Source organism: Aythya marila, assembly GCF_965140915.1.
Source record: "Aythya marila genome assembly, chromosome: W".
Classification (NCBI taxonomy): Eukaryota; Metazoa; Chordata; class Aves; order Anseriformes; family Anatidae; genus Aythya; species Aythya marila.
In genome coordinates, this window is record NC_139081.1 from 17,848,124 (window position 1) to 17,992,302 (window position 144,179).

General features: G+C 43.1%; 1 protein-coding gene across 2 annotated transcripts; it reads right to left on the bottom strand.

Moving 5' to 3' along the window:
• Positions 1-31,231: 31,231 nt before the first annotated feature.
• On the bottom strand, positions 31,232-71,782 carry LOC309889546 (mothers against decapentaplegic homolog 2-like). 2 transcript variants are annotated; one of them, XM_082782393.1, is made up of 10 exons: positions 71,543-71,782; positions 44,309-44,398; positions 42,980-43,173; positions 42,389-42,523; positions 39,333-39,407; positions 38,532-38,585; positions 37,241-37,453; positions 35,857-35,994; positions 35,543-35,687; positions 31,232-31,476 (listed from the first exon to the last, which is right to left on the bottom strand). In XM_082782393.1, the coding sequence occupies exons 1-10, from the start codon at positions 71,776-71,778 to the stop codon at positions 31,353-31,355; spliced, it is 1,404 nt and encodes a 467-aa protein (XP_082638519.1). In that variant the 5' UTR covers positions 71,779-71,782; the 3' UTR covers positions 31,232-31,352. The 2 variants fall into 2 exon arrangements, with proteins under 2 accessions (XP_082638519.1, XP_082638520.1); XM_082782394.1 differs by lacking the exon at positions 44,309-44,398.
• Positions 71,783-144,179: the final 72,397 nt, after the last annotated feature.

Genomic DNA, 144,179 nt, shown 5'->3' on the forward strand with positions numbered 1-144,179 from the left:
CAAGAAAACAACCCCACCTGCAAGAAAACAACCCCCTTGCGATTAGCAGTCACATAGACCTTGTCCTTGAAGCCAGCTGCTGGCAACAACATTTTTCTAAATTCCTCGATCGGGCGATGTGGGAACACTGTCATGGGAACTTCTCATAGTTGCCCTGGTAGCTTGGTTTGCTCAGCTGCAGCAAGCCATGGGATTTTTGCTGTTTCAAAGAATCCCTCAACAATTCCCCCCTTTTTTTTTTTTCTTTGAGCAAACCAAGCCCGATGGAACAGTTTTGCAAGCAACCCTTTAACCACATTTATTACAATACAACACGCAATGATGATTAACACCACAACAAACAGAATCCTTAATCCCTCTTTGACTAATCCCAGTAACCATCTAGGCATCGTCCCAAACAAATCAGTGAACCATTGATTGAAAGGATTGATATAATATTGAATCTTTCTCATGTGCTCTTTCAGGAAAGTAATGGATTTGTGAATTGACTCATTATGATCAGAAAGGTTTAAACAGCACATTCCCTCAAAGTCCTCACACCCATGCCTTTGAGCCAAAAGAAAGAAGTCAATAGCAGCTCAATCCTGTAAAAGCGCATGTCGCAGACTATTTTGATCTGGTAACATCTCCTCAAGTATCTCTGTCGTGGCATGGGCTTGCTTCTCGTCCCAGCATACCAGTTTTTTTAAGTTATTAAGTGTGGCTGCAGATGCCACTCCTGGCACTAAAATTGCCAATGCCTCTAGCTGCAACACCAAGCAATTCAACATTATCATTGCAATCCGGTGCGAGCAATGCCCATTTATGTCTGGTGATCTCATTCAACTGTGACAAGCTAGGAGCAAATATAGTAAGTTTATCTAAGTAACATGGACATCCGATAGCATTTGCAGGGATACCTTGCCAGGCCCTATCCTCACAAATCAGGAAAACATCAGGAGGTAAGGCCATAGCTGTATGATTGTTCCAAATGCTATAGTTGTTGCCCCTTGTCTCCATGCCATAAGCCCCTAAACCCTGCCTAGCAGTGTCATTGTAATCACAGGTGTTATTTGTATTTCTGTACCCATATGGCCCTTTCCAAGTTCCTGTAGCAGGATCTCGGTAATTCACAGAATCACAGAATTTCTAGGTTGGAAGAGACCTCAAGATCATCGAGTCCAACCTCTGACCTAACACTAACAGTCCGCACTAAACCATATCCCTAAGCTCTACATCTAAACGTCTTTTAAAGACTTCCAGGGATGGTGACTCCACCACTTCCCTGGGCAGCCCATTCCAATGCCTCACAACCCTTTCGGTAAAGAAGTTCTTCCTAACATTCAACCTAAAACTCCCCTGGCGCAACATTAGCACATTCCCCCTCGTCCTGTCACCAGGCACGTGGGAGAACAGGCCAACCCCCACCTCACTACAGCCTCCTTTAAGGTATCTGTAGAGAGCAATAAGGTCGCCCCTGAGCCTCCTCTTCTCCAATTCATGCTTATTTGTGGTAACACATTTGGTGCTGCTATATTTATTGTTTGAAAATGAATACTCGCAGGAGGGTCTTCTCGGTCCCTAGTCAAACATAAGTCATTCAAGACAACCAATGCCTTGGACAATCGCTCATCGATGTCCTTGATCTCTTTTAATCTCACTACTTGTTCCTTTAAAACCTGATGTGATCGTCTCCCATCGCTTGGCCCGTGGGAGAATATGGAACACCTGTGATATGCTTTACTCCCCACATTTTCATAAATTTCCTAACCCTTTTACTGAAATACACTGGAACATCGTCCATCTTGATCTGCTGTGGCACTCTCATAATGGCAACACACACCATCAGATGTCTATAGACAAGGCGTGCTTTTTCTCCCCCCTGCGCCATTGCCCATATGAATCTTGAAAAAGTATCAATACTCACCAATTTGTCTGCTTGTGAATTACCTTCTGCTAACCCAATCGAGAACTGATGACTACATATATGGATAACACATTAAGGTGCAGTTCTCCCCTGAATAGCATCTCGCTGCTGCCGAAATAATAACAATCTGTCCCTCTTAGTTTGCTGTATCAAGGCATCCTCTATCCATTTTACCACGTTGACAACATACAGAGAGCCTGGGGCGATATTAATTGGCTCATGCATCCAGAACTGACTAGCCCAAACAACTGCAGACAATGCCAATGTTTGTAACGAATCCCCTGTCTCCTCCAGAATTATGTATTTCTCCCAATTTCCGTTCTCGTACCACACACACACAGCCTTCCTACTTGCCGCACCTGCATCAGTGTATACAGTGCGACCCACCACTGGTCAGGACGAAAGCCGTGGTACTACCTGCCATTTATATGATCTTATAACTTGCCAGAGAGGCCCCTTTGGAGTTCAGGAATGTACCAATCCTGGGAAACCTAACACAGCTTCTTGTAGTGGTATGGATTGCTGTAAACACCATTCCAAATGATCCTGAGTAGATCTTGACAGACTAATATCTCCTGGTTCCAGCCCACTGATCTCAATACTCCAAGAGCAACCCTCACGTACTAACACTGCAATAGCTTCTGCCTGTCTCTGAAAACTCGTTTTTGGCTGAATCGGTAGGAAAATCCATTCTAGAACTCGAAAATGCTGCCCTATCATTCCACCCTTGCCATCACTTGTGTCACTTATACTACTCCTATTACCCATGCTGTTAGTGTCAGTGGCATCCTCCTGGTACTGTTTCTGTCTTTGTCACTCCGTACTCTCCCCCTTTTCTTTTTGCCACTGACCAATCACCGCAAATGGATGAGACACATGATTGCTAATTAGAAAGGAGAGTGCAACGTCTGCTATACTTCTGCAAGCAGTGCTGGCTGCAACCTTAGAAGCTATTTATGAAAGAGCCTGCCGGTGGTCATTTGTTAGTGTAATCTGTGGCTCTGCACTCCTGCACCACAATAAAGGTAGTAATAGAGCTAAGTCGTCATTAGTAATCCATACAATGTGGCAACGCCACTGAATATTATCCAGGAACATTTGTACATTTATCAATTTATTGTAACACCATAGTTATATCACCTTTCTGTGGACGAATAGTAGAATCTGATATTTTCCATCCCAAGTATAGCCATGGCTGTTTCTGTTGAACCTTCTCTGGGGCTATCTTCAACCCTTTTGCTTCCAAAGTATCCCAAATAAACTTTAAATCTGAATCCTGGAAGCATTCTGGCCTACCAAACCGAATGTTACCCATATAATGGTAAATAATTACGTCACACCATGCTGTCCGAATTGGTTGTAATACCCAGGCCACATATAATGGACGTAATGTAGGGGAATTCCTCATCCCCTGTAGAAGCACTAGCTATTCATAGTGCTTTGCCAGAGCCTGTTTGTTAATGGAGGGTACCATAAAAGCAAATCTCTGGCAGTCCTGTGCCACCACATCTGGTTGCCTGGACTGATCAATAAACTTAGCATATGGTTCCCCAGGGGCGTGTTCTACAGATGCGAATGGAGGTGCTTTCTTTTCCCCTGGTAGACTAAGAAGAGCCCTCAGTGCGAGCTGCACAGCTGATTGGTGAATAATCGCAGCGAACTGCAAGTGAATCTTGGTATTGAGATAAGGAGCCGTTCCCTTTAACATCTCTGCAGTAATCCCATACAGAGGGTCCCCCGGTTGATGTAGTTGACCCGCTTCCCCCTGTGGTAACTGCAACCATTCCCCTTCAAACAATAACAATGGAGAAGGAGTTAACAATAAGCGCGCCAAGTTTCGACAGTCACGTGGACACATTGGTTTTGCCTGAAAAATCCATTGAATTTTCAGTCAAGCCGCCTGGGATTGTAATCCATAGTCCAAAACCATTTTTCGAGCTTGTTGTAAAAGCTTGCAGTCATGTGGCTGCCACAACCTGGTGCCTTGCACAGGGTCAATAATAATAGGGCAGGCCAAGGATGTAGCATGCCTATGCCCCTCTATGATGGCATCACGTATGCCATCGGAGCACCTGTCCCTCCTTGGTGCTGACGGTGTTGTAGCGATGGATAATGAGGGAGTCAGCTCCGGTGGGGCAGACGAGAGCGGAAGCTCCTCTGAATCCGTAATTTTTAAGTTCTCAAATTTCACTAGCAGTTCTTGGAACAACTCCTCCAGTGAAGGTCGATTTTTGCAAGCTGCTGCTGCACCTCTCATTGGCGAAGCATCCAGAGTGGATTTATTGCTGCCTGGCAGCGGCACAGATTCTGGCAGCACAGCTTTATCAAGATTTTCCGGCACGGGGGGTGGGGAGGGCAGCCCCCACTCCCCATCAGCACTCTGCTCCGATAGTCCCTCAGTTATTTCTGCTGCTGATTGCTTTATTGGAGAGGACATACCCCGAACTGGGGTGGGTGCAGGAACCGACGATAAAGATCGTGTCAGCCGCATTCCCGAGGTTTCAGGTTTCGTACTCGGTGGTCTGTCAGTCCCAGACGGTACTGACAAAGCTTGTTCTGCCACCATAGCCAGTTGCCGTTTCCATGGACGCCTCCGATCTCCTGTAGCAACTCAAATCCGGATGTCCTGCATCTCACCGCAATGCGTCACTTTTCCGCGTCTCACCGCGATTCCTCTGTTCCTGTGTCTCACTGCAATCTGTATCAATCAATCAATTTCCACGTCTCACCGCGATCTCTGTATCAATCAATCAATCTCCGCGTCTCACTGCGATTTCTCTATAAATCAATTTCCGCTTCTCACCGTGATCTCTGTATCAATCTCCGCGTCTCACCGCGATCTCTATCAATCAATCTCCGCGTCTCACCGCGATCTCGGTATCAATTTCCACGTCTCACTGCGATCTCTGTATCAAGCAAACTCTGCATCTCACCGCGATCTGTATCAATCAATCTCTGCATCTCACCGCGATCTATATATTCGGGTCTGTGCTCGGAGTCTCTCAGCGTCTCTCAGGTCTCTCAGCGTCTCTCAGCGTGTCCAGGTCTCAGCCTGTTTGGGCACCATTTGTTGCAGGAAGAACGGCCAAAAACACGACAGACACCAGTATGGTCAGATCATGCTCTCCCTTTATTACCCGAATAGCCTGACTTTTATAGCAAACTTAACAGGGGTGGATAGTGTCTCACACATGATTATTGGTCAAAAGCACTCAGACAAACAACTATAAGAAAACAACCCTACCTGCAAGAAAACAACCCCCTTGTGATTAGCAGTCATGTAGATCCCATCCTTGAAGTCAGCTGTTGGCAACAATATTTTTCTAAATTCCTCAATTGGGCGATGTGGGAACACTGTCATGGGAACTTCTCATAGTCATCCTGGTAGCTTGGTTTGCTCAGCTGCAGCAAGTCATGGGATCTTTGCTGTTTCAAAAATCCCTCAACAAGTTCTAACAATATCCTTCGAATGTGCCAATATGCACCCAAGGAGGCTTTTTTTAAAACGTCTTTGTTTTGGATATTACCCATTTCCTTGATTTCCCATTCCCTTTTATTTATTTATATTAGTTACTGCCCCTTCTTTCAATTTCCACACAAACCTTTTTACTGCAGGTTTTTACTATCTTTTCCTAATCTTCTTCCCAAATGTCCCAGTTCTCTGGGATTAAACTCTTCTTCCCACATACAAATTTTACTATTTCAGATGAGTCCCGTTCCAATCACAAATCCAAGGGACTTCGGGAAAACATCCGAAGCACTCAGCCTTCTGTCTTCTAGACAAACATTACCACCTTTTCCACAAAATTTACATTTCAACAGGACTGAATTTCAAACCGAATGCCAATTTTTCTCATGCACTTTGTTAGTAAGCCCATACAAAGCAAGGATTTACTCCTGTGTATCCGTCAATATGGGGGTTTAAAAAGGTATTGAGGCCTAAATAAATTCGCTCTCCCCCTTCTTAACAAATTCCCAGGGCTCAAGCCCGAACCACCAAAGAAATGACTCTCTCCGTTCTACTGCTTTGATAATCAGTCAGCCCCCTCCCCCTCTCCAGTACTTGGGAAACTGACCAAACACCACAGCAAATACACCAACACTTGTAAACTGTTAGTTACTTAGATAATGCTCCCGCCTTTTTTCTTGTCACACTCAAAGCATTTAAGAGCAAAAATAGGATCACAAGATACACCGCCAGGCCCATATATTTGGCACCACCAATCAAAACTTGGATAAAACAGCACTTCTTTTCGGTCTGTCTCACACTTCGTTCGTCTCTGGCCGCTCCCCTCACAGAGAATACTGATTCAAAGATCGAAGCCGAAATTCCTTTAAGTGGTATATTCTTTATTGCAGCGCTGGATGCACGGGGGATCTCTCCACCTATCGTGCATACCCAAAGCAGAAAGCAGTCTTGTTTCGAGATATACAGTCCATGTCTGGGGATTGTCCTTGCCTCCCCAATGCCTCCCCAATACCTCCTTAATCAATCCCCCCTTTTCTTTTCCCATGCAAATTCTTTTGCATCAGATACTTTCATTATTTACAGTAACACAACAAAGCAGGCATCTAAACAACATGCACACAAATATTCCTAATACTACTAATGCGATTAGAGCAATGAACACTTGTTTCAACCATTGAAAATTGGGCAACCAGGAGGTTAACTTATTCCATATTTCACTAAAACTCCACGAAAGATCATCTTTACTGATCTCATGTAGGATCATTGTCTGCTTCCATATTTCTTCCAGGTCGGTAGAGATCCTTCCACTCTGATCTACATACATACAACAACTTGTGTTTATTACTGTACAGACTCCCCCTTGAGTGGCCAGTAACAAGTCTAGGGTCATCCACTTTTGTAATACTACCTGTGATAAACTAGATATCTCTTCTTGTTGAGCCTTCATAGCATCCAGAATTTTGTTTTCTAACTTCTCTATAATTGCAGAAATATTAACTATTGCCTTTTCCAATTCACTCACTCCTAACCATGTGATAAACCATCACACAAGACTATGAAAAGGGGTGTGTCTCTCTACCATTGTATTGTTAATTTTTCATCTGATTCTCCGGATATGATTTCTCAAGTAACCTCGAGGCACTACATCATGTACTGTCATATTGGGGACTACCGCTCCAAGAGTGCAAGTTCCCTTCCAATTCTCAGGCAAGACCTTACAGGCTGTATCATTGCATAGCCAATACCACCCTTTTCCTTCTGGAACCGTCCAGCTGGTTGAATTTGCCCAGCCGCTAGTCGTACTAATATCAATTGTTCGATTACAAGATGTCTGATTTCCCACATAAGTAGTATCCGTATTTATACAATCCTATTTCCCCATACCCCTAGGTGGGTTACACCTTTGTACACATACATAGTAAGATTCCAACAGCACAAAGCTATTCACTTCTAGTTCCAAAACGTCTTAATATTTTCGACCCCAAGATGTGTTTTCCCACAAATTAGTCCAAGATAAGTTTGCAGGCAAGGGAATCCCGATTAACGATACACCCTTATTCCCATGCTGTGGCAGATGGGTGCATACCCAACAGTTCGTCTTATTAGTTACTTGAGAAATTGTTTGTATTAAGGTCAGGTGTAAGTTCTCATCCCAAGCTGCCCACCCCGAATCCGAGAACCGCACCCCTGCAATCATTAGGATCTGGAAAACCGTAATTTTGTTGGTCCAATTGGAGTGGTGGTCTATATCCTCGCCGGGACCTTCTTCACCCTTGAATTGTGGATCCAAGCTGCTTGCTTCTTAATCTTAATGGCGGTGTGTGTTGTCAGTAATACTTGGTATGGTTCCGTCCACTTTCCTTCCATTTTTCCTGTAGGGGTTGTCCTGAAAAAGTCTTTATATATATATAATCCCCGAGCTTAAAGGGGTGGATTGGTTGATCCAACCCTCTAGCCCTGGTCCCTAAAACAAATGTATGTACTTTATTTAATTGTTTAAATATTCTGATCCTAACTGCATTAGGTCCTCTCCACTAAATAGAAATTGCTATGGCCTTCCATATAAGATTTTGAAGGGACTCAAATTCCCTTTTATTCTAGGTTGAACTCTAATTCCAAGTAATGCTAAAGGGAGGGATTGAGGCCATGACAAATTAGCTTCTTATCCAATTTTAGCTATTTATTGTTTAATTAAATGGTTCATTTTTTCTACCTGTCCACTTGCCTGTGGTCTATAAGGAGCATGCAGTTGCCAATCTATCTTTAGAATCTTACTTATCTGTTCTACCACTTGTGCACAAAAATGTGAAACTCTATCAGAAGACATTGCTACTAGAATCCCAAAGCATGGTATTATTTCATTTAACAAGACTTTAACCACTTCTCTTGCTTTGTTTGTTCGACAGGGAAAGGCTTCAGGCCTTCCTGAAAACTTGTCAGTCAGAACCAGTAATAATGATATCCCCCTTTTCTAGGGAGTTCTGAAAAATCAATTTGCCACTGTTGCCCCGAATAATTTCCTTTACCGATTATTCCAAATTTTATTCTATTCTTGGTATTGGGGTTATTGTGTAAGCAAATGCTACATTGTTGAGTTACTTGTTTTATCATATCGTCCCACTAATGTCTGACTCAGGCTCTTATGCAGTGTGCCAGCTCCTCAATGCGTTTTATTGTGTTCTGTAAGAACTATGGGCCATGTCAAACCAGAGGGTATTATTTATGGCCCTCAAATCCTGAACTAGCCTATAGCTTTTTCATCTGCCTTTTTAATTGGCAATATGGGTGTATTGTATTCTGATTCGCATTCAATCAATACCAAGCCAAGGACATCTCAGCTTCTTGCTCTGTCCTGCCAACAGGCAGGCTGGGGGTGCAGTAAGAGCTGGGAGGGGACAGACCCAGGACAGGTGACCCAAACTAGCCAAAGGGGTATTCCATACCATCTGATGTCAGGCTAATACCATCTGATGTCAGGCTAAACAATACATAGGGGTGGCTAGCCAGGGGGAGGGGGCCGGACTGCTCAGGGTTAGGCTGGGCATCGGTCAGCGGGTGGTGAGCAATTGCATTGTGCATCACTTGTTTGTACACATTATTAGTAGTGGTACTATTATCATCATTGTATTATTATTATTATTATTATTATTATTATTATTATTATTATTTTGTCTTATTAAACTGTCTTCATCTCAACTCACGGGCTTCACTTTCCATTTCTCTCCCCCGTCCCAGAGAGGGAGGGGGAGGGTGAGCAAACGGCTGTGTGGTGTTTAGCTGCCGGCCGGGTTAAACCATGACAAATCTTTTACCCTAACATAATAATTCTGTGAAGGCATTAATGCTTGATTTAGAACTGAATATGTTGCCCCATATCAATAAGAAATTTCACTTCCATTCCTCCCCTAGCTTCATTATAACCAGTGGAGGATCCGCTAGGGTAGATTCCCCAAGTCCCCATTATTCCTGTTGAAATCAGGGGTCGATTACCCTAGGAAAAGGCTAGTCAATTTGTCCTCCGAAGCCAGGTCCAAACCGTTTTGTTTTATTTATTTATTTATTTATTTATTTATTTTCATTACATTTAAGAGTTGGTCCAAAAATTCCATAGGGGTTTCTTTTAGACCTTGTTGGAAGCACATTCTCAATTCCCAATTCATCCAGGTTTTAGTATTTACTTAACCGTTCATAATTTTCAGGATGATTCGGGTCTTAGTGGGGGTCGGTCAGGGGAATGCAATTGTCCACAGTTCCCTGAGCGGTCCCATCGGCAATCTGAGCTCGCACATGAACTCAGGTTGTTTTAAGAGTTAACTGCTTTTCTGTTTCTGTGACAACTCTCTCAGACCTATTGTGGTCCCTTTGCCCTAAAGGGCTAACACCCGTGATTTTAAGATCTCTGCCTCGGGCAGAGGCAGAACTATTAACATTCCTACATCCTCTTTCCCTGCTCATTCAACTTCAAACACCTTTAACACTTTCAACAACCCTTTTAACACTTCCTTTATCTTTCTCCAGCCTGTACTTCTCTAATGCCAACATCAAAGGCTCAGTCAGGGGCCAACTTAATTCCGTACCTTTTCCCACCAAGATGCTAAAACATCAGTATACAACATTTCATCCTGTTCTGCTTCTCAAAAAACAACATTAACTGTAGCAAAATATTATAGTTTAAAGTTCCATTTAGGGGCCACTTTTCTCCACATTCCAGCTTATAAAGCGGCCACCACTGATTACGATATTTTATCAATGTTTTCCTGTTCACACTTCCACCGGCAGATCCTCCAATATCCTTCCAGTGACTTAAAACACATCCTAACACACTTTTCTTTAAAATTTCACTGCTTGTTTGCCCCCCCATTTTCCAGTTTACACTTTCAGAATACACATATTACTTACAAAAGCGTATCACAAAACGTATCACTCACAAAAATACGGGCACGCAATATCTTTCAGTAGAGATGTCACAAAACTACTATTACCAGCAATATTGCTAAAATCACAATAACAATAGTCAGAGTCAAATTCCACATGCGATAAGTCAGAAAACCAAACTGTGTAACACCGTAACGATATCTCTCTTATAACAATGCCACGAACCTACTATTACCACCAGAAAAATAGCCAAAATCACAGTAACAATAACCAAAGTTAAATACCATACTCCATGAGTCAGAAAACTGAAATAGACAACACAATTCCAGATGGACCTTAAAGCGAGCTCTTTCCTTAAGGTCCCCAAATATACTTATGGTGCTTACCACAAAGTATATACCAAACACTGCCTCGCAGAAGATCACCTTCTGACTTACAGACAGTTCCAGATACAGATGGACCCCAAGGTCCCCAGATAAACTTGTGGTACTAACCACAAAGTATATACCAAATACTGTCCTGCAGAAGTCACCTTCCGACTTACTGGACAGTCCCAGATGACCGGTCTACCAGAAAACCAAACCAGAATAAAGAATATACTCACTTACAATGATGGGGCCCTGGTCTGCCTCCGCAGTGATCCGGTGAGTCGAGGAGTCCCTCCGGGAAATCCCGGGGGTACCCTAGGGAGTCCTGTTCCCAGCGGGTCCTGCGGTCCGGCAGAGAGGTTGTCCCATCTGGGGTGCCAGATTGATTCAAAGATCGAAGCCGAAATTCCTTTAAGTGGTATATTCTTTATTGCAGCGCTGGATGCACGGGGGATCTCTCCACCTATCGTGCATACCCAAAGCAGAAAGCAGTCTTGTTTCGAGATATACAGTCCATGTCTGGGGATTGTCCTTGCCTCCCCAATGCCTCCCCAATACCTCCTTAATCAATACGGAACCGCAGATCGGAACTCCGCACTCGCTTCGCAGAGACACTGCGTCTCACTCACACAGCACAATCATGCAATCACACAAAGAGGCCTCTAGCACATCTCATTCATACCACAAGAATATAATTTAGAATGATAACCAACCAAACAAGTATTGTCTCTGACTGCGTTCTTCGTGGAGTGACTCATTCCACTTTGTTTCAAACCCTTACACTTACACAAATACTTTCAACACAAAATACCTGGACATTTAAGAATAACACATACAATTATTAACACTCCAGTTAGTATCCCTCCAGCAGCTGGAAACAAACCGTTTGTCCGCAGCTTCAGGAGGTCTTTGTCTGCTCCTGCGGTGAGCAGCTGAGTGTGGAGTCCCCTCCGAGCAAAACACTCAGGGTGTACCTAGGGGCGTCCGCTCCGCAGCCAATCCCGCAGCCGAGCAGAGTGTCTCCTGCCTGGCTCACCAAAATGACTCACAGAAAGCTGACTCCACAATCAGTAAGATTGTAAAGTAGGTATGTTTACTCAGTTCTGGGCGGCACGGGGCGGGTAGTCCCACCAAAGTCGTACACGCCTAACGTGGCAACTTGCTTTGGTTATATCCAGCAAATTTCTAATTCCATGTTTCAGCTGCAGCATACTTGCTCTCTTCCGGATCCACAGGTATTCTACCATTAACATTAATGTTCAAAGCCTGACAGACCCAGTCCTCCGTGGACCCAAATATCGGCCAAAATACATGGGGTCTTAAGGGTTCTTTTGGGCATTCTATCATATAATACTGGACTCTTTCATTTTCTGGGGCCCCTATCATTCCAATTTCTAATCATTATTCCTAATGGACTTTCTGGTGGTATGTCTGGTAATTTGCTCCCTTTCTTCTGCTCCTTGGTCTTCGATTCTGTCTGACCCATCTAGGAATTTTACTATGGCAATTCCCACAGCCCTTGGTTACCTTAGTAAGAGTGTCTTGCAGGGGGTTTAGGACCTATCACCCACCCACGAATCCTATAGGAATTGCTTCGGTCCTTCACTGGCCAAGTCCCTAGCGGGAGATTGGAACCACGGTTAGAAGACCTCCACACTTGCTTCGGAACTAAGTTCCATCTCAGTCACACTCTTACACACGCAGGCAACGGAATCCCACCCAACCGAATGGTATACTCCTTAAACACTTAAACACTTACGACTCCGTCGTTTTCGTTCGGGGTCTGCTATAGACCGCCGAACCAGGATGAGGAGACGGATGAGGAATTCTACAGGCAGCTGACAGAGGTTGCAAAATCATCAGCTCTTGTACTCGTGGGGGACTTCAACTTCCCTGACATATCCTGGAAGCACAACACAGCCCAGAGAAAGCAGTCTAGGAGGTTTCTGGAGAGCGTGGAAGATAGCTTCCTGATGCAGCTGGTTAGTGAACCTACCAGGGGTGGTGCCCCGCTGGACCTTCTCTTCACAAACAGAGAAGGACTGGTGGAGGACGTGATCGTCGGGAGCTGTCTTGGGCAGAGTGACCACGCAATGGTGGAGTTCACTATTCTTGGCGAGGCCAGGAAGGGGACCAGTAAAACCGCTGTATTGGACTTCCGGAGGGCTGACTTTGAGCTGCTCAGGACACTAGTTGGTGGAGTCCCTTGGGAGGTGGTTCTGAAGGGCAGAGGGGTCCAGGAAGGCTGGGCGCTCTTCAAGAGGGAAGTCTTAATGGCGCAGGAACGGTCTGTCCCCACGTGCCCAAAGACAAGCTGGCGGGGAAGAAGACCGGCCTGGCTCAACAGAGAATTGTGGCTTGATCTTAGGAGGAAAAAGAGGGTTTATAAGCTTTGGAAAAGTGGGCAGGCCACTAAGGAGGACTTTAAAGAAGTAGCGAGGCTGTGCAGGGACAAAATTAGGAAGGCCAAAGCTCATCTGGAGCTCAATCTGGCTACTGCCGTTAAAGATAACAAAAAACGTTTCTATAAATACATCAACACAAAAAGGAGGACTAAGGAGAATCTCCATCCTTTACTGGATGCGGGGGGAAACTTAGTTACAAGAGATGAGGAAAAGGCGGAGGTGCTCAATGCCTTCTTTGCCTCAGTCTTTAGCGGCAATACCGGATGTTCTCTGGATACTCAGTACCCTGAGCTGGTGGAAGGGGATGGGGAACAGGATGTGGCCCTCATTATCCATGAAGAACTGGTTGGTGACCTGCTACGGCACTTAGATGTGCACAAGTCGATGGGGCCGGATGGGATCCACCCAAGGGTACTGAGGGAACTGACAGAGGAGCTGGCCAAGCCACTGTCCATCATTTATCAACAGTCCTGGCTATCAGGGGAGGTCCCAATCGACTGGCGGCTAGCAAACGTGACGCCCATCTACAAGAAGGGCCGGAGGGCAGACCCGGGAAACTACAGGCCTGTCAGTTTGACCTCAGTGCCAGGGAAGCTCATGGAGCAGATCCTCCTGAGAGTCATCACGCAACACTTGCAGGGGAAGCAGGCGATCAGGCCCAGTCAGCATGGGTTTATGAAAGGCAGGTCATGCCTGACGAACCTGATCTCCTTCTATGACAAAGTGACGCGCTGGGTGGATGAGGGAAAGGCTGTGGATGTGGTCTACCTTGACTTCAGCAAGGCTTTTGACACCGTCTCCCACAGCATTCTCCTCAAGAAACTGGCTGCTCTTGGCTTGGACTGGCGCACGCTTCGTTGGGTTAGAAACTGGCTGGATAGCCGGGCCCAAAGAGTCGTGGTGAATGGAGCCAAGTCCAGTTGGAGGCCAGTCACTAGTGGCGTCCCCCAGGGCTCGGTGCTGGGGCCGGTCCTCTTTAATATCTTCATCGATGATCTGGACGAGGGCATTGAGTGCACCCTCAGTAAGTTCGCAGATGACACCAAGTTAGGTGCGTGTGTCGATCTGCTTGAGGGTAGGAAAGCTCTGCAGGAGGATCTGGATAGGCTGCACCGATGGGCTGAGGTCAACTGCATGAAGTTTAACAAGGCCAAGTGCCGGGTCCTGCACCTGGGGCGCAATAACCCCAAGCAGAGGTACAGGCTGGGAGAGGAATGGTTGGAAAGCTGCCAGGCAGAGAAGGACCTGGGAGTGATGGTGGATAGTCGGCTGAATATGAGCCAGCAGTGTGCTCAGGTGGCCAAGAAGGCCAACGGCATCCTGGCTTGTATCAGGAACAGTGTGACCAGCAGGGCTAGGGAGGTGATCGTCCCCCTGTACTCGGCTCTGGTGAGGCCGCACCTCAAGTACTGTGTTCAGTTTTGGGCCCCTCGCTACAAGAAGGACATCGAGGTGCTTGAGCGGGTCCAGAGAAGGGCGACAAAGCTGGTGAGGGGCCTGTAGAACAAGTCCTACGAGGAGCGGCTGAGGGAGCTGGGCTTGTCCAGCCTGGAGAAAAGGAGGCTCAGGGGTGACCTTATCGCTCTCTATAGGTACCTCAAGGGAGGCTGTAGCGAGGTGGGGGTTGGTTTGTTCTCCCACGTGCCTGGTGACAGGATGAGGGGGAATGGGCTTAAGTTGCACCAGGGGAGTTTTAGGTTCGATGTTAGGAAGAACTTCTTTACTGAAAGGGTTGTGAGGCATTGGAACAGGCTGCCCAGGGAAGTGGTGGAGTCCCCATCCCTGGAAGTCTTCAAAAGACGTTTAGATGTAGAGCTTAGGGATATGGTTTAGTGGGGACTGCTAGCGTTAGGTCAGAGGTTGGACTCGATGATCTTGAGGTCTCTTCCAACCTAGAAATTCTGTGATTCTGTGAAAATACATACAATATGCAAATATTACAATATACAAAATGTCAACACAAAATACATACATAAAAACACATACAATTATTAACACTCCAGTTAGTATCCCTCCAGCAGCCGAAAACATACCGTTTGTCTGCAGTTTCAGGAGATCTTTGTCTGCTCCTGCGGTGAGCAGCTGAGTGTGGAGTCCCCTGCGAGCAAAACACTCAGGGTGCACCTAGGGGTGTCCACGCTGCAGCCGATCCCACAGCCGAGCAGAGTGTCTCCTGCCTGGCTCACCAAAATGACTCACAGAAAGCTGACTCCACAATCAGTAAGATTGTAAAGTAGGTATGTTTACTCAGTTCTGGGCGGCACGGGGCAGGTAGTCCCACCAAAGTCATGCACTCCTAATGTGGCAAATTGCTTTAGTAAAGAGTTACATATACATGAACATTCCTATACATATGCATAACCTGTCCCTTTGTGAACAGTCCTCCTTATCTCAGACCCCTTGATTAAAGTCTGAACCATGAGGTTGTTTTTGATCTGGTTCTCGGGGTCCGAGAGGCTCCTGTTATCTGGAGGTATAAGTGCAGCACAGGCACAAATGTAGCACATATTCATTCTTAATCAATTGCTCTCTAATTTCTAATTCCAATGTTTCAGCTTGCTCTTTTCCGGATCCATGGGTATTCTACTATTAATGTTCAAAGCCTGACAGACCCCGTCCTCCGTGGATCAAAATACATGGGGTCTTAAGGGTTCTTTTGGTCATTCTATCATAAAGAGTAAATTGAAAATGATTCAGTATTTTAATTTTCTGGGGCCCCTATTGTTCCAATTTCTAATCATTCATAATGGACTTTTTGGTCATATATCTGGTAATTTGCTCCCTTTCTGGTCCTTGGTCTTCGATTTTATCTGACCCATCCGGGAATTTTACTAGTGGCAATTCCCACAGCCCTTGGTTGCCCCCAGTGAGAGTGTCTTGCAGGGGGTTTAGGACCTATCACCCACCCACGTATCCCTCTCTTCACCAGCCCAGCCCCCCCTGACAGGAGATTAGAACCGGTGAGAAAACAAAAAGACCTCCACGCTGACTTTAGAAGTCTCAGTTACACTCTCACACACAAAAACTGGCAACTGCACCTTTACCCAACTGGACAGTATCTTACGAATCAGTCGTCTTCATCCAGAATCCAACTGGACGGTATCCACAAGCATCTCTGCTGTCTTCGTCTGGGATCGAACCAGACGGTATCCACAAACGACTGTCGTCTTCGTCCGGTTCGATTCCGGACACCGGAATCCTACCGAACGGTATCCAAACGACCCTGTCGTCTTCATCCGGATCTTCGCGCGCAGAATTACGGGCAAAAAACAGCCGGCAAGGGAGCTCAAAAAAAATCAAATTCTTTGCTTACCTTTATTCAGGTTCAGGATGGCATTAGTCCCGATCCGATTCAAACAGGAGCCACCAAATGGTGGGGCGCCTCTCCTAGATTAAATCAGAATTCAGGAACTATAGCCATCCCGGACGAGCCCCCAAATTGTTATAAATGGCTCAGGATTCAAATTAGGATTAAATAAAAAAAATAGTATTAAAAGAATATAAAGGAATAGAGGTAAGCAAACAGCGCTGGGTGCACCGGGAGTCTCCGCTCCACCAGGACGCACACCAGTTACATCAAGCAGCTGATTTTTATGCTCCTAGACTAATACATATTCATTACTACTTCTAAAAAAAATAGATTATTAAAATTAGCTTCCGGGGTCCAGTCCCTCCTACTGGAGCATGCGCAGTCTCCTCTGGGGTCTCTTCTGGGGGTCTCTAGGGGTCTTTCATGCTGAAGGCTCGTAGTCTTCCTCTCCCCCTTTGTACTTACTGGGCACCATACCAAGTTTATAGAACATCCTCTTCAAGTCTTGTCTCCCAGCTGTCCTTCAGCTTCTTTCTCCTTCCTCTTTATCTCTCGGCTCCCCCTAACCAGATACCAAAGATCCACATAGTATCCCATAACAGTCACTAGTTGTTATCAGTTGTTCTTAAAATCCCAGACACACGAGTAATTAAAACATTATTCCCCAGCCATTCATAAAGAATTGTTCTTTATGGACACGAATTGTTAAAACATTCCTCACAGGACCCTCCCCTGTTTCCCCATTGACTGGGTAATCTAGGTTCACAATCTATCTGATGCTTCACAAACAATGCACGGCCTTCTATTGCCAGCCTGTTACATTTCAAATTTCTGTTGACATTTTTACTGCTTGAAGTGGTAATGTTTCTTCACTTATCTGACTTGACACCATGATTTTCACCTAATTGCTCTAAGGAGTCTGGTTGTCTGCATTTTACAAGGTTGTCTACTAAGTTTTCTTATCACTGCAAGCATATCTCAATACCACATTCCTTACCTTTAAGCAATGTAACCCTGCAAAAACAACATTTTTATTCCCACAGGACAGGCCACCCAGCACACACATTCCCTGCCTACAGTTGCTTCTCACCCACACTGGCTCTTACCTTCCAGCAAGGATCCCTGCTTGTTCTAAACCATTTCCCTACCGCCATTAATTCAAAGGGCAAAGGGCCATCCCTTCCTATCGATAGCCCCCCCCAGAACTGCTGCATCAGCCCTTGGGGCTTCAGGGACAGGGCACTGCCTGGAGGTGTGGAAGATGACCCACCATGCTGCACAACACATGCGAGAGAAGGCAGCACCTCAGCTCCTTTGGCTCAGAGGAGACAACCCAGCATGGCAATAGGGGGCTGGCAAAATTGCCAAGTTCTTATCTTCTAGCAACAGTTCCTAACGACCTGGTAGAAAGCCCTTTAAATGGGAGAGCTTGCCTGATACGAAGTGGGGGGGAGAGAGCCTCCCAGGTATGAGGCTTGGGGACAAAAACAAGACTAATCTGGCTGAATCAGACCATCTGAGAGAAACATGGGTACACTCTGAAGGAATACTCTTCCCTCTAAAAGCTATATCAGCCATGAGGAGGTAAGCAGATGTAGGAAACAGATGCCCAACTCACCTGCAAGCATGAGGACAAACACACCTTAACAGAGCCAAGGGGATACCCAGGCTCCTGGGCTTCCCTGGGTATCCCCAAATACTCAGAATCAGTAACAGAGTGAAAGCTTCAATTAGCTATTCCAAGGAGACCTCTTTCTGCTGTCTGACCTCTTAGTACAGTAGAAAATGAGTTGGTGAGCAAGGAGATCTATAGGACAAGCCCAGGTGTGAGGAGCAGCAGGAAGAATCGAGTGGGAAAATCTGTCTCAGGAGGTCAGGGAACAGCCCAGAGATTTTGGGGGCCTCAACAGATTTTAACCAGAGTGTTATGAAAATTGCCTCTAACTTGCTTCAGTGACCAGAACTGTCAGAACCTTGTCCTGTCTTCTTTGGGAGCTTCCCAGAGAAATACTGAAGCCAAGGAGAGCAACTTCAAGAGAGTTCAGCCATGCAACCTGAAGCATCTGAGAAAGACCCTGTGTACGCACAGCTACTTAAAAGCAGAAGCTTCAGTGTTCCTTGGCCACATGGGAAATAGGCAGGCTCAGTTCATTTACATTGGGTTAACCCCCACATCGCATGTCCTCAAAATAATTTCAAAACAAATCTCCTACCTGGGGGAAAAAGCAAAACTCCATTCAATTCATCTAGAGCGTACAAGGACAACCAGGATTCAATTCTAGAGCGTACAAGGACAACCAGGAGGAGAGCTGCTGAGACAAGCAAATCCTGTTGTCTTTACCCCAAACTCACAGGGTAATTGGGACTGTCTAACAGAGGAAAAGGTAATCTTTTCGATATAGTAAACAGTGGTTGACAGACCAGAAAGCTTTGCATGAACGCCTTTTAAAAACAGCCCTGAGCTTTAGGGCATGAATGTCAAATTTCTGTGTCTACTAGGAGTATACACAGAGTAGTGAAGTTGCCTACGTGAGCTGCTCCAACCAGAAGAGATGGTGTTTGCTGACACCAACCTGGGAGGAGACAGGCTTTCCTTCCCAACCACCAAGCAAGTCTTGCCACAGCACAGACGGTGACTAGGTTGCTGTGGGAAAGTCTGGCAGGAGAGTAAAGAGAGCACAGCTCCATCTGGGAACACCTGAAGCAGCAAAGCTTATATATGAAGCCTTCTGTGAAGAGCAACGACGGTGTGCCCAAGAGGGATAGACACCACTTGACCATGGTAGTTGTCTGGGACATCAACTGCAGGATTAAGTTTAGCAAAATGGAAACCTTGCCCACAGGAAGTCAGGGTCATCTTGCTAGGGAATCACAAGATGCCCTAACAAACTCTACACTCACAATAACATCATTCAGATCAAGCTTGAAACCTACCTAAGATCACAAGGTCTTACCTGCACCCAGCATCAGATGTCTTCAAGACATGGTCTTGTGGGACTTTTCCCAATTCTAGCTGTCCTAGGCTCTCAGACCTAGGGTTCTGCACAAACCATCTTGAGTGCAATACAGGGGACAGTGACACCTCTTAGTGCCCCCAGTCAGAAGGCTGCTTCCCCAGATTGCAAGATGAGGATGGAGAGATAAATGATGGCAGAGCACAGAAATTTCAGAAGATAAGACAGTTCTGTTGCTACAACTTCATGGTTTGTGGGAAAAGAAAATTCAAAGTGAGAAATATCCTGCAGAAGACTTGTCAGAAAAGTTTAATTTTGAAATAACTGGAGATACATGGGGTGACATAAGCTCAGGGAGACTGCCTGGCTGGAAAGATGACCAAGGGACTGACTTGTCTGCTTTGCTTTTATTCAACAGTCCCATGTAACAAGCACTTTTCGTCTTTTCGTGTAACATTTCAACTCTCATGTGCCTGGCTTTTTTTTTTTTTTTTTTTTTTTTTTGAACTGCAAAGCAACATGTGCCCATGGTCATTCTCACCTCACAGAGCAGGTAGGCGAGAAGTGTGCAGACTGTTTTATCAGCTTGCTCTGGAAACGTATTCTGGGGTTGATGCCTGAGCTCAAATGAGCTTGTCTTACACCAGGAATTGAGGTCGGCGAGGGTCCTCTGTCCTTGTGCTAACTAGCTTTACCCTTAACAAAGAGCAAGAAGCGCACAAACCAGTGTCACTGTGTTGGGTCTGTCTGGGCTGGAGTCACCTTTCCCTGCAGCAGCCCACACAGTGCTGTGCTCTGCACTCATAGCTGGAACAGCACTGGTATCACTCCAGTGTTGTGTCTATTGCTACATAGTGCTGGCACAGCATCAGGACTCCCTCCAAGCCCCCAAGAGCCAGCAGGCTGGGGGTGGGTGAGTGATGGGGAGGGGACATCGCCAGGGCAGCTGACCTAACCCAACCAAAGGGATGTTCCATAACACGCGATGTCACACTCAGCAATAAAAAGGGAGGCTCTCATGGGGGAAAGGGCTGTTCCTCCTGAACAATCACTACATGTTTTGAGGCCCTGCTTCCCAGGACGTGGCCGAACACCACTCATTGATGGGAAGTAGAGAATAATTTTTTCCCTTCTCTCTGTGCTTCCGCGCGGACTTTTTGTTTCTTTTGTTTCTTTTTTCTCCCCATTCCCTTTCCCTTTAATTAAACCTTTCTCATCTCAAACCTCGAGTTCTCTGTGTTGTATTTTCTCCCCCTTCCTCTTTGAGGAGAGGGGGAGCGAGAGAGCGGTTGTGGTGGAGCTCGGCTGCCCACCTGAGTAAAACTACCACAGTCTTTTTTGGCGCCCAACTTGACACTCGAGGGTTGAGATAACAACAGAAATGGTTGAAGTATTTACAGCTAACATACTGGTAGTCACAACGTTTGGTTTTCTGTTAATATTTTTCTGCATGACTATGTTGTATGTAGTCCGTTCTCTGTTCTCTTTTTTCCTTTACATCCGATCGGAGAAAGTGTTGAAGTCTGTGCTTGGTTTCTTTATCATGTTGTGCTGTAACATGCTGGCCTTCAGTTTTGTCTGGTACTCAGGCCCTGCATTGTTATCTTCCTGGTCTCCTGGAGATTATCTTTTTGGAAATATTAAGAATTACAGCACCTTCTTTTTTTCCCCTAGCAGTCAATCTGTGAATAATATCGGGGGTGGTGCCTTCTTCTTTTCTCCCTGTGGGCTAATTACAGCAGCCTTTGAGTATTTTGGATACCCTTGGTCGGATATTATCCTCCTATTACTAATTCTAGTGTTTGTCTTCCTCCCTAAGGTAAAGCAGTTTATTAAGAATATTATCCAAGGACCTGTCCCCAGACAAAGTAGTTGTGGGGGGCAAGGTGTGTGGGGGGATTTGGGCAGGTACCTGTCATGGTTTTCTCCTCCGATGGTTCTTAACTTCACCCCTGAACAAGAACAAAATCCAAGAAAACTGGTAGAATGTTTGAAAGACACATGCCCTGACCCTGGCAATACTAGAGAACTCCACCAGCTTTCTGCACTCTGCTGGGGTCTGGCTTACGCCTATCAAATGTCAATTAACATTGCCCAGCACCCTCAAGGGGATAGGGAAGTTCCTGAATTTGATGATGAGATAGCACACACTATGACCACCCCAGAGGACCAACTATCCATGGTATCAGTCGCCCCTATAGTAAAGGCAAAACAATGGAAATGGAAATCAGGTCATTTAGTAAGGGAAGAAGCTCCTCCTAAGGATGAGGGAAAGGCAGGCAGCTCTAAAGCAGCATCATCACAGCAACATCAGGGAGAAGAGACCGAAATCATAGATGAATCAGAAACTACTCGATCTCTGTCCTTGAGTGAGCTGCGAGAAATATGAAAGGATTTCAGTCATCATCCAGGTGAGCACATCCCCACCTGGCTGCTTCGATGCTGGGACACTGGGGCCAATAGCCAACAGCTAGAAGGCAATGAAGCCAAGCAGCTGGGATCCCTCTCTAGAGAAAGGCTGATTGATAGAGTAATTGGGAGAGAGGCACAAGTTCTCATCCTCTGGAGGTGACTCCTAACAGCTGTGAAAGAAAGGTATCCCCACAAGGAAGATGTTGTATACCAAGTAGGCAAGTGGACCACTATGGATAAGGGTCTCCAGCACCTGCGGGAATTAGCTGTGCCAGAGATGATTTATAGTGATTTGAACAATGCCCAGACACCTAAAGACCCCGATGAAGTCCAATGCACAACATCCATGTGGCGGAAGTTTGTACAGGCTGCACCCTCATCACATGCCAGCACACTGTAAGCAATGGATTGGGAGGAGGGGATGTGGATAACGTGTCCAACCAACTTCATAAATATGAAGAAAATCTCTCTGCCCCAATACGGTACTGCATTTCAGCTGTGGAGAGACTGTCCCAACGGTTAGAAGAACACATAGCTTCCTCCTCATCTAGATGGAAGAATCTTTCGGCCATCAAGCGCCAGCATTCTCCAGCTCAAGCAAGGGAGAATCCGGGACGCACACCGCGGGGTACCATGTGGTTTTATTTACGTGACCATGGGGAAGATATGAGGAAGTGGGACGGTGAACCGACCTCGGCCCTAGCTGCTCGGGTACATGAGCTGCGGAAAGACACAGCAGCAACAAAAGGGGTCCCTAGGAGGATTGCTGCCCCAGTTTCTGTTGGGCAGTCCCCCAGAGGCAGTAGAAGGGCTAGTATTACTCCTGACCCTGATGAAGAGACCTCTGCTTCACATTTGGAAGAATTAATTGATAGATACTACAACCAGGACTAGTGGGGCCCTGCCTCTGGCCAGGTAGAGGAGAGGGACAACCGGATTTATTGGACTGGGTGGATTCGATGGCCTGGCACACCGGAACCGCAGAACTATAAAGCTTTAGTGGACACAGGCGCACAGTGTACCCTAATGCCATCAGACCACCAAAGGGCAGAACTCATCTCTATCTCTGGAGTGACAGGGGGATCCCAAGAGTTAACTGTATTGGAAGCTGAAGTGAGTCTAACTGGGAATGAGTGGCAAAAACACCCCATAGTGACTGGCCCAGAGGCTCCGTGCATCCTTGGCACAGACTACCTCAAGAAAGGGTACTTCAAGGATACAAAAGGGTACCGATGGGCTTTTGGCATAGCTGCCTTGAGCACAGAGAAGATTAAGCAGCTGTCTACCCTGCCTGGTCTCTCACAAGACCCTTCTGCTGTAGGATTGCTGAGGATTGAAGAACAACTGTGCACCGGCGGCAATATTGCACCGAGACTCCCTGACTCCTATCCATGAGTTAGTTCATCATCTGGAGAGCCAAGGAGCAATCGGCAAGACTCATTCACCTTTTAACAGTCCTATACGGCCAGCGCGAAAGTCTAATGGCGAGTGGAGGCTAACGGTGGACTATCGGGGCATGAATGAAGTCATGCCACCACCGAGTGCTGCATTGCCAGACATGCTAGAACTCCAGTACGAACATTTAAAGGTATAGGCTCCGAGAAATTCAGAGCACATGCTCAGTGAGTGGTGGTTGCACCTTGGAGGCGGGTAGCTTTTGGGATGGAGGTGTGTTTTGGTATTATAACGAGTAAGACTTCACTAGAGTACAGCATTTTGTCAAAAACATGACAGGTCTTTGGCTTAGGGTATCAAAAGTGCAGCTTATTGGTCTTGGTGTGCACAAGAACAATCGAGTCCCCCCCCCCTCTTGTCACAGAGCCTAGCTGTTTTTCAATGATTAGGACTAATATTAAAGAAATACAAATATTAAAGAAATACAAATGCATTTCAATACCTAGCTAATTCATTAAACTGTTTTTGTCAAGATCCTAGCAAATTTACGCTACCAGCAGCCTTTGCAAGCAGACTGGTGCTTCTCAAGCCAGTTTCTGAACAACAATTAAAAACATCAGTTAATCCATTGCCATCTGTCTTTAGCTACCATTAGCCATGAAGATGGACCTAACAGTCAATTAGTGTACTAATTGACTGTTGAATGTTCTAATTGACTAATAGCACCACATAACTGGCAATTAGTGTGGCCAGGGCTATATACTGCCGTGCTAATTAACAGATCACTAGCTCTCCCACGTGTACACAGACCTTTTCAGTCTCTTTAAACTTAAGTTCAAGTAGGCTTTGGACCATCAACCAGGCAAGTTTTAACCCAGCGCTCTCAATCCAAATACAATTAAAATACTTAGACTGTTCCTTGCACACTAATTGCTTCCCACTCCCCACCCCCATTCCCTTTAACAAGTACCTTAGAAGATTTTTTTTTTTATTCCTCTCCCCCTCCTAAGACAACTTACTGCTATTAACACATGCACATTTCGGAAAAAAAATCTACTCAATACTCTTCCACAGGACATCAGAATAACAATGTCTTTTCTCCACAATTAACAAGCATGGCTGCTGTCTGTCCACTAATTTTGGTTTTAAGCATATTTACAAAAAACAGGAGACAAAAGAAGTCTTGCAACTTCACTAAGTCAGACTCTAAGCCCTTTAAAACAAAACAAAAAAACCCCACCACCCTCACTTCATAGGATGAAACATACTATATGCTGAGGAGCACTTGAACATTCAACAAAGACTGTTTCGGCACTCTGATTAAAGGCAAAATTCTCATCTCCAAAATCAAAGTTTGTTTAGGTACTCTGTCAAATCTCTTCCCACAGAAGTTGTAGGCTTTCTATTATCAATTCATTTATTTTTAAGTCTGCTTCTCCTTGTGGGCAAGTAACAGTCTCTTCCATGCAGTGGCAGGCTACAGGCCAAGTTGTGTCAGTTCTTCAGTCTTGACCTCAAGTTACTTCTAAAGGGACTACACCAAGTCCCAGCTTTGAGAATAACAGAGGTGCAAAACCAGACTTGTATTCCCACTAGCTCAATTTCCCTGCACTCCAATCATTCTTTCAGTACTGTAACAAAGATAAAAACTGGTTTTCTTCTTAACTAGCAGATACGTATCAAGAGTGCTCGTACACTGGTGAGAGTGCTTTTAAGACCACTTATCTCTGCTGAAACTGAGCATCACCCACTTCCATTTTTTCAGTTCCACCGCTTTTCCAGTTCTACTAAACATCAGTGTTTCTCAGCCCTGGCTCTTTGCCCATTTTAATTTCATGCATCCTCATGCAAACCTCAAAGTCTGAGCATTGCTAACAGCTGTGGTTTTTCCTCCAATTGGAGGCTCAGACTTCTGAAGCTGTAAAAGAAGAGAGAGCATACTGGTCTAGAAGGGGATTATTGCTCTTAAATTAGCATTATCATTTCCAAGGCTCAACTACAAAAAGATGAGATAAAGCTTATATTGGCTATGGATGTACACCTCAGTGTTGTACGTGCATCTTTTTTGCAGATTTGGATCCTGTTAGGTACATCCAGTCTGGAGGGCGGATGCTTTGCAGAACAACCACAGCCCTCAGGCCCAGCTTCCTCTGCTCTCAGCCTGCCACAGTGCTCTGCAGTCCTCCCGCACTTCTGCAGCTGCTTCACTCCTCAAACGCATGGCAGTGCTCTCCCGCAGTCCTCATGAAAAACTGTTTTGTTTGTTCCCCACTACAAATCTAGTAGTTTTGGATCCTCTGCTACTGAAGGCAATGCTATTTGCTATGCAGACTGCTTACCAAAAGATATTGCAACTAATTCTCAAGTCCTTTCTCCACTCTTAGGCATCAGTCTGGGTAGTAGAACTCCGTGGAGCCCTTACCCTACTACACTGGCAGCAAAGCCCAGCCTGAGCTTCACCTGCCTTTATTAACTCTGGAACCAAACAAGCAAGGAAGCACAATACAGGCACACAACACAATTAAATCCTCAGGTACACATCTTGACTCAGGTCTGTAAGAAACTTCACTAGAACCTGTACCCGAGCTAACATCTCTAATAGTGCAATCTTTCTCTGCATGGGCTTACTCAAATTGTTAGCAGCTCTCAAATCTTGACGCTGCCCGCTGTTTTATGGCAAGATACATTTTGCCCTTCTCAGGGCTTCAGCAGGACAGAGTCCTGCTTTTCCCCTGAAAAGCCTGCCTCTCCTGCCTGAGGCTCACCCCCCCCCCCCCCCATCCTTTTAACCACAGCCTCCAGTGATTTCACTGGAAAAGTACAAACACCCAGCTGTTAAAGCCCTGGGGAGTCTATGCAGAATGTCCCCCACCCATATATCTCAATAGGTTAAACACCTATTTTCTCCCCTCATTTTCACTCTGTGAATCCTACAGATCAACTTTTCAAGGACAAGCAACACAGAGACAGGACTTCTGAAGTGTTTCCAAATTCATTATGCATTAGTTTTGTTTCAAACGAATTAATGAATCTAGACAACCTAAGCTTAGCTACAATACTACTCCCTGTCAAACTGTCTTGTGTATTTGAGGACTTTGGAGCATAAGAAGCAACCCTGAGGAGCCTGGGATTCCCTGCTCCAGAACACAGCTCTGAAACTTGAAGTGCCTCTACTCCACCTTCCTTGTTTGAGATCCTCCCGTTTCCCTGCCTAGTTACTCCTTGTCCAAAGGTGACCAACTACCTAGACAACTCCTCTCGAGGATTAAATAAGAACTGATAGACAGCACCCACCCTGTCATCCACAGATAGAACTACAACTACTGCTGACAACTGAAGTTCAATAGTCTATGCTTGGTGCCACAATAGTTGCTCTTGGAATTTTACTTCAAAATGAAAAGGCAAATAAGCGAGACTTTAAAGCAAAGATAAGTTTTAAAATCATATGGAATTTTCAGCCTCAGGTACACATTGCTTATAAGCTCAATTAATTCATGAGGTGATTTTAATACCTTACTGCAGCTTTAGATGAGCAAATAGCTAGATACTGTTAACACAGAAAAATCAGTGTCAGCTTTGTTTCACCTTTTATTGTTGCAAATTAAAAGAAAAACAGTAGTGCAGGAGCATGCATGTCCATTGCCACTTTGGATCCTATTCCAAGAGGAAAAGCACAAGCAACTGGGCTTTCCTATAATCCATTCTGGCTAGATCTTCTGCATGGGGGAAGAGGATCAAGAGCATCAGGGCCTGACATCTTTACATACCCATTATTCATCCATTTTTCTTCTGCCAGCTGACTAGATTTAATCCTGACTATAGTTAATGAAACAAGTAATGTAACATCAAAGATTGTTCTTAGCTTTGAAGCCTTGATTCTAGTTTTTGTAGCTGTGACAATTCTATTACTAGAAATTTATTCCATAAACAGTGCTGTTTCTTCTCTTGGGAAAACAATCTTATTTAGAAAAGTTTTTACACAAGAGGCATGGAAAAGATGACTAAGATGACTAAAGGCTATTTTTAAATGGCCTTCTTTAATAATATAGTTTGTGATGGTTACATACCAGCCAAGCTTACGGGGTCAAGAAAATACACAATTCATTAGTATTTTCTCACTAGTAACAAACTTTCAGACTGGCTGCAATTTAATTCCCTGAGGTTCTCCTAGAAATACTTTCTAGTATAGCTGTCACATTACTTAGGATGTGTGTAATTCTTCTAATGAGTACAGTACTTCATCAACTCTTCGGAGCTAGTGTTGAAGCTTGAGCATTCCCAAAATTAGGCTACAGTCAGACTTGTTTTGGGAAAAGGAACACCACTTTATACTCAAGTAAAACACTGCGTGGGTAGAGTATAGTGAAATCCTGTATTTCACAATATTTTAACTCAAAACCCAGCTGCAGGAAAATTTCAGTTTGCAATACTAAAAAAAGCCGTAACCACAATGAAGTATGACAAGTTTGAAGGTAAAAACAAAACACTTTCAGCTCACTGTGCCAACAATTTAGAGGCAGATGATTATCAACCCCCCCCAAACATCACACCCACCCACTTCAACATGAAAAGTTGAACACATGAAAATAAGAAGCTTAGCATAGTACAGTAATTGTGATTTCTAGTTTTACAGTGTAAATTAGTTTAAAGCTATATTACTACATATCTAAGCAGACTCTTTTGATATCATCCAAGTACCTTTTAAAGCAGATATTCATACTTTATGTATTTAAATTAGGCACCTCCATCAACAGACTTTGCCCTCTACTGGAAAGCCAACTCAGAGTCCCAAACACATTTAGAGTTTACCTCTCCCTGTTTATTATACACAGAGTTTGAAGTTAAGCTGTTCAGTTTGCCTGCGATCAGTCTCAAAGAGGTTAAGTACCGATTAAGCACAGAACCCTGAGTAAGAACAAGAAAACACCACAGCTTTCACCACATTCTAGAGTTGTATAATAGCACCTGGAAGCCAAAGGAGGTGGGAGGATTCTGCGCAAAACACTAAAACAGCAGTGGAGAAATCCTGTCACAGAAAGCTGACCACCTAAATAAGCACCATGCACAAAAGCAACGGGAAAATACAGAGGTAACATTCAGCTATCAATTCTCACAGTTTAAAGGTGCAAAACTCCAGGCATTTGACATTGTTCTCAAAGACACGGGCCTGGAACTGGAAGAACTGTTAAATTAAATTGGCTTTTTCTTCAGAGGTGTTCTGAGAGGGGTTCTGCAAAGTTTTCTCAGCTTGGATGTACTGAGATGAGGCAACTCAAACTGTTTTATGGCTCAGGTGTTTACATCAATTACCTGATTTTTGATTACTTTGCTTTGGCAGTACTACGAAAATCAAGCTCAGACAGGGCTAGTGACAAGGGAGAGATTAGCACCCAGGCACATGGAATCCCAGTCCAAAATTAGAGCACGTCATTACATACAGCACTTTTCCAGCTTCATTATACAGATAACTAGCTGGCTAACCACACCTGGAATACTTCAGCTGATTACTCCCTGCTCAGTGTTTTATTAACAAAACACTTACTGAAAAAAATAATTCACTTTTCATTTGTACTTTGGAAGTCATTATACTTTGCCTGGCAAAAGAGGGATGAAGTCACATTCCTTACATACCACAGGTATTCTGCATTGAGATGTTTGAGCAGGCACTGGTCAGGTTTTGAGGAAGAACAGAACATCAGTGGGATTAAGTCAGAAAGGCACTGGATTAAGAAACAGGAGTAGGTTAAAGTTACTCAAGGACTGCCAAAAACATTTTAATTAAATACAGGTAAGCATACTCCAAATGAAGATTTGTTCCCTTGTTCCACCAAGCTGTGGCAGAAACAGTAACAATGGGAGAGTATTTTAGTGATACTGACAAGCCAAAAAGTGACTTCTACAAAATCTGAGATGGCCTTGTCCACAGGCAGCATCACAGGTCCACAGATAATGCCTGCAGCATCCTTGCACACTACTTGGAAGCACATACCCAAAAATGGCTTCCATAAAGGCTATTACTGTGTTCAAGACAAAGCAAGGAATATCGCCCCAGCTGAAAGAGAACACATACAGAAACCCACAGTAAGGAGACTATACAATTGGTCACCCAACTGATTCAAGTTGCAACCTGTTCATAAATGCAATGGAGTCTTTCACCCAGACAAGTTGCTCTTATCTGTTTCACAGGTGAAAGCAAACATCTGAACCAGTAGGATGTAATTCAGTTGTGGCAGGAAAAAAGCAACTGCTTTAATAAACTTGATCTGAAGTAGAAACCTGTGTTGTTAAATACACAGAACCAGAACCTCCACAATAGCTGTCTAGGAAGCGATTTTAACATCTAAGCTATACACTTTTCTGGCCACAGCATGCATGCAACTCATGCCTTTTTTTTTTTTTTAAGGTTGGTTAGAATAATTCCCAACCTTCAACAGAAAATATATACAGCAATTAATAAAAAAGCAACAAACATGAGAATTAAAACTTTTATTAGTGTATTCACATATTAGGCAAATGCAACACACATGAAGCTTATTTCTTAGGTTCACAAGTTCTACCAATACATTAATCTACTGGTAAAACTAGCACAAACTGGTAACTGCTTTGCCAATTTTTAAAAGGTGTCTGTCACACTTTTTCAAGGCTTGATTTTTGGTATTGCTTCTATGCCCTAGTCATTATGGCATAAAAATATCCATCGCTATCATCAATTCAGTCAACTGATTAAAAGCTGCAACACCGGCCACATTTTTGTTCTCAAAGCTCAGTTATCACTAGCTGTACTTACGAAGTACAAGACTAGTGTAATGGATGAAACAATGGGAAAAAAACAAAGGCAATCCTGCTACTGCCACAATAACGAAAGAATGACAGACAGCTAGATCACAAGACTGTTAGTAAGATGTATATTTTTCAAGTCAGAATAACCCTTCTATACAGTTTCCCAACCCTTCCCCCAACCCAAACTTATTTGTAGAATACATTTCAGAATATTTTTAATATGATGCAGCTGTAGTGTCCAAGGGTTCACAATAACATGCACTGTCATGAAGAACCTAGAAGTCCTCCTTTGCTGCTCATACCTCAGCAACCACTATCCTAGAGGTTTTGCAGAAGCAACTACTTTTATTAACAAGGCCCATTATGACATAATGGATGTATATGATCTGGTATGTAAGCTATACAAAGCCACTCAGATCAGAAATTTAAGTTGTGTTACTGAAATATGTTAAGAAACTGCATCTATTTAAAACCTATATGGAAGTCTAGTTTACCCTGGAAGAGGATTTTAAGGTATTTGCTCTAAAAACTAAAACCAAGATTTTTTTTCAGTGATATCTGTTTAATGAAAACATACAGATGTAAGGGGTAAACCACTAACTTTGTGTATTTTAATCCAGTATCCAACAATATGGCAAATTCTCACTCCATGAGAAAAATATTTCAATGATTCAACATACAAGAGTCCCAGATAAATCAGTGCCAGCAATATTGCTGGCAACAGATGCATCAACACAGATGGGTAGGGAAAAGTAAACTCCTAGTGTGATGGATACTTGGAATTTGTAGTATGAATTTATTTTAGGCCCCATTAAGCATATCAAGTGTCTTAAGATTTCACAGATGAATCTCAGACATTTCTTTCCCTTCTAATGGAGGGATTTCCTTTCTTTAAGAAAACAGCAAAAAAGTTAAGCTTTTCTACAAGTAGAGTTTGCTTTTTATGTTAAAGACAACTCAAAAACCTGCTTGTATAAAAAATACAAAATAATAAAGGAGTAGTCTTGGAATTTTGAGAGACTTGCCCCAATCAAAAAACAAACCAAACATCTATTTATGGGAAATAAAATGTAGAACAGCACAATGCTGTCATATCTGAGATCATGATACATTACCTGTACATATACTTAGCTATTCATGTTATTGATAAACCATTAGGACACTCAATTACATACCAATAAAAACACCATTAAGAGTCTTTAGAATTGTCCCTTCTTTCTGAAAAAGGCATTTCTATACATTAAGTTTTCATCTAGTATCAGAGTATAGGAAACAGAATCCACAAGGTGCTTCAATTGATGAGACCTCAAGTGCTGTTTTGCTGTAATTTTTTTTAAAAAAAAAAAAAAAAAAAAAAAACTTTTTGTATAGTAAACAGCTCATGGGGACCACACAGAAATACTATGACAGAGGAGCTGATACATTAAGTTTGTTGATTGGACTCGGTATTTAGCCCACTGGTAATGGAGAAAGGAATTTTATGACATGCTGGAACAGCGTACTGAAGGGGAGCCCATCTGAGTCAATACTTTGTCCAACCATTGTAGAGGTCCGTTCAGATGAAGTTCAATCCAGCAAGGAGTGCTTGTTACTGTTTGCCGCCTGAAAAATTAAGTGGAATGGGAAAGTCAGAAAGGAGCTTTGGCTACCATAAAGTTCTCCATCATACGATCCATATGATGGGATGTTTCCATCCATCTCTACTACAAAGAAAGATGAAAGTTTGCAACTATTACTATAACTGTACTAATGATTTACCAAACAGTCTTTGGAAAAAAATACCCACCCCACATCTATGAAAAACATCAATAATCACATTTGTATCAACAATTTATCAAGAACGTTCTGCTCTGGAGAACAGAATAAGAACAGAAGCAAATGGTCCAAGCACCACACCAAATGCCTCACGTCCTGGTTCCAGTTAAGATAATTTTCCTCTTAGTAGCTGGTAGAGTGCTATGTTTTGGCTTAGGATGAGAAGAGTGCTGATAACATGCTGATATTTTAATTGTTGCAGAGCAGTGCTTACACCAAGCCAAGGACCTTTCAGCTTCTCACTCTGTCCTGACAGCAGGCAGGCTAGGGGTGCAGCAGGAGCTGGGAGGGGACAGACCCAGGACAGCTGACCCAAACTGGCCAAAGGGGTATTCCATCCCATCTGACGTAATGCTGAACAACAGATAGGGGTGGCTAGCTGGGGGGGGGGGGGGGGGGGGGTCAGCTGCTCGGGGTTAGGCTGGACATTGGTCAGTGGGTGGTGAGCAATTGCATTGTGCATTACTTGTTTCGTACACATTATTATTAGTAGTACTATTATAATAATAATTATTTTCCTGTCTTAATAAACTGTCTTTATCTCAATCCACAGGCTTCATTTTCCTGATTCTCTCCCCCATCCCACAGAGGGAGGTGGGAGGTTGAGCAAACGGCTGTGTGGTGTTTAACTGCTGACTGGGTTAAACCACAACACCTTACTACAAAAAAAACAACTCAAAAGTGAAGACTGTCCAACCAATCTGGTGTTTGCATCACAGTCAGCTGCATACAGCTACTATCTTCACCATCAAAAAGTTTGCATGCATAACTACATTTGAATTTCATAGACAAATACTGAAAAAATAAGGAACAGAAATGCTTGGCTCTGCACAGGTAAGGTGGCCAAACAATATAACGCATAGGAAATCTTAAGATCTATCTTTATAGACCAATCATCAAGAAAAATGTACAATGAAGCAAGAAATGCTGCATCGTAACACAGTGTGGTTATACTGTGCTGACTGATGTTATCTCAAACGGAACTCCAAACTTCATCTGATTTCCTGTAATCTTATTTATACTTCTACTTTGTTTTGTAGATCTTCACACAAGCAGTTTAAGTAAAAATTGTTTCTGTTCTCTACAAACTTGCCTTATTTTTCCAAAACAGCAGCTTTTATTTTTTTCTTAGTACACTATTTAGGAAGTGTCAGTAAAAGCCAAAAACTTGATATCCATAAAGTTCCATTCACTCTCCCATACATCCTTGGGAGAGAAACCTGTTATTCAGAAGTCTTCCTTTTCATCTGCAGAGAAACAAATATTGGACATACTCTGCCTGAGAGATCCTGTTATTCCATTGTACCCACTACAGACATGGGAGTTTTCTCAAACTAGAATGGCAAGACTACCTACTGTTGCTAAGCCAGTTTTTCCTAATAATTCTACCTATTCCAAAATCAGAGCAAGGAGGCATTAAGATTCAAAGAAAGCAGATTAGTCACATACAAACCCAGTCCCTTCATTTTTACAGTCAGCATCGGAACTCTTTGCTTTAAGAAAATATGTTTATATAAATGGGGGGAACTGAAAAGGCAGAAAAATTAAACCAGCGAGAAGATGGATTTCAAGAGCTGTCTGTGGTATTACATTTTCTAGGAGAAGAAAGCAGTTGGGGTCTGTTCTCTCTCCACACTCCAAAAAACATTAACTTAGCCCTGAATGCCTATGCCAAAATAAAGCGATCCAATAAAAAGAACAATCTAAACCACAGGAAATGTAATTCCATTTAGTCTTGAATCCTCTCCCAAAGAAGGAAGTTCATTATTCCACCGCTGTCAACTCCCCTACAATCTGTTACACAACACACTTCCAGAATATTCCTGAATATTTTATAACTGGTTCTGTTCAACAGCCCTGGCAAAAGATAAAATAGTGAGCCACTTAGCAGACCTCTCAAAGCTAGAACTCAGTTTCTTCTATCCATGGAGTTCCCATCTATGTATCAAATAAATCTTTGCTGTGATTACACCTCAACTTTCTTCAGAAGATTATTTTAGCCCTGGTTAGTTCCTGTGTTAATGTGAATGCTTAACTGCTGATCTGAACTTCTACCACAATCCTCAACTTAAGCCAACATGCAACAAGCAAAAAGCTATGAACTATTTTGTCTACTAAGCCTATAAAATCTACCACCTTGACATCATGCTTATGAACATAAGCCACATGCCTGAAATGTAGATAATGGTTTGGCTTCGCCAAAACCTAGTCTGAGAAACATTTCTGACATAATGAAGCATGGAAGTTTTAACAATGACTGGTTTTTAGTGTGATTCTGTGATACCCTGCTTCACCATCTATTTTGACAATTTAGACTACCTTAATTTAAATTCAAGGTTGTACATGTAGGAGCAACCCCTTCTTACTTTAATCATAACTTACAAGTTTTGCACCTCAATAATTTATTAGCACTATCTTCAACAGAGATGCAAATAAACTAGTTCAGCATTACATTGGTACTCAGACTGTGCTGTTCTGGCAGTTTCCACTGGGCTTTTTCAACCCTATGATCTCTGAAGGGTTTATAGACTGCTAAAAATCATTCTCCCTCCTTAGCAATAACTTCACCAAAAACCTCTCTGCTGTTTTAACCCAACATTTACACTCCATTCACTTCAAGTTGTCTTCACATAATCTGACTGATTAAGCCTTTCTTCTATTCCGACTTGAATGTTGTATTTAATTATGCGTAAGCGTATACATACTCCTTTTGAGCTAAATCCAACAGTTCTTTAAACTTGAGCCGGATTTTTTTCTTGCATACCTCTTGCTAACAAAGAGGTACCAATTTATTTCATTACTCAAATTTTTTATTTAATCTAATTAGGCTTTTATAAAATTGGCTTAATTTAGCCAAGAATCCTCCCCCACATACCAACGGCTCACATTTGCATGGATATATTGCAAGAGCAGATAAAAGAAACAAAACTCCAGGATCTAAAGTACAACCTGGTATTATTTAACTTCAGAATTAAGGATTTAAAGAAAATAATTGTTCCGTACTGCAATATGGTATTGATGTGTCAGACTTTATTCTTTCAGTATATAATTTATAGAGACTTCTAAGGTTTTTTTTGTTATTGTTTAAAACCACATCTGTAGCTCTCTAAAATAATGAAATCTCAGCTTGAGAAATAATGAAAACTGCTCAGTTTCAAGTTAGCTCCTTTTCCTTCCAAATTCCCATACTACATTAAGAAGATGCACCATCTGAACTATAGGTTTTAGTTTGTTCTATAGAGAATATAATTAGACTATTCAAAAGCAGATAAAAGACTACTTTTCCACTCAATGATTTTTAGCAGTTTTTTCTACATAAACACACATCTTACTCCTGCAAAGTTTTTTCCACTCCAAGTTCCAATATATTTGCCATCCCTTAAATGCATGTTTATCAGCTGTTTTAGTCTGCATAATGAACTCAGTCACTTCAGTACTTTCCCTTGGGTCCCAAACTGTATCCCCACACCAACCTAACAAACTCATTATACTATACATTATACTCATAGAAAAGCACAGAGACCAAAATGACTATAGGTCTAACACAGCAAATAATTGTATAACAAGTTCTGAAACTTCCAGATGTTGTCAGTGTTTTCACCACAATAAGCAAGTAAGACTAAGTGAGGAAGTGAACTCTGATGAAACTCCTTGCTCAATGAACTTTAGTGCAATACTAAAATCAGTTTACCTGTCTTTATGACTTAGGAGTTCCATAGCTGAAGGAGAGAAAAAGAAAATATGGGGTTCAACTTGAAGACAACATAGCTACAGTAGCTATATATAACTTTCAAGCCAGAGAGAAACAGTGCACATTAGCAAAAGGAAAAAAACGTAAAGGCTTTTTTCTTACCTGTATTCAGCTCCCCATCCTTTAACAAAACTCATTCTTATAGTACACATTCTAGTAAGCTGATAAACTGCTTCAAAACCCTGATTCACAGATTGAGCCAGAAGAGCAGCAAATTCTTGATTATTGAAGATTTTTAGATTGCATCCTACAAAGAAAAAAAGTCAAGAAGTACACTTAAATACTTGTGTTTGCTACACAGAAGACCAGAACTATGAAGAAACCCTTTCTAGGCATCAAAAGGAAAGTAAATGACATCCGACAAAAAAAAGTTGGATTTTTTTTTTTTTGTACAAGACCTTTGGTAGGCTACTAACCTGGTGGAATTTTGCACACAGTTGCAGGATGCCAGCCATATCTTTGATTACAGTTTGGGCTCTGAACAAAAATTGCGCTATCACTTAGGCACTCAGCAAAAACTTCTCCACCAATGTAATAGAGGCGTACTCCCCTTCCTGTAAGGAAATTAAAAGGAACTCTAGTTATGATATGACCCAGGCAGATTAACAAACAAGGGAGTATTTTGTTTTAGAGAAGGCCAATTATTTATTTATTTATTTATTTTTTCAACAAAAATAGAAGTCAATTATCTAGATAACCATACTGCTGGTCTGACAGCTGTAGCAGGGACAGAACACAACTAGCTTGCATTTTTATCACACAATATTCGAAGGCAAAATAATTTTTGGTCCAGTGATCTAGAATTTTCTAGATACACAATGGCTAGTAACCAAAGCCAAGTTAAGAAGTAAAGAATTTTTTCACTTGAAGTGCCACAATTGAAAGAAAAAGATTAGATTCAGCATAATTAAAACGTGCCAATATCAAGTGCTGTATGTGAAGTGGCACATGCTGCTAAGATGATGGGAAAAAACAGAACAAATATACCATTTCCACAGACTCTCCTCTTACATGCACCCACACAATTTCACAACCCACTGCATACCCCTTTTTCTGTACTACTTTGACAAAAACAGTGGGACTTCATTTAGTCCTATTGTAAAAAAAAAAAAAAATCAGTAAGAAATCCTATTGTTCACTTCTGAAATATGATCTCGCTTTTTCTCAGAGGAAAAAAAAATCCATATGGGTTATTTCTGGCACAAGTAAGAAGTAACATACAATTGATTTCCCCCCAAAAAGATAATTATAATGAACAGGTCCTTTAAAGGCCATAGTTTCTATTCCCATTTTTCTTCAAAAGCATTTTTCAAATAAAATATGAGCTATTCAAAAAAAAAAAAAACCACCAAAAAAAACAGGGAGAATGCCTTACAGGTTTACTTTTCCTCATCACTGACCATTTTAATCAGTCATCACAGGCATATCTTGGGCTTCTCCACCTCTAAAATTTTATGACAAGCATTTGGATTTGGGGCAGAAGTAGTCAGAAGGTTCTACTGAAGGCCATAGAATCATAAAGATTGGAAAAGACCTCCAAGATCATCTGGTCCAACCATTCCCCTTCTGCCAATATCAGTAACAAAAGAACTCTGGACTTGAAAGCAGTGACCTCTGTCTTACCAATTCTGTCCTTAGCAAGAGACACCACACTCTCCTTAGAAAGCCTCGAAGACAGTTCGGTGGCTGGTTGTATAATGGTGAAACAACCCTAAACAACAGATCTGCCCTTCCTACCTGGACCACTACTGATAATTTCAGAGCTAAAATACTGAAATAGTTAAAAGATTAGATTTTTACCTATGTGTCGCCTTGTCATTTCCACTGTAGCATTTCTGTTTACATTGGAAAGCAGACCTAGACAAAATCGTTCTGAATTTGATGGATCTGTAAAACCATCTACAGTCAGGGAAGGCTGTGATGCATGGAAGGTTTCTCCAACTCTTTGATTCAATTCATAATATGCGATTGAACACCAGAACGCAGGCTCTGAATAAGTAACCGGTTGCAAGTCTAAAAAAAAAAAAAAAAGTTAAATAAAAAAGAATAGCACAGAACTGAAGCTGAAATGAAATTGATCTGCCTTGCTATTTTTTTCCTCCAGAAACAAGTCTCAAGTCTCCTCAAACTATTCAAATTTAATTTTGCTTGCCATCGTTTTTACCTACCACAGTAAAGAGAATAGAATTCAATATTCCACCAAAGGGAAGGGGTGATCTAAAGTGATCACAGCTCACATACTTTACTTGTGCTTGCTCAGCAAAATGATTAAACCAATGTTACTGTAAGTACCAGACATTGACACACTTCTATTACCATTCTATAACTTAAAAACACTCTTGCAATTAATTAAATTGAGTTAATTAAATTAAATTGAGTTAATTGAATTAAAGAGATCAAACTATCAAACACTGAACCAAACAAAGGAAAAAGTTAAATATGAAAATTATGTTCCCTCATATTACAATATATTCACCTTATACCCATCCATTTGAAGGCACTCTCCCTACTAAAGCTTCATATCTTCCCTGTGCATCTTCAGCTTCTCCTGTATTGCTTCCTCTTTTTACGGAGGCTAACTAACTACTTAGCCCAGCTCTCTAGACAGCATTTTCCTTTCACACCAACTCCCCACTCTTAAACAAAGTCAAAGGAATCTGATCTTCCTGAGGGATTTACACAGAAACCCAGCAATAGAACCTGATCAAAGCAGGTGGGCAACTAATGGAGGAGCAACAATTGTCTTGTGGCCACAGGTGAAACAGTACATGAGAAGAGCAGAACAGACAGGGGGAGACTGCAAGTCTGGGCAGCACTACAGACAGGCTAATATCCTTTAAAATATTTTATGAATTCAGTTCCTGAACACACATGCAACCATATTACTCTTTGCTAGCAGCTCACCAGTTAGAGAAATAGGATAGTAATTAACTAGTCATTAGCCCAGCTCTTATATTTATTATCAGGAAGTCAACCCAATAGTTTCCTCCTAATATAGCTCTTGCTTTAAGGTACATTTTTATTTTTAGTGTAATTATATACATAAAGAGGATCCATCACACACACTGAAACAAAAGTATTTCCAACTTACCCAGGCTATGATTAACTGGGGAGAGAGTACTAGGAGACAGCTCTGCTGGAGATCCTGTTGAAGCAACACAGATTAAGAGCAAATTATTCTCATCATTTCAGATGGATACATACAACTCTTACTTAGGAACCATCTTTATCTTAAAATTCTTTGGACTAAGAAACCTCAGAAAGCCTATAACCAGTTTTCCAACATGTTCCAACATGTCACATCTTTATTCTGAATTAAAATTACATTTAATTTTCCAGACTCCTGGGAACCTACCCCTCCTTGTGAAGACACTAACAACATCCATTATTAAACATTATATATATATTATATATATAACATTTCCATTATTCTTTAAATATAGCTTTCTAAACAAGAATTAATTTGAAACTCAGCAGAAGCAATAAAGTTATCAGAGTTAAGAGAGGTTCTCAAAATGCAGCATTTCTTTAACCTATTTAGGCCAACAGACAGTTTGCTTCATTGAACCTGTTTTCAGAAGGGAAAGCTACTAATAAGTTGAAACTAGTCAGCTATTAAAATCTATTTCAAGATTTTCTGATGAAGCCTTAATTAGACTTTGTGCCATGTTAAGTACATTTCATTTGTTTCATAACAAAAGCATAAGTGTTTTAAAAGCATTACCCTGGCAAAAAAAATATCTTGCTCACAAAAAAAAAAAACACTTGTATTTTCAACACAAAACAGGTTGTACAGAGGGCTACTGCCAGTATCATTTGGGCTTAAGTCATACCACTACATAAAGGGATCACAACTAGTAATCCCAAGTCTTGAAAGTGGTGAAAATGTTACCTGTATCCATGCTTTGGTTCAACTGCTGGTCACTTGTTTCTCCATCTTCACTGATATATCCGGGAGGTGGGGTTTCTGTTTAAAAATAAAATATCCATCTATTGGTTGAATAATAGGGAAACTTGTAAGATTTAACATTTGGGGGTTTAGTCCTCAAGTCTTCATAAACTCTATATTATACCTGAATACTGAATTAGAATTTCCTTTTGCTGGACTTTCTTTCTACCACAGGAATTTAAATCCATTACCTGGCTTATTGCCTACATAAAACGTATTATCTTTTGTATGCCTGCCAATTCCTCAAACATACATGTATTATATAATTAATGGACAATCCTTGTTTGTTCCATGTAATACAAGATACTTTCACTACAATGATTAACAATTTTGCAATTGCGATTAACAGCTTTCACATTTAGTAGAATTACAAATGAAAAACCATCAGGTGACTTCTACAAAAAAAAAAAAAAGCTGTCTTTATGTAGTACAACCATCAGATCAGACACCCTCTTACGCCCTAGAAGTTAAGATTTAATTGTGAAATTAAATCTTAACTTCTTAACTGAGTGAAATCAACTCAACAGTTGATTTCACTCATTAACAACTACATTATCTAACATTATGATGCACAAGCTATTGTTGTTATAAATTCCATACTATCAAAAAAAAGCTACTCTTTTAACTAGCTGTCTAAAGCCAGGAATTTTACAGACCAAAGTAAACTCAATAACAAATATAAAGTATTTTGATACTAGATATTTTGTTTAATTTCACAAAAATATCTTCAAATTCCATGAGAGTATGGTTGTTCCTTTTCCCCGTTCAAAATGTACTTTGTAATCCAGATAATGAGTTAACCAACTGCCTTTCAGGAAGTAATCTTGTCTGAACTGGGCAAGTGTCTTCTCCTATATATTAGTGACAAAACTTCAGTTTCTTTAGTGAAAGAAGGTCAAAGCTAACTGATCTCTATAATCACCTTAGTTTAATCTCTCACATGTTTGAAATAATTCTAATTATGCATTATCAAAGAGCAGAAACAAAGCCTTTTGCCTAAGAATTAAAATCAAGTTACATCTAATATCTATTGCTGTAAGTCTCTGACATAAGGAAGATCAGAAGGAAAATTAAATCAGTTGATTAAATAAAAATGAACCAAATGAACTGCATCTTTGGTTCAGTCTGTAAAACTACACACTAAATATAGATGTGACAAAATTCAAGCGAGAATTTAGAAGGAAGATTAAAGGAAATCTTTACTAACAAGAACTATGATGACAAAACCACATGGTTTTGAACATTTTTATAGAATTCATTGTGATAAACCAGACTCCAACCATCTTTAAATTATTTGTTATACTTAAGCCCACAGATATGGTAAAAGGTCAATAACCATTTCCAATCCAACCCACACCTCCTGTTTCCAGTTGCTAACATAGGCTGTTTGGCACAGGTTATTTTCCATATCTAGTCTGTCTGAACACAGAAGATCCCCTCCAATCTAGTACTATTAATACTGTTTTAGGGTCAGAGGTGAGCATCAACACAGCTGGAAAGAAGTGTTGAAGTGCAGCATTAAAAATTCCTAGCAGAGCATGAATGCTGCCACAAGTTTGGACAAAACAGCTCAGCACATCCCAGATTTGGAAGGGCCCTGAAGGCCACCCTGCACCTCCACAATCACCATCTGCCCAGCAAACATACAAGAGCTACACTGTAGGTGAAACAGATCTCTTCGTAGACATACTGAGACAGTATTGTGGTACAATACTACCACAGTTAGTCTGGTTTACTGCTAAAGTTCTCTGAAGCAGGCTGTCAAGACACACAAGGCTTATCAGAACCTAGCTAAGTAGTCAAGATTAGTTAAGGTGGTCAAAATAAGATACAATTCTTGAATACAAGGAGGGTGTCAGTGGCAAAGAGGAGGCAAGGTATGGTGAGTTGCATAAACATTTGAAGATCATGTGAGTACCTGCAATCACCTTGAACAGACTTCTTCCAAATAACTACCTAGAGTTCCTTGAGCTCATTTCCTGTATTTTCAAATGGTGGCTTTCCAGTAAGTTGTCTGCAAACACTATCAAAAGCCCTCTGATGGAGTCAATGAAGTATACATAAGCAAAGAAAGCAACATCAAGTTCTAGCATCTTAAATAGCTCTTTAAGTATCTCACCCTTAAGTGGCAACAAATTTGGCACCAATTAAACAGAGGAGATCAAGTTCATGGAAATTTTCTTGGTGCCATTTCAATTCTCAGATACATTTAAAGAAAATGCAAGAAACATCCTGTGTAAGACACGTAGATACAGTTTGAAACTCAGATGTGTGTAGTATACAATGCAGTCATTCTTCTAGAGAGCCAGGACCTGAATTTTCAGCTTATTCATCAGTTCTTGGATGCTGTAACACAATTGCATTTGAGGTAGGAAACAGCAAATTGGGACAGGAAACAAAGGTTACTTATCTTACATTTCTGTAAGGACACAGGCTTGTGTGTGCACTGTAGCAGCTCAGTCTTGAATTTTGTTTTGGGGTAGGGAAGAAACATTCTTTAGAAGTTCAGTACAGTTACATTATTCCTTTCCTGAACACTAACAAAAATTGTATGCACACAATTGTAACAAGTACACAAAGCAGACCTTGATCAATTGCAAGCTACATTACTTTGCAACTTAGTTTTCTCTGCATACTGCACATGGTGGAATTGAGCAGTTTACTACTCAATCTCCAATATACAGCATTTGGCAACACCTACATGTTTATAGAAGTCTTAAACCATAACATGAAGGTCTACTTTGTACTCATCAGCATTTTGAACCTTAAGCTACTGAAACCAAGTAAGCTACTCTGAAACCGCAGCAATACCTTTTTCATACAGGATCATGTTCTACAAGTAAATGTTCAGGCCTTCCATTGGAGTTAATGCAGAAAAATCAACAAGATTTAATTGGTATGTTTTTCGATTCATTTAATCACTTCGTGAAATCACCAACAATGCAGCAGCAATGGAACAAAGATAAGTGTACTGCTAGCATTAGGAGTTCAGCAAATACCTGGTATGTAATTGCTCTGCGGTTCAATTCCAGCTGGAAAGTTAGTGTTTTCAGGAATGGAATGGGTATAGTCATCAAGAGGCGGAAGCTCTGTTAGAATCTCAGTGTGCCGTGGCACTAGTACAGGAGGCAAGACTGGAAAAGCAAAATTCAAAGTATTAGTAAGACCCACAAATACACACTTCTATGAACCATAAGGGAAAAAAATAAAACATCTAACAATTTCTTCAGATGTTTCTCAGTACCGCTAATACTGCAATCATACCACTAGTTACCAGAACAGATTCCTGAGGTGTTTTTGAGTAAGACCACTCTATATTAGTAAGACAACTCTTTCATTTCCATGCTGGACCATACCATTGCTAGCAGTACTGGAAGCATTTATCATTGTTATTCAACACGTGTAAAAGTTTTTCAGCATCTTTATTACTAAAAACTTTCAATGGATGGTATTCTCAAAACCTGTAGCTTTAATCATCTTGTAGTTTTGGCAAGAGAGCACATCATCCTTCTATTTTTTTATTTAAAATATTATGCTGAACAAGTGTGTACATACAGATGCTGCTATAAAATCAGAAACAGTCTTCCTACCTGGTGTCTCTACTCTCTGGTAGTGGTAAGGGTTTACACATACTTCATCCTTTTTAAGATTAAAAGCATATTCGCAGTTTTCAATTGCTTTAAGTTCATGGTGACTGTGAAGATCTGGCCAGCGCCACAAACGACAGTAAATAACATGTGGTAATCCTTTACGATGAGATACCTGTAGTCGGCCATCGAGAGATCTACATGGGAAAGATGTTGAGAAGTATTTACAGACTGCATGCTGTCTCTTAATCGCTCAAACAACAGTGTACGCACATGGGAAAGGCAGTTTGTTCATTTTCAGAGTTCACTCAATTGACACTATTAGTGACATTTGTACTCTTGTTAAAAGACTTCAGATGAGACAAGTGATGATATCAAACAGCATTTTTACTTTTTTGAAGATGTTCAAATTATTGCCAGTGAACTTATGGTTCAATAAAAGCCACTTTTACCTCCAACCAAGTATTTAGGATAATTGCTTCACGTACATTTTTAAAAGTCAAAAGACAATTGTTGAAAGAAAAACACACATTTAATAGTCCCTCCAGTTTCTAAACCGCAAGGCTTTGTTGTGGCACAGATGCTTTATTACTTTAAGCATAAGAATTCCCACAGGACTGCAAATAAGCCTCTAAACAGTCAGCTGCCCACGTGATCCACATGGCAGTATAACTGTAATGCAAAAAGCATGAACACACATCTCGTAAGGGCTGTACAGCTTACCTTCTTGACTTCATCTGCCTTGCTACCAGCTGAAAATGTTTTAAGACTGACTGCATATGCTTACACAAATGCAGATGTTTATGATCGTTATGGAATGGGAGACAAACGTCAATACACAAATCAAGTAATGTGACATGAAAAAAAATAAAGACCCTGTTTAGAATTTGCCCACCATTAACTACTGAAGAATTTACAAACAGTTCTTTAGTAGCTCATATCTGAGCCAATTAGCAAGGCTTAACTGAAAGCTTGTGGCATACAAAGCAGTTTAAACACTATGTAAAGATTAAGTCTAAAGAATTGAGTAGCCCAACTTTGTTGATATAAATACTAAATCACATTAGAGCTTGCATTTAACAAGTCTTCCCATTCTTTCAACTGCACTGGCATGAAAAAGGAATATTCTGGAATTAGATTTTAATTGGTCAAAACATCAGCTGAGAACACTTGGATTTCTACACTGGCAAGCAAATATTTTAAAATGCTGTACCATGAGAGGCCTAGGAAGCATTTTAGTCTATTTTAAAGCTAAAGCATCCCATTACAGACCCTCCAAATCCAATCCCTCCCACAAGATTTCTATGATGTGATAGAGGGCAGAATATTCACCTGGTTTGTTCAGAGAAGCTGTAAAGGCCTGTTGTATCCCACTGATCTATCGTGTTTGGTGTACTCAATCCCCAAATTTCAGAGCAAATGCTGTGCATAAATTGAAAACAAAAACAAAAAATTGATATGAATATGGAACATGGTTATTCAAAACACCATGATGTCAAACATGGAAAAATGTACAGAATACTTCCATTCACATAGAAGATAGAGCATTATTAGACTTGCATTTAAACAGACATCTCATGCTATATTTTCTATATGAAGGAGGCTATCAAAATGGAACACGATTCAAGGTAAATGATAATGTTTTTAAAAGGTGAACAAGTTTTCTGACCAAGTAGTCAATACAGCTGCAATGTTCCTTAAAACAGGCAGAACTTTAGCCTAGCTCTTAAAATTCAGTTATCAAGGGTAGTTTCAGGTCTGTTTTGTTTTTAAATATAAGCTGCCCTAAAATTACTAAGGCCATGTGTATCTGAATCATCACAGCCTAACTTTAAGGTACCATCACTTCAGCAGTTTCATTCTCCATGCACATACTAGTTTACTGCTTTTCCCAAAACAGGAACACTCACTGAAGAAAACCATGTTGCAGTTGATATTTCACACTATTTTACGTACTCCCCTTGATTAAATAACTGAAAACTATTTTCTACCACATATAAAACATAAAATACAACTCCGTAACACTGTAGTAAATATTTTAAGTCTTAATGATAGAACAACAAACTTAATTGTTAAACCAAGCAGGAGGAAATGAGAGAAATATTTCTTCACCAAACTGGTTCAATAACAGTCAGAAGTAAAGAAAAAGGAGCCTCCCCAGGCACAGACTAAAAGCACCAGATTTAAGCAAAGCAAGAAAACAGCACAGGCTTATAAATGGGCAGCACATTTTCAGAGACATAGCTTTATCTTGGGTGATCACATATGTGCTCTGTGACCACTGGAAACTGATGGTTTATTTCACTTAAGTAACACACAAGTAGACTTGACACCTCAGAAACAAAGAGAATTTGGACAACAAGCAACTTACAACTCCACTAGCACAAACCTTGAAATTTGACTGGCTGCTACGTTACCTCTGAAGTTAAGAACCTCTGAAAAGTTGCAGCAGAAAGAAGAGAATACAAGTTCACCAAACTCCTGGTTTTAAATATAGGCTTTGCTAAATATAGCGTTTTTTTTTTTTTTTTTTTTTTTTTTTTTGTTGTTGTTTTTGTTTTTTTTTTTTTCATTTAAGCTACTAATCTTAGCTGATACACTCATAAGTTTGGATTGGGTGCTCAAGGGAATAGAAGTCAGGTAGGTATTTTTATTTCTCCTTCCTACACAGGGAAAATTCATTAGTGTTATGAAACAAAAGAGCAGACAGCACAGCATTATATTTAAAATCATCTTTAGGACAGACAACCACTTCAATTCCATGGTCACTTCAATAAAACTTAAGTGCGGACTACTGGCAAAGGGAAGGAATGGTTCTGGTCCCCTTCGTGCTCATCCCACATGCCTCACTTCTAATACCACCCCAGGGATGCTGAAATGTTCATGCAATTGAGCAGTGAATCAAAGCAATGAACAGAACAGACATGGCTGAAAATTCAAGTTTTTTGATTTGCTTTTCAGCCAGATCAGTTCTTCTACTCACTGTGGAGCTACACAAGCACTGCAGAGGAAGAATGAGATTGTGACTTGTGACAGCAGCTTGCACTTAATGACAAAAAGAAACGTCCAACAAAACATGGCCTTTCACATTTTACTGCCAACGGATACAAGTGGAAGTCCTATGCTAGATGAACTTCTGTCTTTTTGCAGACAGCCACATGCAAAGCCCCATTCTCCAACACCCAGCCCTCCAATAAGAGCTAACTGCCCTGAACTAGTTACATCTACCTAAAACACCAGCAGAAAGGACAGCTCTCTGGCCAGAATCAGAGCAGGCAGAAGAGGGACGCTGACCACTGGCAGAGCCTATAACCTCTCTCATTCAAGTTCCTAAGCTGCCTCCAGGACAGCAAGCTGCCAGAAGCTGTACAAGGACAAAATGGTTGCCTTGCAGACACATAAGCAGCCCGTGGGACATCAGTACAGTGCAGGGATGCTCCCTGTGTCCTTAAATGTGCACCACTGCTGCTTGTAAGACAGATTATCATGCACATGAAATGAGAAGAGCAATCAGCAGAGTGTGCTGCATATTAACTGACACAGCCAGCCCTGACAGCTTACTACCTTTGAGCAACAGATCCTTTACACAAAGTAATGCTCCAAAGCTGATGCTATCACATAATTTACGTTCCTAAAATTGAGGGGTGCATCACTGGTATAAGTGCAACATGCCACACAGTTGCTTCACAAGACTCAAGTCAACACATTCAAAAGTAAAATTTTATAGCCCTTAGAGCATGATGAACAATACCTTATGTTGTTAATTTTTCTCTATAAATATTTGAACTATCAAAGTTGATAGCATATTCCAAGCCCTATGAAAAGAAACAGTATTCAGAAGTGACTGCATGATGGATCCATAACTTGCACTGAAACCCAGGACACCCCAGAAAAAGAAGATGGCAAGGAAACAGGTGGGAGTGTTGGAAAAGGGGGCGCAGGAAAAGCAATCAGTTCAGAGCAAAAATTGTTCCATCACTCAGCGTCTTATGAAATATACTGTCTTCCAGGACCTGTGTCTACTTCGAGCTGGAATCAATATCAATGGGTTACTGGCTTATCTACACTAGGACTACATCCCAGGTCAAAAATGCACAAGCATGTGGAGCAATTGCCTAAAGTTACTAGGAAAATTAAACTAATATTCACATTTTAAAGAAAACGTACAGCATTGAAGAGGCTTTCAGGGTAGGGCGTAGCTGTATTACCTGAGCGTTCCCTAGGCTGCCAACCTTAGATGATATCGCGCTGGGGGAACCTGGTGTGCTGGCTCTAAGGAACAGTACGGGGCGTAGAGTGGAGTGGAGACACCACGGCTAGGCTCTGTGACAAGAGGGGGGGGACTCGATTGTTCTTGTGCACACCAAGACCAATAAACTGCACTTTTTGCTACCCTGAGTCAAGGACCTGTCGTGTTCTGACAAATGCTGTACTCTAGTGTACTTTTGCTCATTATAATATCATTACAATACCAAAACACACCTCCATCCCAAAAGCTACCCACCTCCAAGGTGCGACCACCCCTCACTGAGCATGTGCTCTGAATTTCTCAGAGCCTATTCCTTTAAACAAAAGCAAGAAAACTTTTCAATCATAACTAAGAAACGCTTGACTAGAGCCACTCAAGCTCCACCTAAAAGATAGAAAATAATATAAATTGGCCTAAGAGAGAGGGGACGTTAGGGAAGATACCATCCCGAGGGAATACACCATCCTGAGGACTTCCTGACTCCTGGGATCAGCTGATGGGCTGAGCCTCCCCCCTCATTGGGATGCCTTTGGGTGAGATTTGAACATCTGGCTATACTGGGTGTCTCTGTGGAAACTTAGAAATCTCTATAGAGTCTTTGCGTTTTAACGCGTTAATTTCCAGGCTGCACACCTGCGTATTTCATGCATGCTAGCTTGCTTTTGCAGACAGTCACTATCACCGGCAATCCAAAGAACCTGCGTACCTGTTGCTGTAATAAATTGCACTGAACTGCATCGCTCCTAGCTGTGATAGTTCTCATTGAGCGGGACAAGAGTGAGGGCATGTTACATTGTAGGAAAATTCGGGATAGTTCAGTACCCTGAATCCAACCAGACCTGTATTGGTTAATCAGCTACACACCTTAACACAACAAAGCACTACAGAGTCTACAGGAAACGTATGATCTGTATGAGCAAATGTAGTTAATTTTACCATTCATTGGGAGAAACATCCAAGGAAATTAAGTGGTTTCTCCACTCTCCTCAAACAAGATCCACTATCCAAGAGGTGCAAGACTTCCTCCTACTACGTCACCCAGCTTAAGGACTCTTAATATTCATACACATATATTCAGAATGAGATTTCTGACCACCATCAAAACATTCTTCACACACAGCACCTCCATTAGCCTGCAGTTACTGCTCCTAATAGTGCTCATTCACACACAAGCAATAGACTGGTGGAAGGCTGAGACTCCTATTCATTCCAGATTGCTGGTAACTGTAAAGAAGGTAACTAAAGAAAGTAACTGCATTCTGAAAGCTGCTTGAGCAGCCACTAAAACCATCTAATAAAACAGGAAGCTGTCCTGGTTTCAGTTAGGACAGAGATAATTTTCTTGCTGGGACATTCAAAAATTGGGATACGCATTTGGCAAAGGCCACCTGGTTAGTCAATACTAGGGGGATCTGCCAACCGAGCTGGACCTGTGTCGTGGTTTAACCCGGCTGGCAGCTAAATACCACGCAGCCGTTCGCTCACCCTCCCCCCTCTCTGGGACGGGGGAGAGAAATGGAAAGTGAAGCCCGTGAGTTGAGATAAAGACAGTTTAATAAGACAGGAAAATAATAACAACAACAATAATAATAATAATACAATGGTGATAATAGGAAAATAATAATAATATGCACAAACAAGTGATGCACAATGCAATTGCTCACCACCCGCTGACTGATGCCCAGCCTAACCCCGAGCAGTCCGGCCTCCTCCCCCCAGGTAGCCACCCCTATATATTGTTTAGCATGACGTCAGATGGTATGGAATACCCCTTTGGCTAGTTTGGGTCACCTGTCCTGGGTCTGTCCCCTCCCAGCTCTTACTGCACCCCCAGCCTGCCCGTTGGCAGGACAGAGCAAAAGGCTGAGATGTCCTTGGCTTGGTATAAGCACTGCTCTGCAACAATTAAAACATCGGGGTGTTATCAGCACTCTTCTCATCCTAAGCCAAAACACAGCATTCCACCAGCTACTAGGAAGAAAATTAATTCTGTTCTAACTGAAACCAGGACAACCTGCAAAATCAAACCTCTTACGTACTGTAGATGGGGATAAAGTTCCTATAGCGCACGTAAGAAATATGCTGGGTAAAACAGTCTGGGCTACTCCTGCCTCAGGAAAAGGCAAACCCATTCATCGAATGGGTTTTACTCAGGGATCTTGATGCACTTGGTGGGTAACACAAAAGAATGGAGAGGTCTGGTGTATACCCCAAGGGGATTTAATACTAGGTAAGAATAGCCCATGAATTGAATTGTATCACGGTAATTACTATGTACTACTGTATGTCATCACTACCATGATTACTATACATCCTAGATGAAAATGGTGATTAATTAGAATGTATGGAAAAGAGCATAACCTGAGCATAACATAAATGGTATGGAATAAGGGGTGGATAGATGTCCTGGTTTCAATTAGGACAGTTAATTTTCTTCCTAGTAGCTGGTAGAATGCTATGCTCTGGCTTAGGATAAGAAGAGTGCTGATAACACCCCGATGTTTTAATTGTTGCAGAGCAGTGCCTACACCAAACCAAGGACGTTTCAACTTCTCACTCTGTTCTGCCAGCGGGCAGGCTGGGGCTGCAGCAGGAGCTGGGAGGGGACAGACCCAGGACAGCTGACCCAAACCGGCCAAAGGGGTATTCCATACCATCTGACATCATGCTGAACAACAGATAGGGGTGGCTACCTGGGGGGAGGGGGCCAGACTGCTCGGGGATAGGCTGGGCATCAGTCAGCGGGTGGTGAGCAATTGCATTGTGCATCACTTGTTTTGTATACGTTATTAGTAGTACTATTATTATCATCATTATTGTTATTATTATTTTCCTGTCTTATTAAACTGTCTTTATCTCCACTCACGGGCTTCACTTTCCCCTTTCTCTCCCCCATCCCAGAGAGGGAGGGGGGAGAGTGAGCAAACAGCTGTGTGGTGTTTAGCTGCCAACTGGGTTAAACCACAACAGAAGCAGAGATTTAGTGCCCCAGAATAAATAGGAAACATTACCTCCTAAGCTTACCTTTCTGAAGTGTCCCAAACCCCTTAGGGGGAGAAGGCTCCTTCTTCGCTTTACTCCATTAAGATTCCAGAAGAATCAAGGACTAACATCTGTACTCTTAAGTTAAATCTCATCTGGAAGTGTTCCCAGACCATGGAACCCCTGGAACACGATCATGTATGCTAGAAAGCAGCTAGGACATTCCCCAGCACTGCACTGTGCCAATTAGTGCTCTCCCACTCAATTCCCAGGTCTGAGGGTCAGAACACAGTTGGGACAGCTTGCACTGGGCAGTTCAGCTGCAGCCACCCTGCCCTGGAAGGAAAGAGCATAAAAGCATGGACACAGGCAGTCCCAAGCCAGTTGGCCTCAGTGCCTGGGAACATTCCCAGGCACATTTAATTTATTAGGAGTGAAGTAGCCAACAGGTATCACCATTTTACCTTTAGTGAGCAGACTGCCCTCAGGCTGAAGCCTTGAAGCACACTTCAGGCTTCATGTTTTATAGAACAGTTTTCTTTTTTTTTTCCTTCTTGGTTTTGAACCCATTGTATATTGCAGCAGTGGTAAACTATCATTGTTTCCAAAATATATTTTGACCCCTGCAGCCAAGCAGGACTTAAATCTTTCCTGTGTAGACAGGGCTTAAATATACTCCAAAATACAAGCTCAGCCCTAATACACCTCCCAGCAGAGTGGACATGTTCGTTCCAAGAAGCATTTTATAGCTGGTCTCAATACGATTTAACTGTTGACATAAACAAGGTCACCTATTCAAAAACTAGTTTTGCTGATGATTTTTATTTACTCATTTTAAATCATTTCAATACAGATTTAGATTAGCAAGTCATCATATTCTGTGGCCTCCTGCACTTCAAACGAGCTTGCTTTGTGATACTAGCATTGCTGCTTTTGCAGACCCTACAGAATTAGAGTTTATTTTAAGAGACTTTAAGAATTAAAACAATCAATTTGGCTTAATTTTTCATGTATTCTGAAGTTCTAGCACAAGAAGATGAAGGAGAAATGCTCTAAAGATACTTGCACTAACAAACTGCTAAACCCAGGGATTTTCAGGGAAAAGTTAGTGTTCTAGCAAACATTTGCTACACTCTCAACCTGGGAAAACTCAGCCCTGTGATTCCAATGTCAGGACTGACCAGAACACAAATGTAGTGAAGAAAAAGTCAGACAAGTTATAACTGGGTGGAACCAACACTACTTCTGTTTAAGCCTTTCCCTAAATGGGAAGGGCTGTAAGAGTTGGAGTTTCAACCTTTTTATCTGCTTATAAGGAGCAGCATCTCAGATGATATTACACAATTCTAATAAGAAGAATCTTTAATGTGGCTATCAGCATGCAACAGCACAAGGTATGCCTTCAATTCTTCCATTTCATCATTTCCTTTAACAGGAAAATCCAAGCTCCAAAAATCCGTACTCTGGGCAAGAAATTACCTAAACAGCAGAGAGCTGTAGCAACACTTCACAATTTTGAGACAAAGTGCCCAAACCACTTCTCTTTAGTAAGACACGCAATACTGACACATAGGAAAAACATAGGTGCAGGAAGAACATAAAGAAGAACATAACCAAAATGTCTTTGTATTATGTAAGTCTACATGGTAGAGATAATGATCCCAATCAGCATGAACAGTACAAGCTATCTTACTTATATCAAGTAAACCTACTATTCAAGCCTACTACAGAAGTAGGCATCTACTTCAAATATGAGTTTTTAAACCTGCCCATAAAGAATGAACATGGACAAAAGCAGTTTGAACCACGCTTAAGCAAGCTGTTTGCCTTTTTTTTAAACTCATATACTTACTAGAAGAATCAATGCCTGTATCAGAATCCATAATAATGAGATATACACTGTAAAGGATGAAGTAGTCTAGAGTAGATGGAGTGCATCAACGGGAAAACAGACTGAAGACAGATTTTTTTTATTTGCAGTACGATTAGTGGCAAAGGACACTGCCCATTGAGGTGGAAAAAGGAACAGAATAACGTACTGCTTTCAATTTCCTGAAAGATGTATTGCCAACCATCATATTAATATTAGTCTGTGACAGTACGATCTCATCTTAGCAAATTCAGGAAGCAATTTGCATTCTGATTTGCAGTGGCACTAATTCTGAATTAGAAACCCCCATGACTGGAGATGCATCAACACAGAACAGTCCACAGCCTTTGCAGATGTCCAGATGCCAACTAATAAAGCCTCCTCAGCTTGGTGTTTGCCTAATCAGGTTCAGTTCCTCAGCACAGCTAAAAGCCAGAGGTACTAATTTGCAAGATTCAAGTGCTGTTTGATGCTGTGGTCACAGCTATTTGGACAAGCTGACACTGCACTGCATACACTCCAAGATATCCCTGTACTTTCCCCAAGTGCATTTGCAAAATAGATGATACGCATACGGACAAAGGTGGTAGGTCTTGTCAATGATATCCAGTTGTGCAGAGATGTTTATTGAAGGTTATAGCTGAAAGAACCTGAAGTCAGCACAATTTTAAACAGTACTGTGTGTGCATCAGAATAGTTACACATGTAATATACAGACATCAGCTTGAACAGGTAACTACTATTGTGAATTTAAGCTTTTTCCTGAGTGACAGATTGAACAAAGCAACCCTCTTACCACTAAAACTGTTCACAGTATTGGAAACACTGCATGCTTTAGGTACTTTCTGTGTACTAAATGAAGTACTTGCAACAAACACTACATCAGATGCAAGTTTGGTGGAACCACTTCAAAGACATTTACATATCAAGTAGTAGAAGCTCTCTATAAAAATTGGTAAATATTGTCACAGCTCAAGCATAACTGCAATTCCATGTTACTCTTCAGTCCTGCAAAGAAACAGGATGACTGTACAGGAGCTGGAAGGCATGGAGTTGACAGTCTCTTCCTTAACTGAAGTGGTAGCACTAGAAAGATGAAAAATGAAATTTGAAAAGCAAATTTCATCACATTAGCCGAAGTCTGTATTACTCAGGAATCATCACATAAAGGTCTTGGACACTGACCTCCCCTATTTCTTAGGCAATACACTTGAACTCCTGATTTTTTTCCTGGACCATACTCTTCAGAGTCCACAGCCAGTAACAGGTTTGCAAGTTCACTTTCAAGGTAATCTTTTCCATTCATCTTTCTCCTACACCTTAACCTCAACAGGCCTTTCTACCACCAAAGGTAGTTGCCCCTACCTTTTCCTGAGGCATTTGTAGTGCTGGAGCTGCCACTGAAAGAAAAACAATTTCAGCAAATTGTGACAGTACTCCTTTTATTCACTTTTACATGGGAGACAAGAATAAGTTCATTTCCTAAATTCAAAATTCCCATTCAAAGCTTTTCTAGAGTTGTGAGCCTGACACTTATGTTTTCACTCAATTTTACTCAAAGTGAGAAAAATGCAAATAAAGATGAAGTGTTCACTTGCAGTAAAGAAGTTACTTAGTACAGGCACACAAATGTTTCCATAGCAGCCTACCAGTTACAGGACTTACTACCTTCACTGAGATTTTGTCACGGGGGCAGGAAGGAGGTACAGAATTGGTTATAACAAGAATTCGTTCTTGAAGTAAAACTATCCAAAATTCAGTTAGAACACACAAAAAAAAAAAAGTTACCAGACTTACAGAATCCAATTTTCTCATAAGAAAGGAGCAAGTTACATTGCCTTAACATTACTCGTGGCTGCTTCTGTAAAATTTGCCTCAGAAAACAGGTTAATGTCTATAGACTGAAGACCTGTATCTTTTATTTAATTATGTAAGATCTTAAGTCTAAGACCTTATACACAACACAGAACTGGAAAACAAGAACACAGTTATATTAACTTAAGCTCCAGTTCAGCACTGGTATAGCTGGATCGAAGTTGCACTCCTGTGAGGACACTGTCCTTTACTCCACTGATACTAAGAAAAAGATCAACTGGTAGATGAAAGAACTGAATCCTTCTTCCTCTTCTGCTGGTTTCTTCCTGATGACCACTGGGGTTCAAAAACCCATAAAGCTCAGAGGGATGCATACAAAGGGGTATACCAAACCTTTGGAACATGGGTCTTGAAGATAACAGGAAAGATAGATTTGAAATGCTGAGAGATAATACAGATTAATCAAGATCAGCAATCAAAAAGATTCATGAATTACGTAGATTGTATTCAGCACAGTTAACCTCCTATGAAATCTGCCTGATCATGGTTTCCTTAATTCCAGGTTTCAAAGGAAAGTATGTAGCTACTTTTATATTCCAACTTGACAGTCCTTCCTTTATACTGGCAGCTAGCATTTCTCCATATTACAGGCTAAAACATCTGCATCATCCAGCAGCAATGCCAATTACACTGCCTGTATTTGCAAACAGCATCTCAGCTAGCTGTACAGCCAGTTGTCTGAACAAAAGCTTCCTGTAAAGTATACTTTGGCTCACTTAAATGCCTCAGCTACTGAATTACATGTTGCTCGTAGTTTATTTTCCCCATGCTGGGGTGGCAGGGAAAAGATCATCTGCACTCAGATCTGTTCTCAGTTAGAAAACATTAAACAGATCTGCAATAGCAACGCAAATTTTAAGTTGCTTTCATGAGATCTAGCCTACTCCTCTTTGGATCCCGCATCATTTTGCATTCCAGCAGAACTGACCAGTACATTTCCATCAGCCTACATTATAGTGACACAATATCATCTGCTCACTTAAATATAAATAAGCAGACACACACATTCATCAACTGGCACGACTCAAAGCTATAGCAGTACATTTCTGTTTGTGAATATTGTGAAGTAACACAGAAATACTAATCTCTTTTTCTTGTGTAAAGACTTGGGAATTTAGTATGAAATTATTTTTCTAAGCACCAGCTAGAGTGATGAGCTAATATCTTGACCAATGCTGAATAAAAGCACAAGCCTGAATTCCTCTTAAAAATCACTTAGACAAATCTGCAGTGGCACTCATTAAAAGGAGCTGGACACAACTCTTCCAATGAGACTGTTCTGTGATAGACACAAGTAGAGAAACAGACCACTAGGAAAAAAAAAGAAATTCAGTTAAAGGATAGTATTAGCAACCAGAGTAAACAGGTACTTGGACAGAAGTATAGGTGGGCAGTTAGACAGCTACCAGATTCTCCCATTCTTCAAAGGAAGCAACAGAGCCTGTTAAGGATAGGAAAAGGATATTAAGTAATGTCTAAAGGAGACCTGGACTGCAGAAGAGAAAGCTCTTACAGAACTGAGAGCACAATTTTCTCTCTCAGCACAAACTCAACAAAACAACAGCAATACTGGCAGCTGGGCACTCAGCTCCCACAATTATGAGTGCTTCCTCAAGTACCTCCAACCCTTTCAATTTACTTTTATTTGTAAGTAGCCCTCAATACATTTAAAAAAAAAAAAAAAAAAAAAAGCTTTGCTCCACCTCTCTCCCAGAATCCAAAATCCAGACTTTTCTTCCAGCATATGCAACACAGATTATTTGTTCAGAACAGTAACTGTACCTTTTCTCCCTGCCTCCTTCCTTCCCACACAAACGCTGAAGACATACTATAGCCAAGAAATGTTTACAGATGTGCATACTGAGTGGAATATAAGTCAGGAACCATTACACAACTCTCCTCTTAATCAGAGCCCTTTCAAGGAAAAGAAGTTGACATTGAATTTTATGTAACACATTAAAAAAGTTGCATCAAATACAAAATTCATCATTTGAACTGTGGAAAATGACTCAAGTAACCTTCCTTATAAGTAGAAGTGTGCTAAAAAATAAACACATCAAAATAACCAGAAAAGCAGGAGCTGTGGGATACAGTTAACCTCTCTAACACTATGTGAAAGAGGGGAAAAAAGGTCCTTGAACAATGCCATTTACTTTAGCTTAAACTCCACAGATGTCCACATGGGACACAGAAGTGGAAGGCGAGGTACAAAAGACTCTGTTAGAGGCCAACAGCAGGGCCACCCATTGCCCAGAGGAGGGCCAGCAGCTGTTTTCTCCCAGCCCTGCATAGTGCCAGGCCAGCCACTCAACTCAATGAACAGCATCTGCTTCTCCTGCCTTTTCTCAAGGCAGGCTTCTTCCTGGTCACATGTTCAACAAACTGCCAACAAAGGCAAAAGTACAGATATAAGGCCCCTTTTCAAAGCACTTTATTCTCCCTTCTCCCAAATCTCAAAGAAATTCAAGTATTACATAACTAAGGTCCCCAGTACATGCAGAATTCCCTGCAACTAAGAGGAGTTGAATGAAGGTAAGGTTTGAGCCATAGAGAAAGCTTCCCCAAGCAACATAGTGGGGAGAAGAACTGAATGGTACCTGTGCTATGACTGTTACAGCAAATTGATATATGCAAATATAAAAATGACTGGCTTCGGTTAAATCACACTGCCTTCACTCACAGCAATGCCTGTATTTTATTAGAAATATTAAAGAAAATTCATAATCATCAAGGAAGCCATAAAAAGGCTTGAAGTATCAGTGTTCAGGTACAAGAAAGCAATTTTTTTTAATTTTTATTTTTATTTTTTTTTAAATGTACTTGGCTTGTTTGCTGAGATACTGCATGGCCTTACACATTGAGTAAAAGCAAAAATCAGTCAGACAAGGTGCCTGGCTACAGGCCTCTATTCTCCTCAGGCCAGAACAGAATATGGGACCCCATATCAGACATTAATGACAGAAAACCTCAGTATGCATGGGACAAGATCCCTTAGAATACAAATCAAAGCCTATTTCTTGAGCTTCACTGCCTAGAGCTAGGCAAAAGGAAACATTAAGATGACAGACAAATCCTGAAGTACTTGGCATCTTGTTCATGATCCATACCCAGAACACACAACTGCAGACAATGCCTACAAGCACTCTTGCCTCACATGCAGTTGCTTAACAGCTGAAGTACTTTCTAAAGACATCCAATAGTTTTCCTCTTCCTCACTCTACTTGTCAGGTGTCAACCCTGATCTACCAGCACCTGCCCTGTGCTGATGTGGCAGTTACCCTGCTCTCTCCCTGTACTACTGCAGCCAAAGATCAGAATTTCAAAAGCTTGAGAATATCAGCATTCAAGTATACAGCTTCTCAGTGCAAAGGGAACTGGTGAAATCCTTCTGGGAAAGGCTGGTTACTGGAGAAAACACCAAAGGGTCTCCACTTGAGGAGCACATATTCCAGCTCTGGGCCACGGTAAAAATGTCTCATCACTGAGCAGGATATTACAACATTTTTTAAATGACTGTCACCAATGCAATTTGCCACAGGCACAATCCCATTGGCAGTAGGCCTTCTGTTCTCCACCTATATTCATCTCACTGAAAGACATGGGAAACAGCAAAACACTGAGCTCTAAACACTTAGCAGACTAATGTCTTGTTAAAGCAGTAAGATAGATAAATTGGACATAAGCAAAACAGACAAAAGTTAGATAAATGAACAAAGAGGCATTTTCATTATTAGCTGTGTGAAATTCACCAGAATGGATACAGCTAAAGGTCATAGCAAGGACAGAACTTAAGTTTATATTCAAGCTCCCCTCACTGTTACAGAAGGGGACGTGTTTATTACAGAAAGATAGGAAAGAACTACCAGTAAGTTTTGGTGAGCAGATGCTGTGCTGCTGCAGACTTCCACAAATACATCTAGGTTCAGAAGGTGCTCTTAAAAAGTGTACTTAAGAGTCCATGAAATTAACATTTGAGTGACCTATTAAAGAGAAAACTCTTTCAACCAAACACCTGAAAGTCAAGCAGTACTTCAAACACAGCTTTCCACAACAGAGCTGAAAGACTCCATATCAGTTGATACTAGATTTTCTTCATGTTCAAGGTTTCAGAACTACAGCATGAGTTAAAAAGTTACTTAAAATATCAACATAAGAACTTGACCTGAAGCTTCCCACAAAACTAAGAGGAAGTGAAGACCAGTTCTGGAATGTAACTCACCAATTCAACTCAACAGTAACCTTAAAAATACACATTTAAGCAACACTGAGTTTACTTCTTTTGTATCTGGCTTCTACCTATCCAGTAGGTAAGAAACTGAGCGCACAAAGAAATGCTCAGTTTACCTCCAATTACAGACAAAGACTCCAAGTGAAAGTTTTTAATTCCTGACCTATCAAAAACTTGCTTGCACATTTCAGAATGCAAAGCCACAATTTGGGGAATCTTTTTTCTGAACAAATGCTGAAGTCAGATTACTGTGCAGCACTCGTCCAATGGGATTTCCCTGATCTCACTGTTCTTCTGCCAATTTTGAAGCACATGCAGTGAGATGTGAACCTACTCCAGCTTCTGATTGTTCTCTTGTATCCCGCTGGTCTGCTTCAAACAATGCAGCATGACACAGGCCAACAAAAGCTGTTCATGATGAGACTATAGCATTGTATACAGTAAATTTCAGAAGTTTTCCACCAACCAGCACAGCAACCAAATCAGAGTAAGCAAGTAGTAACAAGCAGTAAACAAGACGCAGGAAATTGCTTTTATTAAATTGGCAGGTGTAGATTACAAGTAGGATTAAATCAGTAGGGAACCCATTAACTGGCTACTTGTGTTCAAAGCTGCAACAGTAAGAGAACTGCAGCATGTTGTTTATCCTATAAATTCTTCCTAGACTAACTGCCTGATCTACACAATTTGGAAGTTTTTCCTATAAAACTGTTTGTCATAAAACATTCACATTAGCAAACAGCGCTCAGGTGCTCTGTTACAATAACAAGAAAACTAAACTGGCTGACTTCTACAAAGCAGGAATATAACGAGCAGAGGAATCTTTACCACACTGAATAGCTGGCCTGATAAAGACATTAATTACCACAGCAAGCCAGTGGTTTAGCACTGGCTTGGGCTGACTGAAGCCTGTTTCTTTACTGAAGAAAAATAAGTACTATTTATGAGGTTATTTGAGGCTTAACATTGACTGTGCTTTATTGTCAATATATTCTTCTTGAATGATCAAGATGTCGTCTTAATGATAACATAAGGTGTCATATACAGATATTATTCCTGCTAGTCATAGCTTGTTACTAGGATCTACTGAGTGATAAGTTGCTAAAGTAATCACAAATCACCATTTTTCGTTTGCCTAAAATTCCACAACCCCAGCATCCCTTCTTAATCTGGCACAAATACTTAACAGAATATAAAATCAAGCTAATTTAAACACTTTTTTATTCCAACTCCTGACCATCTCTTCCTGCTTCTTACCACTAAAACCATCTTAATGAGGAGCAACAGTTACTTGAAGATAAAGAACTTCCACAGATTCCAACAGCTTTTCACCCCTAAATTTGCTTTCCATATCAGTAATGCTCCAGTAGGAACAATGCCTTAAGCTCACTCCCTAACCAAATAATTCAGTTTATGCTGGTGCGAAGGTAGCATTATCGCACACCTTAGAACAAAAAAAAGAAAATCATCTCCACTTATACTGAAAAATGACAAGTTAGAAGTCGGTACAGTCACCCAAGAAAGGGCAGCAGAGCCAGGACTAGAACCCACATCTCCCTAAGACTGCACCCAGTGCTCCAATTAGTACTAACAAGGTCTTCAAATTCAGCAATTTTTCCTCCTGACTCAAAAGGCAAGCTCTTTTTAACTATGCAGCATTTTGCTATTGGCTAGTATCTGGCACATTTACAGTTTTACATGTTGCTCTGCCTCAAATGACATGCCAACGCTTTCTGGTTGGCATACCAACTCTAAAAAAATTATAGGGGTAAGTCATGTGACTTCCTGAACCACATGACTTTAAATTTGGCAGCCCTAAGTTTCTTTGTTTAATGCTCTAAGACTTCCTTTTTCAGGATGACATCAATATTATAAGATGTAGTAATTTGAACTACGTCTACAGTGAAGTTTCATCTTAGTTAACAGCAATTCAGTCCTCAACATCACAGCTATGCAAGAATCAAGAGTAATATTTTAGTATATTTAATAAATCTTTACTCAATTACATTATAACAAGCCATCACTCTTAATTTCAATTAATGCTACTTTAGAAGGCTAGAAAACTTCAATTTTCAAATTTATCTTCTAAAGAGCGACTTACCTACACTACAACAAGGCTCCTGAATGACATAATATACACTGCCTAGACAGCTCCCTACTGATATTCTTCTGCATCAAGACACTAGGAATAAGGTCTTGCTGCAAAGCAGACAGTTGAGAAGAGCTGGTAAAGGAATAAGTTATTAGAAAATAAATACTTCTGTTCACGAGTCCTGCATACTACCCTACATAACAAAGACAACAATGCTATGAATCAAAGCAAACAAAACTTAACTTCTACATTGTAGCCTGAAGTTAAGTAAAAAGGGCTAGAGAAAGGGGAGTGGCAGTACTCAACTTCTTGCCTTGCTCTGCTTTGAGCATTTGCTATACTCTGTCACAGCCCAATCATCCCAATCCATAATAGTTCTTTAAAAAACAGTACCACAAGACAATGTTGACTGGTTCACAAAAGCAGATTTTCAGTAACGAACGCTCAAAGCGCTGTTTTCACAATCAAGCTTCAAAGAGGTATTCATTTAAAGCTAGTTTCTGAAGACAAGAACATTAAGTTGTGCAGTTATTCAGCTCCCTTGAGTAAAGGTTTTAAAATATACAGAGCATGAATATTAATGCCAGACAAATTGGTACTTCCACAGTTAGGTGTTGTTAAACCATAGTTAACTGATCTGAACCAACTTAAATTATTTTTCATTCAGCAGCCTAAAAGAAACTGAGAAAGCTGTGAATGGCCACTAGCAGATACTTGGTTTTAATTTCCAAGTTTAGTTTTGTGAAGACACCAATTAAACTGACATAAGATAGTTTTGAAGTTCAAGGAAATGCATAAGAGTTTTCAAGTAGACATAGGTAGCATCACCAATACTGTCTTATTAATTGCTCACCTCAGGTTTACAACTTCAGCTTCATGGAGACCGGAAATCAAACTCAATATGAATTTTATTTCTCATTATATGCCCACACAGCACCTAATGGTTCTGCAATCCAGAGCTTACACACGTCATTTTAAATATATATATATAATTATGGCCATTGTACTTCTATCTACAGCCATAAACCTACCAACCTGGGTCTCTGGAAACTAAAAAGGACTGGGCACATTTCTTCTGGGGAGGAGATGGTCTTCGAACACCAGGCTCCAGCTTCTGCCACCTGGTTCTGAGGAAGACCCCAAGGAAATCTATGAGCACTGTTGTTTTCTGTGTGCTAACCCAGGCTGCACAACAGAGCACTACAGAGCACGCACCAGGTGAAAGTTGTCACCATGAAATTACAAAAAACAATTATTAGAAAACACTGCAAAATATCAGAAAGTATCCCCAAAATCAACTGCTTTGCACTTGCCACTTTCAGCAACAGCTATTTTTTTCCTACACAATTATCTGTGTGTTGTCTGAGCAATGCAGGCAGGCTTTTACCTGACTAGCAGCCAGCAAAGAGGTATCTCACACCACAGGAAGCCACTGCAAAGCAGTGTCAGTCCATCCTTACTACCCTACAGAGGTCAGAAACCAGCCCCATGCATTTAGAAAGCACTGAGAACTTTCTTTAGTCTTCCATGGAGAACATGGAGACAACGTTCAAGTCCCACCATAATTACAGAACTGATAAGAGCAGAGGCAAATTGATCCTCCTGCTACACCTCTCCAGCGCATGCATTTTACACGTAAATGAATGTGTAGACTGAAATAAAGGATATGGTTTGAGAATGTTCCTTATACACAGCAGTTCTCAGCTTGTGAGCTATGATTAAGAATTAATGTCCATCCCCAACTCAAATATAGTATTATTAAAACTCTACTACAAACTAACAGAGGATGCCAAGTTCTGTTGCTGGGAAAACAGACTTCACCTCTGTCTGGTTAGCAATGTTATTTTAGGATCCATTGTGCCAATCCAACTGCCTGCTGTTGTCCTCGTAGCTAAGGTGCTCACAGCTTCGCAGCAGATGTTGGAACTCTCACAAAATCACAGAATTTCTAGGTTGGAAGAGACCTCAAGATCATCGAGTCCAACCTCTGACCTAACGCTAACAGTCCCCACTAAACCATATCCTTAAGCTCTACATCTAAACGTCTTTTAAAGACTTCCAGGGATGGTGACTCCACCACTTCCCTGGGCAGCCTGTTCCGATGCCTAACAACCCTTTCGGTAAAGAAGTTCTTCCTAACATCCAACCTAAAGCTCCCCTGGCGCAACTTAAGCCCATTCCCCCTCATCCTGTCACCAGGCATGCGGGAGAACAGACCAACCCCCACCTCGCTACAGCCTCCTTTGAGGTACCTGTAGAGAGCGATAAGGTCGCCCCTGAGCTTCCTCTTCTCCAGGCTGGACAAGCCCAGCTCCCTCAGCCACTCCTCGTAGGACTTGTTCTCCAGGCCCCTCACCATCTTGGTTGCCCTTCTCTGGACCCGCTCAAGCACCTCGATGTCCTTCTTGTAGCGAGGGGCCCAAAACTGAACACAGTACTTGAGGTGCGGCCTCACCAGAGCCGAGTACAGGGGGACGATCACCTCCCTAGCCCTGCTGGCCACACTGTTTCTTATACAAGCCAGGATGCTGTTGGCCTTCTTGGCCACCTGAGCACACTGCTGGCTCATATTCAGCTGACTATCCACCATCACTCCCAGGTCCTTCTCTGCCTGGCAGCTCTCCAACCACTCATCTCCCAGCCTGTAACTCTGCTTGGGGTTATTGCGCCCCAGGTGCAGGACCCAGCACTTGGCCTTGTTGAACTTCATGCAGTTGACCTCAGCCCATCGGTGCAGCCTATCCAGATCCTCCTGCAGAGCCTTCCTACCCTCAAGCAGATCGACACACGCACCTAGCTTGGTGTCATCTGCAAACTCAAACTGAGGGTGCACTCAATGCCCTCATCCAGATCATCGATGAAGATATTAAAGAGGACCGGCCCCAGCACCGAGCCCTGGGGAACGCCACTAGTGACTGGCCTCCAACTGGACTTGGCTCCATTCACCACGACTCTTTGGGCCCGGCTATCCAGCCAGTTTCTAACCCAACGAAGCGTGCGCCAGTCCAAGCCAAGAACAGCATTCTCCTCAAGAAACTGGCTGCGGGAGACGGTGTCAAAAGCCTTGCTGAAGTCAAGGTAGACCACATCCACAGCCTTTCCCTCATCCACCCAGCGTGTCACTTTGTCATAGAAGGAGATCAGGTTCCTCAAGCAGGACCTGCCTTTCATAAACCCATGCTGACTGGGCCTGATCACCTGCTTGCCCTGCAAGTGCTGCGTGATGACTCTCAAGAGGATCTGCTCCATGAGCTTCCCTGGCACTGAGGTCAAACTGACAGGCCTATAGTTTCCCAGGTCTGCCCTCCGGCCCTTCTTGTAGATGAGCGTCACATTTGCTAGCCGCCAGTCAACTGGGACCTCCCCCGATCGCCAGGACTGCTGATAAATGATGGATAGTGGCTTGGCCAGCTCCTCTGCCAGTTCCCTCAGTACCCTTGGGTGGATCCCATCCGGCCCCATCGACTTGTGCACATCTAAGTGCCGTAGCAGGTCACCAACCAGTTCTTCATGGATAGTGAGGGCCACATCCTGCTCCCCATCCCCTTCCACCAGCTCAGGGTACTGGGTATCCAGAGAACAACCGGTATTGCTGCTAAAGACTGAGGCAAAGAAGGCATTAAGCACCTCCGCCTTTTCCTTATCTCTTGTAACTAAGTTTCCCCCCACATCCAGTAAAGGATGGAGATTCTCCTTAGTCCTCCTTTTTGTGTTGATGTATTTATAGAAACGTTTTTTGTTATCTTTAACGGCAGTAGCCAGATTGAGCTCCAGATGAGCTTTGGCCTTCCTAATTTTGTCCCTGCACAGCCTCGCAACATCCTTATAGTCCTCCCTAGTGGCCTGCCCACTTTTCCAAAGCTTATAAACCCTCTTTTTCCTCCTAAGCTCAAGCCACAATTCTCTGTTCAGCCAGGCTGGTCTTCTTCCCCGCCAGCTCGTCTTTGGGCACGTGGGGACAGACTGTTCCTGCGCCATTAAGATTTTCCTCTTGAAGAACGCCCAGCCTTCCTGGACCCCTCTGCCCTTCAGAACCGCCTCCCAAGGGACTCTACCAACCAGTGTCCTGAGCAGCTCAAAGTCAGCCCTCCGGAAGTCCAACACAGCGGTTTTACTGGTCCCCTTCCTGGCCTTGCCAAGAATAGTGAACTCCACCATTGCGTGGTCACTCTGCCCAAGACAGCTCCCGACAATCACATCCTCCACCAGTCCTTCTCTGTTTGTGAAGAGAAGGTCTAGCGGGGCACCACCCCTGGTAGGTTCACTAACCAGCTGCGTCAGGAAGCTATCTTCCACGCTCTCCAGAAACCTCCTAGACTGCTTTCTCTGGGCTGTGTTGTGCTTCCAGGATATGTCAGGGAAGTTGAAGTCCCCCACGAGAACAAGCGCTGAAGATTTCGCAACTTCTGTCAGCTGCCTGTAGAATTCCTCTTCCGTCTCCTCATCCTGGTTCGGCGGTCTATAACAGACCCCGACCAGGACGCTAGCCTTGTTGTCCCTGCCAATCCTAACCCAAAGGGACTCGACCTTGTCATTCCCAGCCTCGAGTTCCACAACATCAAAACACTAATATAGAGAGCCACACCACCACCCCTTCTGTGCTGCCTGTCCCTTCTGAAAAGGGTTCTCTCCTAACACTGTTTCCAGAGGAACCACTCCCCTGTTCCCCAGCATAATTGGGGAAGTCACCCATATTCTACAGCCTTAACATGAGAAGCAGCAAAGGAATTTCTATGTTGCTGTTGCTGAAGTACCCCATTTTGGGGAAAGATCTTAACAGCTTGAGACCAATCTATTCTAGAAGCCAGGTTAACTTGACAGCTCTGCTGTAGCAGTGATCAAAAGCATCCTTAAGACTAGGTTATTGCATACAATCACTTCCCAAACAAACATGAAACTTAAAAAAACAGAGCCTGTACTACCAGTTAGTATACTGAATAAAGCCAGTCAGCTTTTGTCCTGGTTTCACTTAGGACAGAGTTAATTTTCCTCCTAGTAGCTGGTAGAATGCTATGTTTTGGCTTAGGATAAGAAGAGTGCTGATATCACACTGATGTTTTAATTGTTGCAGAGCAGTGCCTACACCAAACCAAGGATGCTTCAGCTTCTCGCTCTGTCCTGCCAGTGGGCAGGCTGGGGGTGCAGCAGGAGCTGGGAGGGGACAGACCCAGGACAGCTGACCCAAACTAGCCAAAGGGGTATTCCATACCATCTGATGTCATGCTGAACAACAGATAGGGGTGGCTAGCCAGGGTAGGGGGGCCAGCTGCTCGGGGATAGGCTGGGCATCGGTCAGCGGGTGGTGAGCAATTGCATTGTGCATCACTTGTTTCATACGCATTATTATTAGTACTACTATCACCATTGTTATTAGGACAGGAAAGAAAGGAAAACAATAATAATGTCTTTATCTCAATCCACAGGCTTTAATTTCTTTCTAATTCTCTCCCCCATCCCAGAGAGGGAGGGGGGAGGCTGAGCAAACAGCTGCGTGGTACTTAGCTGTCAGGCAGGTTAAACCACAGCAGCATTACACCTAAATTATAGATGATTTTTTATTCAGTTATCTGAAGAAAAAGGCACGAGAATCTCAATTTAAACCATTTGCTTGCTCTCAACCAACAGTTCCAAGCTACCTGTCCATCTTTAAGGTCTTCTCTTTGCCTAATTTATTTCCACTGTTACCTCCTTTGTAAATACTTGTAATCAACATTATTTAGCTCCATCTATGGAGGCCAACATTACGTAATACAAGAACCAACTTTCAGAAAACAATTTTAACACACAATAAGCTATGCTTAAGTATAAGAACAAAAGAAATCTTGTGTCAGAGATCAATAGCATTAATCACTTTTACATCAAGAGTAGGCTTTTAGGCTCAGAAGTCACACAAAAGAAACTCCTGGATATGCAGATTTTTGCTTCATAAAAAAAATACAGCCTTCAGAAGTAGCCTACGTATATACACACAGACATTGCGACTTAAGGAAAAAATGGTATTAAAATCATCTTCTATCTGCAATGCTTGGAATGAATACCACCACCATAGTATTTCCTCAGGATAACTTGGGTGTGATCAGTTCCATGACAGCAGTTTAAAGAGTTACCACCATTCACTGTTGGTGGAACTGAAAAGTATGTAACAGGTACACCTTTAAAATATTTCATCCTAACAAGCTCAGCAGGTAGCTTGTAATCTCAACGCCAACCAGCCACTTCACTTGCAATTGTCTGCTTTGCATTTTATCCAATACTCCCTTGAAGTCTTCTATATTCCCAAAACCACAAAGTCCACTCGGGGGTGGGGGGTCTTCTCTGCCTGAGTGGTAAAGACACAGAATTCACCTCATATTTGAAGCAGAAGCCAGGTGCTTTAGAAGTTTACTTGTTGGCTATAAATCAGCCACACTCTTCAAAACAACTGCAAGATTTTGGAGGCTGCTGAAAAAAGCCAAAGCAAGCTTCTGAAAAATCAGGAACCATAACAGAGGGATGCTATCCCTTATATTGAGCAAGAAGGGCAGAAAACACAGATAAGACTACGTTTTTCACATTCATATCAAACTTAAGCAAGAACAACTATTTTGCAGATAGCACCTTCTAAAAACTCTAATGGCAGAGCAGGATGGAAAGCAAGGGTCTGACAGGAATATCAACCTTCCCTCTGCACTGGGAGCAAGTGCTTCATTTCACTTAAGACTCTAAAGCACCCTAGAAAAGAATCCTTGAATGGGGATTTAAAGAAGTTGGTCTTAAAACCTTACTTCAGCCAGTATACTGCCACATCACTTTTCCATCGATATTCAACATCATTTTTCTCTTGTACCAGAGATTCCTCTACTATCAAGCAGTAGTAAGATTTACCTCCTCCGCAGAAACTCAAGATCTCTCATTAAAACCAAGATTCAAGTGTTAAGTACTGTTTCATACACAGTATCAAAAGCAAGCTTTCATATTAACTGTAATATAACCATTAACATCAACACAAATTTATCTGTTCAAGAAGAACGTTTGTTCTTTTAACTTAGAACCAGGAAGTTCTTTGATGCTGTATCAAACTCTTTTAGAGTACTGAGTGAGCACACTGTCGTGGTTTAACCCGACATTCTACCAGCTACTAGGAAGAAAATTAACTCTGTCCTAACTGAAACCAGGACACACGCAAACATCTGGAAAGAAGAAACAGAGGTATACTGTTATAGATGCATCTTTCAGTGCCTCCTCCTCCCAGTCAGCAACAGCCGTGTCAGGGCACGCACAAAAGCTCCACTCACTACGCAGAACTAAAATGAAGACTACAGATGCTGAGATTGATGGGAGGCACCTGTTTCTTCTTTATCCTCCTCCATATAGGACAAAAATAAAAGTGCAGCTCTGCACTGAGCTATATCAGGGTCTGCCCCTGTTCAGCACTGCACCATGCAGACTGTGCCAGCAACACAACTGCCAGCAATGTGAGGAGATGCAGCAGCACTCTGTGGGTCCAGCAAGGGGGTAAGCAGGCACAACACAAGGTGGGACCTGCTGGGGGACAGCGAATGGATTACAACATAAAACAAAGAAGGAACACAGGTGTGCCTGGGGAGTGCTCAATACTGACAGGTCATCTTTTATTACACAACCTTCATATAAAACCTTATTAGAGCTGTCACAATAGCCAAGTGTTGGCATAGCAGCAGAATTTAGCATGCACCTATGTAACACTCAGGAAGGACTTAGTTCTGCATTAGTTTTCAGAAACATATGCTCTAGAGAACGAGGCATCACAAAGCAATAGAGTAATAAAGCAATTACCCTTCCCCTAGTCCTCCCCCTTGTCTTTAACTAAAAAAATCTACAGAACCCCAGTCATCACTACCCAAAACCTGTTCCACCTAATCTCTATTGACATTACTTATATTATTCGGTATTTTACAGAAATCATTTTAGCAAGTCTAAAACAACCAAAAAAAATAAAAGCCCCCAAGCATAAAGAACATCTGTAGTTTTTAAGACAGAAGAGACAAGTGATCCCATGAAAATACTGCAACACCAAAGCCAGTGATTTGTTTCCCTACTTTGAATTGCAATGTTGCATACTGTCACCACTGAAATGACTTTTTAAACAATGAATATAAACTATAAATATCAGTTGATTATTCACTGCATGGCATAGTTTTGTTTGTGAATAGCAGTAACTAAAATCCAAGCCCTTAACAAAGTACTTATTTCAGCAGAATAATCCATGCTAATGAGAAACAAACTGCTCCGGTAGAAGAAATCTTACAAATTAGTACTCATGTTGTTTCTTCACTGACTGCTTCTGGTGCTCCATTTGTATGAAAACTGCAAGGGAGAGCATGAAGACATAATCTTAAATGAAACCGAATTCATTACATACCTTAGAAAAGTGAACTCAAGAACCAACATTTAGTTTGAGGATACGCAGGGATTATGAGATTAGAATCCTACTGGCTCACTGGGAAGATTCAGCAAGATAACTACAAATTAGAGGGCTAGTGTCAAAAGGACCTCTACTTATTTAGCCTCTGCTCTAGATTACTGACCCACTTATGAAGAGCTAAGCATCCCTGCTGTGTGATGCCAACACCCACCCCATCTGTTTGCTTCTGCTTTCTCACAATCTCTATTAGTCTGTGTAAGAAGCTGTGTTAATTACCACACAAGCAGCTTGAATAGTTCACACAGCATCAGCTTCAGTGTGTGGTCACCTTGACCAACAGCACAGAAACAGAGCCAATCTAATCACAGCAGATTATCAAAAGCAAAGTATATGCAGATCTTTGCAGAGTTTTATCAATTTCATTCAAGCTACTTTCAGTTTTGAGAAAAGCTTGTACATGTTTATCTATTCCAGGTTTCAGCAATGAAAATACAAACAAGTTAAGTATTGTATTAGCCTTGATGGATATTTCCAATGGGACCAGAAACTTGTGAAACCACAAGGGAAACTTCTCTTGAGGGAATAACACAACAGTTGCAGAAAGAGGTATCTCACAACACTTGTTAATAAACTGAGTTAAACAGTATCAAGAATTAAATCTAAAGCTAGTTAAAAAAAACACCCAAAGCCCTCTCACTCATGTCAGAACTGCATCACAGCAACTTCACACCAAACTTCTTGCTAACAAGGAAGGAAAAAGAGTTTGCAAGTCAGTCATTTATTGTTCATCCCTGTTGATGTACAGATTAAGATATTCATTAAAGCGAGTCTCAAGCAGCAGTTTTATTAACTTACTAAATCCAAGAACAAAAATCTCCAGAAATCATTACAGTACTCAGTTGACATTTGTTCTTTCTTGGGAACCCAGACTACTGCTGTCAAAATGAAAATATCAATAGTCCAAAAGCCAACTTCAAAACTCAATTCTGTACAGCACTGTTTGCAACCCTGATATCATCTTGCCCATTAATTTTAAACTAACAAATGGCTTTTATGTTAAACCTTGTGAAATAGGCAGCGCTCGAAGAGCTCTCTAGCTCCCATCTTACTCATAAGGTAGCCAAGAAAAGTAAAATTTCAGTGAGCCCTTTTTCAACTGAATAACAACAGTAACAGCACATCTGAGCAAGAACTGCTCATCACAACACTGAGACTATATGGAGTGTAACTGAGCTTCACATTCTGTTTTAAGGAATTATTTACTACTTCAAAGGCCATGCAACCAGGAGGAGCCACCCAAATACAGACAGCAAGAAGACCAGGAAAACAATGATATACTGGCATCTTATTTGTGCCTTTGAATACTGTCATCACAAGCATACTTGTTTAAATATCCTGAAGTAGCAATGTTTACTGCCCAGTACCCTTGCAGGAAAGCTCTATGAGCTTGCTCCAAGAACTCTATAAATTAGATACATGTTTTGTATAAATCTATATCCTCTGTAACATGAAAAACCTTCCAACTAAGCATTTTGTCTTTGCCATTACTTTGACTTGGATACATTTCTGTGAAATGGCTTTATGTATTTAGCCTAATAGGCTCCAATCCTAGTCTACTGATACACAAACTCCAACAAATATTTCACTTCTTAGCTGACAAAAGAAAGCAGAAGGGAAACCCAACAAACTGGGTTTGTTGGACTGCTCCAAAGAAGAAGATACAAGCAGAATGCAACATTAATTCTTCTCTTTCTTTTGTTTCTAAAGTAGTCATTGATCCAGAACACATGTATGGTTTTCCCAGAAAGTTATGTCAAATCTAAAGGAGAATGCTAAAACCATTATCAGATAACAGCCATAACACATTTGATAGGTAGCAGTCATTACTGCCACCGGTCAAATGTAGCACGCACCAAGATTAATATAAAGTTTAAAACTCACTGGGACCAATGTGCTAATAATACAGAAATTAAGGTCATAAACACATGCAGTTTCTCTCCCTTACAAACTACGACATATGTCAAGGGACTGAGTGCCCAGAATATTCCTGTGTCACCAGATCCTCCAGCAATTTCATAGAGAGACAAAACATCTGTAGAATGATTTGATATTTACAGAGTACACTTGATGAGCACCTTTAGTGGGAATTCTGTACAACATGAATCTAGAGCACGTTGCATTATACTTACAAACACAACCCTTGCCTCTCACACAGCAGTTGCTATGAATTAAGTTGAGAAAGTCAAAGGGGCAGAATGCAAGCCATTCATCTAAATATATATATACACACGTAAGGAGCAGAAGAGAAGTTCTAGAAATGCTTCAAGTTAAATGAAAAGCACTTCCATTAACCAATGACATAATAATTACAGTAAATAAACAAATCTTCAGACAACCTGCCTCCAAAGCTAAAGTTCCCCTTCAAAAGGGAAAACAGATGCAACTTGTAGAACTTAAACAGAACTAGCATATAGAACTGAAAATAATAATTAGTTGACTGAAGTGTTGACCAAGGAAAAACTAGTCTTTTTTTTTTCCCCTGAAGCAGAAGCATAGCTTCAAACAAGCCCCTCCAATTACAGTGTTATCCAATAAAAGCATAAGGCAGTGTTATGAACTAAGAGCTATGTGAGTCACCACCAGAACACATACAAATTGGAATCTAGTTAGTAACAAACGAAATGTCAAGTTATTACTAAAAATTGTGACTTGACAAAGCATGTGGTTCAGTTCTAAGAAATGAATCAAGGGATACATAAAACCAAAACAGGCTTTAAAGAATTTTTAAATGAATCAAAAGCATACAACTGATTATTTGTTCACGTGACAGCCTAGACATCTGTTTAGTTTAAGAGGTTATAAAAGCTTCAAACACAACAGCACTTACCTTGGTATCGTCACACATTTTGTATTGCAATTCTGAGTGGTAATTGCCTTCTCAAGCTCATCCAGCTGTCCTGTTTTTTTTAGCTTCTTGACCAAGCTTTTCACTGCTTTTTCACACCACTTTTCCTCCTGACCATTCTGCTCACCACCACCAGCCCCTCCAGAGCCACCAGCAGATTTTTTCCACCCCAGAAGTCTCTTCACAACTGGTGGAGTGAATGGCAATATGGATGACATGACTTTCACCAGACAGAACACTCAGCACGCAATAAATTAGTGATTCCCGTCTGATCCCTAAAAACACAAACCAAAACAGACATTAGCACTGAGGTTTCACGAGACACATACCTTGCTTAGGACCTTTCACTACCAAATGCCGTAGGACATGGCATCTCAAAACAAGTCAGGTAACAGTTCAGTACTAGTCTGCGCATTTGTTACTATGTCAATGAAATTAAAGGACAAACTTTCTACAGTCACTCCAGCAGTTAGCTACAGACACCTAGTTTTTCCCTCACATCTTTCCTGGCTAAAGTTTACTTCAGAAATTACAAAACATTAACTTACTTGAATCTAGCTTTGCACCTGGGCTGAGCTGGTTTTAATCATTTGCTAAAGTGTTCCACAAATGACCGACAAATTGCATACCCAGATTTGCACATGCTGCCCATCTCCAAATTAACTTAACAAGCAGAACTGTGTTTGGAGTGCCATTTAATCATTATGAGTGTTGACAGAAGTCTTTCAGCAGCCAACCATTTGGCAAGCCTTTCTTTCATCTTGTTACAATTTAAATAACTACCACTTTTTGTGCCACTGGGAACACAGATTTGAAATTCACTCAAGTTTGGCGATGAGCTTATTCCCCTGTTCCAGGTATGCGAATTCCAAAAAGTTACCTTACTTCAAAACCTCAGCACACTTAACTACATGAGTTAGTTTAGTCAGCTGAAAATACCTTGCTCTAGTGAAGCACTAAGGCTACCTTCAGGCTACTTGATCAGAGTTTTCAAGGCAGCTCATGTGCATCCCCATCCTGAGCAGGCACGCTCCTCACTTCTATTCAAAACATACAGCCTCACCTAACTGATGTTTCCTACCTGCAAAACAGCATGGTTCATTTGGGATACTTCAGGCTACATTATTTCTGGGTAATTCATGCTTTATCACGTTGGTTCTTGCTGAAACTGTGAAGACAAGTCACCAAAAGCTAAATTATATTCCACAGGTAGCTTTAAATCTTAACTTTTTGACTTCCATGGAACAGAGTATTCAGTAGGAAGGACATTAGAGTTTCAACTAAGTTACACCTCAGTGAAGCGGCTTTTGAGATCACCTGAAAATATGACCAAAGCAAGGATTGTAGTGGTTCAGGCTCATGGAGATTGAGGTTCTGATTAACAGGGACTTGAGAATAAAAACAGTCACTTTATGGAAGTGATTCAAATAACCTATCCTAAATCAAGGCATTCGTTTTCATGCAAAACTATAACACAAAAAGAGCTTTAATTCTTTCAAAAGCGTTAAATTATTAGGGAATTGTGGCCAATACATCAGACTATAAAAGCATTACATTGTAGCCCTGACTACAGAAAACAAGACTAATAAACCCAATATCCAACATTTTCAGATTAAACACTGAATAGGATACTCAGGCTACAGTTTCTTAAAGAGTCTCCAGCCACAAGCAGCCCAGGTCTCCTTCCTTTTTTCTCCGTGGTCCCACCTATGCACTAACAGCAATACCTCTCCCCAAAGACTCAGGTAGCTGAACAAAAACCATCATGTTTTCTTCCTGAGTTAACATCCTTCCCCACTACCAAGTTGCGCCAGCTCATACCCAGTACTGTAAGGACCCATGCTAATGTTGGCTGAGATACAGAGCGTAGATGGAGACTCTCCTCCAGCCCCGGCCTTCAACACTAGCATTAGCATCCCCTCTAGCTCTTTAAATGCAACCCAGACATGTACTGTAATGACAATTTGTTCTGGTGGCACAGCCACATTAAGCAGTCTTGCTCCCCTTTCCACATGTTCTGAACTGTTCACAGGGCCAGGAGTAAACCCCTTAGAGCCCTAATCCAGTACCCCGAGTGGCTCCAGAGGTGAAGTGGGAGGCTCACACAGCCTCTGCCGCATTAAGAAACACTTGCACATGGTTTTCAAAAGAGGGAAGGGGACCAGCTGCACAAGGCGTAACCTGGGACAGCAGTTACTCTGAACTTCATCACTGAGACTTCAGCTTCCGAGCACGGCCAACACTGAATGCTTCAGATGCAAGAAATTCAAAGGGAGCAAACCAAAGGATGATAGCCTATTTTGCTGCAAAGCCCACACTTTCAAACACTGGCAGTTGATGGTTTAATATCTGAATACTACATTCAGTGCTGACAGATGCAGGCAATGGAGTACCAATATTATTGCTTATCCACATGCTAATTCTCCTCAAGTTTACGGAGCTCACTGACACACAAGATAAGCATTTCCTGTTCTTTTGCTTCAAATTTGACCTTTCAGTGTCCCAGAATACTCCCTTGATTATCAGCCTCACGAAGCACAAGCTTCAGAAGGGTCATACTTACCACCACAGTAAATTGCCTATTCTTCCAGGCCCTTGAGGCATTCTCAATGTTTTTATCCGATTTTCAGCTTTACAACACCCCTTAAGGTGAGGTATCCAGTCTTGCAGTATTCTTTCCCTTAAAAGATATCACTGAACTATGTATAATTTCCTGTATTCGCTTTCTTAAAAGAAAGACTACAACTTGCATTTCTGCTTAACTGCGCATTGACTAAGATTTAAGTGTTGCAGCAGGAAAAGTTTAGAAAGCCTATACGTTTCAAAAGCCTATTACATTTCAACTCACATTTTTCTGCCACGCTCTGAGGCAAAAATCTCCCTTTATCCATTTTCAGAAGTCTGTCAGTTCAGACCTAACTGATCAAAACTTTCCAGATATTTTACTTAGTTTTAACCAGCTCCCTCACATCAATGTTTACTAGTTTCTGTAGATGTTTACACAAAGCACAGGTTTATCTGCTACCCCATGGCTATTTCTACAGGAAAGTTTTGTTTGTTTGATAATGGGATATCCGCACCAAGTCCTTTATTACACTGATTCTCACACCTTACCAGCTGATTTTAAAAGAACATACACCACAGCTGCAGACAGATTCTGGGAGGCTTTAACTTCTGCCTTTTAACTATGGCTACACCACATCAAGGATTTGCCAGGAGCACAGTAAGAATTTCATTAAGTTATTCCAGTTACAGCCCTGCTATCTTTCAAAGGCCAAGCAGAGAAAACATGACCCAAGTAGGGCAAGACTTGATTCATCTCAGTACTTCAGCCAACTGTGAGGAATACTACTCATAGGAGACTATTTCAACCAGTTTAACTTATGCAAAAAGTTGCACCCATCTCCATGCCTAGAGGAGGCACTAGGAAGCACACTGCACAATTAGGTTGAAGGTCAGATGAATCTAAATTATGTAAGGAAAAAGCAACAATGAAGTAAAGAAATACCCTAATGGGTCCAAAGAATGGTGCATCTAGCCTGATGTCCTATCTCCACCAGTGGCAAAAGGATATGCTATCCAAGGCCAGCACATGAGCCTTGCTGGTTTACAGAGTCTGTTCCCTCCGTAACACTTCATCTAAAATTGCTGTAGCAGCTATTTATGGACCTGTTGTCCATGAATTCATCTAACCACTTCCTGAACCTGCCCCTTGTGGCAGACAGCACCAGAATTTAACATCCAGTTTTTAAAGAAGTATTTTTGGATGTTTTGATCTCTTCCGAGTTTCAGACTGTGCCCCTTGTTCTTGTGCAAGCTTTGCTGAAGAACTGTTTGCATTCATCTTGTCCACAAGCTTTGTGATTCTGTACATTTGAATCACGTCCCTCCCACATAGTACTGTCAGCCTTTTGTGGCAAATAAAATATCTGAACACTGCTCACATAGTTTGGAAAGCTCCCCTGGACAGATGCCAAGCCTGAAGTTTTCCTTCTCCAATTAAGTTACAAGCACTTGAAAAGCATAGCAGAGGGAGTGATCTAAAGACCACAGAGAAGTTACACGAAACTACAGCTAACATCTTTTCAGTAACAGTACACTAAAGCTCTCCACATCAGCATTACAAGAAAAAGCACAAAGATTTATACCTCGAGCAATTTGCAGACAGAAGACAGACAGCACATGTGCTGCTGAACATCTGGCAGCAGCTCAAAAATCTGCCCCTGGGCTGCTCTGCAGCCCTATATCTGCACTGGGTTCTTTCTCTGTCCACCAGGAGAAACCCAGACATCAGACTTGCACCAACAGGCTCAGCAGTCACTACTACAGCTCTTTTTTGACCAGAAAACCCTATTTCGATTTACCACCTGTAACTTCTGCTTTCAAACTGACATAGGAATATAAGGAGTTTTGATCTTTGTTGCCAAAGCATCACTCGCACACTGTCACTGCTGACACCAGCCTCTTGGTAAAAACCCTCCTGTAGTCTTTTTCCTTGCACACTTCCTTCATTCACAAAATATGTTTTCTCCAAACGGACCCAGAAAACATTTGCCAACACCACAAGCAATATTCCCACGTTGCTATAACAGCTGCAGATTAAATACAGGCTAAACACATAATAATGCTTTTTCCTTATTATTTCCTTGTAGTCCACAGGCAGCCACCTCCAAACACTGACAACTTATTTAGGGCCTTTGCTTTTTAAGGACCTTACACATGCTTCCCACCACTCGTTCTTTGTGTTGCCTCTCCACTGCTTGTTCTGTTCCACTGATGCCCAACACCATAGCCCAAATGTTATATTTTACCTGTCCACATACTATTTCTACTACAACATATCAATGTAGTGGGACTCTAATTACATGGAAATTTCCAAGACCCCTTTGAGTTCAATTGTAGTTGAGCTATCAGTATGATGGCAGAAACGTGACAGCAGAAAGCTATCACTATGTCATCCCTTTCCACATTCCCTGGGTTGTGCCTTAAAACCACAGCTTTGAGTACTCAAGGAGCTTAAAAGAGAGGTACAAGTGTCAGACTGCTGGCACACAAGGAGCACACACTGTTATACCCAACAGATTAAAACTGGAAAATGTACAGATTGCCTAACTTCTGTGGTATGTTTCATCTCTGCCCCCATAGTATATTCTGCTTCCTCTCACACGTTTCTATAGCAGGTCAACACAACAGTTGGCAACTTGTGAAATCACAGTTTGAGTGATGTCTGTTATTATTCCATTCTGCTGTGGTTCTCTGGAACACGGATTAAATATTAAGCCCACAATCCCAGAAATAACTAAGCATAAAAGAGGAGGAAAACCTTAAGGGCAGTACATTTGCAGACTAAAGTCTTCAAGGGAAGTTTTCCTTTCCTGAGTGTCTGGAACTTATTATAAACACACTGGTACTACCAAAAATATCAAGTGATTTCTGGCTAATTTATTCTAAAGCCTTATGCAACATATTTCATATCAGTCTGCTTATTTATCTTAAACTTGAAATAAAGAAATGGGATCTCTCCTGGTTTTACTGGAAGTATTCTGGCTTAGAAGAATCTCATTTTCAAGTGCTCTTCTGGAATAAAGAGGACAGAAGTTAAACTCCTGAGGAAAGAAGATTGAGGAAAATCCTTTGTAGCATTTGAAAAAGTCTACAAGTTCATTTCCTTCCAGTTTTAGTCCCATTTTTGAAGTATTTTTAAGATACATTTTTTTTTTTCCATTAAACCTGGAATTTGGAGATTCTATACCAATTTCATCAAGTGTACAGTGCCTCACATATCTCAGAGGAGGGAATATCCACCTTTTTCCTTCACGTCTCCCTGTGGCATTAGTTCTTCCAGAGTAAGCACATTAATTGAGGCAGTCTATTTAAAGCAGCATCAACACCCTATGTTAGGCTAACCAGTACTGAGATGTGACGCTTTAGAGTGCATTGGTTAGGCAGTACTGTATGTCACCCACATTAATGCAAGGTCATCAACAGTGAAAAACTTTGAGAAACAATAAAGCAAGTATTTCATCTCACAATGAACAGAAGCAAAACAAAATTAATTTACGATCTGCTTCTGAATTCTTGAAACAGTGTTATTCCAAACAATGAGGCAGCTTATTCTCAGCAGAACCTGAGAAAGTCTTCCTCAATGCTAATGATGTCAACTTGCAGGAAACCTGAATTCTGTACAGTGTTCAAACTAAAATTCAACATCACTTTTTCCCATTCAGACAGAATGCATTCTAGTTAAAGAACTTGGCAAAACAGACAGGAGAAGACACTTTACTGCTGCCACTATACCCACAACCCCTACAAAACCTGCCTTTTGAGACTCCAGGGGGTTCATGCCTTCTTCTTCTCCCTCAAACATGTATTAAAGACACCTGGTTTCATCATACTGGAGAGGCTTGAGCCTGCTGTGCATACATACATTTCCAAAGAACAACCACACATGGAAGTTAGACAACACAAGCTTCTCTCCCTGTATTCAGGCCAGAGTGGGACAGCTTTAAGTACTTCCTTCCCAGCTGTTGGGCATTGAGGTGTTTTTTTTTTTTTTTTTTTTTTTTGCCTCGGTGCAGGCAAAGAGCTGGGGGAAGGGGAATGCAGCCCTGCTGAGCATTGCCCCCAGATCCACCCCCCAGCCGAGCTTCCCAGCCAATTAGGCCAGCAGGGGAGAGTGGCTCCAGAGCACTCCCTCCAGAGGGGCTCGAGATGGCCCAGGCTCCCAAAAGCAAAACCAAGGTCCAGGTTCAGCTTTGACAAGAATTGAAGTTCAAGGCAGGCTGTTTGTGGCAGCAGCAAAGGAAGTTCTCCCTTCAGGACAGCTTCAGAATTAGGATTTTGCAATGTGCCAATCTACAGCCTCAATTTGCACATTAATTTTTAAGTTTCTTATGGTCTAGTATTGCAATGCATCTTGAAACTCTGTAGAACTTTTGTCTTTATATAGCTCATTAAGGAGAGAATTACTTTCAAAGTAGACTTTTTCCTTTTACTCATTTCATAAAGTTTGATTATGAATCAAACAAGAAAATTCTTGTTTCTCATATGCAGAACTAAAATAAGCACTGTCCTGGTTTCAGTTCAGACAGAGTTAGTTTTCCTCCTAGTAGCTGGTGGGGTGCTATGCTTTGGCTTAGGATGAGAAGAGTGCTGATATCACACTGATGTTTTAATTGTTGCAGAGCAGTGCCTACACCAAACCAAGGACCTTTCAGCTTCTCGCTCTGTCCTGCCAGTGGGCAGGCTGGGGGTGCAGCAGGAGCTGGGAGGGGACAGACCCAGGACAGCTGACCCAAACTAGCCAAAGGGGTATTCCATCCCATCTGATGTCATGCTGAACAACAGACAGGGGTGGCAGCTGCTCAGGGTTAGGCTGGGCATCAGTCAGCGGGTGGTGAGCAATTGCATTGTGCATCACTTGTTTCATACACATTATTAGTAAGAGTACTATTACCATCTTTTTTTTTCCTGTCTTAATCTCAACCCACAAGCTCCATTTTCCTGATTCTCTCCCCCATCCCAAAGAGGGAGGGGAGAGGGTGAGCAAACAGCTGTGTGGAGCTTAGCTGCCAGCCGGGTTAAAGCACAGCAAGCAACAAAATGATAGAAAAGTTTCAGGAGCTAAATTTTTCTTCAATTACTAAGGACTACTGCAAGCTACAGCCAGATAAGATAACAAAAAGCTTTACTGCTATTAGAAAATTAGCACATTGGAAGCAACACATGCATTCACATAACACACTAAAATTGCATATAACTAGCTGAGATGCTAACTTCACTGACTTTGAATTAAACTAATAGGACTGACATATTTTAGCAACTCTCCTAAAATTACCTGAGAGGAATATTGCCAAAACTACAGTCAGCCGATTCACTTGTCCCTGCAAAGCAGCAAACGTTTTCCACATCCTTCCTAGTTATGAACTCACAGCATTGCTCCTCAAAACTGGAAAACCTCAGTAGTGCCACAAAAGCACCAAAAGGAACATTCCAAACCACAATAGTTTAACCTCTTCTCACCTTATTTGCTTTGATTAAAATGGCCCAGGTGCAACAAAGGTCAGTTTCATTATTTTGGAAAGTAAATACTGCTGGGGTAAAGCTGACAGGTAGTCCCCAAACCAAAAAGCAGGTACCTGGTTCAGCTTCTAGCCATATAACTTAGCACGTCCCCCCCTCCATTAAACAACACACAAGCACATTTAGTAATTAACTAATGCAAGTTGACTTTCCAAACCAGCCTAACATCAACAAGTGTTTCTCCAACAGGCCAGGCTCCCCTTCATGTTCACTGCACACTGAAGTGTCTTACATTATGCTCATCTCACTCCAGCTTAATTAAATCAAACTCAAGCCCTAGACTACGCTGATAGGAGATCCGGGAGCTGCTCTTGCAGTCTCTTTCTTGGTCTTACTTCACACTATGGCTGTCAAACACACAATGACAATAAGAAGTCATCTGGAACAATACCTTTCTCTTTGTAAGACAGTTACTCTACTGGAAGTTGAAAGCATCGTTTAGTAAGAATTTTTGCAGTGGCTAATTTCTTCTAGCCCAGAGCACTGAGCACAGGGCTGCCTGTGCTCTCCATTCTGTTTAATAAATAAATAAATAATCCCATTGCATGACCTGCAGCAATTCTGTTTAACAAATCAACAATTACAAGTATTTTGGCAAAGTAAGCTTAGGTATTGTTTGCCTCTCAGTACAATTCACAACCAGTTTGGATTGAATGACTTTTATCATTAAGCCACAATCTGAAAAGCAGAATTTACAGCTCACTTAACAAGGTAGGCCCATAAATGGATGCTTTCAATTACAGGGCATTTACATGCAGTCATTAAGGCAGTGCTGAATACATTTGAAAACTACAGAATACCTTTAATAATAATTAAAATTCTGCACACTGTTCTTTATATAATCAAAACCTAGGAATTTTCTTCAGTCTCAAACAGAGCTTGGATTCATTGCTATCCAGAACCTACTACAAAGTCTGTTCTCCCAGTACTTTTCTGGGAAAGGGATCAGAAATGGAAAAAAGTTTTGTTTTTTAAATTTTCGTTCACTAGCACAGATTTTTAAGCTCCAATGAACTCAATTATATCAACTGGTGCTCAACACTTCTGAAAGATCAAGTAGAACAGGACAAGTAGAACAGGATCAAGTAAGAACACTTAGGAGGGCCTTTCATTTGGAGATTCCCTGTGCAACTCAAGCTCATTTGATTTTGCTCACACACCTAGCTTCTAGGTGGAGGGAAAAAAAGATCAGTTAAGAGACCAATGTGTTGGTTTTTTTTAAGCTCATTTTTTCAATTGTGTTTTTATTATTATTATGGTCAAACAGAATCTCAGGAAAGCTAACTATTCTCCAAGATTATACTACCCATGACCAGATTCCTCCATAAAGAGAACTGAATCCTCCCTCTTGCTCATTTTAATGACTGTTGGCGTAGTCCAAGTCTAAACCACACAACTACCAAGTTATCCTATTAAATATCTTAATAGGAAACATCCCAACGAAGATAACCCAAAGAACACACTTAAGCGAAGCTTAAGCCACCTCAACTAAGAACCTCCCCTTTCCTCTTTTTCAAGGGGATTTACAGTTAATGCTATCTTTTATCATGACAGTGCTAAGCAAATGAAGCAGGGTGGGGAGAGTCTGGCAACTTCAGCTACCCCCATTTAGTTACATTCTCATGCCCCTTTAAGACACAGGAGTTTGTAAACCCTTACATTTTAAAGCTATCCCTTTGAATAAACATGGCAAAAGATGGACTCATATACCACACAAGTGAAGCTCTAACACTATGATAAAGTATAGGAAAGTCTAAACAGTAACCTTGTTTGTTAAAAAAAAAAAAAAGCACCTTAACAACAGGTTTTTTTCCTCAGTCTGGAGAGCAGAACAAAGCCTAACCAGCCTCTCATTACAGAGGTCAGCCTCATAGATGTAACACCACAAAGTAGTTTGAAAGCACAGCTCTCCAGGCAAAAAGTATCACACCTGCGATCAGCCAAACCTGCAGTTATGTGCAGCCTCCTTCCTAATAAGCTGTCATTACCACCTCCTTGCTATCGATGGAAGCTCACGCATCTCTGACCACGATAACAGGAGCCCGACATGCAACAACAACAGGCTGAAGCACTTCCAGAAACCCCCGTTTGGAAAACCCGGCGAGAACTTTTCCTCCAGCCCACCCGTTGGTGCGTTAAGGTGAGCAGAACACACAGGGCTTTTGGCAGCCAAGCACCGCAACGAGCGGCCGAGAAGCCTCAAACTAGCCTGGCCCCCAGCTGGCAAGGGCTCCTTACACACCCGATTTTTTCCCCTTTTACCACCCGGAGCCCGCAGGACAGCACCCGGCTCCCCTCCCCGCTCCACCCCCGCAGCAGCACGCCACGGCCCCGCTGTAGGAGCTCCCCACGCTCCCCTCCCGGCTCCCCGCGGACCCAGCTCAGCTCCACGCCGCGGGGGGTAGAAAAACCCCAGGCCAGGGAGTAAGGCCCTACCCGATCCCCTCACACCGCAACAAAACGGAAACCCCAGCAGCTCCAACCCCCCACGACGAACCCAGGCCAAACCTCCTACTCCCCGGCTGGCTGCGCGACCACCCTCCTCCCTCAGCACCGCCCCCCTGCTCCCATTGGTCGTAGCCTCGATCCGCCCGCCCCCAATGGTCGCAGCCTCGGCCCGCCCACCCCAGCGGCTGGGAGAGGAGGTGGCGCGATGGCCCGCAAATACGTCGTTCAAGGGAAAAGGGAGAGGAGATTGGGGGGCGGTGGAAAGACCCCGCCCCCTACCCCCTTCCCGCAAGCGATTGGCGGGTCGAGAAAGCGAATCAAAGGAAGGGCGGGGGGACAAAAGCAGGGAGAGAACGGGAGATGGGGAGGGGTGAGAGGGCGCGAGACTCGGCCCCTCTGGCGGTGTGACGCCGCTCATTGGCTCCGTTCCTTGTCACTTTTCACTCGATGTGCCCGCTAGGAGAGCTTGACCGGAACGGCGCAACGGCGTTTGCGTGACCTGCAGGCGCGCAGGCGCACTGGAAGTGTGATGTGGAAGTTACTTCGCTCGAATCTGTAACCTTCCGCACATGGGAACGGGTGGGAGCTGAGAAAAAGTAGTGCCCTCCTTCCCGACAGAAATTATCTCAGGGCCTGAGACCGGCCCAGCATAGGGCAGTCCCTGGCCACCTGCCTTCGAGTGGCAGAGCCAAATCGATGTTCCTTGGGTGAGGGAAGGCGAAACACCATCCTTTGGAGGATGGGAGGAGGGCAGATGCCAGCCATGGCAGCCCATCAGGAGGCTGAGGCAGGAGGGGGATGCAATCCTGCGCCCCTAGCACCTGCTTCATACTCAAATGGATGTAAACCACATATAAAACGTGTTAAACTACCCATAAAACCCATAAACCATAACACCACTTCGTCTGCTGTTATGGTGTAAAGTTGCAGGCAACTTGATCTTAGCAGTCCCCAGACCTACGGTCTTCCTCCCAAAGATCACTGCCCACGTCCTGAAGACCCCAGCCCACAATTCTTGGGAGGCTTTGCGCAAGCGCAAGGACTGATAAGCTAATTAGCATACGAAGCAAGAGTAGGCGGGTTTAGGTAATGAATATGTATAAGCATTAATTGAATATTCATTGTTTTGCTGTATAAGTATGAGATAGTTTGTTACTTCGAACATGCGTGTTAGGTGGAAGGATCCCCCGTGCATCCAGCGCTGACAATAAAGGATACTTCGTCACTTAGAAATTTCGGCTTCGATCTTTGAATCAATCTGGCACCCCAGATGGGACAGCCTCTCTGCTGGACTGCAGGACCCGCTGGGAATAGGACTCCCTAGGGTACCCCCGGGATTTCCCAGAGGGACTCCTTGACTCAACGGATCACTGCAGAGGCAGACAAGGATCCCATCTCTGTAAGTGACAGTATTCTTTATTTTGGTTTTGGTTTGTTTGTTTGGTAGACCGGTCATTTGAAACTGCCCATAAGTCGGAAGATAAAAGTTCTGCAGGGTGGTGTATACTTTTGTGGCTAGCACCTTAAGTATACGTTTGATTTTGTTGGCATTCAATTGCCGTTTGGAACCTGGCAAGTTTGCTAATAAGGTTCATTTGTTACAGAGTTACTTATTTCAGTTTTCTGACTTATTGCATGTGGAATTTGACTCTGATTATTGTTATTGTGATTTTGGCTATATTATTGGTAATAATAGTAGGTTCGTGGCGTTGCTATAGAAAGATACCTGCGTGCTGCATTTTGTAAGTGATAAGTGTATTCTGAAAGTGTGAACTGGGAAAATGGGAGAAAGGCAAACTGGTGGGATGTTAAAGAACAGCCCTTTAGGATGCGTTTTGAGTCATTGGAAGGATATTGGAGGATCTGCTGGTGGAAGTATGAACAGGAAAACATTGATAAAATATTGTAATTGGTGGTGGCCGCTTTATAAGCTGGAATGTGGAGAAAAGTGGCCTTTTAATGGAACTTGAAACTTTAATACTTTGCTACAGTCAATGTTGTTTTCGAGAAAGAAAATAGGATGGAATGTTGTATACAGATGTTGTTTCAGCATCTTGGAGGGAAAAGGTACAGAATTAAGTTGGCCCCTGACTGAGCCTTTGGTGCTGGCATGAGAAAAGTACAGGCTGGAGAAAGATAAAGGAAGTGTTAAAAGGGTTGTTGAAGGTGTTAAAGGTGTTTGAAGTTGAATGAGCAGGGAAAGAGGATGTAGGAATGTTAATAGTTCTGCCTCAGCCCGGGGCTGAGACCTTAAAATCTTGGGTGTTAGCCCTTGTGGTGGTTTTACCGTGCTGGGCAGCTAAACCCCACAACCGCTCTCTCACTCCCCCTCCTTTAGATAAGGAGGGGGAGAAGTAAAGCAAAGAACAACTCACGGGTTGAGATAAGGATAATTTAATTAAAGGGAAATAATTATAATAATTAAATAAAGACTACCATGAACTAAACAATTTAACTAAGGGGAAAATAAAAGGGAAAGGGGAAAAGGGAGGAAAACAAACAAACAAAATAAATGAAAGCTATATGGAAGTGCAGAGGAAAGAAATTACTCTCTACTTCCCACAAATGAGCGATGATTGACCACGTCCTTGAAGCAAGGCCTCAACGCACGCAGCCGGTGTTCGAGAGGAGGACCGACGTCTTCTCAACGAGAGCCCACCCCTCCCCTCTTCTTCCTGTTTCCACCTTTTATTGCTGAGTGTGACACCACATGGTATGGAATATCCCTTTGATTGGTTTAGGTCAGCTGCCCTAGTGATGTTTCTCTCCTCACTTTTTGCCCACCCCCTAGGAGGGTTAGAGAAAGGCCCAATGCTGTGCCACTGCTGCTCAGCAGTAGACACAACACTGGTGTGATAACACTGCTGTTCCAGCTACAAGTACAGAGTACGGCACTGAATGGGCTGCTGCCGGGAAAGTTAACATTCCAGCCAGACCCAGTACAACTTCCACCCCTTATTCCATAACATTTGTGTCACACTCAGATCCCCATACTTTAGCATACAAGCATTCTCATCATTATCCCTTGTCCTTTAACAGGACAAGGATTTAACAGGACAGGATTAATAGGCAGATGTATCTTTTCATTCCATAGGTCTTTCTTGGAAAATGTTCATAAGAACTGTTGATGATTAGGTCTTCATCTGCCAAAGTGGCCACTCAAGGCAGGCGGAGTTGGATGTTTGGACACCAGCACCAGCTTAGCTCAAGTCCTTGTTGCACTGCCCAGCTCCTTGCAAAGTTGACCTGTCGTTGATCCTACAGCATCTTCCTACAACATACAACTTAGATTATAGATTAGTTTTCTCTCAATGTCAAATCTCCTTGAGGCACACACTTGATATCCCCATTCTTTTGCATGACCCACCAGGTATACCCTGGTCCTTGGGCGAAGACAATCCCACGAGTGGGTTTGCCTTTTCCCGAGGCAGGAGCAACCCACACTGCCTTCCCCATCCACCTTCCTATATGCACTACGGGAACCTTAGCTCCTTTCACAGTGTGTAGGGGTTTTGTTTCGGCAGGACCAGCACGGCTGTCAGACCCCCTATTGTTAACTAGCCAAGTGGCTTCTGGTAGATTTGTGTCCCATTGTTTCCACGTCCCAGCACCTAATGCTCGTAACATAGTCTTTAACAGTCCATTGTACCTCTCAACCTTCCCAGAGGCTTGTGGGTGGTAAGGGATGTGGTACACCCACTCAATACCATGCCTCTTTGCCCAGGAGGTAACAAGATTGTTTCGGAAATGACTCCCATTGTCAGACTCAATTCTCTCTGGTGTACCATGACGCCACAATACTTGTCTTTCCAGGCCCAAGATAGTGTTTCGGGCTGTGGCATGGTTTACAGGGTATGTTTCCAGCCACCCAGTAGTTGCTTCTACCATGGTGAGTATGTACCGTTTGCCTTGGCGAGTTTTTGGGAGTGGTCCGATATAGTCAATTTGCCAGGCCTCACCATATTGAAACCCTAACCATCTCCCCCTGTTCCAGGGAGATTTTACCTTCATGGCTTTCTTGATTGCAGCACAGGTCTCACACTCATGGGTAACCTGCGTGATGGCCTCAATGGTCAAGTCCACCCCTCGATCACGAGCCCATCTGTAAGTGGCATCCCTCCCCAGATGTCCTGATGTTTCATGGGCCCATCGAGCTACAAACAGCTCACCCTTACGTTCCCAGTCTAGGTCCACCTGAGCCACTTCAATTTTCGAAGCTCGATCCACTTCTTTGTTGTTCTGATGTTCTTCAGTAGTGCGACTCTTGGGCATGTGGGCATCTACATGACGTACTTTAACATCCAGGTTTTCTACCCGGGCAGCAATATCTTGCCACAGGGTAGCAGCCCAGATAGGCTTACCTCTGCGCTGCCAGTTGCTCTCTTTCCATTGCTGCAGCCACCCCCACAGAGCATTTGCCACCATCCATGAGTCAGTATAAAGATACAATACTGGCCAATTTTCTCTTTCGGCGATATCTAGGGCTAGTTGTATGGCTTTTACTTCTGCATACTGACTCGACTCACCTTCCCCTTCCATGGCTTCCGCAACTCGTCGTATGGGATTCCACACAGCAGCTTTCCATTTCCGATGGCTCCCTATCACACGGCAGGATCCGTCAGTAAACAACGCATACTGCTTTTTGTCTTCTGGCAACTCATTGTATGGTGGTGCCTCTTCAGCACGGGTTACCTCTTCTGTTGGCACTCCGAAATCTCTGCCTTCCGGCCAGTCCATAATCTCTTCCAGGATTCCTGGGCGATTGGGTTTTCCCATTCGAGCCCGCTGTGTAATTAACGCTATCCACTTACTCCATGTAGCATCAGTTGCATGGTGTGTAGTGGGAATTTTCTCTTTGAACATCCAATGTAACACAGGTAGCCGTGGTGCCAAGAGGAGCTGTGCCTCTGTACCCACAACTTCTGAAGCAGCTCGAACACCCTCATATGCTGTGAGTATTTCCTTTTCAGTTGGGGTGTAATTGGCTTCTGATCCTCGATAGCCCTGACTCCAGAAGCCCAGAGGTCGACCTCGAGTTTCTTCTGGGGTTTTCTGCCAAAGGCTCCAGGTGAGCCCATGCTCCCCAGCTGCAGTGTACAGTATATTTTGCACAGCTGGTCCAGTACGGACAGGCCCAAGGGCTACTGCACGAGCTATTTCTTGTTTGATTTGTTCAAAGGCCTGTTGTTGCTCAGGGCCCCACTCAAAATAGTTTCTCTTTCGAGTCACTCGATATAGAGGACTCACAAGCTGACTATAGCCTGGCACATGCATTCTCTAGAATCCCACGAGGCCTAGGAAAGCTTGCGTTTCCTTTTTGCTAGTTGGCGGAGACATTGCTGTTATTTTATTGATCACATCCATTGGAATATGGCGACGTCCATCCTGCCATTTTACCCCCAAGAACTGGATTTCCTGTGTAGGCCCCTTGACCTTGCTCTTTTTAATGGCAAAACCAGCTTTCAGGAGAATTTGGATTATTTTCTTCCCTTTCTCAAAAACTTCTTCTGCTGTGTTGCCCCACACGAGGATGTCGTCAATGTACTGAAGATGCTCAGGAGCTCCCCCTTGCTCCAGTGCAGACTGGATCAGTCCATGGCAAATGGTAGGGCTGTGTTTCCACCCCTGGGGCAGCCGATTCCAGGTGTATTGGATGCCCCTCCAAGTGAAAGCAAACTGCGGCCTGCATGCTGCTGCTAAAGGGATGGAGAAAAATGCATTAGCAATATCAATTGTGGCATACCACTTGGCTGCCTTTGACTCTAGTTCGTACTGAAGTTCTAGCATGTCTGGCACTGCAGCACTCAGTGGTGGCGTGACTTCATTCAGGCCTCGATAGTCCACTGTTAGCCTCCACTCGCCATTAGACTTTCGTACTGGCCATATAGGACTATTAAAGGGTGAGCGAGTCTTGCTGATTACTCCCTGACTCTCCAGTCGGTGAACCAACTCATGGATGGGAATCAGGGAGTCTCGGTTGGTGCGATATTGCCGTCGGTGCACCGTTGTGGTAGCAATTGGTACCTGTTGTTCTTCAACCTTCAGCAATCCTACAACAGAAGGGTCTTCTGAAAGGCCAGGCAGGGTAGACAGCTGCCTAATCTTCTCTGTGCTCAAAGCAGCTATGCCAAAAGCCCACCGGTATCCTTTTGGATCCTTGAAGTACCCTCTCTTGAGATAGTCTATGCCAAGGATGCACGGAGCCTCTGGGCCAGTCACAATGGGATGCTTTTGCCACTCATTCCCAGTTAGACTCACTTCAGCTTCCAGTACAGATAGTTGTTGGGATCCCCCTGTCACTCCAGAGATACAGGTGAGTTCTGTCCCTTGGTAGCCTGATGGCATTAAGGTACATTGTGCGCCAGTGTCCACTAAAGCTTTGTATTCCTGTGGTTCTGATGTTCCAGGCCATCGGATCCACACAGTCCAATAAATCCGGTTATCCCTCTCCTCTACCTGGCCAGAGGCAGGGCCCCTCTAGTCCTGGCTGGAGCGTCTGCCACTTAATTCTTGCAAATGCACAAACTCTGGCAAATGAGAGGTAGAGGTCCCTTCATCGTGGTCAAGAATAACATCAGCTCTTCTACTGCCTCTGGGGTACTGCCCAATAGAAACTGGAGCAGCATTTCTCTTAGGAGCCCCTCTTCTTGCTGCTGTATTTCCTTTCAGTTCACGTACCCGAGCAGCTAGGGTTGAAGTAGGTACACCATCCCATTTCCTCATATCTTCCCCATGGTCACGCAGATAAAACCACAAGGTGCCACGTGGTGTACGTCTTGGGTACTCTCTCTCTTGAGCAGGCGAATGCTGATTCTTAGTGGCTGAAGTATCACTCTGTCTAGATGAGGGGGAATATACTTTCTCCACAAGCTTGTCAAGTCCTTTAGACAATTTCTCCACAGCTGAGACACAGGACTGTAGCGGAGCAGAGAGATTGTCTTCATATTTTTGAAGTTGGCAGGAGACATCATACATTGTTGGTCCCATCCCCTCATCCCAGTGAATTGCTGCCAGGGTACTGGCATGTGCTGCTGGTGCACTCCGCACAAATTTACGCCACATGGATGTTGTGCACTGGACTTCATCGGGGTCTTGAGGTGTCTGGGCATTGTCCAAATCACTATAAATCATCTCCCGCACAGCTAATTCCCGCAGATGTTGGAGACCTTTATCCACAGTGGTCCACTTGCCTATGTGATATACAATATCTTCCTTATGGGGATATCTTTCTTTGATAGCTGCCAGGAGTCGTCTCCAGAGGCTGAGGGCCTGTGCTCCTCTCCCGATTACTTTGTCGATTACCCTTTCTCTAGAGAGGGATCCCAGCTGCTTGGCTTCATTGCCTTCTAATTGTAGGCTACTGGCCCCAGCATCCCAGCATCGGAGCAGCCAAGTGAGGATGTGTTCACCTGGGCGTCGACCATAATCCTTTCGTATTTCTCGCATCTCACTCAGGGATAAGGATCGAGTGATTTCTGATTCCTTTATGATTTCCGTCTCGTCTTCCTGCTGTTTTTGTGATGGCTCTGCTTTAGAGGTGCCTGCCAATTCCCCTTCTCCCTCCTTCTTAGGAGAGCCTTCTTCCCTTACTAAACGAGCTGACCTCCGTTTCCATTGTTTTGACTTGACTATGGGGGCGACTGATACCATAGTTGGTTGGTCCTCTGGGTCAGCCACAGCATGTGTTACTTGGTCATCAAATTCAGAGACTTCCTCCCTCTCTTCAAGTTGCTGGATGATGTTAAACAGTGTTTGATAGGAATAAACCAGGACCCAGCACAATGCTGCAAGCTGTTGTTCTCCGGCATTATCAGGATCAGGACATACAACTCTCAAACATTCTACCAAGTTTTTAGGATTTAGCACTTGCTCAGGGGTGAAGTTCAAAACTATTGGAGGAGACACTCGTGACAGGTATCTGCTAACATCATCCCACACACCGTGCCACTCACCACGAGACTGTTTCGGGACAGATTCCCAAATAAGTTTTCTAAACAATCGACTAATCTTAGAGAGAAAATGAAACCTGTTATTCAGAATTAGAAATAGCAATACATGGGTTACAGATGGATCTTCAAAATACTCCCAAACTGTTGTAATTAGCCCACTGTGAAAGAAGGGAAAGGTACCATTCCTGATATTATTAATAAACTCGTGTCCAGATGAGAAAAGGAAGGCAGTGTAGTTCTGAATATTCTCTGAAAGATAGTTTCCATGGGACCCAAATGATAACAGCGCAGAGCCTGAATTCCAGAGTAAAACCAAGGTCAGTGCTTGGCAGCACAACGAATTAAAAAAAGTGAACACAGATTGTAGCACTTTGTCGGATCGGATATATAGGAGAAAGGAGAATATGACACGAATTGCTTGACATATGAACAAAGCCATTATTATTAACAGGGCAAAGAACATGGTTACTAGCAAGCAAGTGTGTTAGTTGTATGCGTTTAATCAATTCTATTGTTATCTCAACCCTTCGAGCCCCACGTTGGGCGCCAAAAAGGACTGTGGTGGTTTTACCGTGCTGGGCAGCTAAACCCCACAACCGCTCTCTCACTCCCCCTCCTTTAGATAAGGAGGGGGAGAAGTAAAGCAAAGAACAACTCACGGGTTGAGATAAGGATAATTTAATTAAAGGGAAATAATTATAATAATTAAATAAAGACTACCATGAACTAAACAATTTAACTAAGGGGAAAATAAAAGGGAAAGGGGAAAAAGGGAGGAAAACAAACAAACAAAATAAATGAAAGCTATATGGAAGTGCAGAGGAAAGAAATTACTCTCTACTTCCCACAAATGAGCGATGATTGACCACGTCCTTGAAGCAAGGCCTCAACGCACGCAGCCGGTGTTCGAGAGGAGGACCGACGTCTTCTCAACGAGAGCCCACCCCTCCCCTCTTCTTCCTGTTTCCACCTTTTATTGCTGAGTGTGACACCACATGGTATGGAATATCCCTTTGATTGGTTTAGGTCAGCTGCCCTAGTGATGTTTCTCTCCTCACTTTTTTGCCCACCCCCTAGGAGGGTTAGAGAAAGGCCCAATGCTGTGCCACTGCTGCTCAGCAGTAGACACAACACTGGTGTGATAACACTGCTGTTCCAGCTACAAGTACAGAGTACGGCACTGAATGGGCTGCTGCCGGGAAAGTTAACATTCCAGCCAGACCCAGTACAGCCCTCTGGGGCAAAGGGATCATGATGGGTCCCAGAGAGTTGTCATGGAAACAGAAAAGCAGTTAACTCTTAAAACAACCTGAGTTCATGTGTGAGCTCAGATTGCCGATGGGATCGCTCAGGGAACTGTGGACAATTACATTCCCCTGACCAACCCCCACTGAGACCCTAATTATTACGAAAATTATGAACAGTTAAGTAAATACTAAAATCTGAATGAATTGGGAATTGAGAATATGCTTCCAACAAGGTCCAAGAGAAACCCCTATGGAATTTCTGGACCAACTCTGAAATGTAATGGAAAAAAAAAAAAAAAAAAAAAGAGAAAAAAAACAAAAACGATTTGGACCTGGCTTGGGAGGACAAATTGACTAGCCTTTTCCTAGGGTAATCATAGGCCTCTGATTTCAACAGGAATAATGGGGACCTGGGGAATCTACCTAGTGGATCCTCCACTGGTTATAATGAAGCTAGGGGAGGAACGGAAGTGAAATTTCTTATTGATACGGGGGCAACATATTCGGTTCTAAATCAAGCATTAATGCCTTTATGGAATGATTATGTTAGGGTAAAAGGTGCAACCAATCAACCTGAAAAGGCTTATTTTTGTGAACCTTTGAAGTACAAGTTAGGGAAACAAATGGGGACACATAGGTTTTTATACCTACCTGGATCTCTAAAATCTATATTTGGTTAAGATTTGTTGGAACAATTAGAAGCAGAAATTGTCTTTGAAAAAGGGAAAATGGAATTAAGGATAGGAGAAGAACAACTAAGAAATGTGTTGAGCTTGGCACTAATACAAACTGACCTTAAAAGTGAAATACCCTTAGAGATCACAGATCAAGTATATCCAGGAGTTTGGGCCACTGAAGTCCATGGAAGAGCTAAAAATGTGACCTCAATAATTATTAAATTAAAGCCAGGAGAGAAACCCGTTAAGGTTAAGTAATATCCTTTGAGGATAGAAGATAGGAAAGGAATTAAAGAGATAATTGATAAATTTCTACAGTATGGATTATTGGTTGAATGTGAATCAGAATACAAAACACCCATATTGCCAATTAAAAAGGCAGATGGAAAAAGATATAGGCTAGTTCAGGATCTGAGGGCCATAAATAAGATCACCGAGGATATACATCCAGTAGTGGCAAACCCTTATACTTTGACTAAATTAAAGAATAGTCAAGTCTGGTTTACCGTACTGGATTTAAAAGATGCCTTCTTCTGCCTAGCCTTAGCCACAGAAAGCCAAAACCTATTTGCCTTTGAATGGGAAAACCCTGACTCAGGCAGAAAGACACAGCTTACGTGGACAGTGCTACCTCAAGGATTCAAGAATAGCCCCACTATTTTTGGAAACCAATTAGCAAAGGAACTTGAAACTTGGATACCTCCGGACACTGAAGGGGCTTTGTTACAATACGTAGATGATCTCTTAATAGCTACCGAGACTAAAGAGAGTTGTATTCAATGGACTATAAGTCTCCTTAATTTTCTGGGTTTAAATGGATATCGAGTCTCTCAACAGAAAGTCCAGCTGGTTCAACAACGCGTGACCTACTTGGGATTTGGAATTTCGGGAGGTCAGCGAGAACTAGGAACTGAACATAAGGAGGTCATTTGCCGGCCTCCAGAACCCCAAACGGTAAAGGAGCTACGAACCTTTTTAGGAATGACTGGTTGGTGTCGCCTTTGGATTTATAATTATGGACTAATGGTAAAGCCTCTATATGAATTGATAAAGAGTAATCAGTCAAAGTTAGTCTGGACTGGAGAAGCACGAAACGCCTTTAAACAACTTAAACGAGAACTGATGCAAGCTCCAGCTTTGGGATTACCGGATCTCTCGAAACCCTTTTGGTTGTTCTCTCATGAGAGACAAGGGATAGCTTTGGGAGCACTAGCACAAAGACTGGGTCCCTATAAACGAGACAATGGGACAGAGAATGACAGTGTTAGTTTCCCATACGGTCTCAGCAGTTTTGGAACAAAAAGGAAACCATTGGCTTTCACCACAGAGATTTTTAAAATATCAAGCAATATTAGTAGAACAAGATGATGTGGAAATTGTGGTCACTAATGTCGTAAATCCAACTTCTTTCCTTAGCGGAACTCTGGATGAACCCATAACCCATGATTGTATAGAAACAATGGAGACTGTGTATTCTAGTCGACCCGATCTTAAGGAAGAACCTTTAGAAGATGCTGATGAATCTTGGTATACTGATGGAAGCAGCTTTGTGAAACAAGGACAACATAAGGCAGGGTACGCTGTTACAACTACTCAATAGGTAATCGAGTCCAAACCATTACCCCCTGGAACGTCCGCCCAGAAGGCAGAGATAATTACTCTTACGCAAGCACTGGAACTAGCAGCAGGAAGGAAAATAAATATTTGGACAGATTCTAAATATGCATTCGGCATGGTACATGCTCATGGAGCGATTTGGAAAGAACGTGGATTGCTGACCACTCAGGGAAAACAGATAAAACATGCTGAAGAAATTTTAAAATTGCTAGAGGCTGTAAAACAACCAGAAAAGGTAGCTATCATGCATTGTCGGGGACACCAAAAGGGGAACGCCGATTTTGAAATTGGAAATCGATTGGCAAATCAGGAGGCTAAACGGGCAGCTGAAATAATTGAGGTGAAGGCATTGTCTTTGATACCAGACGGTAAAATCCAAACTATATACATGAACCAAAAGCCAAATTATACAAAAGAAGACTTAAAATTAATTGAAGATTTGAAAGGTAAAATGAAACCAGATGGATTGGTATATTTAAAAGATAACCGCATAATAATACCCTCTAATTTGACATGGCTCATAGTTCTTACAGAACACAATAAAACACACTGGGGAGCTGTAGTGGGTTTACATGGCAAGGTTTTGGTAGCAGGGGGCCATAGGGGTGGTTTCTATGAGAAGGATCTAGAAGCTGCCCCATGTTTGGTAAGGGCCCCACTGCTGACCAGAGCTGAGCCGATAAGCGATGTCGTTTTGTGCCTCTGTGAGAGCAGATTTAAGACAGGGGAAAAAAACACTGCGCCACACAGCAACTGGGAGAGTGAGAGGAGTGAGGAACAGCCTTGCAGGCGCCAAGGGCAGTGAAGAAGGAGGGGGAGAGGTGCTTCAGGCACCGGAGCAGAAGTCCCCTGCGGCCTGTGGTGAGGACCATGGTGAAGCAGGACGTCCCCCTGCAGCCCATGGAGTACCATGGTGGTGCAGGGTTCCACGCTGCAGCCCATGGAGGAGACCACGGTGGAGCAGGTGGCCCTGCACCGACGGAGGCTGCGGCCTGTGGAAGACCCCTGCCGGAGCAGATTCCGGGCCGGACCTGTAGCCCGTGGAGAGGAGCCCACGCAGGAGCAGGTGACCTGGCAGGAGCTGCTGCCCGTAGGGGAGCCAGGTTGGAGCAGTTTTCTCCTGAGGGATGGACCCTGTGGTACGGACCCATATCTGGAGCAGTTCTGGAAGAGCTGCTGCCTGTGGGAAGCCCACGCTGGATCAGTTCATCAAGGACTGTATCCCGTGAGATGGACCCCACAGCACAGGGGATGAGAGTGACCGAGAAGGAGCGGCAGAGAAGAAGCGCTGTAGACTGACCATAACCCCCATTCCCCTGCGCTGCTCGGGGGGAGGAGGTGGAAGAGGGTGGATGGGGAGGGAAGGTGCTTTTGGTTTCTTTCCTTTGTTTCTCACTTCTCTAGCTTGTTAGTAATGAGCAATAAATCTTACTATATCCCTATGCAGAGTCTGTTTTGCCCGTTACAATAATTACTGCGTGATCTTCTCGTCCTTATCTCAACCTTTGAGCCCTTTTCATCGTATTTTCTCCCCATTCCTCTTTGAGGAGGGGGAGTGACAGAGTGGCTGTGGTGGAGCTCGGATGCCCACTCGAGCAGAACCACGACAGGAGCTAACACATTGCATAAGAGCCTGAGTCAGACATTAGTGGGACGAAATTTATATACAACGATAAAACAAGTAACTCAACAACATAGCATTTGTTTACACAATAACCCCAATACCAAGAATATAATAAAATTTAGAATAATCGGTAAAGGATGTGCACAAGTCGATGGGGCCGGATGGGATCCACCCAAGGGTACTGAGAGAACTGGCAGAGGAGCTGGCCAAGCCGCTTACCATCATTTATCAGCAGTCCTGGCTATCGGGGGAGGTCCCAGTTGACTGGCGGCTAGCAAATGCGACGCCCATCTACAAGAAGGGCCAGAGGGCAGACCCGGGAAACTACAGGCCTGTCAGTTTGACCTCAGTGCCAGGGAAGCTCATGGAGCAGATTATCTTGAGAGTCATCACGCAGCACTTGCAGGGCAAGCAGTCGATCGGGCCCAGTCAGCATGGGTTTATGAAAGGCAGGTCCTGCTTGACGCACCTGATCTCCTTCTATGACAAAGTGACGCGCTGGGTGGATGAGGGAAAGGCTGTGGATGTGGTCTACCTTGACTTCAGCAAGGCTTTTGACACCGTTTCCCACAGCATTCTCCTCAAGAAACTGGCTGCTCTTGGCTTGGACTGGCGCATGCTTCGTTGGGTTAGAAACTGGCTGGATAGCCGGGCCCAAAGAGTCGTGGTGAATGGAGTCAAGTCCAGTTGGAGGCGAGTCACTAGTGGCGTCCCCCAGGGCTCGGTGCTGGGGCCGGTCCTCTTTAATATCTTCATCGATGATCTGGATGAGGGCATTGAGTGCACCCTCAGTAAGTTTGCAGATGACACCAAGCTAGGTGCATGTGTCGATCTGCTTGAGGGTAGGAAGGCTCTGGAGGAGGATCTGGATAGGCTGCACCGATGGGCTGAGGTCAACTGCATGAAGTTTAACAAGGCCAAGTGCCGGGTCCTGCACCTGGGGCGCAATAACCCCAAGCAGAGTTACAGGCTGGGAGATGAGTGGTTGGAGAGCTGCCAGGAAGAGAAGGACCTGGGAGTGATGGTGGATAGTCAGCTGAATATGAGCCAGCAGTGTGCTCAGGTGGCCAAGAAGGCCAACAGCATCCTGGCTTGTATCAGGAACAGTGTGGCCAGCAGGGCTAGGGAGGTGATCGTCCCCCTGTACTCGGCTCTGGTGAGGCCGCACCTTGAGTACTGTGTTCAGTTTTGGGCCCCTCGCTACAAGAAGGACATCGAGGTGCTTGAGCGGGTCCAGAGAAGGGCGACGAAGCTGGTGAGGGGCCTGTAGAACAAGTCCTACGAGGAGTGGCTGAGGGAGCTGGGCTTGTCCAGCCTGGAGAAAAGGAGGATCAGGGGCGACCTTATTGCTCTCTACAGGTACCTTAAAGGAGGCTGTAGCGAGGTGGGGGTTGGTCTATTCTCCCACGTGCCTGGTGACAGGACGAGGGGGAATGGGCTTAAGTTGCGCCAGGGGAGCTTTAGGTTGGATGTTAGGAAGAACTTCTTTACCGAAAGGGTTGTGAGGCATCGGAACAGGCTGCCCAGGGAAGTGGTGGAGTCCCCATCCCTGGAGGTCTTTAAAAGACGTTTAGCTGTAGAGCTTAGGGATATGGTTTAGTGGGGACTGTTAGTGTTAGGTCAGAGGTTGGACTCGATGATCTTGAGGTCTCTTCCAACCTAGAAATTCTGTGATTCTGTGAAATTATCCAGGGCAACAGTGGCAAATTGATTTTTCAGAACTCCCTAGAAAAGGGGGTATCGTTATTTACTGGTTCTGACTTACACGTTTTCAGGATGGCCCGAAGCCATTCCCTGTCGAACAAACAAAGCAAGAGAAGTGGTTAAAGTCTTGTTAAATGAAATAATACCACGCTTTGGGATTCCAGTAGCAATGTCTTCTGAGAGAGGTTCACATTTTTGTGCGCAAGAAGTACAACAGATAAGAAAGATTCTAAAGATAGATTGGCAACTGCATACTCCTTATAGACCGCAGGCAAGTGGACAAGTAGAAAAAATGAACAATTTAATTAAACAACAAATAGCTGAAATCGGACAAGAAGCTAATTTGTTATGGCCTCAATCCCTCCCTTTAGCATTACTTAGAATCAGAGTTAAACCTAGAACAAAAGAGAATTTGAGTCCCTTTGAAATCTTATATGGAAGGATGTATCAATTTCTATTTAGTGGAGAGGATCTAACACAGTTGGGATCAGAATATTTATATGCTTATATAACTGAACTTCAGAAACAATTAAATAAAGTACCTTAATTTGTGTTAGGGACCAGGGCTAGAGGGTTGGATCAACCAATCCACCCCTTTAAGCCCGGGGATTATATATGTAAAGACGTTTTCAGGACAACACCTAGAAGAAAAATGGAATGGACCGTATCAAGTGTTGCTGACAACTCATACTGCTATCAAGATTAGAGAACAAGCCGCTTGGATCCACTATTCCCGAGTAAAGAAAGCTCCAGAAGCCTGCTGGAAAGTAACGCCAGGTGACGATGAACTGAAACTAAAGCTTAGTCGAACAAAATGAGGACATTATGGTTGGGAGTATTTGGTAATATGGTTGGCAGAAATTTTGTTGATAGAATTGTTTTGTTTCTATGGCTTATAGTTGTAATTGTGATTCAAGAAGGTGCCTCTACGATAATAGAGAATGGTGGGTGGCCTTGGAATGAAGCCGTAACAACAGATGATAAGAGCATTAATGGAAGTTAGCAGTTATGATCATCTGGCGAACAAATGGTAACCATTTATATACACTATCAGAATGGCGAAAATTAGGGGAAGAGTGGACACACCAAAGAACCATAGGGGATGAAATTAAAATAGGGTGTTGAATGTTTAATGGAACGACCCACGAGAAAATAACGGGGATTTTAGTTAAACCGATTTCCAAAAATGGCCAACGAGAAGGTTGTATCCGCCCAGGTAATTTAGATTGCTGGTATAATTTTACATTAACACAGAATGTAGTAATCAGCCAAAAGTTCAAAATCAAGGAGGGTGAGGGCCTCATATTAAATTTTACAATATATGCTGCACTTCCTACAGCAGTGGGACCCTTTACAACCTATGCCCCACCCCCAACCAAACTGGAACCCAAAATTTATGAAACAGGCCCATATGTAGTAAGGAACACGGGCCAACAACAATTGTTATTTAATCCAGAATGGTCTCTCAAGCATGTTGAATTGCTAATACAAATTAACGTCTCGGCAGTTCAAACAGCCTGCTCTCCTTTCCTAAAGACATCATTTGAAGACTGGACAATATGGTCACAAAAGCAAGCACACCTCAGGGGCAGGACACGAAGAGACTTAACTGGAATGCTAGGAACAGGGTTAGGAGTTTTAAATGGAATTGATTCAGAAATATTAATGAATAAGCTAGCCACAGCAACAAGTGATTTGACAAAACTAAAACAACCCTTACAATCATCCTTATTGGCATTGGGAACTAGCCAATGGCAAGTTTCAAAGGTGTTACCGAGATGGGAAAAGGCTGAAGACTAAGACCACAAACTAATAATAGATGCACTTAGTATGGTTCAAGATAATGTATCTTTAGCTCTTGGTTGTATGCAAGCATAGTTATGGTTGCAGGCAACGGCTGCCCTGATTATTAGGGAAGGAAGTGAAGGCATTTTTCCGGCTGAAGTCCGAAAGATTGTTTGGGACAATGCCAATGATTTTGAGAAGAAGTTCCAGTCTTGGAGGACCCTGGTAAATTTTACCTATGATCCCATTGTTTGCATGGCTACTGCCTTCATGCTTACTATATGTAATGCCACAGTTTATGTTATCCACCCGATCATTGCACTAGGATTAAACCATGAGAAGACAGTGCTTTATCCTTCGGAGCATAGAACATGGGCACGGATGGAGAATGGGAAATGGCAGTCTGTAAATCTAGAATCATGTGTTACTTGGGAACAACAAGGATTTATTTGTGAAAGTAATACAATTGATGCTCAGGATGTATGTCTTAACACGGAGCAAGGTGTTTGCCACTTTGAAATTCATCTGTGTGTGTTTAAGAACTGCTTGTGATTTTGTAGAAGTAGATCAAGAGAACATAACTCTCCATAGCAAAAGTCATTCTAATTTTTGTATTTGTAACTTTGTTAGAATCGTCGGGTGTGATATTCTATATTTGGCACCAGTGGTATCCCATCAGTTGATCAAGACTAACACCACAATGTATCATAAGTTATTACCTACACCTATTGGGATACACTCTTTGGATGGTCACCAACTGCTCCTGGGATTTTGAGCACATTGAGTCACCCAATTATTGTTTTATTGATATTAGTTGGTATAAGTTTAATATTGTCTTTTGTATTACTTGTTTGGAATTGGAAATTGTTACAATGAATATCCATGTTAGTCTCCTTGACAAACGTGCATGGCAAGGTATTGAGGGGTACATATCATAAAGACTGGGAAGAAAAATTTTCATATTAAGTAAAAGAATTTACTAGATTTTCCAGAAAAGGGGGGAATTATATTGTATAAACTCACTTTAAGTTAGAATAAATCTTGTAGTTAAAATATAATAAGAACAAAATATACAACATCTTGTTATCTGTCAACTTTCAGTTATGCTGAAACTTGAGATAACTTGAGCCAACTCGGCATTCCTGCAGCTTGGAAAACAACTGATTCAGCCAACTTGGCATTCTTTAGCAAAAGGTGAAAAGTACATCATGAGGAAGACCTACGGTCTTCCTCATGCATTCACTGAGGAAGACCTACGGTCTTCCTCCCAAAGACCACTGCCCACGTCCTGAAGACCCCAGCCCACAATTTTTGGGAGGCTTTGCGCAAGCGCAAGGACTGATAAGCTAATTAGCATACGAAGCAAGAGTAGGCGGGTTTAGGTAATGAATATGTATAAGCATTAATTGAATATTCATTGTTTTGCTGTATAAGTATGAGATAGTTTGTTACTTCGAACATGCATGTTAGGTGGAAGGATCCCCCGTGCATCCAGCGCTGACAATAAAGGATACTTCGTCACTTAGAAATTTCGGCTTCGATCTTTGAATCAGTAATGAAGAGGAGAATGAGACTCTGCCTGCCCACAGGAGTGGCCACGCCACGGACATCCTAGTGCGTGCCAGCCACAATTCCCTGGAGGAACTCTGCTTCTCAGCCGCTCACTGCAGGGGCAGACAACGACCTGCTGGACTGTGGACAAATGGTATGTGTAACAGTACAGGAAGAGCCTGTAAGTCGTACGTGTGGCTGGGACAGCTGGTAAATGGCGCAGAGACATTTGGCCTGCAGCGTAGCCCCCGTAAGGGAGGAGGGTACCCTACAGGCTGACCAATGGAGTGGTCAAGGGGGATTTGCTGACTGATGTAACAGCCGCTAACAATCTTGGGAGCAGATTGAGCAAATCCGAGGTTACAGCTGCATCCCAGTTTTGGGAGCCAGGACGGACCTGCTAATGACTGTATAAGAAGCAGGAGAAGGGTAAGCGGGCCTCTCACAATTGTGACAAGGTTATCTGGGTAATATTTTCATCTGCTGCAGGGATATTAATTGGAGTTGTTATAAATGAAGTCTCAACTCAATCTGAATTTAGTAATATTTATAAAAGGAATATTTATAAAAGGCAAGTAAACAGCGCTGGGTGCGCGGGGAGTCTACACTCTACCAACACACACACACAAACATCAAACTTTCTAAATATACAGAACATTGCTTTTACATACCAAACCCGAGTATGCCTATACATATTGTTATAAATGGCTCAGGATTCAAATTAGGATTAAATAAAAAAAATAGGATTTATTGAAAGAATATAAAGGAATAGAGGTAAGCAAACAGCGCTGGGTGCACCGGGAGTCTCCACTCCACCAGTTACATCAAGCAGCTGATTTTTATGCTCCTAGACTAATACATATTCATTACTACTTCTAAAAAAATTGATTATTAAAATTAGCTTCCGGGGTGCAGTCCCTCCTACTGGAGCATGCGCAGTCTCCTCTGGGGGTCTCTTCTGGGGGTCTCTAGGGGTCTTTCATGCTGAAGGCTCGTAGTCTTCCTCTCCCCCTTTGTACTTACTTGGCACCATACCAAGTTTATAGAACATTCTCTTCAAGTCTTGTCTCCCAGCCGCCCTTCAGCTTCTTTCTCCTTCCTCTTTATCTCTCGGCCCCCCTAACCAGATACCAAAGATCCGCATAGTATCCCATAACAGTCACTAGTTGTTATCAGTTGTTCTGAAACTCCCAGACATCAAACACAAACAGCTTCACGAGTAATTAAAACATTCTTCCCCAGCCATTCACAGACACATCTATAGCAGTGTTAGAAATAGAAGTCCGGAATAACAAAAGCAAACAGGTTCATAAATTTAAGGAGTGATAAATTGACTAGAATGAGCGGGAGACTGGGACACACTGCATCTGTGGTTCAAGAATTGAATTGCCAGTGCAGGGCCCAGAGGCAGACAGGATTCAAACAGAATTGTTCTTTATGGACACGAACTGTTAAAACATTCCTCACAATATGTACAATCAGGAAAGGTAACAAACAATCCTTTAAGTCTGTTACTATCAATGTCCATGACTGGGGGAGCATAGCTGGCCTGGTTGAAGTGCTCCCATATCTTCCATGACTTATAACAGCCTCCATTTTCCATTCCTTTTCTTGAATACAAACACCAGAGAATTCCAGGGCTAGTCATGGGAACAATATGTCTCACTTTATGTTGTTAAGCAACTCAGCCTTCAGGCACATTGATCGCCTCATGAAGATAGGTTTGGCCAAACTCAGCAAACCACTCAAAGAAGCTCGTACAGAAAGTCACTGGAAACAGGCGCACTGGAGCTGGAGAGAAGCTCAAGCTGAGAGAAGCAGACCCGCGCACACAACTGCCTCTCGCTGGTAAGCAGCTGCGCATTATGGGGAATCATACGTCCTTAGAAACAAAGACTGTCCTGTTAACCTTACAGCTTATTCTCCTTATTAACAATCGGACATTTTATGATCTTGAGATATGGGACCAAATTGAGGTCAAGGTGTGGGACTCTGCAACTAAAAACGACAAGGTTGCAGTGGGATTGCTCGGCACCTGGCGAGCAGTCTCTGAGGCTTTAAAGAGCCATGTGGGACTACAATCACAAATGTGTGGTTTGCCAGATAGTGAGGGAGCTGCGGGCTCCTTTACTGATCCGACTGCTACTCCATCGGCCCCTCTGCTGCTACAGCCATCGAAGGCTTTTGCTGTTACGCCCCCTGGTGACCTGGACGTGCCTTTTGACCCAGGCCCTATTGGCCTTGAAAAGGAGATGGATATGTTTTTTCTTCGATAAGAATAGGATACATAAGGCCCGAAGGCTGAGTTGCTTAACAACCTAAAGCGAGACATATTGTTCCCTTGACTAGCCCTGGAATTCTTGGGTGTTTGTAATCAAGAAAAGGAATGGAAAATGGAGGCTATTATATGAGCTGAGAAAAATTAATGACGATATGGGGAGCACTTCAACCAGGATTACAAACTCCAACTATGCTCCCCCAAGTCCTTAGTAATAGACTTAAAGGATTGTTTGTTAAACACCTGACAGAATTCAGAAAACTTTCCCATGTTTATGTTTCAATTGATACCTTTTCTGATTGTACATATTTATCGGTGTACTTGGGTTTCTTGTGAATATGTAAAAGCAATGTTCTATATATATTTAGAAAGTTCGACAGTTGTCTGTGCACGTGTGGTGGTTTTACTCGGGTGGGCAGCCAATCTCCACCACGACCGCTCTCTCACTCCCCCTCTCCTCAAAGAGGAAGGGGGAGAAAATATAACAGAGAACTCGAGGTTTGAGATGAGAAATGTTTAATTAAAGGGTGTCCTGGTTTCAGTTAGAACAGAATTAATTTTCTTCCTAGTAGCTGGTGGAATGCTGTGTTTTGGCTTAGGATGAGAAGAGTGCTGATAACACCCCGATGTTTTAATTGTTGCAGAGCAGTGCTTATACCAAGCCAAGGACACCTCAGACTTTTGCTCTGTCCTGCCAACAGGCAGGCTGGGGGTGCAGTAAGAGCTGGGAGGTGAGAGACCCAGGACAGGTGACCCGAACTAGCCAAAGGGGTATCCCATACCATCTGACGTCATGCTAAACAATATATAGGGGTGGCTAGCCGGGGGGAGGGGGCCGGACTGCTCGGGGTTAGGCTGGGCATCGGTCAGCGGGTGGTGAGCAATTGCATTGTGCATCACTTGTTTGTACATATTATTAGTAGTAGTACTATTATCATCATTGCATTATTATTATTATTATTATTATTATTTTCCTGTCTTATTAAACTGTCTTTATCTCAAAAAAAAAAAAAAAAAAAAAAAGACTGTCGTGGTTTAACCCGGCTGGCAGCTAAACACCACGCAGCCGTTCGCTCACCCTCCCCCCTCCCTCTCTGGGACGGGGGAGAGAAATGGAAAGTGAAGCCCGTGAGTTGAGATAAAGACAGTTTAATAAGACAGGAAAATAATAATAACAAAAATAATAATAATACAATGATGATAATAGTACTACTACTAATAATATGTACAAACAAGTGATGCACAATGCAATTGCTCACCACCCGCTGACCGATGCCCAGCTTAACCCCGAGCAGTCCGGCCCCCTCCCCCCGGCTAGCCACCCCTATATATTGTTTAGCATGACGTCAGATGGTATGGGATACCCCTTTGGCTAGTTCGGGTCACCTGTCCTGGGTCTGTCCCCTCCCAGCTCTTACTGCACCCCCAGCCTGCCTGTTGGCAGGACAGAGCAAAAGTCTGAGGTGTCCTTGGCTTGGTATAAGCACTGCTCTGCAACAATTAAAACATCGGGGTGTTATCAGCACTCTTCTCATCCTAAGCCAAAACACAGCATTCCACCAGCTACTAGGAAGAAAATTAATTCTGTTCTAACTGAAACCAGGACAAAGGGAAAGGGAATGGGGAGAAAAAGAAACAAAAGAAACAATAAGGCCGTGCGGAAGCACAGAGAGAAGGGAAAAAAAATAAAATTATTCTCTTCTTCCCATCAATGAGCGATGTTCGGCTACGTCCTGGGAAGCAGGGCCTCAAAACGCATAGCGGTTGTTCAAGAGGAACAGCCCCCTCCCCCACGAGAGCCCTCCTTTTTATTGCTGAGTGTGACATCAGGTGTTATGGAATATCCCTTTGGTTGGTTTAGGTCAGCTGCCCTGGTGATGTCCCCTCCCCATCACTTGCCCACCCCCAGCCTGCTGGCTCTTGGGGGCTTGGAAGGAGTCCTGATGCTGTGCCAGCACTATGCAGCAATAGACACGACACTTGAGTAATATCAGTACTGTTCCAGCTATGAGTGCAGAGCACAGCACTGTGTGAGCTGCTGCAGGGAAAAGTGACTTCATCCCAGACAGACCCAACACAACATCCACCCCTTATTCCATAACATTTTTGTCTTAGACTGAGGTCCCACACAGTTTAGTATATAGATATTCTTATCACCATTGTTCTCTGTCCATTGAAGTATTTATACATCTGTACTTCCTTTCATTCTATAGGTCTTTCCCCAAAATTTTCTTAAAACTGTTGATGGTTTCAGCTTCATCTGTCAAAGTGGTCACTCAGGGCAGGCGAAGTTGGTTTTCTTGACACCAGCACCAGCTTAGCTCACATCACTGTTGCACTTGCCTGGTTCCTTGAAAGGTTGACCTGTCATTGGTTCTGCAGTGTCCTCCTACAACACATAACTTGGATTACAGATTAATTTTCTGCCAGTGTTAAATCTCCTTGAGGCACACACCTGATATCCCCATCTTTCTGTATAACCCACCAGGTTATTACCCACCTGGTCCTTGGACGAAGACAATCCCGTGAGTGGGTTTGCCTTTTCCCATGGCAGGGGCAACCCGCACCGTCTTCCCCCTCCACTTCCCTACATGCACTACAGGGACTTTAGCTTCTCCCACAGTGTGTAGGGGTTTTGTTTCAGCAGGACCAGGACGGCTGTCAGACCCCCTGTTGTTAACTAGCCAAGTGGCCTCTGGTAGATTTATATCCCAGTGTTTCCATGTCCTAGCACCCAATGCTCGTAGCATAGTCTTTCACAGTCCATTGTACCTCTCAACCTTCCCAGAGGCTTGTGGGTGATAAGGGATGTGATACACACACTCAATGCCATGTCTCTTGGCCTGAGAGAGGGAGTTAGGAGAATACAATAACTCACTAATCTTTTAGAAAATAATTTACTAACTTTTAGAAAAGGGGGAACTGAGAGAGGGAGTTAGGGGCAAGTAGAGATAGAGTGCTGACAGCATGAAACTAGGATGGTGCAAATTAATTAAAGCAAGAAGCCTTGGGCCTCTTTACCAAGGTCAGCCTCCTAATAAGAGTGTGAGCCTATCTTAAGAAACTGGTAGAAACTGGTCCTGCGGATGGACAAGAGCCAAGGAGCAACTGAGTCTGCGCAAAGACAAGATGTCAACCATCAGTGATGAGGAAGAGTCATCAATCTTCATCCCCACGACCCCCGACAACCACCACCAGGAGACACTGCGCAAGCGCAGATGGAAGGAGTTTATGGAAATGACTCCTTGGAACTAATTTTAATATGAAGCAGGGACAGGTTATGAATATGTATAGGTGTATTGTGAAACTTCATGCATATGTAACTCTTTACTGCATAGAACCAAGGCAAGTTGCCGCGTCAGGTGCGCACAACATTGGTGGGACTTGATTTAAAGATCAAAGCTGAAATTTCCTTAAGTGGTATATTCTTTATTGCAGCGCTGGATGCACGGGGGATCCTTCCGCCTATCGTGCATGTTCGAAATGACAAACTATCTCGTATTTATACAGCGAAACAATGAATATCCATTTAGCAGCTATACATATTCATTACCTAACCCCGCCTACCCTCGCTTCGTATGCTAATTAGCTTATCAGTCCTTGCGCTTGCGCAAAGCCTTCCAAGAATTGTGGGGCAGGGTCTCCAGGATGTGGGCAGTGGTCTTTGGGAGGAAGGCCATAGGTCTTCCTCATAATGCACTTTCTTAATCAGTTGTTTTCCAAGCTGTAAAAATGCTGAGTTGTCTTTCGGTTTAACTGAGGGTTGGCAGACAACAGGATGTCTCAGTTAACAAGACATAACAGACAGTTGACTCAAGTTATCTCAAGTCTCAGCCTGACTGAGTGTTAATGGATAACGGGATGTTTTCAAATAACAAAATGCTTAAACGTAACAGAAGGTCTACAGATAACAAGATGTTGTTTACTTTGTCCTTGCTAACTTTTAATCACAAGTTCTATTCTATCCTAAAGTAAGTTTATACAATATCATTCCACAAGTTTTATTCTATCCTAAAGTGAGTTTATACTCTATCATTCCCCCCTTTTCTGGAAAATCTAGTAAATTCTTTTACTTAATACGAAAATTTTCTTCCCAGTCTTTATGATATGTACCCCTCAATACCTTACCATGCACATTTGTCAAGGAGGTTAACATGGACATTCGTTGTAACAATTTCCAATTCCAAACAAGTAATACAAAAGACAATATTAAACTTATACCAACTAATATCAATAAATCAATAATTGGGTGACTCAATGTGTTCAAAATTCCAGTTACAGTTGGCAACCATCCAAAAAGTGTATCCCACCAGTTGTGACTTGTGTCTCGTTTTACTCTTTGCAATACTCTGCTTATTTCCTTTGTATCATGATGGACAGTAATTAGAGTCTTCTCTCCATTTTCCTGAATGCCTTTTAAAATTTTAATCAGGTCTAGTTGCTTCACTAGTGTGAGGTTCATCCCAATAGGTGTAGGTAGTAACTTATGATATGTTGTGTTGTTAGACTTGATCAGCTGGTGGGATACCACTGGTGCCAAATATAGAATATCACACCCGACGATTCTAACAAAGTTACAAATACAAAAATTAGAATGACTTTTGCTATGGAGAGTTATATTCTCCTTGTCTATTTCTACAAAATCACAAGCAGTTCTTAAACACACGCACCCTTGACCAACATATACAAACACAGTCTTTTGACTAGTATTTGGATGAATTTCAAAGTGGCAGATACCTTGCTTGGTGTCAAAACATACATCCTGAGCATCAATTGTATTACTTTCACAAATAAATCCTTGTTGTTCCCGGGTAACACATGATTCTAGATTTACAGACTGCCATTTCCCATTCTCCATTTGTGCCCATGTTCTATGCTCCGAAGGATAAAGCACTGTCTTCTCATGGTTTAATCCTAGTGCAAGGATCGGGTGAATAACATGAACTCTAGCATTACGTATAGTAAGCACGAAGGCAGTAGCCCCGTTAACAATGGGATCATAAGTAAAATTCACCAGGGTCCACCAAGACTGGAACTTCTTCTCAAAATCATTGGCATTGTCCCAAACTGCCTTTCGGATTTCAGCTGGAAAAATGCCTTCACTTCCTTCCCTAATAATCAGGGCAGCCGTTGCCTGCAACCATAACTATGCTTGCATACAACCAAGAGCTAAAGATACATTATCTTGAACCATACTAAGTGCATCTATTATTAGTTTGTGGTCTTAGTCTTCAGCCTTTTCCCATCTCGGTAACACCTTTGAAACTTGCCATTGGCTAGTTCCCAATGCCAATAAGGATGATTGTAAGGGTTGTTTTAGTTTTGTCAAATCACTTGTTGCTGTGGCTAGCTTATTCATTAATATTTCTGAATCAATTCCATTTAAAACTCCTAACCCTGTTCCTAGCATTCCAGTTAAGTCTCTTCATGTACTGCCCCTGAAGTGTACTTGCTTTTGTGACCATATTGTCCAGTCTTCAAATGATGTTCTTAAGAAAGGAGAACAGGCTGGGTGAACTGCCGAGATGTTGATTTGTATTAGTAATTCAATATGCTTGAGTGACCATTCTGGATTAAATAACAATTTTTGTTGGCCTGTGTTCCTTACTACATACGGGCCTGTTTCATAAATTTTGGGTTCCAGTTTGATTAGAGGTGGGGCATGGGTTATAGAGGGTCCCACTCTTGTAGGAAGTGCCACATATATTGTAAAATTTAACATGATGCCCTCACCATTATTGACTTTGAACTGTTGGCCATTATTATTATTCCAAAACCAGCTGATTTCTACATTCTCTGTTAATATAAAATTATACCAGCAATCCAATTTACCTGGGCGAATACAACCCTCTTGTTGTTCATTTTTGGAAATCGGTTTAACTAAAATCCCCGTTGCTTTCTCGTCAGTCGTTCCATTAAACATTCAACACCCTATTTTAATTTCATCCCCTATGGTTCTTTGGTGTGTCCACCCTTCCCCTAATTTTCGCCATTCTGATGGTTTATATAGTTACCATTTGTTCGCCAGATGACCATGATTGATAACTTTCCATTAAGATTCTTATCCTCTGTTGTTACGGCTTCATTCCAAGGCCACCCACCATTCTCTATTATCGTAGAGGCACCTTCTTGAATCACAATTACAACTATAAGCCATAAAAACAAAACAATTCTATGAACGAATCTTCTGCCAACCATATTACCAAATACTCCCAACCTTAATGTCCTCATTTTGTTCGACTAAGCTTTAGTTTCAGTTCGTCGTCACCTAGTGTTACTTTCCAAGGAGCTCCTGGAGCCTTCTTCACTCGGGAATAGTGGATCCAAGCGGCTTGTTCTCTAATCTTGATAGCAGTGTGAGTTGTCAGCAACACTTGATACGGTCCATTCCATTTTTCCTCTAGGGATTGTCCTGAAAACGTCTTTATATATATAATCCCCGGGCTTAAAGGGGTGGATTGGTTGATCCAACCCTCTAGCCCTGGTCCCTAACACAAATTAAGGTACTTTATTTAATTGTTTCTGAAGTTCAGTTATATAAGCATATAAATATTCTGATCCCAGCTGCATTAGATCCTCTCCACTAAATAGAAATTGCTATGGCCTTCCATATAAAATTTCAAAGCGGCTCAAATTCTCTTTTACTCTAGGTTTAACTCTGATTCTATGTAATGCTAAAGGAAGGGATTTTAGCCATGACAAATTAGCTTCTTGTCCGATTTTAGCTATTTGTTGTTTAATTAAATGGTTCATTTTTCTACCTGTCCACTTGCCTGTGGTCTATAAGGAGTATGCAGTTGCCAATCTATCTTTAGAATCTTACTTATCTGTTGTACCACTTGCACACAAAAATGTGAACCTCTCTCAGAAGACATTGCTACTGGAATCCCAAAGCATGGTATTATTTCATTTAACAAGACTTTAACCACTTCTCTTGCTTTGTTTGTTCGACAGGGAAAAGCTTCGGGCCATTCTGAAAGCCTGTCAGTCAGAACCAGTAAAAAAACAATACCCCCCTTTTCTAGGGAGTTCTGAAAAAATCAATTTACCACTGTTGTCCCAGATAATTTCCTTTACCAATTATTCCAAATTTTATTCTATTCTTAGTATTGGGGTTGTTACATAAACAGATGCTACATTGTTGAGTTACTCGTTTTATTGTTGTGTATAAATTTCCTCCCGCTAATATCTGACTCATGCTCTTATGCAATGTGTCAGCTCCCCAATGTGTTTTATTGTGTTCTGTAAGAACTATGGGCCATATCAAATTAGAGGGTATTATTACACAGTTATCTTTTAAATATACTCATCTATCTGGTTTCATTTTACCTTTCAAATCTTCAATTAATTTTAAGTCTTCTTTTGTATAATTTGGCTTTTTGGTTCATGTATATAGTTTGGATTTTACCGTCTGGTATCAAAGACAATTCCTTCACCTCAGTTATTTCAGCTGCCTGTTTAGCCTCCTGATCTGCCAATCGATTTCCAATTTCAAAATCGGCGTTCCCCTTTTGGTATCCCCGACAACGCATGATAGCTACCTTTTCTGGTTGTTTTACAGCCTCTAACAATTTTAAAATTTCTTCAGCATGTTTTATCTGTTTTCCCTGAGCGGTCAACAATCCACGTTCTTTCCAAATCGCTCCATGAGCATGTACCATGCCAAATGCATATTTAGAATCTGTCCAAATACTTATTTTCCTTCCTGCTGCTAGTTCCAGTGCTCGCGTAAGTGCAATTTCCTCTGCTTTCTGGGTGGACGTCCCAGGGAGTAATGGTTTGGACTCGATTACCTATTGAGCAGTTGTAACAGCGTATCCTGCCTTATGTTGTCCTTGTTTCACAAAGCTGCTTCCATCAGTATACCAAGATTCATCAGCATCTTCTAAAGGTTCTTCCTTAAGATCGGGTCGATTAGAATACACAGTCTCCATTGTTTTATAGGTTCATCCAGAGTTCCGCTAAGGAAAGAAGCTGGATTTGCGACATTAGTGACCACAATTTCCACATCATCTTGTTCCACTAATATTGCTTGATATTTTAAAAATCTCTGTGGTGAAAGCCAATGGTTTCCTTTTTGTTCCAAAACTGTTGAGACCGTATGGGAGACTAACACTGTCATTTTCTGTCCCATTGTAAACTTCCGAGCTTCTTGTATATTGATAACAACAGCTGCAACAGCTCGAAGGCATCCGGGCCATCCTTTACTTACTTCATCTAATTGTTTAGAGAAGTAAGCTACTGCTCGTTTATAGGGACCCAATCTTTGTGCTAGTACTCCCAAAGCTATCCCTTGTCTCTCATGAGAAAACAACCAAAAGGGTTTTGAGAGATCTGGTAATCCCAAAGCCGGAGCTTGCATTAAGTTGTTTAAAGGCGTTTCGTGCTTCTCCAGTCCAGACTAACTCTGACTGATTACTCTTTATCAATTCATATAGAGGCTTTACCATTAGTCCATAATTATAAATCCAAAGGCGACACCAACCAGTCATTCCTAAAAAGGTTCGTAGCTCCTTTACCGTTTGGGGTTCTGGAGTCCGGCAAATGACCTCCTTATGTTCAGTTCCTAGTTCTCGCTGACCTCCCGAAATTCCAAATCCCAAGTAGGTCACGCGTTGTTGAACCAGCTGGACTTTCTGTTGAGAGACTCGATATCCATTTAAACCCAGAAAATTAAGGAGACTTATAGTCCATTGAATACAACTCTCTTTAGTCTCGGTAGCTATTAAGAGATCATCTACGTATTGTAACAAAGCCCCTTCAGTGTCCGGAGGTATCCAAGTTTCAAGTTCCTTTGCTAATTGGTTTCCAAAAATAGTGGGACTATTCTTGAATCCTTGAGGTAGCACTGTCCACGTAAGCTGTGTCTTTCTGCCTGAGTCAGGGTTTTCCCATTCAAAGGCAAATAGGTTTTGGCTTTCAGTGGCTAAAGGTAGGCAGAAGAAGGCATCTTTTAAATCCAGTACGGTAAACCAGACTTGACTATTCCTTAATTTAGTCAGCAAAGTATAAGGGTTTGCCACTACTGGATGTATATCCTCGGTGATCTTATTTATGGCCCTCAGATCCTGAACTAGCCTATATCTTTTTCCATCTGCCTTTTTAATTGGCAATATGGGTGTATTGTATTCTGATTCGCATTCAATCAATAATCCATACTGTATAAATCTATCAATTATCTCTTTAATTCCTTTCCTATCTTCTATCCTCAAAGGATATTACTTAACCTTAACGGGTTTCTCTCCTGGCTTTAATTTAATAATTATTGAGGTCACATTTTTAGCTCTTCCAGGGACCTCAGTGGCCCAAACTCCTGGATATACTTGATTTATGATCTCTAAGGGTATTTGACTTTTAGGGTCCGTTTGCATTAGTGCAAGGCTTAACACATTTATTAGTTGTTCTTCTCCTATCCTTAATTCCATTTTCCTTTTTTCAAAGATAATTTCTGCTTCTAATTGTTCTAGCAAATCTCAACCTAATAGAGATTTTGGAGATCCAGGTAGATATAAAAACCTATGTATTCCCATTTGTTTCCTGTTATAAATGAGGTCTGAATTTTGTAATATTTATAAAACAAATATTTCTAAAAGGTATATAAAAAGCAAGTAAACAGTGCTGGGCGCGCAGGGAGTCTATGCTCTACCGACACGCACATCCAACCATCAAACTTTCCAAATATATATATGACATTGCTGTTACATATTTACAAGAAACCCGAGTACGCCTATACATATGGATATCCTATCCCCGCTTCATATTATAATTCTCTTTGTGGTGGTCGTTGTGGGTGAAAGGCTCACAGTTTCCCCATCACCATTAGCAACCTTTTGTTCCAGACTGCAGGAGCGGCTTCGACTGTCTCCCTCTTCTTCTACACATGCTCTGCCCACCACAAGGTTCCCAAAAGCAACAAAATGTGATTGCTTTTCCCGCGTTTTGTTAACACTGGAAACCACACTAAACAATAAATGTTAACAGTTCTAACCAGCAACCCCCCCCCCCCCCCCCGCAACTTCTGTGCCTTAACAGAGGGGAAAACAAGCAATCCCAAATGGCAGGGCGTCGCCTCAATCACCCTTCTTTATTTCCTCTAAACTCTTTACATTCCTGATGACCTCATCGTTAAAGAGTTTGATGTTATCACCAACCAGGAGGCTTTCCGACCCCCATTGCCACATTCCCAAATCTCCCCCTTCTTTATTAATATCAACCATTTTTCTGACACGAATTACCACTCCATATATAACATGATGGTATGAGCAGGAATTGCAAGGGGCCTCTCTGTGTGATTGTGTAATTGTGCTGTGTGAGTGAGATGCAGTGTCGCTGCGAAGCGAGTGCGGAGTTCCGATCCACAATTCCATATTCTCCGCGAGGGGATCGGCCGGAGACGAACAAAACACGTGTCAGACCTAAAAGAAGTGCTGTTTTATCCAAGTGTTGGTGATGCCAAATATATGGGCCCAGCGGTGTATCTTGTGATCCTATTTTTTGCTCTTAAATGTTTTGAGTGTGACAAGGAGGAAGGCAGGAGCATTATCTAAGTAACAGTTTAAAAGTTTAGCGGTGGTATTTGTTCAGTTTCCCAAGTACTGGAGAGGGGGAGGGGGCTGACTGATTATCAAAGCAGTAGAACGGAGAGAGTCATTTCTTTGGTGGTTCGGGCTTGAGCCCTGGGAATTTGTTAAGAAGGGGGAGAGCGAATTTATTTAGGCCTCAATACCCTTTTAAACCCCCATATTGACGGATACACAGGAGTGATTCCTTGTTTTGTATGGGCTTACTAACAAAGTGCATGAGAAAAATTGGCATTCGGTTTGAAATTCGGTCCTGTTGAAAAGTAAATTTTGTGGAAAAGGTGGTAATGTTTGTCTAGAAGACAGAAGGCTGAGTGCTTCGGATGTTTTCCCGAAGTCCCTTGGATTTGTGATTGGAACGGGGCTCATTAATAATCTGAAATAGTAAAATTTGTATGTGGGAAGAAGAGTTTAATCCCAGAGAACTGGGACATTTGGGAAGAAGATTAGGAAAAGATAGTAAAAACCTGCAGTAAAAAGGTTTGTGTGGAAATTGAAACAAGGGGCAGTAACTAATATAAATAAATAAAAGGCAATGGGAAATCAAGGAAATGGGTATTATGCAAAACAAAGACGTTTTAAAGAAAGCCTCCTTGGGTGCATATTGGCGCATTTGAAGGATATTGTTAGAACTGGGGGGCACAAAGCAAGAGGACTTTCACTAAGTATTGCAATCAATGGTGGCCACTATATAAGATAAATGGCCACTTTATGGATCAATCAACTGTAACATTATCTTGCAATTAATGTTGTTTTTGAGGAGAGAAGGAAAATAGGATGAAATATAGTATACTGATATGTTGTTTCAGCATCTTAGAGGGAAAAGGAATGGAATTAAGTTGGCCCCTGACTGAGCCTTTGGTGCTGGCATGAGAAAAGTACAGGCTGGAGAAAGATAAAGGAAGGGTTAAAAGGGTTGTTGAAGGTGTTAAAGGTTGTGTGGCATGTAGTATTTGACAGAGCTGTTTGAAGTTGAATGAGCAGGGAAAGGGGATGTAGGAATGTTAATGTTCTGCCTCAACCCGAGGCTGAGATCTCAAAATCACAGGTGTGAGCCCTCTGGGGCAGAGGGACCATGATGGGTCCGAGAGAATTGTCATGGAAACAGAAAAGCAGCTAAATTTTAAAACAACCTGAGTTTATGTGTGAGCTCAGATTGTCAGTGGAGCCACTCAGGGAACTGTAGACAATTGCATTCCCCTGACCGACCCCCCACTGAGACCCTAATCACCCCGGAAATTATGAACAGTTATGTAAATACCAAAATCTGGTTAAATTGGGAATTGAGAATCTGTTCCAACAAGGTCCAAAATAAACCCCTATGGAATTTCTGGACCAACTTTGAAATGCAGTGGGAAAAAAAAAAATGAAAAAAAAGAAAAAAAAAATTGGGACCTGGCTTCATAAAACAGAAGCAAGTGGCTAGCCTCTTTCTAGGGCAACCAGACCCTGATATCAGAAAGAAATTGTCTTAGGTTGCAGGATAAACTTACAACAGTCAGGAATGACGGGGACCTGGGGCATCTAACCTAGCAGGTCCACTAGTTGAAATAAAGCTAGGAAACGAAGAGAGAGGCTTGAAATTTTTGTTGGTTACGGGAGCTTCTTTCTCTGCGTTAATTAGTCTGTAAATGTAATAGGAGCAACTGGCCAACAGGAAAAGGTGTGGGTTTTTTTTTTCAATGCTTGAAATTTAAATTGGGAAAAATGATTGGAATTACAAACTGAGAAAAACAGTCAAGTTTGGTTCATGGTACTAGATTTAAAGGATGCCTTTTTCTGCCTGCCCGTGGCAACTGAAAACCAGAAACTCTTTGCCTTTGAGTGGGAAAATAATAATAGAGGATGGAAAACTCAGCTTACTTGGACAGTGTTACCACAGGGGTTCAAGAATAGCCCCACCATATTCGGGAACTGTGATCTTGAAGCCTGAAAGACCCCTTTGGGAAAAGGAGATGTTGTTGCAACATGCAAATGATTGCTACTGAAGAAGAAAAGGAATATGTATAATGGACTATTAGTTTACTAATTTTTTCTGCACTAATACTCTGAACCCAGCCTCTTTCCTGAGTAACAGAGTTTCCAGATTACCCATTCATGATTGCATCAAGACCGCGGACACGGTATACTCCAGCTGACCAGGCTTAAAGGATATACCACTAGAAGATATGGAGGATTGGTATATAGATGGCAGCAGCTTCGTATGCCAGGGACTTCGCCTCACAGGATATGAGGTAACAAACATCAGCCCAAAAGGTGGAAATCATTGCCTTGATAAGAGCTTTTGAGCTGGCAAACATTTGGACAGATTTGAAATATGCCTTTGGTGTGGTGCATGCACACAGGGCAATTTGGAAGGAGAGAGGACTTTTATCTTCCTCAATTAAACATGCAGAAGAGATACTGCTGTATACCTGCCTACATCAAGCAGAAGATACTGATATTGAAAGGGGAAATAGATTGGCTGATGCAGGAGCCAAAGGGGTGGCAGAACGGGCATCTGATTGTGGAGTCCGTTTTCTGCAAGTCAGGCCCAGGAGGTGACCAAATTGTTTCGGAAGTGACTCCCATTTTTGGACTCAATTCTCTCTGTTATACCATGTTGCCACAGCACTTGTCTTTCCAGGCCCAAGATAGTGTTTCAGGTTGTGGCATGGTTTACTGGATATGTTTCCAGCCACCCAGTAGTTGCTTCTACCATGGTAAGCATGTACCGTTTGCCTTGGCAGGTTTGTGGGAGTGGTCCAATGTAGTCAATCTGCCAAGCCTCACCATATAGAAATCCAAACCACCTCCCCCTATTCCAGGGAGACTTTACCCTCATAGCTCATTTGACTGCAGCACAGGTGTCACACTCATGGGTAACCTGTGTAATTGTTGAGGGATTTTTGAAACAGCAAGGAGGCCATGACTTGCTGCAGCTGAGCAAACCAAGCTACCAGAACGACTATGAGAAGTTCCCATGACAGTGTTCCCACATCACCCGATCGAGGAATTTAAAAAAATATTGTTGCCAGCAGCTGGCTTCAGGGACGGGATCTACGTGACTGCTAATCACAAGGGAGTTGTTTTCTTGCAGGTGGGGTTGTTTTCTTGCAGTTGTTTGTCTGAGTGCTTTTGACCAATAATCTTGTGTGAGACACTATCCGCCCCTGTTAAGTTTGCTATAAAAGTTAGGCTATTCGGGTAATAAAGACAGAGCATGATCTGACCATACTAGTGTCTGTCGTGTTTTCGGCCGTTCTTCCTGCAACATGTAATGGCCTCAGTGGTCAGGTCCACGCCTCGATCATGAGCCCATCTGTATGTGGCATCCCTCCCTAGATGTCCTGACATTTCATGGGCCCATTGAGCAACAAACAGCTCACTCTTACGTCCCCAGTTCAGGTCCACCTGAGCTACTTCAATTTTCAAAGCTAGATCCACTTCTTCGTTCTGATGTTCTTCAGTGGCACAATTCTTAGACATGTGGGCATCTACATGACGTATCTTTACAGACAGGTTTTCTACCCGGGCAGCAATATCTTGCCACAGGGTAGTAGCCCAGATAGGTTTACCTCTGCGCTGCCAGTTGTTCTGTTTCCATTGCTGCAGCCACCCCCACAGAGCATTTGCCACCATCCATGAGTCAGTGTATAGATACAGTACTGGCCATTTTTCTCTTTCAGCAATCTCTAGGGCCAGTTACACGGTTTTCACTTCTGCATACTGACTTGACTCACCTTTCCCTTCCATGGCCTCCACAACTTGTCGTGTGGGACTCCACACAGCAGCTTTCCACTTCCGATGGCCCCCTACCACACGGCAGGATCTGTCAGTGAACAACGCATACTGCTTTCTATCTTCTGGCAACTCATTGTATGGTGGTGCCTCTTCAGCATGGGTTACCTCTTCTGTTGGCACTCCAAAATCTCTGCCTTCTGGCCAGATCATGATCTCTTCCAGGATTCCCAGGCGGTTGGGTTTCCCCATTCAAGCCCGCTGTGTAATTAACGCTACCCATTTACTCCACGTAGCGTCGGTTACATGGTGTGTAGCGGGGATTTTCCCTTTGAACATCCAATGTAACACAGGTAGCCGTGGGGCCAAGAGGAGTTGTGCTTCTGTACCAACAACTTCTGAAGCAGCTCAAATCCCCTCATATGCTGTTAATATTTCCTTTTCAGTTGGGGTGTAATTGTCTTCTGATCCTCAATAGCCCCGGCTATTTAAAAGGGTTGCTGAAGGTGTTAAAGGTGTGGCATGTAGTATTTGACAGAGCTGTTTGAAGTTGAATGAGCAGGGAGAGAGCATGTAGAAATGTTAATAGTTCTGCCTCAACCTGAGGCTGAGATCTCAAAATCACAGGTGTGAGCCCTCTGGGGCAGAGGGACCATGATGGGTCCGAGAGAGTTGTCATGGAAACAGGAAAAGGCATTTTTATTTGCAATGCTTTAAATTTAAATTGGGAAAAATTATTGGAATTCATCAATTTTTATACTTGAACTGTTTTTACAAAGGGATTCAAGAATAGCCGTATTCGGGAAACAACTAGCCTGTGATCTTGAAGCTTGAAAGACCCCTTCGGGAAAAGGGGACACTGTTGCAGTACACAAATGATAGTTACTGAAGAAGAAAAGGAATGGGTATAATGGATTTACTAAAGTTTGTCAGCACTAATTCTGTGAACCCAGCCTTTTTACTTAGTCATGTTTGCATCAAGACCACGGTCACAGTATACTCCAGCTGACCAGACTTAAAGAAACACCCCTAGAAGATGCGGAGGATTGGTATATAGATGGTGTCAGCTTTGTCATCCAGGGATTTCGCCTCACAGGATATGCGGTAACCAAAAGGTGTGGAAATCATTGCCTTGATAAGAGCTTTTGAGCTGGCAAACATTTGGACAGATTTGAAATATGCCTTTGGTGTGGTGTATGCACATGGGGCAATTTGGAAGGAGAGAGGACTTTTATCTTCCTCAATTAAACATGCAGAAGAGGCTGATAGCAGTTATTAGGGAAGAAGAAAAAAGGAGGCCTAGACATGAACAGCCCTGTCTAGGCAAGGATCAATGTGCCTTATGTAAGAAATTTGGGCATTGGAAAAATGAATGCCCGGAACAGAAAAAAAATGAAAAAGGGAACTGGAGAAGGGAGGTGGTGTTTGCGTGTGCAAAAGACTGGAGAAGACCAGGGAAATCTACCCCAGCAGGTCCACTGGTTATAAAAATGAAGGAGGGAAAGAAGGTGGAACTTATGGTAGATACAGGGGCAACTTGTTCATTTTAAATAAAGCACTAGTACCTGTAGGAAATGATTATGTCATAGTAAAAGGAGCAACTGGCCAATCTGAAATGGCATACTTTTGTAAACCTTTAAAGTATAAACTTAGGAAACAGTGGGGCATTCCTAAATTTTATATATGCCCAACTCTCCAGAATCACTCCTGGGAAACGACCTATTGGAAAAATTACAAGCAACCATATCATTTTAAAATGGGGAGATTATTCTGGAGGTAGATGACCAGAGGTATGTGGAGGTACTAAGCCTAATGATATCAACAAACCCCAAAACAAAGGAAGAGGTTAATTAATATATCTTGAGTCAGGTATTCCCGGGAATATGGGCCACTGAAGTACCAGGGAAGGCAAAAAATTCTCCTCCAACACAAATCAAACTTAAGGAGGGGAGACAGCCACTACCTTTACCCTGTGGTGGCGAACCCATATACTTTACTAACATGCTTAACTCCAGAGCTAACCTGGTTTATCATTTTAGATCTGAAGGATGCCTTCTTTTGCTTCCCTCTCCGTGAAGCCAGACAGAAAATCTTTGCATTTGAGTGGGAAAGCCCTAAGAGTGGGTGCAAAACACAGCTCACATGGACAAGGTTGCCTCAGGACTTTAAGAACTCGCCCACCTTGTTCGGAGAATTTGCAAAGGACTTGGAGACCTGGGAAGACCCACCAGAAGAAGGAAGGCTGTTGCAGTACGTAGATGACCTCCTAAAAGCCACCCAGACAGAAGAAGCACGTGTGGCCTGGATGGTAAGCCTCCTAAACTTTCTGGGACTCCAGGGGTACAGGGTATCAAAGAAGGCTCAAGTGGTAAAGCAGAAGGTGACCTACCTGAGTTATGAGGTTAGTGCCAGACAAAAGACCTTGGGGCAAGATCGTAAAGAAGCAATATGTCAAACCCCGAAACCTGAGACAATAAAAGAACTGTGAACCTTTTTGGGAATGAAGGGGTGGTGCAGACTGTGGATCTATAATTATGGATTGCTTGTAAAACCACTGTATGCACTCATTGCAAATGGAAACAGGGACCTCCAGTGGACAAAGGAGGCCACGTGAGCCTTTAACCAACTAAAGAAGGCTCTCATGTCAGCTCCAGCTCTGGGACTTCCAGATGTGAATAAACCATTCTTCCTCTTCTCCCCTGAGAAACAGGGGACTGCCCTGGGAATACTAGCACAGGACCTGGGCCCAAATGCTTATTTTTCTAAGCAGCTGGATGCTGCCGCCAAGGGATGGCCAGGATGCCTCAGAGCTGTTGCAGTAGTGGCGCTAAATATCCAGGAAGCATGCAAGTTCACCTTGGGCCAGAAAATAACTGTGCTAGTGTCTCACACAGTGTCCACGGTGCTGGAAGTGAAAGGTGGTCACTGGCTTTCCCCACAAAGTTTCCTGAAATACCAAGCTATCTCAGTAGATGATGTAGAAATAGTGGTAACTAACATTGTCAACCCAGCTTCTTTCCTCAGCGGAAACCAAGGGGAGCCAGTACACCACGACTGCCTGGAGACCATCGAAGCTGCCTACTCCAGCCGTAAACTCCTTCTGATGATGTGGAAATCTGGTTTACTGATGGGATCAACTATGTCATCAGTGGAAAATGACATGCTGGGTATGCAGTTACCACTTGCAAAGAGGTAATAGAATCTGGACCTTTGCCAACAGATACCTCTGCACAAAAGGCTGAGATAATTGCTCTGAGCCGTGCCTTACAAAAATAGCAAAAGGAAAAAAAATAAACATCTATATGGACTCAAGATATGCATTTAGGGTTGTACATGCACATGGAGCCATCTGGAAAGAAAGAGGACTGTTAAATTCACAAGGGAAAAATATCAAATATGGGAAAGAGATAATGCACTTATTGGAAGCGGTCCAGCTACCTGAAAAGGTAGCAGTCATGCATATTAAGGCACACCAGAAGGTGAGCTCAGAATTGGAGGAAGGAAATGATCTGGTGGACAGAGAGGCAAAAGAAGCAGCAGAAGGTGAGGTAGCAACTGAGGGAGCCCTAATCCCAGAGGGGCAGATAACCCTTGAAGCCAGTATATAACAAAAAGGACAGAAAATTAATCGAAAGTCAAAAGGGAGAGCATAACCAAGAGGGATGGGCTATTACTGAAGAAGGGAAAGGGAAATTAGTAATCCCCTCTAATTTTCTATGGTCAATAGTAAGGGAAGAACACTGGAAAACTCATTGGGGAATAAATTCCCTATATAACTATCTGGTTGGGAAAATTATGGCTAGGAATTTGTATGCTACTGTCACACAATTAACCCAACAATGTGACCTCTGCCTCCAGACCAACCCCAAAAATACCCCCAAACCGAAATTGGGCCAACTTGGGAAAGGCCATGGGCCTGGACAACAATGGCAGATTCACTTTTCTGAACTTCCAAGAAAAGGGGGGTATCGATATTTGTTGGTATTAACGGATACCTTTTCATATTGGCCAGAGGCAGTACCCACTAGAACTGCTAAAGCATGAGAAGTAAATAAGGTATTGCTACAAGAAATAATACCATGCTTCGGAGTTCCAGCCACCATGTCCTCAGACTGGGCACCACACTTTATTTCAAAAGCAGTACAGCAAATTGGTCGGCATTTGGGCAATAGATTGGGAACTCCACACTTCATACCACCCTTAATCAAGTGGTCAAGTGGAGAAAATGAACCATTTGATCAAACAACAAATTGTAAGGTTAGGTGTCGTGGTTTAACCCGGCCGGCAGCTAAATACCACGCAGCCGTTCGCTCACCCTCCCCACTCCCTCTCTGGGACGGGGGAGAGAAATGGAAAGTGAAGCCCGTGAGTTGAGATAAAGACAGTTTAATAAGACAGGAAAATAATAATAACAAAAATAATAATAACAATAATAATAATAATACTACAATGGTGATAATAGGAAAGTAATAATAATATGTACAAACAAGTGATGCACAATGCAATTGCTCACCACCCGCTGACCGATGCCCAGCCTAACCCCGAGCAGTCCGGCCCCCTCCCCCCGGCTAGCCACCCCTATATATTGTTTAGCATGACGTCAGATGGTATGGAATGCCCCTTTGGCTAGTTTGGGTCAGCTGTCCTGGGTCTGTCCCCTCCCAGCTCTTACTGCACCCCCAGCCTGCCTGTTGGCAGGACAGAGCGAAAGGCTGAGATGTCCTTGGCTTGGTATAAGCACTGCTCTGCAACAATTAAAACATCGGGGTGTTATCAGCACTCTTCTCATCCTAAGCCAAAACACAGCATTCCACCAGCTACTAGGAAGAAAATTAATTCTGTTCTAACTGAAACCAGGACATCTATCCACCCCTTATTCCATACCATTTATGTCATGCTCAGGTTACACTCTTTTCCATACATTCTAATTAGTCACCTATAGTAGTCATGGTAGTGATAACATACAGTATTATATAGTAATTAACATGGTACAATTCAGTTCATGGGCTATTCTCACCCAGTAATAAATCTCCTTGAGGTACACACCGGACCTCTCCGTTCTTTTGCATCACCCACCAAGTGTATCCAGGTCCCTGAGCGAAAACAATTCCACGAATAGGTTTGCCTTTTCCTGAGGCAGGAGTAGCCCAGACTGTTTTACCCAGCATATTTCTTACATGCACTACAGGAACTTTATCCCCTTCTACAGTACGTAACAGGTTTGATTGGGCAGGTCCAGCTCGGTTGGCAGATCCCCTAGTATTGACTAACCAGGTGGCCTTTGCCAAATGCGTATCCCAATTTTTGAATGTCCCAGCGCCCATTGCTTTCAATGTAGTCTTTAACAGTCCATTGTATCGTTCAACTTTCCCGGAGGCTGGTGCATGATAGGGGATGTGATACACCCACTCAATACCATGTTCTTTGGCCCAAGTGTCTATAAGGTTGTTTCGGAAATGAGTTCCACTGTCTGACTCCATTCTTTCTGGGGTACCATGTCGCCATAGGACTTGCTTTTCAAGGCCCAGGATAGTGTTCCGGGCGGTGGCATGAGGCACAGGATATGTTTCCAGCCATCCGGTGGTTGCTTCCACCATTGTAAGTACGTGGCGCTTGCCATTGCGAGTTTGAGGGAGTGTGATGTAATCAATCTGCCAGGCCTCTCCATATTTATATTTCAGCCATCGTCCTCCATACCAAAGAGGCTTTGACCGTTTGGCTTGCTTGATTGCAGCACATGTTTCACAGTCATGAATAACCTGTGCTATAGCGTCCATGTTCAGGTCCACCCCTCGATCACGAGCCCATCTGTATGTTGCATCTCTACCTTGATGGCCTGAGGTGTCATGGGCCCATCGGGCTATAAATAATTCACCTTTATGCTGCCAATCCAGGTCCACCTGAGCTACTTCAATCTTAGCAGCCTGATCCACCTGCTGGTTGTTTTGATGTTCTTCAGTAGCCCGATTCTTGGGCACATGAGCATCTACGTGACGTACTTTCACAGCCAGGTTCTCTACCCGAGCAGCAATGTCTTGCCACAAAGCAGCAGCCCAGATGGGTTTGCCCCTACGCTGCCAGTTGTTTTGCTTCCATTGCTGTAACCATCCCCACAGGGCATTTGCTACCATCCATGAATCGGTGTAGAGATAGAGAACTGGCCATTTTTCTCGTTCAGCAATGTCTAAAGCCAGCTGAATGGCTTTCACTTCTGCAAACTGACTCGATTCACCTTCTCCCTCAGCAGCTTCTGCAACTCGTCGCGTAGGACTCCATACAGCAGCCTTCCATCTCCGATGCTTCCCCACAATACGACAGGACCCATCAGTGAACAGGGCATATTTCTTTTCATTCTCTGCTAACTGGTTGTACAGTGGGGCTTCTTCAGCACGACCCACCTCCTCCTCTGATGATATCCCAAAATATTTGCCTTCTGGCCAGTCCATAATCACTTCCAATATTCCTGGGCAACTGGGGTTTCCTATTCGAGCCCGCTGAGTGATCAGTGCAACCCACTTGCTCCACGTAGCATCAGTTGCATGATGCGTAGAAGAGACCCTTCCCTTGAACATCCAGCCTAGTACCGGCAATCGGGGTGCTAGGAGAAGCTGCGTTTCAGTACCGACCACCTTCGAAGCAGATCGAACTCCTTCATATGCTGCCAAGATCTCCTTTTCAGTTGGAGTATAGCGGGTCTCAGATGCTCTGTATCCCCGACTCCAAAACCCCAGGGGCCGACCTCGAGTTTCCCCAGGTTCTTTCTGCCAGAGGCTCCAGGTGGGGCCGTTCTCCCCATCTGTAGTGTACAGCACATTCTTTACATCTGGTCCTGTTCGAACTGGCCCAAGGGCTACTGCATGGACTATTTCCTGCTTGATTTGTTCAAAGGCTTGTCGTTGCTCAGGGCCCCATTCAAACTCATTCTTCTTACGGTTTACTTGGTAGAGTGGGTTTACAATCAGACTGCAATTTGGGATGTGCATTCTCCAAAACCCCACAACACCTAGGAAAGTCTGTGTTTCTTTTTTGTTAGTTGGTGGAGACATAGCTGTTATTTTGTTGATCACATCCATTGGGATTTGACGACGTCCATCTTGCCATTTTATTCCTAAAAACTGGATCTCTCGTGCAGGTCCTTTGACTTTATTTTGTTTTATGGCAAAACCGGCTTTCAGAAGGATTTGGACTATTTTCTTCCCTTTCTCGAAAACTTCCTCTGCTGTGTCACCCCACACAATAATGTCATCGATGTACTGCAGGTGTTCAGGAGCTTCCCCCTGCTCTAGCGCAGACTGGATCAGCCCATGGCTAATGGTAGGGCTGTGTTTCCACCCCTGGGGCAGCCGATTCCAAGTATATTGGACTCCCCTCCAAGTGAAGGCAAATTGTGGCCTGCACTCTGCTGCTAGAGGGATGGAGAAAAATGCATTAGCGATATCAATTGTGGCGTACCACTTGGCTGCCTGTGGTGGTTTTACCGTGCTGGGCAGCTAAACCCCACAACCGCTCTCTCACTCCCCCTCCTTTAGATAAGGAGGGGGAGAAGTAAAGCAAAGAACAACTCACGGGTTGAGATAAGGATAATTTAATTAAAGGGAAATAATTATAATAATTAAATAAAGACTACCATGAACTAAACAATTTAACTAAGGGGAAAATAAAAGGGAAAGGGGAAAAAGGGAGGAAAACAAACAAACAAAATAAATGAAAGCTATATGGAAGTGCAGAGGAAAGAAATTACTCTCTACTTCCCACAAATGAGCGATGATTGACCACGTCCTTGAAGCAAGGCCTCAACGCACGCAGCCGGTGTTCGAGAGGAGGACCGACGTCTTCTCAACGAGAGCCCACCCCTCCCCTCTTCTTCCTGTTTCCACCTTTTATTGCTGAGTGTGACACCACATGGTATGGAATATCCCTTTGATTGGTTTAGGTCAGCTGCCCTAGTGATGTTTCTCTCCTCACTTTTTTGCCCACCCCCTAGGAGGGTTAGAGAAAGGCCCAATGCTGTGCCACTGCTGCTCAGCAGTAGACACAACACTGGTGTGATAACACTGCTGTTCCAGCTACAAGTACAGAGTACGGCACTGAATGGGCTGCTGCCGGGAAAGTTAACATTCCAGCCAGACCCAGTACACTGCCTTCGATTCAAGTTCGTACTGAAGTTCCAGCATGTCCGGCACTGCAGCACTCAGTGGTGGCGTCACTTCGTTCAGGCCCCGATAGTCCACTGTTAGTCTCCACTCGCCATTAGACTTTCGCACTGGCCATATGGGACTATTGAAAGGTGAATGAGTCTTGCTGATCACTCCTTGGCTCTCCAATTGGCGAATTAGCTTATGGATGGGAATCAGGGAGTCTCGGTTGGTGTGATATTGCCGCCGGTTCACAGTTGTGGTAGCGATTGGCACTTGCTGTTCTTCGACCCTCAGCAACCCCACAACAGAGGGGTCCTCTGAGAGACCAGGCAAGGTAGATAATTGTTTAATGCCCTCTGTCTCTAAGGCAGCTATACCAAAAGCCCACTGGAACCCTTTTTGGTCCTTGCAATATCCTCTTCTAAGATAGTCTATGCCAAGGATACATGGAGCATCGGGGCCAGTCACAATGCGGTGCTTTTCCCACTCATTCCCAGTCAGTCTCACTTCAGCCTCCAATACAGTCAACTGCTGAGATCCCCCTGTCACTCTACAAATACAGATGGGCTCTGGTCCTTTATAGCTCGATGGCATTATAGTACATTGTGCACCGGTGTCTTCTAAAGCCTTATACTTCTGTGCGTCTGACGTGCCAGGCCATCGAATCCACACAGTCCAATAAACTCGATTGTCCCTTTCCTCCCCCTGGCTGGAGGCAGGGCCCCCCTAATCCTGGTCAGAATCTTCTTCGTTTCTGTGTTTGAAGGACTGTCTGCTGGAAGTTGGAGCAGCAAACTTTTCAGAGAATCCCTTTTTCTTGATTGTTTTCTTTTGCAACTCACGTACCTGTGCCTCTAGGGTCGCAGTAGATTTTCCATCCCATTTTCTCATGTCCTCTCCATGGTCTCGTAAGTAAAACCACAGGGTGGCACGGGGTGAGTACCCACCATATCGTCTTCCTTGTGTGGATGAACGCTTACCCCTGATAGCTGAGACACTACTTTGTACAGGTGCGGAGGAGAATAATCTCTCTTCAAGTTGGTGAACCTTTTCAGAAAGTTTCTCCACAGCTGAGACGCAGGCCTGTAAGGAAGAGGAGAGACTTTCTTCGTACTGCCGGAGTTGTTTAGCTACTTCATCCACTGTGGGTTCCTCATCCTCTTTCCAGGCCATTATTGCCAATGAGCTGGCATATGATGATGGTGCAGTCCGTACAAACTTCCGCCACATGGGTCGTGTACACCTGACTTCATCTGGATCTTTGGATGTTTGTCTGAGGTCTGGATCCTCATAAATCACTTCCCGTACGGCTAATTCCCTCAGGTACTGGATTCCCTTCTCCATAGTGGTCCACTTGCCTGGTAGACATAAAAGTTCTTCCTTGAAGGGATACCTTTCCCTCACAGCTGACAGGAGACGCCTCCAGAGGCTTTGAGATTGTGCTCCATCTGCAATTGCTTTGTCAATGCCGGCGTCTCGAGCAAGGGATCCCAGTCGCTTGGCTTCCCTGCCTTCTAATTCCACACAATTGGCTCCAGTGTCCCAACACTGGAGCAGCCAGGTGACAAGCTGCTCACCTATACATCCACCAAAATCTTTTCGCACATCTCGTAACTCACGCTCGTTTAGGCTTCGGGTAGTTACTGTTGATTTTTCGGCATCCTCATCTTCCTCCTCCTGAACCCTTGATGGCCCAGCGTCGGCGTCGTCTCCGTCGTCTCTATACCTAGATTTGGCAGAAGACTCTCTGCGTTCTAAACGACCTGAATCTCTATACCATTTTTTCACCTTCTCTACAGGGGCAGCTTGCACTGCTACTGCTCGTTTCTCTGACCTTGTTACAGGGTCTGCCACAGAGGTTGGAATACCCTGTGCAGGGTCAACTTGCACTGCTACAGCTCGTTTCTCTGACCTTGTTACAGGGTCTGCCACAGGGGTTGGAATACCCTCTGCAGGGTCAACTTGCACTGCTACAGCTCTTTTCTCTGACCCAGACACAGGAGCTGGAGCGGCTGCAGGAGCTGGAGCGGCTGCAGGAACTGGAGTTGGAGCAGTTGCAGGAGCTGGGACTGGAGTAGCGGCAGGAGCTGGAACTGGAGCGGCTGCAGGAACCGGAGCTGGAGCAGCTGCAGGAGCTGGAACTGGAGCAGCTGCAGGAGCTGGAACTGGAGCGGCTGCAGGAGCTGGAACTGGAGCGGCTGCAGGAGCTGGAACTGGAGTGGCTGCAGGAGCTGGAACAGGAGCGGCTGCAGGAACTGGAACAGGAGCAGCTGCAGGAGCTGGAACAGGAGCGGCTGCAGGAGCTGGAACAGGAGCGGCTGCAGGAGCTGGGACTGGAGCGGCTGCAGGAGCTGGAACAGGAGCGGCTGCAGGAGCTGGAACTGGAGTGGCTGCAGGAGCTGGGACTGGAGCGGCTGCAGAGTTCACCGTAGGGGTCACAGTGTCCGTTGGATCTGTCACCGGGCTTGGAGTGGCCGCAGGGTCTGTCACTAAGTTGATAGCAGTATCCATGGCAGCTCGATAGGCATGAGCCAGGCCCCAGCATGTTACAATGATTTGTGTTTCTTTGGAACTGCCAGAATCATGACACCTTTTTCTCAAGCATTCTGCCAGTTTTTGAGGATTTTGCAGTTGTTCAGGGGTGAATTTCCAAAACACTGGGGGTGCCAACTGCTCTAGATGCCTGCCCATATCCTCCCATACTCCCTGCCACCCACAACTATACTGCCTCCGGGCAGATCTCCAGATGAGCTTCCTAAGTAGTTGTTTAACTTTAAGCAGAATCTGAAGTGCATTCAGGAGGCAGAACAACAAGACTATGCTGGTCTGAGTATCCCAAGGATATTCAATATCTTGGAGAGCTATTGTAGCAAGCTCGGAGGATAAGAGGGTGGTGAAGGAGGAAGGGAGAGTGATCCAGGAGGATACAGGGGTGGTGAAGGAGAAAGGGAGAGTAATCAAGTAAGAAAAAATATCTTCCCCTTTCCCCTCCACAGATTGACTCCCTAATGGAAAAAAACAATAGGTATAATTGCTAATAGTTTCCAAGATACAGTTTCCAAAATACAGAGTCGACAATGTTACTGAGTACAAACACCAAGTTAGAGTCATGACCAGATATCTCATCGTCTCGTAAGCCATTGCTACAACACTCAGTACCATAATGATCTGAAACCAGGGCCCGGAGAGGATAAACAACATGACAGAGAGCATATACGGAAAATAATGTACTATAATACTCAATTTGGAAAACAGGCGCAGCAGAGTTGAGATTAAAGCAATCAGCATTATGATAAGTGACTATTAAGCAGGTCTAATACTTACACCAATTTTAGTTTAATGCACTCTGGTCAGATCTGCCATTATCTCAACCTTTCGAGCCCCACGTTGGGCGCCAAAAAGACTGTCGTGGTTTAACCCGGCCGGCAGCTAAATACCACGCAGCCGTTCGCTCACCCTCCCCACTCCCTCTCTGGGACGGGGGAGAGAAATGGAAAGTGAAGCCCGTGAGTTGAGATGAAGACAGTTTAATAAGACAGGAAAATAATAATAACAAAAATAATAATAACAATAATAATAATAATACTACAATGGTGATAATAGGAAAGTAATAATAATATGTACAAACAAGTGATGCACAATGCAATTGCTCACCACCCGCTGACCGATGCCCAGCCTAACCCCGAGCAGTCCGGCCCCCTCCCCCCGGCTAGCCACCCCTATATATTGTTTAGCATGACGTCAGATGGTATGGAATACCCCTTTGGCTAGTTTGGGTCACCTGTCCTGGGTCTGTCCCCTCCCAGCTCTTACTGCACCCCCAGCCTGCCTGTTGGCAGGACAGAGCAAAAGGCTGAGATGTCCTTGGCTTGGTGTAAGCACTGCTCTGCAACAATTAAAACATCGGGGTGTTATCAGCACTCTTCTCATCCTAAGCCAAAACACAGCATTCCACCAGCTACTAGGAAGAAAATTAATTCTGTTCTAACTGAAACCAGGACAGAAGGACAGAAGGAAGGAAGGAAGAAAGGAAGGAAGGAATCACAGAATCACAGAATTTCTAGGTTGGAAGAGACCTCAAGATCATCGAGTCCAACCTCTGACCTAATGCTAGCAGTCCCCTCTAAACCATATCCCTAAGCTCTACATCTAAACGTCTTTTGAAGACTTCCAGGGATGGTGACTCCACCACTTCCCTGGGCAGCCTGTTCCAATGCCTCACAACCCTTTCAGTAAAGAAGTTCTTCCTAACATCTAACCTAAATCTCGCCTGGCTCAACTTAAGCCCATTCCCCCTCGTCCTGTCACCAGGCACGTGGGAGAACAAACCAACCCCCACCTCGCTACAGCCTCCCTTGAGGTACCTATAGAGAGCAATAAGGTCGCCCCTGAGCCTCCTCTTCTCCAGGCTGAACAAGCCCAGCTCCCTCAGCCACTCCTCGTAAGACTTGTTCTCCAGGCCCCTCACCAGCTTCGTCGCCCTTCTCTGCACCTGCTCAAGCACCTCCATGTCCTTCTTGTAGCGAGGGGCCCAAAACTGAACACAGTACTCGAGGTGCGGCCTCACCAGAGCCGAGTACAGGGGGACGATCACCTCCCTAGCCCTGCTGGCCACACTGTTTCTGATACAAGCCAGGATGCTGTTGGCCTTCTTGGCCACCTGAGCACACTGCTGGCTCATATTCAGCTGACTATCCACCATCACTCCCAGGTCCTTCTCTGCCTGGCAGCTCTCCAACCATTCCTCTCCTAGCCTGTAGCTCTGCTTGGGGTTATTGCACCCCAGGTGCAGGACCCGGCACTTGGCCTTGTTAAACTTCATGCAGTTGACCTCAGCCCATCGGTGCAGCCTATTGATTAAGGAGGTATTGGGGAGGCATTGGGGAGGCAAGGACAATCCCCAGACATGGACTGTATATCTCGAAACAAGACACTGGAACTCATGATAAGGAAGCGGCAGACGGACAGAGAAACAAACGTAAGGACTATAAATCTCAAAACTGGACATTGGAATTCATTATAAAGATACAACAAACGGAAGAATTAGCAACAACCAGCTCTTGCAATTAAGAAACCTGCCAATTCAGCAGATTCCTGACCAAAGGTGAAAAGTACACTGTGAGGAAGACTCGGGGTCTTCCTCCCAAAGACCCCTGCCCACGTCCCAAAGACCCCTGCCCACAATTCTTGGAAGGCTCTACGCAGGCGCAAGGTGCCAAAAGGCTAATTAGCATGAGAAGCGAGGGAAGGCAGGGATAGGTAATGCATATGTATAGGTGCTTGTAGAATATTGATAGATTGATTGTATAAATTCAAGACTGCTTTCCGCTTTAGGTATGCATGATAGGTGGAGAGATCCCCCGTGCATCCAGCGCTGCAATAAAGAATATACCACTTAAAGGAATTTCGGCTTCGATCTTTGAATCAATCTGGCACCCCAGATGGGACAACCTCTCTGCCGGACCGCAGGACCCGCTGGGGACAGGACTCCCTAGGGTACCCCCGGGATTTCCCGGAGGGACTCCTCGACTCACCGGATCACTGCGGAGGCAGACAAGGACCCCATCATTGTAAGTGAGTATATTCTTTATTCTGGTTTGGTTTTCTGGTAGACCGGTCATCTGGGACTGTCCAGTAAGTCGGAAGGTGACTTCTGCAGGACAGTATTTGGTATATACTTTGTGGTTAGTACCACAAGTATATCTGGGGACCTTGGGGTCCATCTGTATCTGGAACTGTCTGTAAGTCAGAAGGTGATCTTCTGCGAGGCAGTGTTTGGTATATACTTTGTGGTAAGCACCATAAGTATATTTGGGGACCTTAAGGAAAGAGCTCGCTTTAAGGTCCATCTGGAATTGTGTTGTCTATTTCGGTTTTCTGACTCATGGAGTATGGTATTTAACTTTGGTTATTGTTACTGTGATTTTGGCTATTTTTCTGGTGGTAATAGTAGGTTCGTGGCATTGTTATAAGAGAGATATCGTTACGGTGTTACACAGTTTGGTTTTCTGACTTATCGCATGTGGAATTTGACTCTGACTATTGTTATTGTGATTTTGGCAATATTGCTGGTAATAGTAGTTTTGTGACATTGCTACTGAAAGATATTGCGTGCCTGTATTTTTGTGAGTGATACGTTTTGTGATACGCTTTTGTAAGTAACATGTGTATTCTGAAAGTGTAAACTGGAAAATGGGGGGGCAAACAAGCAGTGAAATTTTAAAGAAAAGTGTGTTAGGATGTGTTTTAAGTCACTGGAAGGATATTGGAGGATCTGCCGGTGGAAGTGTGAACAGGAAAACATTGATAAAATATCGTAATCAGTGGTGGCCGCTTTATAAACTGGAATGTGGAGAAAAGTAGCCCCTAAATGGAACTTTAAACTATAATATTTTGCTACAGTTAATGTTGTTTTTTTTTGAGAAGCAGAACAGGATGAAATGTTGTATACTGATGTTTCAGCATCTTGGTGGGAAAAGGTACGGAATTAAGTTGGCCCCTGACTGAGCCTTTGATGATGGCATTAGAGAAGTACAGGCTGGAGAAAGATAAAGGAAGTGTTAAAAGGGTTGTTGAAAGTGTTAAAGGTGTTTGAAGTTGAATGAGCAGGGAAAGAGGATGTAGGAATGTTAATAGTTCTGCCTCTGCCCGAGGCAGAGATCTTAAAATCCCGGGTGTTAGCCCTTTAGGGTAAAGGGACCATGATGGGTCCGAGAGAGTTGTCACAGAAACAGAAAAGCAGTTAACTCTTAAAACAACCTGAGTTCATGTGCGAGCTCAGATTGCCAATGGGACCGCTCAGGGAACTGTGGACAATTGCATTCCCCTGACCGACCCCCACTAAGACCCGAATCATCCTGAAAATTATGAACGGTTAAGTAAATACTAAAACCTGGATGAATTGGGAATTGAGAATATGCTTCCAACAAGGTCTAAAAGAAACCCCTATGGAATTTTTGGACCAACTCTGAAATGTAATGAAAATAAATAGATAAATAAATAAATAAATAAAACAAAACGGTTTGGACCTGGCTTCGGAGGACAAATTGACTAGCCTTTTCCTAGGGTAATCGACCCCTGATTTCAACAGGAATAATGGGGACTTGGGGAATCTACCCTAGCGGATCCTCCACTGGTTATAATGAAGCTAGGGGAGGAATGGAAGTGAAATTTCTTATTGATATGGGGCAACATATTCAGTTCCAAATCAAGCATTAATGCCTTCACAGAATTATTATGTTAGGGTAAAAGATGTGTCGTGGTTTAACCCGGCCGGCAGCTAAACACCACACAGCCGTTTGCTCACCCTCCCCCTCCCTCTCTGGGACGGGGGAGAGAAATGGAAAGTGAAGCCCGTGAGTTGAGATAAAGACAGTTTAATAAGACAAAATAATAATAATAATAATAATAATAATAATAATAATAATAATAATAATAATAATAATAATAATAATAATAATAATAATACAATGATGATAATAGTACCACTACTGGTAGTGTGTACAAACAAGTGATGCACGGTGCGGTTGCTCGCCGCCCGCTGACCGATGCCCGGCCTGGCCCCGAGCGGTCCGGCCCTCTCCCCCCGGCTAGCCACCCCTATGTATTGTTTGGCCTGGCGTCGGATGGTATGGAATGCCCCTCTGGCTGGTTTGGGTCGCCTGTCCTGGGTCTGTCCCCTCCCGGCTCTTGCTGCGCCCCCAGCCTGCCTGTTGGCAGGACGGGGCGGGGGGGGGGGGGGGCTGAGGTGTCCTTGGCTTGGTATGGGCACTGCTCTTTAACAATTAAAACATCGGGGTGTTATCAGCACTCTTCTCATCCTAAGCCAAAACATAGCATTCTACCAGCTACTAGGAGGAAAATTAACTCTGTTCTAACTGAAACCAGGACAAGGTGTAAACAAAAAGGCTTATTTTTGTGAACCTTTGAAGTACAAGTTAGGGAAACAATGGGGCATACACAGATTTTTATATATGCCTAACTCCTCATGGGCACTCTTAGGTAGAGATTTATTAGAGCAAGTAGGAGCAGAAATTGTCTTTGAAAAAGGGAAATGGAATTAAGAATAGGAGAAGAACAACTAACAAATGTGTTAAGCTTGGCACTAATACAAACTGACCCTAAAAGTGAAATACCTTTAGAGACCACAGATCAAGTATGTCCAGGAGTTTGGGCTACTGAAACCCCTGAAAGAGGTAAAACTGTGACCTTAATAATTATTAAATTAAAGCCAGGAGAGAAACCCATTAAGGTTAAGTAATATCCTTTGAGGATAGAAGATAGGAAAGGAATTAAAGAGATAATTAATAAATTTTTACAGTATGGATTATTGATTGAATGCGAATCAGAATACAATGCACCCATATTGCCAATTAAAAAGGCAGATGAAAAAGCTATAGGCTAGTTCAGGATTTGAGGGCCATAAATAAAATCACTGAGGATATACATCCAGTAGTGGCAAACCCTTATACTTTGCTGACTAAATTAAAGAATAGTCAAGTCTGGTTTACCGTACTGGATTTAAAAGATGCCTTCTTCTGCCTAGGCTTAGCCACAGAAAGCCAAAACCTATTCGCCTTTGAATGGGAAAATCCCGATTCAGGCAGAAAGACTCAGCTTACGTAGACATTACTACCTCAAGGATTCAAGAATAGCCCCACTATTTTTGGAAAACAATTAGCAAGGAAACTCAAAACATGGATGCCTCCGGACACTGAAGGTGCTTTGTTACAATATGTACATGATCTCTTAATATCTACTGAGACTAAAGGGAGTTGTATTCAATGGACTATAAGTCGTCTTAATTTTCTGGGTTTAAATGGATATCAAGTCTCTTGACAGAAAGTCCAGCTGGCTCAACAAAGTGTGACCTATCTGGGATTTGAAATTTCAGAAGGACAACGAGAACTAGGAACTGAACATAAGGAAGTCATTTGCCAGACTCCAGAACCTCAAATGGTAAAGGAGCTACAAACCTTTTTAGGAATGACAGGTTGGTGTCGCCTTTGGATTTATAATTATGGACTGTTGGTAAAGCCTCTATGTGAATTGATAAAGATTAACCAGTCAAAGTTAGTCTGGACTGGAGAAGCACAAAAAGTGTTTAAACAACTTAAACAAGAATTGATAATTTTGAAATATCAAGCAATATTGGTAGAACAGGACGACGTGGAAATTGTGATAACTAATATTGTGAATCTAGCCTCTTTTCTTAGTGATGCTCCGGCACAACCTGTGATTCACGATTGTTTAGAAACTATAGAGACTGTGTATTCCAGCCGACCAGACCTTAAGGAGGAGCCCATGGAAGATGCGGAAGAAACTTGGTTCACGGATGGGAGCAGTTTTGTTATGCAAAGACAACGTAAAGCTGGATATGCTATAACAACTACTCAGCAGGTAATCGAGTCTAAGCCTTTACCCCCTGGAACATCAGCTCAAAAGGCGGAGATAGTTGCTCTCACGAGAGCATTGGAACTGGCAGCAGGAAAAAGGGTAAATATTTGGACAGATTCTAAATATACATTCGGCGTGGTACATGCTCATGGAGCAATTTGGAAAGAACATGGATTGCTGACCGCTCAGTGAAAACACAAAGTATGCTGAAGAAATTTTAAAATTGTTAGAGGCTGTAAAACAACCAGAAAAGGTAGCTATCATGCATTGTCAGGGACACCAAAAGGGGAACACCGATTTTGAAATTGGAAATCGATTGGCAGAGGCTAAGCAGGCAGCTGAAATAACTGAGGTGAAGGCATTGTCTTTGATACCAGACGGTAAAATCCAAACTATATCCAAATTATACAAAAGAAGACTTAAAATTAATTGAAGATTTGAAAGGTAAAATGAAGCCAGATGGATGAGTATATTTAAAAGATAACCACATAGTAATACCCTCTGGTTTGACATGGCCCATAGTTCTTACAGAACACAATAAAACGCATTGAGGAGCTGGCACACTGCATAAGAGCCTGAGTCAGACATTAGTGGGACGATATGATAAAACAAGTAACTCAACAATGTAGCATTTGCTTACACAATAACCCCAATACCAAGAATAGAATAAAATTTGGAATAATCGGTAAAGGAAATTATTCGGGGCAACAGTGGCAAATTGATTTTTCAGAACTCCCTAGAAAAGGGGGGTATCGTTATTTACTGGTTCTGACTGACACGTTTTCAGGAAGGCCTGAAGCCTTTCCCTGTCGAACAAACAAAGCAAGAGAAGTGGTTAAAGTCTTGTTAAATGAAATAATACCATGCTTTGGGATTCTAGTAGCAATGTCTTCTGATAGAGTTTCACATTTTTGTGCACAAGTGGTAGAACAGATAAGTAAGATTCTAAAGATAGATTGGCAACTGCATACTCCTTATAGACCACAGGCAAGTGGACAGGTAGAAAAAATGAACCATTTAATTAAACAATAAATAGCTAAAATTGGATAAGAAGCTAATTTGTCATGGCCTCAATCCCTCCCTTTAGCATTACTTGGAATTAGAGTTAAACCTAGAATAAAAGGGAATTTGAGTCCCTTCAAAATCTTATATGGAAGGCCATAGCAATTTCTATTTAGTGGAGAGGACCTAACGCAGTTAGGATCAGAATATTTATATGCTTATATAACTGAACTTCAGAAACAATTAAATAAAGTACATAAATTTGTTTTAGGGACCAGGGCTAGAGGGTTGGATCAACCAATCCACCCCTTTAAGCTTGGGAATTATATATATATAAAGACTTTTTCAGGACAACCCCTACAGGAAAAATGGAAGGAAAGTGGATGGGACCATACCAAGTATTACTGACAACACACACCGCCATTAAGATTAAGAAGCAAGCAGCTTGAATCCACAATTCAAGGGTGAAGAAGGTCCCGGCGAGGATATAGACCACCACTCCAATTGGACCAACAAAATTACGGTTTTCCAGATCCTAATGATTGCAGGGGTGCGGTTCTCGGATTCGGGGTGGGCAGCTTGGGATGAGAACTTACACCTGACCTTAATACAAACAATTTCTCAAGTAACTAATAAGACGAACTGTTGGGTATGCACCCATCTGCCACAGCATGGGAATAAGGGTGTATCGTTAATCGGGATTCCCTTGCCTGCAAACTTATCTTGGACTAATTTGTGGGAAAACACATCTTGGGGTCGAAAATATTAAGAAGTTTTGGAACTAGAAGTGAGTAGCTTCATGCCGTTAGAATCCTATTATGTATGTGTACAAAGGTGTAACCCGCCTAAGGGTATAGGAAAACAGCATTGTATAAATACGGATACTACTTATGTGGGAAATCAGACATCTTGTAATTGAACAATTGATATTAGTACAACTAGCGGCTGGGCAAATTCTACCAGCTGGACGGTTCCAGAAGGAAAAGGGTGGTATTGGCTATGCAATGATACAGCCCGTAAGGTCTTGCCCGAGAACTGGAAGGGAACTTGCACTCTTGGAGCGGTAGTCCCCAATATGACAGTACACGATGTAGTGCCTCGAGGTTACTTGAGAAATCATATCCAGAGAATCAGACGAAAAATTAACAGTCCATTGATAGAGAGACACACCGCTTTTCATTGTTTTGTTCGATGGTTTATCCCATGGTTAGGAGTGAGTGAATTGGAAAAAGCGATAGTTAATATTTCTGCAATTACAGAGAAGTTAGAAAACAAGACTCTGGATGCTGTAAAGGCTCAACAAGAAGAGATATCTAGTTTATCACAGGTAGTATTACAAAATTGGATGGCCCTAGACTTGTTACTGGCCACTCAAGGGGGAGTCTGTACAGTAATAAACACAAGTTGTTGTATGTATGTAGATCAGAGTGGAAGGATCTCTACCGACCTGGAAGAAATATGGAAGCAGACAAGGATCCTACATGATATCAGTAAAGATGATCTTTCGTGGAGTTTTAGTGAAATATGGAATAAGTTAACCTCCTGGTTGCCCAATTTTCAATGGTTGAAACAAGTGTTCATTGCTCTAATCGCATTAGTAGTATTAGGAATATTTGTGTGCATGTTGTTTAGATGCCTGCTTTGTTGTGTTACTGTAAATAATGAAAGTATCTGATGCAAAAGAATTTGCATGGGAAAAGAAAAGGGGGGATTGATTAAGGAGGTATTGGGGAGGCATTGGGGAGGCAAGGGCAATCCCCAGACATGGACTGTATATCTCGAAACAAGACACTGGAACTCATGATAAGGAAGCGGCAGACGGACAGAGAAACAAACGTAAGGACTATAAATCTCAAAACTGGACATTGGAATTCATTATAAAGATACAACAAACGGAAGAATTAGCAACAACCAGCTCTTGCAATTAAGAAACCTGCCAATTCAGCAGATTCCTGACCAAAGGTGAAAAGTACACTGTGAGGAAGACTCGGGGTCTTCCTCCCAAAGACCCCTGCCCACGTCCCAAAGACCCCTGCCCACAATTCTTGGAAGGCTCTACGCAGGCGCAAGGTGCCAAAAGGCTAATTAGCATGAGAAGCGAGGGAAGGCGGGGATAGGTAATGCATATGTATAGGTGCTTGTAGAATATTGATAGATTGATTGTATAAATTCAAGACTGCTTTCCGCTTTAGGTATGCACGATAGGTGGAGAGATCCCCCGTGCATCCAGCGCTGCAATAAAGAATATACCACTTAAAGGAATTTCGGCTTCGATCTTTGAATCACTATCCAGATCCTCCTGCAGAGCTTTCCTACTCTCAAGCAGATCGACACACGCACCTAACTTGGTGTCATCTGCAAACTTACTGAGGGTGCACTCAATGCCCTCGTCCAGATCATCGATGAAGATATTAAAGAGGACCGGCCCCAGCACCGAGCCCTGGGGGACGCCACTAGTGACTCGCCTCTAACTGGACTTGGCTCCATTCACCACGACTCTTTGGGCCCGGCTATCCAGCCAGTTTCTAACCCAACGAAGCGTGCGCCAGTCCAAGCCAAGAGCAGCCAGTTTCTTGAGGAGAATGCTGTGGGAGACGGTGTCAAAAGCCTTGCTGAAGTCAAGGTAGACCACATCCACAGCCTTTCCCTCATCCACCCAGCGCGTCACTTTGTCATAGAAGGAGATCAGGTGCGTCAAGCAGGACCTGCCTTTCATAAACCCATGCTGACTGGGCCTGATCACCTGCTTGCCCTGCAAGTGCTGCGTGATGACTCTCAAGAGGATCTGCTCCATGAGCTTCCCTGGCACTGAGGTCAAACTGACAGGCCTGTAGTTTCCCGGGTCTGCCCTCCGGCCCTTCTTGTAGATGGGCGTCACATTTGCTAGCCGCCAGTCAACTGGGACCTCCCCCGATAGCCAGGACTGCTGATAAATGATGGATAGTGGCTTGGCCAGCTCCTCTGCCAGTTCCCTCAGTACCCTTGGGTGGATCCCATCCGGCCCCATCGACTTGTGCACATCCAAGTGCCGTAGCAGGTCACCAACCAGTTCTTCATGGATAGTGAGGGCCACATCCTGCTCCCCATCCCCTTCCACCAGCTCAGGGTACTGAGTATCCAGAGAACAACCGGTATTGCCGCTAAAGACTGAGGCAAAGAAGGCATTGAGCACCTCCGCCTTTTCCTCATCTCTTGTAAATAAGTTTCCCCCCGCATACAAAAAAATAAAAAAAATACTCTGTACTTGGAGCTGGAACAGCAGTGTTATCACACCAGTGTTGAGTCTACTGCTGAGCAGCAGTGGAACAGCATTGGGCCTTTCTCTAACCCTCCTAGGGGGTGGGCAAAAAAGTGAGGAGAGAAACATCACTAGGGCAGCTGACCTAAACCAATCAAAGGGATATTCCATACCATGTGGTGTCACACTCAGCAATAAAAGGTGGAAACAGGAAGAAGAGGGGAGGGGTGGGCTCTCGTTGAGAAGACGTCGGTCCTCCTCTCGAACACCGGCTGCGTGCGTTGAGGCCTTGCTTCAAGGACGTGGTCAATCATCGCTCATTTGTGGGAAGTAGAGAGTAATTTCTTTCCTCTGCACTTCCATATAGCTTTCATTTATTTTGTTTGTTTGTTTTCCTCCCTTTTTCCCCTTTTCCCTTTTACTTCCCCTTAGTTAAATTGTTTAGTTCATGGTAGTCTTTATTTAATTATTATAATTATTTCCCTTTAATTAAATTATCCTTATCTCAACCCGTGAGTTGTTCTTTGCTTTACTTCTCCCCCTCCTCATCTAAAGGAGGGGGAGTGAGAGAGCGGTTGTGGGGTTTAGCTGCCCAGCACGGTAAAACCACCACAGTCCTTTTTGGCGCCCAACGTGGGGCTCGAATGGGAAAACCCAATCGCCCAGGAATCCTGGAAGAGATTATGGACTGGCCGGAAGGCAGAGATTTCGGAGTGCCAACAGAAGAGGTAACCCGTGCTGAAGAGGCACCACCATACAATGAGTTGCCAGAAGACAGAAAGCAGTATGCGTTGTTTACTGACGGTTCCTGCCGTGTGATAGGGAGCCATCGGAAATGGAAAGCTGCTGTGTGGAATCCCATATGACGAGTTGTGGAAGCCATGGAAGGGGAAGGTGAGTCGAGTCAGTATGCAGAAGTAAAAGCCATACAACTAGCCCTAGATATCGCCGAAAGAGAAAATTGGCCAGTACTGTATCTATACACTGACTCATGGATGGTGGCAAATGCGCTGTGGGGGTGGCTGCAGCAATGGAAAGAGAGCAACTGGCAGCGCAGAGGTAAACCTATCTGGGCTGCTACCCTGTGGCAAGATATTGCCGCCCGGGTAGAAAACCTGGATGTTAAAGTACGTCATGTAGATGCCCACATGCCCAAGAGTCGCACTACTGAAGAACATCAGAACAACAAAGAAGTGGATCGAGCTTCGAAAATTGAAGTGGCTCAGGTGGACCTAGACTGGGAACGTAAGGGTGAGCTGTTTGTAGCTCGATGGGCCCATGAAACATCAGGACATCTAGGGAGGGATGCCACTTACAGATGGGCTCGTGATCGAGGGGTGGACTTGACCATTGAGGCCATCACGCAGGTTACCCATGAGTGTGAGACCTGTGCTGCAATCAAGAAAGCCATGAAGGTAAAATCTCCCTGGAACAGGGGGAGATGGCTAGGGTTTCAATATGGTGAGGCCTGGCAAATTGACTATATCGGACCACTCCCCAAAACTCGCCAAGGCAAACGGTACATACTCACCATGGTAGAAGCAACTACTGGGTGGCTGGAAACATACCCTGTAAACCATGCCACGGCCTGAAACACTATCTTGGGCCTGGAAAGACAAGTATTGTGGCGTCATGGTACACCAGAGAGAATTGAGTCTGACAATGGGAGTCATTTCCGAAACAATCTTGTTACCTCCTGGGCAAAGAGGCATGGTATTGAGTGGGTGTACCACATCCCTTACCACCCACAAGCCTCTGGGAAGGTTGAGAGGTACAATGGACTGTTAAAGACTATGTTACGAGCATTAGGTGCTGGGACGTGGAAACAATGGGACACAAATCTACCAGAGGCCACTTGGCTAGTTAACAATAGGGGGTCTGACAGCCGTGCTCGTCCTGCCGAAACAAAACCCCTACACACTGTGAAAGGAGCTAAAGTTCCCGTAGTGCATATAGGAAGGTGGATGGGGAAGGCAGTGTGGGTTGCTCCTGCCTCGGGAAAAGGCAAACCCACTCGTGGGATTGTCTTCGCCCAAGGACCAGGGTATACCTGGTGGGTCATGCAAAAGAATGGGGATATCAAGTGTGTGCCTCAAGGAGATTTGACATTGAGAGAAAACTAATCTATAATCTAAGTTGTATGTTGTAGGAAGATGCTGTAGGATCAACGACAGGTCAACTTTGCAAGGAGCCGGGCAGTGCAACAAGGACTTGAGCTAAGCTGGTGCTGGTGTCCAAACATCCAACTCCGCCTGCCTTGAGTGGCCACTTTGGCAGATGAAGACCTAATCATCAACAGTTCTTATGAACATTTTCCAAGAAAGACCTATGGAATGAAAAGATACACCTGCCTATTAATCCTGTCCTGTTAAATCCTTGTCCTGTTAAAGGACAAGGGATAATGATGAGAATGCTTGTATGCTAAAGTATGGGGATCTGAGTGTGACACAAATGTTATGGAATAAGGGGTGGAGGTTGTACTGGGTCTGGCTGGAATGTTAACTTTCCCGGCAGCAGCCCATTCAGTGCTGTACTCTGTACTTGTAGCTGGAACAGCAGTGTTATCACACCAGTGTTGTGTCTACTGCTGAGCAGTGCTGGCACAGCATTGGGCCTTTCTCTAACCCTCCTAGGGGGTGGGCAAAAAGTGAGGAGAGAAACATCACTAGGGCAGCTGACCTAAACCAATCAAAGGGATATTCCATACCATGTGGTGTCACACTCAGCAATAAAAGGTGGAAACAGGAAGAAGAGGGGAGGGGTGGGCTCTCGTTGAGAAAACGTCGGTCCTCCTCTCGAACACCGGCTGCGTGCGTTGAGGCCTTGCTTCAAGGAAGTGATCAATCATCGCTCATTTGTGGGAAGTAGAGAGTAATTTCTTTCCTCTGCACTTCCATATAGCTTTCATTTATTTTGTTTGTTTTCCTCCCTTTTTCCCCTTTTCCCTTTTACTTCCCCTTAGTTAAATTGTTTAGTTCATGGTAGTCTTTATTTAATTATTATAATTATTTCCCTTTAATTAAATTATCCTTATCTCAACCCGTGAGTTGTTCTTTGCTTTACTTCTCCCTCTCCTCATCTAAAGGAGGGGGAGTGAGAGAGCGGTTGTGGGGTTTAGCTGCCCAGCACGGTAAAACCACCACAGATGGTGGTAAGCCCTTGCAATGCTCTAGTTACTGTGCCATCTGGTGCAGTACTGTTAGGGATAAAAGTACAACTACGGTTGCCCAGCATCACGCACACACCGCCTTTCTCCGCAAGCACCATTTCTAATGCTATTCTGTTTTCCCAAGACATTTTGCTGCTGGCATCTAGTTGTTCAGCGATTCCTCTTATTGCATCCCTTGTATAATTCATGAATCTCTGCTGATTATAATAAATATAATGAATCCAATCCACATTCTTATTGATTGTTACCCACCAGAACAGTGACTCAAACCCTGCAGCAATTTGATTCCTGGCTTTATGTTCATCCGGAACTCCTCTAGGCACCCCAATAGAATCTATGTATACTCTGTTATCGAATGATACTGCTAAGCTTCTTTTACTTCTCCTGGGTGTTTGTGATGTTTCTCTTTCAAATGCCAGGGTGAAGGGTATAGCTAATTGAACAAGTGCCTCCCCAATTAGATGGTGGGGTGGACCGTAAGATCCTCCCTCCACAGTACCACCAGAGATCTGCCTGGGATCTCAAGTCTTGAGCAGTTTCCCATCAAGTCCTCGGCAGCACAAGGCAAATTCTCCCAGATGCTGTGTAGCACTCACACCCTGCCGTGAGAGGCAAGCTGTATGGTTACCGATAGCTGTAGAGAATGCAGGGGGAACCGCGCTATTGCTATTACGCAAGGAACAGCAAAGAGAGACTTACAGGCCTCATTTCCCCAGGCAGTCTTTTCTTGGTACAATGCAATCACACATCGCATCTCCTGAGAATCCTTGGTCCACCCCCATGGGAAGGGCACTATCTGGGCAATCGGTCGTCCCGACGCACAAGCATAGCAATTGCTATGGTTGAGACTCTGGACAGCATATTTGACCTATTCTATCCAGGCATTCATATCCCCATACCCTGTTTCAATCTCAAATGTTTGAACTGCTGTATTTCAAAGAGGGCCTTCTGTTTTCTCTCCTGTTTTCTCCTTGAGTTTCTCCCTTTCTCTGATGGCAATAGAGGATTGTTTCCATACAGCTATTCTCAATCTGGCTGTTGGGTCTCTCCCAGTTATTTGTTCTCTCTGCTCAGTTGTCATTGGGCATTTAAGTCTCCACAAGCTAACACCTCACAAGCATCAAACATGACAGATTGTGGTACATAACCCTCTGTCACAGTTACCCATATTTTAATGGGGTATCCCGTCTTACTATTATCTGGTCATGCCTTTTCCAAGTTGCCAATTGACCAAGGCCTTCTCTGAGGCCTAGAATCACTAAAAACAAAATTAGTAATTGATTTTTCCCTGTCATTATTTTTAAACCTTAGGTTTCCAAATAATTATCAATACAAAGAATAAGATGTACACTACTACTAAAACAAACCCCCCTTGGGAGCACTTCCCTATAGGCCAGTCCTTTCTCTCACTCGCAAGCCACACTCATTAGTTACCTGTGAAAATAAAGGGTTAGTTTGCAATTGTAAGCTTTTATCCTGCTCAGAGTCCACTATGAGATTTTTCTCTTCGATTTCAACCCCCAACAAGTCTTCTGTAGGAACAGCTTCCCAGGTACTAGGGTTGACGGATGCCTTCACTCGAGTATAGTGAGTCCAACCTTTTTCCGCAGTTCTTACAGCTGTTTCAGTGGTTAGTAATTGTCCTTCCCATTCAGGCCAGAGTTGATTCTTTCCAGGTCTGAATCAGGACCCAATTTCCTGGGTGATGGTGGTGAGTGGGGTTTGTGGGGTTTGAGGCAACAGCCCACGGGTCCTGAGAGATGACAAAGAAGAGGACAACCCCAGAATGCAGTTCTTAAGAAAACTCTTGTTTCGAATTGTGGTATCTCATCCCTTCTGCCCAGATAGGGCAATCTGAACAGCATCTCATATGGTGAAATTCCTATATCCTTTCTTGGTGCTGTTTGAACCTGTAGGAGTAAGCATTTTACCCAAGGAAGTTGGGTTTCTAGCACTAATGTAGTTAATTGCTTCTTTAATGTCTGGTTCATTCGCTCCACCTTCCAGGGGTGCCAGGGGGTGTGAAAATCCCACTCAATCTCTAAGGCCTGCTTTAACCCTTGCACTAAAGCTTTATACCCATCCAGTCACGTGGTCAGTTAGGACAAACAAGTAACTCAGTAAAGTCTACCTGTATACTTTGGAAAGGTCAAACCCCGGGCTCCCGTCCCCCTCTAGATGGGTTACAAAAGACGTTTTTATTTACCTTTTGACATATGGTACATCCTCTGCATATGTGCTTCGCTACAGTGTATATTCCTACACAGACATACTTTCTTAGCACAACATCACGCATTGCTTGCACCTCCCAATGACTCTTTTGATGTAAAACAGTTAATATTTGCCTCATTATCACTTTATTCAGCATTTCTCTCCCATCAGGGAGTATCCATGGCTCCTCATTCCTTAAAAGA

What these genes read in the sequence shown, in the direction of transcription:
- LOC309889546 (XM_082782393.1), bottom strand. Translation starts at nt 71,778, where the DNA reads ATGTCATCCATATTGCCATTCACTCCACCAGTTGTGAAGAGACTTCTG. An exon ending in GCAGAGCAATTACATACCAG is followed by an intron (nt 39,408 to 42,388) that starts GTATTTGCTGAA and finishes ATTTTTAAACAG; the next exon opens with AAACCCCACCTCCCGGATAT. An exon ending in TGTGTGCAAAATTCCACCAG is followed by an intron (nt 35,688 to 35,856) that starts GTTAGTAGCCTA and finishes TTTTCTTTGTAG; the next exon opens with GATGCAATCTAAAAATCTTC.